The 144,179-nt window shown below is 37.3% G+C and overlaps 6 protein-coding genes and 2 long non-coding RNA genes across 13 annotated transcripts in view; 4 read left to right on the top strand and 4 right to left on the bottom strand.

Moving 5' to 3' along the window:
• Positions 1-8,933: 8,933 nt before the first annotated feature.
• Positions 8,934-10,022, bottom strand: LOC148878558 (uncharacterized). The gene is made up of 3 exons (XM_088956491.1): positions 9,831-10,022; positions 9,489-9,614; positions 8,934-9,333 (listed from the first exon to the last, which is right to left on the bottom strand). The coding sequence occupies exons 1-3, from the start codon at positions 9,939-9,941 to the stop codon at positions 9,118-9,120; spliced, it is 453 nt and encodes a 150-aa protein (XP_088812617.1). The 5' UTR covers positions 9,942-10,022; the 3' UTR covers positions 8,934-9,117.
• A 5,501-nt stretch (positions 10,023-15,523) lies between these two features.
• LOC148878559 (cytochrome P450 86A22-like) lies at positions 15,524-16,481 on the bottom strand. The gene is made up of 2 exons (XM_088972743.1): positions 15,766-16,481; positions 15,524-15,620 (listed from the first exon to the last, which is right to left on the bottom strand). Exons 1-2 carry the CDS (start codon positions 16,479-16,481, stop codon positions 15,524-15,526), a joined length of 813 nt encoding a protein of 270 aa, XP_088828869.1.
• A 5,090-nt stretch (positions 16,482-21,571) lies between these two features.
• Positions 21,572-23,978, top strand: LOC148878560 (uncharacterized). The gene is made up of 2 exons (XR_016105216.1): positions 21,572-21,789; positions 22,825-23,978. It is a non-coding gene; the product is annotated as an uncharacterized LOC148878560 (long non-coding RNA).
• Positions 23,979-36,109: 12,131 nt separating this feature from the next.
• Positions 36,110-36,949, bottom strand: LOC148878561 (uncharacterized). The gene has a single exon (XM_088972753.1). The coding sequence runs from the start codon at positions 36,947-36,949 to the stop codon at positions 36,110-36,112; it is 840 nt and encodes a 279-aa protein (XP_088828879.1).
• Positions 36,950-39,586: 2,637 nt separating this feature from the next.
• LOC148878562 (uncharacterized) lies at positions 39,587-40,615 on the top strand. Its single transcript, XM_088956558.1, has one exon. It carries the CDS (start codon positions 39,706-39,708, stop codon positions 40,336-40,338), a length of 633 nt encoding a protein of 210 aa, XP_088812684.1. The 5' UTR covers positions 39,587-39,705; the 3' UTR covers positions 40,339-40,615.
• A 17,418-nt stretch (positions 40,616-58,033) lies between these two features.
• LOC148878563 (holliday junction resolvase) lies at positions 58,034-103,442 on the top strand. 6 transcript variants are annotated; one of them, XM_088956598.1, is made up of 10 exons: positions 58,034-58,166; positions 59,221-59,313; positions 77,830-77,964; positions 78,061-78,150; positions 86,223-86,372; positions 89,254-90,869; positions 90,978-91,986; positions 92,063-92,163; positions 99,945-100,110; positions 103,171-103,442. In XM_088956598.1, the coding sequence occupies exons 1-7, from the start codon at positions 58,104-58,106 to the stop codon at positions 91,873-91,875; spliced, it is 3,045 nt and encodes a 1,014-aa protein (XP_088812724.1). In that variant the 5' UTR covers positions 58,034-58,103; the 3' UTR covers positions 91,876-91,986; positions 92,063-92,163; positions 99,945-100,110; positions 103,171-103,442. The 6 variants fall into 6 exon arrangements, with proteins under 6 accessions (XP_088812724.1, XP_088812717.1, XP_088812732.1 ...); XM_088956591.1 differs by lacking the exon at positions 103,171-103,442 and having other exon boundaries at positions 99,945-100,198; XM_088956606.1 differs by lacking the exons at positions 99,945-100,110; positions 103,171-103,442 and adding an exon at positions 99,588-99,938.
• A 31,669-nt stretch (positions 103,443-135,111) lies between these two features.
• On the bottom strand, positions 135,112-136,241 carry LOC148878564 (uncharacterized). Its single transcript, XR_016105217.1, has 3 exons — positions 135,911-136,241; positions 135,566-135,630; positions 135,112-135,386 (listed from the first exon to the last, which is right to left on the bottom strand). It is a non-coding gene; the product is annotated as an uncharacterized LOC148878564 (long non-coding RNA).
• Positions 136,242-140,279: 4,038 nt separating this feature from the next.
• LOC148878565 (26S proteasome regulatory subunit 4 homolog A) overlaps positions 140,280-144,179 on the top strand; it is a 5,986-nt gene continuing 2,086 nt past the window's right edge. Inside the window, exons 1-2 of the mRNA XM_088956624.1 lie at positions 140,280-140,846; positions 143,442-143,687. Coding sequence (XP_088812750.1) covers positions 140,367-140,846; positions 143,442-143,687 — 726 coding nt within the window. The 5' untranslated portion in view covers positions 140,280-140,366. The remainder of the gene's footprint in view (positions 140,847-143,441; positions 143,688-144,179) is intronic.

Genomic DNA, 144,179 nt, shown 5'->3' on the forward strand with positions numbered 1-144,179 from the left:
GGGAAAGGCATTTAGCCGTCTAGGTTATTTTAATTCAAAGAGAGGAAATATGAAAAGTTGTAGGACTGTCAGATTGCACGTGGATGTGCATCGCAAGTGGATACGTGTAGCTCTAGATTTGCAAGTTTGCAATAGGAAATCATGAAAAGCTGAGTCACCAAAAAGAGAAAATGACAGAAGAGTGTACTTCAAAGTTAAAAGAGAAAATATAATATATTATATATTATACGATAGAGGATTGTACTTATATATTAGAAATCTGGGAGAAGCCTATTCGATTTTAAAAAACATAGACTATTAGTATACAAATACCGGACAGTTCAATTAACTGCGGGTTTTCTTTAAAGATTAACCGAAACTGAACCGGAATTGTCGGATTTTTAAGAATATCAAACTGACCAATTCAGTTAACCAAGTTTTTGGTTCGGTTTTAGTCAGTTCAGTTTTTTGGTTTTTTTTCTCACCCCTAACAATAGGTTAGAGATCTCATAACTTTCGTACAGGTGCCCAGATCTACTAAGTATCTCTCACATCTACAAAGAACGCATTTGGTCCGTTGTTTTCCACCTTGATGTAGGAACTCACCATCATTGGTCAGAGCAAGGGTATGTAAACCCCAATAGAGATAAAGGGTTGGAGCAAGGGTGGGGGCACCAATTGGAGCAAGGGTCTGTAAAACCCTATAGACAAAAAGGATCGAAGGAAGGGTGGAGGCGCCGGTCAGAGCAAGGGTCTGTAAACCCTGAAGGGATGAGAGATCCATCCCATGGACGCCCAAAGATTGCGGAATAAGGGGCGAATTTCAAAAAATTTTCTCTCCCTTCAACTGGGAATCACATTCCCTATTTAGAAAATCATATTTTCAATGATCAATCTTGAACCTTAAACTGAACCAGATCTGAACCAAATGGAATAAAAGAGAATTATACCTGATACGGAGAAGTAATATCTCCCAACGAAGGTGTTCATGCCCAAGGAATGATCCAAAGACTGCTCCCACTGAAGATGGCGCAGTGCAGGATGGAGCAGAATCAGCAGTGTTCTTCCCCAAGAACTCTGTCCTTTGCAAGAATCAGTAGAATGATACGTGAGCACAGCTTCCTTCTCAATCCTTTCTCAAAAAATTGATGTCAAGATCCAATCTTGACTTCTCCCACAACTGGAGATCGAACTGGCAAATAGGGAGACAAGAACAGGGAGGCGGCAAGAGAGTATTCGCAGGGTGCAGAATTCTCTCTTCTTGATTTCAGCACTAAAGAGGATCTTATGTATCTCTTCTAAAGGCTGCCACCCCCTCCTTTTTGTTAACTTAAAAGATCAGCTCCTAATCCCATTAGGAGCTGCTTATCCAAATCATATTTGGATCAGCCTTCTCTTCTAGTGATAAGGATAAACCCTTATCTTATCTGCAGATTAGATTAGCTTTCTCCTAATCCCATTAGGAGGTTTCTAGATCTGAATCACATTCAGATCTAGACTCTCTGAGTGGATAGGATTAAGACCCTATCCTATCTGCTAATCCATCTCAGAATTTGCCCCTTTAATTAAGTAAATAAATAGCCCAGTTCAAAATGGGCTTTAGGCCCATTAAGCTTATGTGCTCACTTAACCTTCCTAACTGCTGCCCAATTGGGCTTCCTTGTTTGGCGTGGGACCCAAGCATTGATCTACACATCAGCCACATGGGTTCGGCCCAGCCTTTGTTACAAGGCCTGGTCGAATACACTGTTAAAAACAGTGCACCCCCTGAAACCCATTGAATGGGCTCTATGGGCCCAACACTTACCCTAAGTGGTCCCTGGGCCAAGCCACCTTGTAACTCCCAGGGACTGTGGGCAGATGCAAGATTAGCCCATCAAGTATTATCCTCAATGGTCTTACACTTAACATCTCAGCCCTTAATGATCATGCACTGCCCGACAAGAGAGGACCTCTCCCTCGGCTGCAAGGAACAGTGTTGCACTCTCCACTTATATGGATCCCGGGAATTAAAACCTTTTTGCTAACATTTTAGAAACCATAATGTATATACTTTTATATCTCATATAAAATATACTTTGCAAAACAAATCTCAACGGTTGAAATCGGTTGCCGGCAGTCTTGGTTTCCAACAGTGATAATGCATCCCCGATCATTACCTTTGTCCAACAAAGGGGTTGATCCTGTCACTATGATCACCCACTCAGATGAATTCTCGGATTGTCCCAACATACCCAGGTTTTGACCCCCGCTAAGGATCTCACTGATTGGTACATCAAAGACAGCCCAATCCGACACCTAGTGCAGTATCATAATCGAGTCTAGGGGTCGGGTGTAACTTTCCAGTTTTGTCCATCAATCTCCAAGGTCCAGGGCAATACTGGAAATCTGGTCCAGTTCAAAGATTCAATTAATCCCACACTGTATGTGCCTAAGGTCTCATCCCGGTAGCTGAGACAAGCCACCCCAACCGACTTGGTGGCACCACAGTGTAAGCCTTGTCAGGATAGGTCTCCCCAGACCGACTCATTGGCTGTGAACATTCTAAACTAACACAAGTCTCAATAAGTGTCCAGTTTAAGGGTATTACACAGAAACATACCAAGGGAACATGAATCAAATATGCACTTTTATTCATTTACAATAAACTCATAAAGTACATCAATTTTGATTGAAGCTAAGGGCATACAAAACTATCTAACAAACCCCTCCAAAGAGTTTTTTTATTAACAATAATAATCGTTGGGGTTGGGTTCAGCTCTGCCATCTCCTCAGTTGTTTCCTTTAGAAAGATAATCTCTGGCTAAACCTTGTCCTCCTTAGGCATCTTCCACTATCATTCCCCATTTTCTTGCCATTGAACACCTTGATTTCGAGCTCCTCCACTCCCATTATCTCTAGCGATATTCAACTTCCAGTCTCGGTTGGTCCTCGGGCGGAAATGGAGAAACCAACCAATGATGAGAAGCAGGAAATCAGCAGGAAGAGGCCAGTCTTGTGAGTTCCTGTGGTGATGGTTCCTAGGAGGAGTAACTCAGTAATGAATAGGAGGTGGCAACGAGAACACTTTCCATCAAGAGGGTGAGCCAAGGTAATGACGAGGAGTTGATTAGGGAAGTTTCGTTATATCGCCTTGAGAGGATGATGACAATGAGTCAGTTAGATTTCTTTTGGTTCTTCCAGTCTCTCTTTAGTGATGGCTTTGAAGTTTTTGAACAAGAAGGGATGACACACAGAGAGACTCTAGAACATAGAGAACATTTGGAAGGTGGAGCAAAAGCATAGAGTTGAGCAAAAGTTGGAAGAGCTCCACAAGAAGATCCGGAAGAGAGAGAGTGCTCTAAGTTTTGCCTCCTCCAACTGACTTGAGCGTCGGAGTACTTACCCGGGGGTAACTCCTTGGGCCTCTAATTTCTTCCTTGATCGCAAGTCTTGAAGCACAGCCTCGTCCTTGAAGCTCAACCCCACCTTGCCAGCAAGGACTATTTGGTTTCCCTCCTCAATTCATGCAACCTCGGATTGAGCAACCTCAGATTGGCGTCGTCTATGGGAACATACAAAAAGCTCTCCCAAAAAATTTCTCACTGCACAGTTTCAAAGCCATTTAAGATGCCTAAGAACTAGTCTGAATGATCAGGAGGTCATTCCCCATATCGGGAGAACCAACACCGCAACTCCTTGCACCAAAAAGCCACGCAACCTTCGGTCGTAGTAGATCCAGTGCAATTCCGAGCCATGCAAGAGAAGGTCAATAAGATTTTCGAGTTCATGCAGACATTGGGGTCTGCTGTGCCACCCAACCGGGCCATCCCCCTCATGTTCCGACACGCACGAAGGATGATCCTCGGACCGAGGACCCCAAAGCGCGTCGGTCAGACATAAGGGGAGAGAGGTCTGAGCCTACGAGGTAGGACACGACCCAAAGGCCCGCCTCTACTACCCTCTCCCGTAGATAGGACCACTATAGCCAAACATGCCAGTCAGTGTGCATCCCTGCCAAAGAAAGGCTCGGCAAAAGGATGCCACCCTTCATGGTCTCTTTTGCCAAGTCAAGTTGGGTCAAGGATCACCCCACACGAACCAAGAGAGAGGCCACACACACTGCAGCCCCGGACAACGGAGATGTCGAGATCAAAGAGCTTCAGCAACGTTTGGAAGAGTTAGAATGCACTTCAGCCCACAAGAGCATAACTCTTGCCGTAGACCAACCTATGCTGGCCATCGTGCATATCACCAAGGAGCCACCCTTCTTCTAGGACATCGTAGACGAGATACCCCCTACTGGATGGCGAGCCCCCCGATACAACAAGTATGACGGGAACTTCGATCCTTTCGACCATGTCGCAACACTCAAGGCCCAGATGATGCTATACGGCACGTCAGAGGGACTAATGTGCAAAGCCATTGTGACTACGCTGCAGGGCCCAGGCTTGGCGTGGTACTCCTCTCTGCCACCGAGGTCCATAACATCGTGGGCCCAGCTAGAGACCCTATTCCTGGCACAGTTCACTGCTAGTCAGAAGCGTTGGAAAACTTTGGCTAGCCTTATGCAAGTTCTATAAAAGAAGGAAGAGTCCCTTAGAGATTCCCTAGCGAGGTTCAACAAAGAAGCACTCCAAGTCAGGGACCTAAACCAATAAGTTGCGGTGACAGCCATACAACACAAACTCCGCCCTTCCCCATTGAACTTTTCCATCTCCAAAAATCATCCTCAGACGTTGGCCGAAGAGGCCCAAGTGCAAAAGCATATCAACACTGAAGAGGCCCAGGCGTAGCTTAGAGACGAGGATGAGAAGCCCAACAGAAAGAGGAGAGAGATCAACATGCGAAAGCCTGAGAGGTCGAACAAAGATCACAAGAGACAGGATCACCATACCGACCATAGACCTCGAGCCCCACCGCTGACATATCAGAATTTCACACCGCTTAATATTCTACGGTCTGAATTCTTGATGCAAATCCATGACCGCAACTACGCCAAGTGGCCCGAGAAGATGAAGACGCAAAGTAACAAGAGGAACCAAGACAAATATTGTGAGTTCCACAAGGACCATGGCCACGACACAGAGAACTGTTTCAACCTGTGCAACCATATTGAAAATCTGGTTAGGCACGATTATCCCAGCGGCTTCATAGACAGAAGGGAGAAGCCAACCCAAGAAGAACGAAGAGTGGATGAAGCTCGGAAACCACCGCCCTGAGGCCCCCAAGCCGGCGTCATCCACGTTATATCAGGAGGAGCCGCCGTTGGAGGGGAAAGCAGCTCAAGTCGAAAAAGATATGCTCGACGATAAGAGATTGACGACCGAGGTCATGGGAGGAGGTGCGGTACATCTATCACCTTCATGATGACGACCTCCGAGGGGTCCAGACACTGTACGATGATGCCTTGGTCATCATATCCGAAGTGGCCAACTTCGAGTTGCGGTGGATCCTAGACGACACAGGAAGCTCTGCCGACGTATTGTTTGAAGATGCATTCGAAAAGCTCGGCATTGACAGAGAACGACTCACTTCTTCCCCTTTTGTTGGAGATGGCGATGTCGCTACGACGGCCATGGTGGACTTCATCATGGTGCATTGCCCCTCCTCTTACAACGTGATCCCCAGCAGGCCAACCCTCAATGCCCTAGAGGTCGTAGTCTCAACATAACACCTTGCCATGAAATTTCCAACCAAGTATGGCATAGGGGTGGCACATGGAGACCAGAAGACAGTGTGGCATAGTTATTAACTATCCTGCCAAGGACCATGTCCAACGACTGAGGCGTTGATGGCAGAAGCATATGACCTGTGTGACAAGGTAATGGGGTAGTGCAACCAACCCGTTAAAGATCTCGTCCAGGTCCCCCTATTTGAAGATGATCCCGAAAAGGCGGTCCAAGTCAGCTCCTTGCTAGGAAACCACCTCCAAGTGAAACTTGTGCGACTATTGAGGAATAATGCCGACATATTTGCTTAGTCGGTAGAGGACAGACCTGGGGTCGACCCCAAAGTTATCACACATTGGTTGAATGTCGACCCCTGTAACTGACCTGTGAAACTTTGCCACAGAGCGGTGGAAAGTAATCGTTGATGAAGTGCAGAAGTTGCTCGACGCCAGCTTCATTCGGGAAGTCAAATACCCTGACTAGTTGGCCAACGTAGTGATGGTGAAGAAGGCCAACGGAAAGTGGAGAATCTGTATCGACTTCATTGACCTGAATAAGGCTTGTCCCAAAGACAGCTTCCCCTGCCAATGATCGCCCAGCTCGTCGACACAACAGCAAGACATGAGCTCCTAAGCTTCATGGACGCCTTCTCAGGCTACAACTAAATCCAGATGGACCCGGACAACCAAGAGCGAATGGCCTTTATCACTGAGTGCGGCCTGTACTGCTACAAGGTAATGCCCTTTGGCCATAAAAACATTGATGCCACTTATTAACAGCTGGTGAATGAGGTATTCAAAGAACAACTCGGTAGGAATGTGGAGGCATATGTCGATGACAAGCTCGTGAAGAGCAAAAAGGCTGAACATCACCTAGTTGACCTCCACAAACTATTCGACACACTAAAAAAGTACAAGATGAGGTTAAACGCAACCAAGTGTGCCTTCGAGATTGGCTCCAGCAAGTTTCTGGGGTTCATGGTAACACAGAGAGGAATCAAAGATAATCTGGAGAAGATAAAGGCCATCCTTGACATGCCATCCCCCCAGACCCATAAAGAGGTGCAACGGCTCACTAGGAGAATAGCCGCCCTTGGCAGGTTTATGTCAAAATCCGCAAACCGATGCCTCCCTTTTTTCAAACCCTGAAACTGCCAAAGGACTTCCACAAGACAGAAGAGTGTGAGCAGTCTTTCCATGAGTTGAATCAGTACTTGAGCTCGCCGCCCCTCCTGACTAAGTCGAGCCCAGGGGACGAGCTATTGCTCTATCTCTTGACCGGAGATGAGGTCGTCAGCTCAGGACTGGTCAAAGAAGAGGACCGAGTACAGAGGCCGATCTAATACACCAGTAAGGTCCTCAGCGGCGTAGAGGCCCGGTACTCCAATCTTGAAAAGTTGGCTCTGGCCCTCGTCACCATGGCCAAAAGACTCAAACCAACTTCCAGGCTCACAGCATTCGAGTACTCACCAACCAGCCCCATAAGCAGATGCTACAAAGATCGAAAGTGTCCGGCCGCCTAGTCAAGTGGAGTGTGGAGCAAAGCGAACTCGACATCGAGTACGCACCCCGACCGGTGATCAAAGCCCAGACCTTGGCAGATTTCATCGCAGAATAAACATTTACCGCCGAGGAGTCGGCCCCACTACCCCTAGTAGGGACGCTCCATGTGGATGGCTCGTCAAACCAATAGGGTAGCGGCGCCGGCCTTATCCTCCTCAACTCAAACAACATAGTGTTAGAACACACCCTCGGGTTTGAGTTCAAAGTATCCAACAATGAGGCAGAATATGAGGCCCTTATTGCTGGACTCCGCCTTGCTTTGGACCTCGAGGCCCGACGAATCGAGGCCTTCAGTGACTCATAGCTCGTGGTCAACCAAATCCATGGCCAATTTGAGGCTCGGACTCCCTCTATGGCAACCCTGCAGACTACCACCGGGGAGACCTCTTTCAGCCTGACCTACGGGGCCGAAGCCATGATCCCCGTGGAAATAGGTTCACCAACCCTTCGGACCGAATTATTCAACGAGGGGCAGAAAGACGAAGATCTACGTGCGGAGTTGGACCTAGTAGAAGAAGCTCGAGACCGAGCACATGTAAAGATGGTTACACAACAACAGAGGATGGCATGACATTACCATTCCAAGGTGAGAAGACACGTATTCATGATAGGCGGCTTCGTCCTACAGAGAGTCATAGTCCCCGAACTAGGAGAAGAAAAGCTCGGATTGAACTGCGGAGGGCCATACATAATCACCAAAGTCCTCGAACCAAGTACTTATAGACTTGAATACCTTGAAGGCAGGCCGAAACCGAGGAGTTGGAACTCGAGAAATCTCAAAATGTACTACTAGTAGACCTACAAGCAATAAAAGTTTCCTTTCTTTTAAGCTACATTTCCGACCCCGAGACACACGCATGCCCACTGCACACACCACACATGCACATGCTATTTCGCACTGCCAACCGAGTTGACTCCACCGATTCCCGAACGGCTGAGCCCATCACGCCCAGCTCGACAAGGTATCGCCGACCAAGCTACCCAACTCAGCTGACAACGGCTGAGCCTATACATGGAGGAAGAACATCACCGCCCACCAAGGCCTGAGGACGGTCAACACAAGAAATCCTTAGTGCTCTCACCAAAGCTCCACCATTTGGAAGTTGCAACGACCACTGTTTCTGCTTTCGAGTGTTCTATTCAGATGGGTGAACCTACACAATGCATAAAAACGAGGGACAAAAAGGTAAATTTAACTTTTGGTCATAAGTTTGAGTTAAAGGGTAAAATGGATATTTCTTCCATTCCATCCATGTTTAACGATACTACCTAATCAATTTTCAGGGTAGCATTAGACAATTTTCAAACAGTAAGGGTACACTTAGTCAATTTTATGGGTAGTTTAAGAAATTTATCTTATAATAAAATAGATAAAGTACTATATAATCAAATCGGATTATTTTCTCGGATCAAATCGAGGGTATATTCGAATTTAATTCTATAAGCAATTGGATCTAATTTACCGATCCGATTCAATAATCCGATTAAAAATATACGAATCAGACATAATCGGATCAAATTCGAATAAAATCAAAATCCGATCCATTTGCACCCCTCTCAGGCTTGACCATGGGTTGCTGCATGCCAGGGTCCCAGATTTGAGTTGTAGAGTTAGGATGGTTTGATCATCAATCTGATCCAACCCGCCCGAGTTGCACCCTAACTGTAAAGTGGTGCAAATATTTGTTTTGCGTAAATTTGAAAAGGATTTGTCACAAATCAGACATGGGCCGGTAGAATGTTTTCAAAACAAAATTGAAGAAAATTTCGTCTGAAAAGAAATTGGTAGACAGACATGCCTTATTGCCACAACAAACAATCAAGAATTCACCCGTTTACAAATAAATCCAGAGAAGAGTAAGAAAACTACTCTCTCTTCCGATCAACCAAACAATCGAGAAAGACAGACGAGAAAGAAGAACAGATTAATCCCTTTTGTTCATGCAACGTTTGACGTTCTGGGCATTTCCTTTGATGGATTCCTTTGCTTCCTCGCTCTTGCCGATCACTGTGTCCTTGATCTTCTGGGAGGTCTCCTTGGCCGTTTCCCAGGCCTCTTGGGCTGTCTGTTTCGCTTTCTCTGTAAGGTCTTGTGCTGTTTCTGATACCTTGCCCGCGACCTCTTTGGCCTTCTGGGTCATCTACACATCCAACCAAAAACAAAAAATTTCAGTAATCAGTCGAATATATTCTTTCAATTATCTGCAACCTTTTTGGCTTTCTGGGTCGTCTTGACATCCAACCAAGGCCGAAAGTTTTCAGTAAACAATCGAAAATATTCTCTCAATTTTCTTACCTGTTCCGTTGTAGAGCAGGTCTTATCTTTCATTTCTTCGCCAGTCCTCTTCATATCTCTCCCCACTTGCTTCGCTGCATTGCTGGCCTTGTCGCCAGCATTGGAAGCCTCTTGTTTGGCGCTTGCCTGTGATAGAAATTCAAACTTTGTCAACTGGGTTTACTGAAAATCACCATTGCCAGTATGATGAAAACCCGATTCAATTAAACTGTAATTCTCATACTGCAAACTACAAATACCCAATTCATCAAAGTTGCTCAGATGTGATTGTCGTCGGATTCCGGTCGATACAGCCGCCGAGAATCTGACGCACACTACATCAAACTAGGAAATCGAACTTACTTGCAGAGGTCTTGGGGCAGCGGTGACAAAACTTCTGCGACTTCTTCTCGTTACCGAGGATCCAACCTGACGGAATTTGGCAACTGAGGTTGTTAGGGTCATGCTCGCCATCTTTTGCTGTTCGTGGTGTCTTTTTTTCTTTTTCCTTTGTGAGGAGAAGTGCAGAAAACAAGAATATGATTATGAAAACTCTCGGTTCCTCCTTGGTGTATATAGAAATGCAGAGGATGGTTGAGGGTGCCTACGTTTTGCCACGTGGAAAACTGTTTGACGTGCGTTGGACGTGGCATATATTGCTCCTTTCTGTGGTTAGATAACTGTCTGAAGTCTTAACGTTTGGTACGACCCGGTCTGTTCTCCTTTCTTGCCAGAAATCCGGTTTACCTTAAAACTATTAATTTATCGGTTTCGGTGGGTACCCCGTGCCCGATCGAGAAACTGTCGCATACTTGTCAAGCGTAGGACTAGCATTGCCAACTGAGCCTCAGAGCCTGCGACTTTGAGGCTAAGATGTTAACGAGTCGGGCCTAATTATACCAAACCGGATACCATTAGACATAGGATCTGGATCTGAGTCATCACATAGCAAGGCTGGGTATATGACATAAATGTATACAGTACCCTTCATCTTCCTTAGATATATGGCTGTTAAGCTTCAACTTAACCCAATATGATGGGCCAACGTAGGGGATACTCAGTGGGCTTATTCGGATTGGACTAAAAACCTAACCCAACTTAATAAATGGGTATTGGAATCAATATGATCCAGTCTGATAAGAAAACATTTTTATATGGTGGAAGCTCAACTGACCGATGCATATTCTGATTAACAACAATGGTATCTGCATAATTCGGCTGTCGAATTCGATTGGATTTGAATTTTTTCATTATCGGATTCGGGTTTGGATTTGGATTGTATCGGTGTAATTCCCCTCTAAGCCACAGAACCAAAAGAGCTAGTGTCAACCTAGCACCAAATCCTAAACCCGTCCAGATTTCACGGTTCTCCTTAATGCTGTGTTTGTTTTTGTTCAACCTAAAAACAAAATGAAAAAAAAAAAAAAAAAACATAAAAAATTAGATAACGCATTATGTACATCAAATTATACATTAAAATAATTTAAAAACTATATATATTTCTCTCCCTCCAAATACCCAAACAAACATCAAATGCAATTATATTCCATAAATCCTTGTGGTTACCATAACCCATAATACATCTAAGCGTTATTTCAATTCACTTTTGACATTGGAATCCAAAGCCTTATGATGGGAATTATAAGGTCTATAATCCAAGATCGTATAATACCACTCTGCAAAAAATACAACCTACAAAGAACATATGATGAGATGAAATATGCCCCACTTGAGAGATATCCATATGCCAAGAATAGCTTAACTTAATAATCCCCGTCTAACTATCACATTTAATCAGGATTGACTATTAAATCTCTTTTCCCTTTCAAACAATGCAAGATGAGAGAGATCAGAGAGCTAAACAAGCCTTCTAGGTAAGACCAATTAAATGATAGTTGCAATCCCACTATGTACTCTACTATTATGGTTAATTGGTTGTATTAAACAAGGCTTTCGAACCGTCGTTGAATCAAACGGTTGGACCGTTTAGCCTAGAAACTGTTTAAACAATCAGTTCCATTTTATCTAAAAGCCGATTTTTTATCAAAACCCGTTGAAAAAGTCAATAATCCATTGATTTGAATCGTTGATTCGTTCAATGATTTTTTATTATTATTTTTTTTTTAATTTTATTGTCAGAATGGATTGTCCGTTCGAACTAGACGATCGGACTGTCGACCCCAAAACTGGTGGAACGTTGGTATTAAATGAAACCTTCACTTTTCATTCTAATCTGCTTTCTCATTATGTTGGAAATGGGGAAGAGTAGTGCGTTAAGCCAATACTTCAAAGAACAAAATCAAATGTAAATCTCTATTAAATGATCAGTCACATAACACCATCATTAATATCAACTGAACGCCCATTTGAGCCTACTCTGCAAATCTGCCTATTGTCAATTCCTTCTTATGGTCTAGAGTAGGGGTGGCAATTTTTCACCCAACCTACTGAACCCACCCAACCCACTCAGTATCTAACCCGCCCATTTACTTGACAGGTTGTGTGATCAACCCATCACCCAATCCACCCATTTAAATAGACTGGGTTGTGGATAACCATTGGGTTAACCATTATAAACATAAGTATTAATTCTTTAATTTTTTTTTTAATTTTCTTCATTTGAATTAAATAATTTATAATTAATGCATTAATTTTCTATTAATTATAAGACTAAATTTTGTTTTGTTTTGAATCAATACGCTTCACCCAATATAAATCCAAATCAATTTGACCCGAGTTCGGACCAATTCAACGCGGTCTGACCCGACCCAACATATACGGATCCAAGTCAACCCGAATCCGAAATAGTCCGACGGGCGAGATGGTTCGGTACCACTTACTCTACCCGGTTTGGGTCGTCCGGTCCAACCATAATTCATATAGCCCGACCCGGCCTGGTACAAGTTGATCTGGGTCGACCCAAATCCGAAACGGTTTTCGAGCAGGATGGTTTAATGTCTATGTGCTTTGCCTAATCTGGACTATTTGGCCGACCAATAGCCACACAACCCAACCCGAATCCGGACTGACCCAATTTACTTACGTTGACCCGCTTCGGGTCAATCAGTTTAGTCCCAAACCCGTGCACAAACTTGATATGGTCTAGTCCAAGTCAATCCACCATTGATTGAACCGGTTCAGTCCAGTCTGATAGGACTTATCAAGATCTAAACGGTTCAACCACCCTTGATGTGATTAGCTCGAAGATAATCTAATTAGATAGTTCAAGTTGGTCTGACCAGTTTGAAGCTAAGTGGTTCGATCAAACCCGAAATCCGAACATAGTCAAATGGCTTCGCCGTTTGTGTAAAAATAGCATGCATGTAATGTGTTTGAGGTTAGGTTTATTTCTAACATCTAAAAAGAGAAAATACATTTGGAATGGTAATACTTGATCTCATGTCTTATTAGAATCAGATGCATTTCAAACGTGATGAAATGACATTAATACCCTCATTACTATCATTTATTTAATATTAATAAATAATAATATTATTTCATAATATTTAAACGTTTAAACAATGTTATTTAATAATAATAATAACAATAATAATAAATATCATTAATTAAATAATAAAAAAATATTTATTTTAACAAATCATAATATTTATTTATTAATATAATATTTTTTCTTAAAATTCTTTGTAGTTTTATTTTTATGATTTATAATATTACCAAACAATTTATTTGTAAAGGCAATAGTAAATTTCACAATTTCAAATATTGAAGAATTGTTTAAAATCAAACAATCTTATCTTTTTAGAGCCTCTAAAAAGCAAAAAATCATTTCTACTTCTTTTTAGATTTCAGACCCGTATTTGATTTTTCAAACATCGGACTTCATATTTATAAAATGGAGAAGTATAGACAGACCCAATGCAGATTTCTGATTTCCACTGTTGAGCTATAAACATTCAAAATGTCCAAAACTCACACTCTATGCACTCGTACCCGCCCGTGAATTGACAGGAATTCCGAGCTAGCACCTACCACAAATGTACTTTGAGCCTACAAATTCTGACCCTGGACTGAACCACCATTCTCCCTTTATAAAATATCACCTAAGAGTAAGAAGAAAAAAATGTTCCCTTGATACCCTTGCTCTAATGAAACAAAGACAAACAGGAAATGGAAATAATGAAACAGTTCATATGAATGTGTTCAATTTATTTCCATTATCATCTCATTCGTGTCTCAAAGTCAATAGGAATAGCTTTGACCATGGTTGAAACGAGTTTGGCTCCACTTGCAACCTTGCATTGGGAATATCTCTCATGAAATAAATCACATAAGTACCGAGATATTTCCAATGCAAGGTTGTAAAGGCTGTTGGAATGGGCTTTGCCCTGACCGAAGCCGGACTCCGTTGAAAGAAAGTTGAACTTGAAGAGAGAGAGAGAGAGCGAGAGAGCGAGAGAGAGAGAGAGAGAGAGAATTAGCTAGAGAAAAGGAAAGGAATTCTTGAGATGTGAAATAAATGTACTTTAATACCCCTATCTATAGGTTAAATAAAAATCCCCTATAGAAACAACATACCCATCCTTCTTTTAAACATTGCAATATTTGATAGGGATTCTCTCGATATTTTAAAAAGTCATGGTGAATTTAGGACAAATCCCAATAAATAAAAGTTGGTTTGCACTTTATTAGTGTTTTAGTTAGATTAAAAGATTATCTAGTTTGACTAATCTTAGTTGGATGGAATTAGGAAAGCTCTTATTTCTCACTCTTTATTAGTTTATTTAATTAAGAATCTTTTAGAGTTTGTTTGGGACTCAAAGTTTTGATCAAAATAGAAGAAAAAAATAAGTCTAGGTCGTGACTCTTTTTAGAAACATCTCAAGGTTTTTAAAACTGAACCGGTCAGGGTCCAATTCCCGGGTCGAACGGTTTGACCATTCCAACTGAATGGACAGGCCATTTTGACAAAAATACAAAAAACAGCCAAACCGTTGGATGGTTCAAACTGTTTGACTGCCGAAGTCAGCGGTTTGTTGACCAAATCAACGGTTTTTGGCAAAATAATGGCTCTGGGGTAAAATAGAACTGGTCACCTGACCGGTTCCCGATTTCTCCGATCTACTCGTCCGGTCCGGTCCGATTTTGAAAACCATGAAAAATCTAATTCATCTCACAAAGAATCCTAAAACTATGACATCATGGATTCACCTGAAATAATGAATTGCTTAATCGCCACTTGAATAGAATAGTTTCATGTTTAAGTCAATTTTAAAAAACGTTGGTTTTATATTGTCAAAAATCTTAGACATAAATCTAATTAATAGAATATATCAATAAGGGAAATACCTTAAATATAGGATTTAATGCAAAAAAAATGAATTAATTTCTTAAATATAAGTCTTAAAGAGAGGAGTTTAAGGAGGGGCATGGACTACCCCTGTTGTGTTGTATAGCCCCATGAATCAAACAAATATATTTTTTTAGCCCTCAAAATTCAAAAATGGGTACTTTAATTAAAAAAAAAATCCACACCCACATTCATACTTTTAATATAGAAATAGATTTAACCTTACTTAAAAATATGACAAAAAATACAAAAGGAAGCATCATATCTTTATATATTATTAATTTGGGTGTGAATCGGGAACAACAAGCAAGAACCAGTCCTGACCCAATTATTTTTTGGGACAAATCCATAGAATTTAACCATATCCGTTCTGGTTCTGTCAGTTAGCTAGGCTAGCTCCAGCCATTGACAGCTTCATTACCAGCCCTTAACATTTGCAATCCCAACTAATTAAATGAGGGTTTATTTAGAGAATGCATTTCATGAAAAGATTAAACTCAGATTTCTCAGCACCAACGTAATGAACCTTTCTTTTATATTAACCATTAATCCGTTCTTCATCCCAAGATTTATGGTTGTTCTGATGGAAACGGATTGGCCCTCAACCACCTGAATATGGAAGTTGAAGAGGAGAGTGGAAACAACCAACTTCATTTGTGAGATAGATATGTCCTTACCCAAGCAAGCTCTTGGCCCAATGCTAAAAGTGGGCAATTTGGACAGCTTTTCTTGATCTAGAGCCCCATCCTCACGGATCCACCTCTCTGGCTTGAATTCCAGGCAATCCTCTCCCTACATCCATGGCATCCTCCCCAGAGCACAGTTTGAGACCAGGATCTGCATCCCTGGTCTCACACAGTTACCATCTGGAAGGACATCATTCTTTATAACAACTTTTCTATTCATAGGAAGTGGAGCATACAACCTTAGTGGTTCACAACATGCTGCATGCAAATACACGAGCCCTCTTAAATCATTTGGATCGAATACCCATATTTCTTTTCATCATCAACACTACCCTCTCTTTCTGCAAAAACTAACTTCTTCTCAGAGACTACGAGCCTCAATTTTTCTAAGATCTTCGCTTCCACACGAGGGGTTCTTGAAGTCAACCAGATGAACCAGGATAGGGCTGAAGCTGTTGTATCTCGTCCAGCAACCAAAAAGTTCAAGGTTGTATCTCTGAGAAACTCGTCATCAGTTTTGGATAATCTGATGTAGCTAGATAACAGACCATGTGTTTCTACTCCTCTAAGCAACTCTTGTCTCACAACTGAAATGCAGTTTGCAATGTTGAGATCTGCAGTCTCCCTTGCTTTGGCTAGCTTCTTTTCTCTCCCGACGTTCAACCATCGTAGCAGCTTCCAAATCAACGTGGGCATCCCAAGTCTGTATAGTAGAGCCTCCTGTGCATCGTCAAATGCTTGGGCAACTGTGTTAGCTGAAAGCTCAGAACAGAGATACTTCAGATCTCTTCCAAACACTAAACTCGTTATACTGTCCAAGGCAAACTTGAAAAACACATCTTGCAAATCTACGGTGGATCCCTGCCTGGCCACATGCGTCAACAGAGGAAGAAGCTGGCCCTCGACTCTCTTGTTGCTTGTTTCATTGACCCAGTTGCGGAAATCCCTTGATTTTAAACATAGTAGTGCAGTCTTCCTCCTGTTCAAGCCATGAATCAGAATCTGCGCTGAAAATGCCATCACCTAGGATGTCGAATATCTCCCTGAAATTGTCGCCTTTGGGATAGTTGGAAGCATTTGTTTTTAGAACATGCTCCATGTTTAGGGGATGCCAAGTTACCAGATAGTCAAGCTTCGAGAAGAAGGGGCCCTTGAGCAAGAAGGATCCACTCTCTTGGGAGATAAAAACATCGGTTAACCAGTAATGTAGCCTGTGGATGTTTCCTGTGAGGATAGGAAAGGAACCCAAGAGTGGCAAGTTCAATATGACACGGTTTTTGTGTTTCAAGTACCATGTCAAGAAGAAGAGAGAGAAAGGCTAAAAACATCTAAGGCGGCGGTCCTTAGGGACCGCCGGATTTGATAGGGAACAGAGAAATAATAATAAAACCTGGAATGCTAATCCAGAATCATGCTAAGGGTTGAACACAACCGCCATGACTCCAATGGAAATGGGACCACTAATACCTGTTTCAATTCCTTGCTTGAGTTCAACCAATTTTACAACTATATATATAAGTAATTTCATTCAGCTTTGAGAAGTACTTAAGTGAAATAATTTAATAGCTCAACTGTAATTCAGCAGCCAGACAACTACGTTAAAGCAGATGTTTATTTTGGTAAAAAAAAAAAAAAAAAAAAAAATCTTCTTCAAAATCAAGAGGTATGACCCTGATAAACTCCAATGTTGATTTTAATAAAATTCAAGGTGCCCCCCTCCACCTCGAGTAAAGTTTAGGGTAAAAAATGTTTCTTGCCCTATCTATTTTTGTAAGCTAGGCTGGCTATGTCTTCCCCTGTACATCTCTTTATCTTTATCCTATTGGCTTTAATAAAAATCAAGGTGCCCCCCTCCACCTCGTATAAAACTTTAGGTCTTGCCCTATCTATTTTTGTCACTTGAAAGCTTTCACCCATATGAATCTCAAAACGAAATTTTAGTAAATTAACCTTTTTCATCAATATGGTTAACAAAAAGGACCAAAGTGTTTGAATCTGAAAGTTTAGGGGTCTTTGTTGTGAATGAAAGTTCGGGTGCTAATTGCCCTACCCAGGGATGCTCACAGTTCGGTTAATCGAACTGTGGGCCTTTTTTGTAACCAAATTGTTACTATGGGTTTTTAGAAAATCGGTAACTAAAAATAAGCTGAAGCCAATCAGTTAACCGGTTGACCAATTCGATTAATCGTCGGTTCGGTTCATCAGTTTTTTGGTTTTTAAATTTTTATATTATAGATTATAAATATATATATAATAAAAACTATAAATATATATAATACTATATTTTAAATAATGATCGGTTCGGTTAACCATCGGTTCTATTCATCAACTTTTTTATTTTTAAATTTTTATAATATAGGTTATAAAAATATATAAATATATATATATAATGCATATTTATTAGTTTATAACATATAAAAAATATATATAATATATAATATACATAAATATATACAAAATATATAGAAATATACATATATTAGTTAGTTCGATTAACCGTCAGTTTTTTATATTAATTAACTGAAACTGAACCAGTATCATCGATTTTTTAAAAACACTAAACTGATTAATTCGATTAACCGATTTTTCGATTCAATTTCAGTCAATTTTTTTGGTCGATTCCATTTTTCAGTTTTTTCCCTCACCCTAGCACTACCCCCAAAGTACAATGTGCTAATATGTAATTTATCCTTATTTGTTTAACTTATGTCTGATCAATATTAATTCCTCCACATATCCACGGACACTCTAATGTCTGCACTTTATTGAACACCGACATATCCACTTAAAACAAGCATTTAAGGCTGTATTTGGTGTGATTTAGTACGCGCTTCAACGTTGAACAAGATTAACCAAGTATGATGGTTGGTGAGCAATAATACTTCTTCAATCACCTACCACGATGTGGAGCCTCCACTGTGTGGATCTGTAGAGTCTGTGATCAACAAATTTAACTTTTGCAAGAGCATCACCTTCAATATTGACATGACAGAACGTATATTTGCCTCACAAAGGAAAGGCCTTCTAAGAAAGCTTTAGCTTTTCTCCTAACTCCAGTTCACAATGTGGGATCTTATTAAGGACTCGTGCAAACAAGAAAGCGCTGGTATAATCCCCCACAAGACTCGAGATCTCCTGCCTATAAAAACTCTGCTTATGTCTACCCACAACACACTACCTCTGTACATTGAGAATATTTCCAGTTTACAATGAGATGTTTTCCATGTGTGGCTGTAATAATATGTGGGTAGATATGGGCAGAATTATTGTGGGCAGGAGATCTGGACTCTCCCGACAATTAACCCGTCTGAGGCAGCATTCTCCCACTGCAGTATTCATGTTAATTTTGATTACACCCATCATTGATTTTTGTCAGTGTAGTGTCATTGCAGTTCAGATCTGGTAGGCACAACATTGTAACCAGATTCAATAAGCACTTTAAAATTTTTTTGACACATATCCCTTAAAATATCCTCACTCCACCCTTGAAAAAGATTAAAACCCACTTTTGAGAGTTGTCAAAATGCTTATAAAATGCTCATTTAACGTAGTTACTATATTATAACAACTAGATCCAGTCCCGGCGATCAGAGGTGAGATTAACACCAATAATATACGAACAAGCAGCACTGCTCAATATTTGATCAATTTGGGTCTGGACCTGGGCCTGGGCCTAGGCCTTCTAGGACTTTTTCTTAAGGCTCCATAAGTTTGTTGGAAAATTACCCGGGTAAATACAGTTACCTAGGTAAGTGTGTTTTTTGGGAAATACTTATCCAGGTAAATACATTAACCCATGTTCTTTCACTTCCCAGGTAAATAAGATAATAGCTTTTGTTCATAAAAAACCATGATTAAAAGGGATAATCTTGTCTCATCCAAATGTTGACAACTTTCTCCCCAAGTGAGAAAGTTACTTTTCCACCTGAGAGATGAGACACCAGGACAATATACTTTCCATAAACCCCACATAAATCTAATAAAAGAATATGAATATCTTGACCAATGAAAACCAAAATCTCATTGACAAAATGAAAAAACGGAACAGGCAGTAAAAGAAAAATTAACAAGCATGAATAAAGAGACAACAATATAGGTGAGACCTAAATGGATATTGTGCGGATTTTCAAGGCATGGGGCATGGCTCGGCCCCTAGGGCCAGCCATATCTGCCTCATTATAACACCCCTGAGCTGAGCTACATACAAGATCCAAACCAGATCGGTAATACTCCTGGGCAGAGGAAAAGAATATGAAGTATAGTTTCATCAGCTGTGCTACACAATGTACGCATTGCCTATGCAGTCTCTCATTTGTAGGTAAGATGTTGAAAACACACTTCCAAATAAACAATTTGATTGAAAGAGGGATGAGTTTCATCCACCATGAAAAAAAAAAAAGGGAAGGACATAATCCTAGGTAGGGATTTCAATTGGACCATTTGTGAGCATTTGTTTGACATGTAAAAATGAGACCGGATCCGCTCCTCACATGTGCATCACTCGCACATCCTACTATGCATTGGGAACATTTCCTGTACTTGTAAATTATTTTTCAGGGGAGATATTCCTAATGCACGGTGAATGTCCATGTGAAGAGCAGATCCCATTCCTGTAAAAATGTAATGATTAAGAGATTAAAAATGTATTTTATGATACTTTTGAACTATGAGGAGAGAGCACTAGTGTACCTATTTTTTAAATACAATTTTCTATTCTTCTGATAATTTTGCTTTTTCACCAAGTCATTGGAGCATAAGATAGTTAGAGCATTTTAATGATCAGACTCACGCTTTGTACCGATTTCAAACAAACAAGATGAGTACAAAAATGGTTTAAAAATATGACCCGTGTTTGCATTAATGAAGCAAAAAGAGGGTAATTATGCAAAGTACATATTTACATTTGCATCGCAACCAAATACAGCCTTACAGATGGACAAGGTTCAATCTAACCCGATGAACATTTTGGACCATTTTGGACCAGTCTAATTCAATGTCTAGACCGTTTAATCTATTCAAATTAGTTTTAATTTAGGTTGGTTCAAACTCAAACCTCGTCCATTGATACCTATATTCTTACCTTTCATCGGTGGACTATATGTTGATTCAATCCGGCCCAATAAAATATAAATCCATTATAGATGAACCAGGTCAAATCCAATTTCATAAATATTTTGAACAAATAATTCTGGACTGGTCAAATTCAATCTCTTAGGTTATGTTTGGTTTGAAGGAAAATGCATGGAAAAGAAGGTAAAGGTAGGGAAACTTTTACAAACCATGTGTGGGTTTTCATGTCTTTCGCTTCCTTTCCATACCTTTTCCTTCAAATCAAACATAACCTTATTGGTCTGTCCAATCCATTTAAATTGGTTTTGATTTGGATGGATCCAATCCGAATTCAGTCCATAAACACCCTTACTTCTGGGCCGGATGGAGCTATATAAAGCTTTGAAGAGTTTCCTCCCCGAAGATGTGATGAACCTCTCGTAAGGGTTCTAAGCCCAAACAATATGCAATTTTCCTATTAGCTAGTCCAATCAGAAGCTAAATCAAGTATCAGACTTACAAACTCAGTTGACAACCCTAACCCTATAAATTGGAATATAAGATTCCTGGTCATGACATATCCGAGCTCATCTTATGTTGGTAGAGTGGCCATAGGCCCTCGTTTAATCCTCAACATGTTGGAATATCCAATGGCCATGTGACAAGCCACATGTTGAATGAAGATGATTATTTTATGGTTATCTCCATGCAACACTCTCACACACAATCATTCATTTTATATTTATTTATTTTCTATAAAAATAAATTTATTTGATTGTTTATTTGAAAATATTTTTATGCATGGAGATACCAATATTGTTGGATTATTCTGGATCCAAATTCTACTTCTTATTGGGTCAATGGATATCCATTTGACCCAGTCTAGGCTGGACGACCATGGGGCTAGATCCTTGGTCAGTATGAACATTTGTCTCAATCTAGAGAGGCCTTAACTTGGTCTTCCCTCCAAATGTTCAAGTTGGTTAAGTTCCCTCCTCAAAACAAGGAAGGGAACGTTGGGGGAAAGACCTATATATATGGCTATCACAAAATAGCAAAAAGTGTGCAAATCAAGAACTTGGAAGGTCAAGCAACCTTCAAATTTCAGCCCCATCCAGATTCGATATCTCTCTTGCATTTTGTTTGTGAGATAGGTGTCTCGGATTATATATTGTGCGGCTACTCTTTCTCTCCTTGTATGCAGGTTTGGTATGCCAAGATCTCAGCCATCCACCTCTGCATCTACTCGACCCTTCAATCTTAAAGGTTATCATCTTTGGTAAGGTTATAGTATTAATATACATTCCTTTAGCGTCTGTTTATCGTCATTGTCATTGCTCCAGAAAATATTGACACATCAGCGCCATGTCAGAAAAAATGGTGCTCCAAAAAACACCTGTTTGTTTGGAACCGTTTTTCCATAAAAATGGTGCTCTAAGCCATGCCCTGAAAATCGAGAAGGCATGGTTTGGAGTAACGCTGAATTTGACGTTTCCCGGAGCTGCAACTTGTAGATGCCAAGAGGGACATGAGGTGGCAGTGATAGGGACATGACGTGGCATTGGATAAGAGGTACCAGTGCTGAAAATATTTTCTGGAGCTGCAGATTGTAGATGCCAAGAGGGACATGATGTGGCACTGGATAATAGGTACCAGTGCAGAAAACATTTCCTGGAGCATTGGTACCAAACAGAATACATAGCTGTTGCTTCATGAAACGTCGTACCTAACAACAACATTTCTAAACAAAAAATATATATATATATATATTATTTTCTCAGAAAACGATGATTCCAATCCACACATCAGCAACAGAAAATGGTGCTGTATCTACAGCATCCAGGCCAAACATATAATTAATCCTTGCGTTTGAATCCTTGTGGATGACGAAGATGGAATAGGTGCTATTTTTTAAAATTTTCAGTTTCAGCCATCTGGGTCCACCTCCATTCAGTGGAACAACGCAAATTAGTGGACCTTAAGCCAGTTCAGTCCCGAACTTTGTAGAATTAGAAAATACGTACTTTGGATGAGATTAGTAGTGCATTAATTAATCATTTTTTTTTTTTTTTCTTAGCCAATTACATTAAAACAAATTAGAAAAAGTGCAGAAACAAAGTTTCATTTCTTTTTTTCTGGAAAAGGGCAGAAATTGATAATAGCTAAGAAAAATGTTTTCAGGTTGTGTTTGTTTCTCCTTAAACATTTTAATTCCCTCTGTGTTTAATTTCATGTAAATGAAAAGGAAAGCAAAGTGATCAGAAGCACAATATATAAAATTAACCATCTTCTTATTTATTTTATTCATTTGCAGGAGCACGAAACCATGTTCATCAAGTCGGTAATAAGATATATAAGAGTTGATGATCACAAAGCATGGTGTCTTATGAAGCTAATTACACATTTCGACAGCAACAATACTGATAAAGAGGTGGCACGCATTGCCCTCCGCTATAACCACTTCTAGCACAGAAGCTGTTGCAATCAGGAATGTCTTCACATTTTCCCTGGCAAACGAACCCATTTTGTCCTACACCATGAATCAATAATTCCTCCATTAGCAAATCCCTACGACAAAAATAGTACTGCCACAAATAGGATAACAATATAGTACTCGCTTATATAAACTAAGCAACTATGTTTGAGACACTCATAGAGATGGATATGGTGCAACCGTGCAATGGCTAAACCCACTTTGACCCTTCCTTGTCACAGTTTTAAGTAACTATAGGAGACCAGAATTAATTTTCTAATTAAATACAAGTGGGACCATTATGACCTAGTTGATCAGTGAGTAGTAATAACAGGAAGCAAACTAATTAAAAGAATATTTTTTTTCTCTGTAAACCATGAAAGTACAATAGATAAGGTGAAATAGAGAAACAAGATTAGAGCGAAGAGGCAAACTTCCTTCTACCATGAGCTGTCAGAAACAATAAGAACATTGTGACAGTAATCGCCAGTATTACTTTCTTGGCACAAGTAAGATAGCCAGCTCCAGTAGTCATCTTGTAGACTTGTACATACCTTTTCAATCTCTTGCAATGGTTTATGGCTCAAGGACGGTGGTATTTATAGAACTCAAAGGGCCATTTCTGGAATTTGCCCCCTTAAATAGAATTCCAAACACCCACTAAACAATCAGTAACGGATTTTCATACAGCCAAGAATTATGTCTCAAGCACTAGGAAAAGTTGATTTCTCAGTTCAATATTAATGCAAGTGTTTTTAAACTTTCTTGAGTGTGGGGCCTACCTTATAACACCGAAAGCCTTTGATTATTCATATTCAAGGGAGGAAAGTAGACAAGAGTACACAACCATATTTAAAACACATTTATGGGTTTTTAATAGTCATTTTCTTAGTAGGTTTTCAACAATAATGTTTGATTAAATGTTTTCCCCTCTCTCTCTAATAGTCAATTTTTGTAATATCTTCTTTATCCAATTTAAATCCCTCATTTTCTCATCTTAATTCAACCTCTTTAATAAAGCAGTTGGGGCTAGGGGATCGAATCATAGGCATATTTTGCAAACCGAACCAGTACAACCGGTTAACTGATCCACCGGTTTCAGTTTTTGATTAATTCGGTTCTTCGGCTTTTCAATTTTCTATATTTATAATATATATTATATTATATTATAAATAATAAATGATATATAATATATTATAAATATTATAAAAATATATAATATATTTATAAATAGATTATTATAAATATAATATAAGTACGTATTTATATATAATGAATACATATATATATATACCGATCGGTTTGATTAACCGCTGGTTTTTTTGTAGTTTAACCAAAAAACGAACTGATCCTTCGATTTTTCCAAAGCTCCAAATCGAAACCGGACCGATCGGTTTGGTTAACCATATTTTGCAGTTTGGTTTTTCAGTTTTTCATGAACACCCCTAGTTGGGCTATAAATTAAAAGGACCACTCCAAGACCATCCCGGCCCGGACCCAAAATGATGTTAAAATCCAAATCCGACCAAATTTCCATTCTAACACATGCAATACATAGATTTACTTGCTAGTTTATATTTATAAAAAAACCAATTACGAATGAGAAGCATCCAAATTTGCTCTCTCTTTTGTATGTTAGGCTGCATTTGGTTGTAATGCAATATTATTTGTACTAGCACAAATGCATAGGAGTGCAAATGAAAAAAATATATATAAACTCTGGTTTAATTTTGTTTTAGGTTTTACTTCATACTATTTCAGGAATTATTTTACTTTATTTATATTGCAATCAAATAAAATAAGGTAAAAATTGAAACAGAAATAAATCAGATTTTGCACATAATCATTTGCATTGCTATAATTTTGCACCAATGCAAATTCATTTGTATTACAACCAACCGCAGCCTTAAGCTCAGTTTGGAAGGAGTACAAATACAAATATTTACAATACATGTAAATACAGGTTTAACAATATAAAATACAAGGCTTTGTACTATACACACTCTTTCCAAACTAAACCTTAAGAAATCTAACTATTTTATTAAATTTCATTAAATTCAAGTATTTAAAAATTTATTTATTTTAGTATTTTCTTTGTTTATATTTTTTTTTTTGCAATTAATTTGTAAACATGAAAAACATTCCTTTCTTTTTTTTCTGTGATTGTCATTAGGAAAGCTTCCTTATGTATTTACTTCTTCGCCCCTGCTTAATAAGCTTTAGATCCCACACTGGTTAGGAAGCTCACACTCTTAGAGCCAATATACCAAGATATGGAGATGGTATTCAATTTGGTTTGTGGTGAGAGGCTGCCGTGCTGCTACTACGCATGCAGAAGGCTCTTCCCCCCAAGCTATCTTTATTATCTTTTTGCCTTTGTCATGCATGCAAATAATGTGTAACGGATGATTTGTTTGGCAGTTACAAGTTATATATATATATATGTAACGGATAGGGGTGTATTCGAGGCGAGACGTTCAGTATATTTGCCTATTCAAGTGCGGTTGGTTGAAACTGTTAGGTTTGAGTTTGATTCGATTTAGAGATTTGAGTTTGAATTTGGCTCGGTTCAAAGCTCGCAGGTTTGATCTTAGTTTGGTTCGAGTTCGACTGCATGTTAAGTTTTTTTCTAAAAAATAAAAATTATTTATATATATTTATATTTATTTATTTTTATACATATAAAAAATAAAAAATATACAAATAAAAAATATTTTTATTTTACATACAAAAAAAATAACAGTTATAAAAATTACTTACTATTATACATAAAAAATAAAAATATTATATATATTTTTTTTATATATTTATATGTATATGTACAAGTATGTATGTATATAATAAAAAATTATTTATTTATTATACTAGGTTCACGAACCTCACGAGCCGAGCTTCACTAGGCTCAAGCTCAGCTTGATTAGCAAATAAGTCTATATATCAAGCTCGAATTCGGCTCAAAGCTCGGTTTAAACCAAGGCGAACCGAACTTTTAACGAGCCGAACTCAAATATCTCGTGAAGCTCGGCTTGTTGCCACCCCTTATAACGGATTATCCATTTTACTATCTTCTTTTATTAAAATAGATTCATATGAAAAATTTTATATGGTCAAATTATCTAAAAATGGATTTATACACCTATACTGTTTATAAAATCCTTTAAAAGTATTCCTAATTTTTTTTTATAATTGACCAACTACATTCCGTCAACATGTGATTGCATGTGACTGTTATAACTTCTCTTTAAAATTCAATTCTGCCCGTTATCTATCAACCGAAACAAAAGTCCTTCAACCAACCATATTTATTAAACATATTTGTTTAATAAATTTCATTAATTTCAAATATTTATTAAACATATTTGTTTTGCCGTTTTAGTACTTAGCATAAGGTAACATTCTTTTGTTAATAATCTATTAGTTTTTTTCTTGGGTCATCTACTAGAACATCCCTACAGTTTTAATGAATTTATTTAAACCTACTATATAGCTTTCATTTTACTAAAACACCCCCTATAATTTACAACCTATTTACTTAATCGACCTTTCACTAAGAAGTATTTGCTTTGCCATTTGAAAATAGTAACATGGTCACATAAACTGAGTGAAAAATGTTCAAGGGTATATGAGCCCGTGTTTATTCAAAAAACTACCACTAATACTTCATGTAAAAAACAAAATTGATCAAATAGAGCCAAATAGAATAGTTGCCCGTATTTTATTAAGGGCAAAATTGGTATTTTCATCTTTATTTCTTTGATGAAATATATCCAAATAGACATTCATTTTTCATCATCATCTAATGAAAAGTCAATTAAGTAAATAGATTGCAAAATATAAAAGGTTAAATTAGTTGTAATTTAAAGGATGCTTTATTAAATGACCTTTCCTTCTTTGTTTGTAACTATTTTTGGAATCTGTACACATGATAATCATTCCATTCTTTTCTTTGATTTGTCATTTTTAGATGTGATAATATTTCCGGAGGTTAAATTAGTTGTGAGAGGCTGGAAGGAAGCCTAAGTATGCTGCGTTTTGTTCACAAGTGTCTTCACATATCTTTTTGCCTTTTTCATGCCCAATTATGTAACGGATGGATTTTTTTGCCGTTACAAGTTAATGACAGTGTTGTCTTTAGTGTGTCATCTTGGCCTCTAGCTTGTCCACCGGCAGTACTCACACGTTATATATGTAACGCATAATCTATTTTTATTAAATTGGAATGGATTTAGATAAGACCATGATCTATTTGAATCTATGTTTCAAATTATCAAGTAGACAAGACCATATTTAAAACTCTTGTTTTTTTCTCATACAAAAACAGATTCGAATGAGAGGTGGCCTTTCTCTTGTATTTTTTGGGTCATTTATTAGAGCATTCATATAATTTTTTGCATTTATTTAAACCTACCTTATAATTTTTATTTTATTAAAACACCCCAATAATTTGTAACCTATTTAATTAATCGACCTTTTACTAAAAAGTATTTGTTTTGCCATCTTAAAATAGTAACATGATCACCTAAAATGAGTGAAAAGTGTTCAAGGGCATTGGCCCATGATTGTTTATTCCAAAAGTATCCCTAACACTTCTTTGTATTAAAAAAAATGAACAAATAGAATGAAATAGAGTGGTTGTCTATGTCTTACTACGGACAAAAATGATATTCTCATTTTTATTTTCTTTTAATTAAATTTATTCAAATGGGCATAAGGGTCAAAATTGTCAATTTCCACTGTTATCCATTGCACATTATGGAATGTTTTAGTAAAGCACAAACTATAGGGTAGGATTTAGTAAATCCATAAAATGAAACACTAGGGGTGTTTTAGTAAATTGGCCAGGGTATTTTTTCTTTATTTGGTATAAAGTAACACTCTTTTATTAGTTGCCTTTTGATATTTTTGGAATTTTCCCACATGGGAAACGTTCCTCCCCTGCTGTACGTGCTTTGTCTTTTTGTGGATTATGAAATTACACCTTTGCCCTCACTTTTGTGTCTCTTGTCTATGTAAAAGAGCGAACGATTAAAAAAGCGATACGATAAGTCCGATAGAAGATACGTTACGATTGTATCGTACCAGTCGTGCATACCGGTTCAATACACATTGTATCGGTGCATATCGCAACGTATCGGTGGATACGTACCGATACAGAGGCAAATCGAACACACGCATCACATAGAAACTTCATAGCTTTCGCTAGAAAAATGGTCTTAACATGATTCAATCCCTCATACCTAAGTCACGAAACATCCAAGAGCGCAACGATATTACCCATCGAACCAACTTCCATTTCATGATAATAAGTGAAATAAATTATGTTTTATTATAATTAATATATTACATTTAATCTACACACTATTCAATAACTCATTTACCAAAAAAAAATGTTCAATAACTCCAAGTCCAATTAACAAAAATAATATTCAAAATTATTATTTTATAAATCAATAAAATAAACAGTTTATCAAACCCACATATATATAAATGATTTTTAATTTCAAATATATTTACAAAAATAAAAATATTATTAATAGAATAATTATTTTATAAATTATTAATTAATATTTCAATTTGCATTAAATAAAAATGTATTTATTATTACAAAGATAAAATATTGTTTACAAAATATTTGAGAATATAATATAAATTGAATATACCAAATCCACTAAAATATATTTAAATAAAAATTAATTTTTTATTTTAAAAAATTCATAAAAATAAAAATATTAATAATAAATAATTATTTTTGTAATTAAAATTTATGAATTTTCATATGATATGAATCTTCAAATTTTCATTTACATTTTATATAAACAACTATTGTTAACAAAAGTGAAAATATTATTTACTGAACATTTGCAAATTTATTTTTGGTTGCTTTTTTTGTTAATGTTAAATTTTGAAATAGTAAAATAAATAATTGATATAATAATCCAAATATAATGTTTGCATAATTTTTTCACCTTGGATTTTAATAAAAATAAAAATTAATGCATTATCAATAAATTTATATAATATCTATGCTTCTCGTTATATCAATAATAATATATTTCTTCAAATATACCATTAAAATATACAATTCCTATGTATTTATACATTATTTGTAGTTATTTGACACTAAACTTGAAGTTATTAATATTTCCTTAGCGTATCCAAACATTTTTCATATTTTTCGTTCGTATCCAAGCGTATTCATATCCGTATCCATATCCAAATTGTTTGATACGATATCCGATATCAATACTTTAATCCTTGAAAAGAGCAACCTTGTATACATCGTCCCACATTTCTTTTTGGCTTAGGCTGCGCTTGGAAACGATACAAATAAGTGTGAATGCAAATATGTAGAGTGTGAAATTGTTCATATGAATTGCAAAGTTGGGTTAGTTTTCCACTAACAAATTTACCTTCTTGCCAAACAGACTTTTATTTATAATGGATGTAAACATGAATTTCAATAAAGCATATGCATTTTCTTTTTTATCAAAAGCCCACTTGAATGCAAATTTACTTCTTTTTTATTTATGTGCCTTTACATCTTATTATCAATGTAAATATGCATTGGTCTGTCATTCTGCAATGTATAAATTTAATGTTGTCAAACACAAGCAAAAATGAACCTAAATACAAATTTATCCTGAACCAGGATTCACACTCCATTTGCATCGTTTCCAAATGCAACCTTAGGAGAAAACTTACATTAATTCCTAAACCCAATATGTCAAGATAGGAGATAATATTTGTCTTGTATTAGTGGTGAGACCGTGAGATGCAACATGGCTATCACACAAATAAAGCCCAGTCCGGATCAGGTAAGCATAGCATATTAGTATTGTAAGCAGATACAATGATTACTTAGAAATTTTTTTTGACACTTGTTTCTTAAAATATCTCTTAGCTTAAGATCAAAAACAACTTTTAACAGTTGTGCCTATTAGACCTAGACTCGAGCTATAAAGTCAGCTGAGTCAGGAATCAGGATTGGCTATAATGTGCTCACCTATGGCACCATACAATGCTGCCTTTGTGTGCACATGTTCATGAGCCGGCCTCAGACTAACTTTTTTGCCAAAATTTTAATGGGCCTGGCCCGAAATCCAAACCCATTAAATTTGATCAAATGCAGATATCAAAATCTATAAATGGGTCAAAGAAGAATCTATGTTCCATATATATATCAAATAGATAGGACCATATTTAAAACACATAAAAATGAGTTTTTAATAGCCATTTTGTTAGTCGGTTTTTTCCAACAGAGTTTTGGCTTAAATACTTGAAAATCTACATTTTTTATGCAAAACAAATTTCAAATGAGAGACATCCTTCTCTCTCTCTCTGTCTCTCTATCAACTTTTTTGTTAAATTATTTCATATATTTATTAATCTTTTTTTTTCAAATTTATCCACATGAGAGAGATTCCTCTCTTTTTTTCTCTGTCTTTTGTAAAAGCTTTCTGATGTATGGGATGGAATTCGAATTAGAGGTGGATTTTATGGGTGAAACTCGGGTTGACCGGAGTTAGTATTTTACACAGCTTCAGGCCCGGACCTTTGGGCCGGGACAATTCAAATTTTGGTAAGAGCCCACCCAAGCAAATTGAATGTAGCTCAACCATTGTTGGGTCTAAATTTTAATATTATCTCTAGGGGTTGGTACATATAATTCTTAGTTGTGTAGAAGTGTGGATATTGAACTGATCAATTCAGACTTTTTTCTCCTTTATTTTTATTTAATTGAACTTTTTCCTACTACCGGGTCTTTCTGCTTGGTTTTGGTTTAGGACACAATTTATATAACAAACACAGTTGGGCTTTGGAACAAAACAACTGTGGCCAAAATGTCTTAAAGAGGAACTGTTAGGCTGTAAAGTGGGTTCTGCGAGGCTTGGGTTTTGAGGCCCATAAGCCAGTATGGTATGGCATGATGAAATGGGCTGCTGGTACGACCTACAGCCTATACACACGTACATACATAATTGATGGGGTGGAAGTATGCTCTAGTAAAATTTAGACACACAGCAATTCTAAGGACGTCCACGCCTTCACCTCGGACCAATAGAACTTACCTTGGATGCCCAAGGTCCATCTCGCTGAGCTGGCCTTATCTCGAGTGACCTGGTTATTATCCTTATTGAACTGCTGAGCTGTCAAGTGGTAACTTGACCCGAGCAGGACGCATAAGAAGCACACTTCACCAAGGCAAGCTGCACCAGAAGAAGCACATCCGACTTCCACCACATGTATATGGAATGACCACTTGGCAGCCCCGCCTAACAACATCACCATTATGCATAGACGTCCCATCAATTAGTGGAGCCCAAGCTTCCTCCAAGCATCAATAACATGGCGTGTGAGTCACCGGTATGTGTCCCACTTCATCTCCAGGTGTTCTACTCGAGCTCCAAGTGTCCTAACTGATTTTTAGGTGTCTTGCTTAGCATCCAAGTGTCCTAACTGATTTTTAGGTGTCTTGCTTAGCATCCAAGTGTCCAACACCTCTTCGACGCATATCCTTTTGGTGCAAGCGGCCTATTTAAAGGTTAGTTCTGCATTCATAATACACTTTTTAGCCTCATTAATTACTGGCTTTAACAGCTCGGCCCATACTAAATTGTTCATCAGAGTTCTGAGCTTGAGGTATCACTCCGGGTAAGAATAGCAACGGGGCGGGGCCGCGGGGCATCCCCTCCCCATCCTCGTCCCGTAGTCAAGAGATTTTGCCCCATGCCCACTCCATTCCCGGTGGTAAGGTGGGGCATCCGTTCCTTATCGAGGATGGGGAATTTCCGAATTTTTCTGGTTCCAAGAAAACTACTTAAAAATTATCTATTTTATGGACAATTTACACAATAGGATATAAAAATTTAGGATTATTTTAGAAATTTAATTATAATAATTTAAGGGTAATTCAAAAATAAAATTATGGGATTTTAGGATTTTAAGAAAAGATAATCCCATCATTCCCACAGCATGTCTCCCATCATTCCCACAGGGAGAACTCCTCTAAGAGATATTCCCAGCACTCATCGGCTTCTCCGGACAAGCTACGCGGGGTGTCTCAAGAAGATTTCAATGATTTGGGGCAATTAGTAAAAGACATGAAGGTGAGAATTCATGCACACGACGAACAGGTTCACATGGTGAGAGAAGCGGCTCAGGACGCTGCACTTGAGGTCGTGGTCCAGTAGCTTGTCCAAAAGATCCAGCAACTAGTTCAGAAATAAAACCTACAACCCATCCAGTAGAAGCAACAACCTGCCGAGTAGGTGGTGTAGCATCAACTTGTTTAGCAGAACCAGTAGTTCGCCCCACAAGCACATGGGACCCAACCAATCCTCCCAGAATATCGAATCCCATTACAGCCCATTAGGCAGTAGACTGAACAACATGGACGTCGATCCAGAGACAGGAGGAGTTGACATGACGAAAGGAAAGGGAGTACGTACATCCCAGAGGAAGTGAGCAAAACTAACTCATCCCCTAGGATAGATCACTCCTGAGCGGTAGTCGTTTCAGCCAAAGAGCAAAGGATGTGATCTTGGTACGTGCCAATGGAGAGACAAACCGACCACCAAAATTTCCACCACGACTAGCTGAACACTACAGCCTGTGATGGTGCAGTAAATAAGTGCACCTTGGGTGCGCCTAACATAACTAATGCATCACCTCTTTCTAGTTAACATGTGTTTAGCATTCCCCACTACTTTGAGGAAAGCAACAAGATTAAGGTTCTCCTTAGAAAAGAAGTCCCTGCAAAGCATGAAAGAGCTCCTCTTCCAAGTAGAAAAGTATCTGCGAATGAAGGACCACAACAATCAAAAGAAGAGGATGCGAGATAGAGGTGAAGAGCGGGTAGGTATACTCCCTTAAATCTCGGGCCCCACCTTGGAAATTTGAATTGTATACTCCATTAAATTCCACCCAACCAAAAACCAAAACCAAGTAGCCACCTCACCTGAAAAGAAACCCAATGAAAAGGAACCACGAGCGATATTATAAGTTCCACAATGCAATCGGGCATGATATAGAGCATTGTTGAGACTTGAAGAATGAGATAGAGGATTGTCCTATATCAACCAACAAAAGGATGACGACCTGAATGAAGTGTCAGAAGGAGCAGGTAGAATCATCAATATTGTTGCAGATGGCTTAGTGATCACAATATGCAGCCACACAGCTGGAAGGGTCTTGGTCAATGAGTCGTAGACCGACCCTATAAGCTAGCATGCAAGATAAACAAAATCCGAAGAGCCCATTAGTTTCACGAATGATGACTTGAAAGATGTCACATTGTCACACAACGATGTATTGGTCATCCATACAATGATAGCCAACTATGTGGTAAAATGTATCCTTATTGATTCATATCCATACAATGATAGCCAACGTACCACTTGTCGAGTTCTTCACAGACATTTGAGACCTTTGGGTAAGATAAGCTTAATGATAAGAACGAGGACCTTGCCAAGACAAGCCAAAATTACGACACAATTTTTTGTTGTATAGTCACAATCTCCCAATAATATGATTTTGGGAAGACCACTATTGCATGCCCTCTGAGTTATGGCCTTTATGTACTACTTGGCCATAAAGTTCCCTACAAATCATGGCATGGAGACAATTCTAAGGGATTAGCTCGAATTTCACAGGTGCTATGTTGTTGCATTAAAGGAAAAACAACCTGTAAAAGAGAAGACTCACTCGGGATGAGAAGAAAAGGAAGATCAACCTACGACTTGGAAAGCCACTAAGAATCGAGCTCTCCGATGTCAAAAGTAGGACCCTTTCAAGTGATTGGAATGTGTGAAGTGAACCCCCGCCTCCCTTATTTATAGGCGAAGATGGCGGGCCTCCAAAGGTTACGATTACCTACATCCAATGGCTCAAGTTTGCGATGATTGGGCTTCTCAAGAACCAAAATCGATTTAGGGTGTTTTTTAAGTTTACTTGGGATTAATAAATAATGTAAAGTCCATAAGTACAAGCAATGTAACTTTTGGATGGATCGATAAGTTTCAGAGAACCTCTTGACGGAGTATCTAACAAGAACCACCTTTGTCAGAAGCTTCCCTCACCCGAGTATAATTATCTCAGCCTTAAAAACAAGGGGCACGTGATAGGGTTCGAAGTAACCTCCAATAGAATTTAGACACATGGCAACTCCAAAGACATCCACGCTCCACCTACGAGCTCCCACCCCAGTCAACTGACATCGCCGCGGACCAACAAAACTAACCTCGGACACCCGGACTCCACCTCGCTCTAATGTTGCTCGCTTCTGGAAAGCTGGGCTCATCTTGGGTGACCTTATTCCTACCCCGATTGAACTGTTGAGCCACCAAGTGGTAGCTCCATATACAACCCAAGTTAGATGCATAACAAAGCACACTTAACCAACGCGACTTGCACCAACAGAAGCACACCCGAGATCAACCATGTGTACACAAAGTGACCACCTGACAACATCATCATTATGCATGGTCGACCAGTAAATCAGTGCTTCCTCCACACATCAACAATGTGGTACGTGAGTCACCTATACATGTCCCACTTTAGCTCCAGGTTTCTTACCCCGACCTTCAGGTGTCTTGACTGATTTCTATGTGTCTTTCCCTGCCTCTAGGGGTCCAACACCTCTTCGACACGTATTCTTTTGGCATGAATGCTCTGACCCTATGTAAAGGTTACTTCTGCATTCATTATACACTTTTTAGCCTCATATAGAAGTGTAAATAGGGTCGTGCCTTCTGCAGCCTACAATGGCACGCAGTATGTGCCAGGTTTGGGGCGTGCTAAGTCTGGGTTTTAGGTCCATGGGTTTGCACGGCACAACATGACTATGCATGCCACCCGTGGCCCACATGCCGACATGGCCCAGCCGTAGCATGGCCCGCAGGCCTGTAGCAGGCCGCACTTGGCCCACCCAAATAACTAACCAATGGGGACCCCCCCCCAACGGCTAGCTCCAATTTTTGGGGGGGTTTACAAAAATACCCCCTCAATAGCTATAAATAGTTATATAGGGGTATTAATGTATTATGGTTTTGGGGGAGAAAGAATGACACAAATGCCCCCAACAACTATATAATAGCTAGTTTATGGGACATTTTGGCTAAAGTGATAAATAACTTTATAATGACCAAAATACCCCTTCCAACAACTAAAAATAGCTAATTTTTAGGGTATTTTAGGCAATTGAATTATTTTCAATTCCTATAAATAGCCCTATCCTCCACCATTTTCATCACACCAATTCAACAATTTTCTGAATCTCTTCTCTAGTTCTCATTCTCATCACACCAATTCAACATTCTTTGGTTCTCCAATACTCAACTTTATCGAAGTTTCAACAAGAAAAGGCTTGCTCAACAGCTATGTATCTCAAGTTAGCAATTTAGAAGGCTTGGACTCTTGCAGTTGAAAGGCTTTAACCATTGAAATCAAGTTGGGATTTTGAACCAGCAACCCAGGTAAGTACAATTAAATTAATTTTTACTTTTTAGAATTTAAAATAAATGGTCGACTCCTCCTGAAACCAATTCCCTAACATACCTATTGTAAGACGACTAACTGACATCAAATCAACTTGGAAAGTAGGCACACATAATACATCATGTAGAGAATAAACAGAATTCAGAGGCAATGATTCTTTGGCAACAATATTAGCCTTTTGTCCGCTAGGCAGTAATACAGGAGGCAATGAGCAAGCTTTATTTTTGTGTGATAACAATTTAGATGATGAAGATATGTGGTCCATCGCACCGCTATCAATGATCCAATTACGGGAAATGATCTTAGAAAAACCTGGTTTGGTTACAGCATTAGCTTGAGGACTAGACCCCTCATTTTTTATGCTAAGAAGCGATAAGAGCTGCTGCAATTGAGCCTCTGATATCCCAACAATTGGTTTTCCTTCCTCTTTAGAATAGCCTTCTGAAACATGATTAGCCGTTGGTTTGCCAAACTGATTTGAGCCTGAAGTACTCTTTGCCTTTGGATGGCCTAGTGGATACCCATGTAGCTGATAATACTTCTGGACCCAATGGCCCTTATCACCACAATACGTGCATTGAGCCATGCCTCTGCCAGAACCTGAGCGTCGTCTATCAGTATTAGAACGACGCTAGCCATACTCCTGTGACCGCTGGAAATCGACTAACCGGGTTTGGGAACCATAAGGCCGATTAGTCTTCTCTGTTTCTATCGAATTACGCATAGCCATAGCAGCACTGGATTTTGCGTCGGAATGGGTTGAACTCAGGTGTCGCTGCTTCTCCACTTGACTGACTAAAAAGGAGGCTTGACGAACAGAAGGAAGCGGATTCATCAAGAGAATCTGTACGCGAATAGCATTATAAGATTCATTCAAACCCATTAAAAATTGTATTAATTTTTGTTGATCAGCTTGTGCCTCATATGCTGTATCTGAATATGTTGTCAATTCGTTCCACAGGCTCTTCAATTTTGTATAATAAGCAGAGACAGAGAGTTGTTCTTGTCGAAGGCAAGCAATATCTCGCTGAATCTCAAAGATACAAGGTGCATTATTTTGAGAAAAACGTTCACGGAGATCTTCCCAAACTTCATGAGCAGAAGAATAATAGATCACAATGTCTGAGATTTCTGGGCTGAGAGTGTTAATAATCCAGGAATGGATCATATCATTGCATCGCGACCAAGTCGCATAACCTTCAGGATCGACTTCTTCTGAAGGAGCCTTGATTGAGCCATTGACAAAACATAGCTTGTTCTTGGAATTCCAGGCCAGTGTCATAGCCCTCTTCCAAGTAGAATAATTGTCTCCATTCAAAGGTTTGGAAACCAAGACCAAACCCGGATGATCTGAATGGTGAAGGAAATAAGGATTGGAGATATCTGTGGGGGTAATAATAATTCCTGGTTTGGATATACCAGAATCGGCATTGATCTTGCCGAGAGTAGGAGTCATATTATCATTGGCCATGAAGACGGAAAAGATGAAGAGATGCTACACGAAGGAATAGAGTGCAGCGATGATTGAGTTAGGATCTTAGTCCTGCTCTGATACCATGAAAAACAGAAGGATAGCAGAAGGCTGAAAAGCAGAAGGGTCGACAGAACAGAGAGCCGAACAAGCCTTTTTCCTTGTATTGATATTATACGGTTATATATACACAGTTATACAAGAATCAAGGGATATGACTAGCTATAATTCTGGAATATAAAAAGAAGATATATACAAGATATTGACCAGGCTTAATATAGAAAATATGCAAAATCTTCCCTTTTAACACTTTTCACAAGTTGAACTCGAATAACTCGTGAAAAACTCAATTTGTATCCACCCCAATCATGACAACTTGCACTACCTCTAATGCTAGGTTTCAAAACATTCTTAACAAAAGCTTTAAAATTATCTATGCTTATTTGTATGTGAGAAAAAGATGCAGCTCATAAAGTTTGATCAAATACTTTTAGTCTTTAGCCACTAACTTAAGCGAGACTTCAAAATGGGAACCCACAATCGTCGTGTGTTGTGCTATTTCTTTGCTTCTCCATTATTATTTTCTTCAGTTGAAAGAACATTAACTTCTACAACTATATTCTTATCATTAGGGATGCAAATGGATCAAATTTGAACTAAATCAGGCAATATCCAAATTTGAATCTGATTAAAAAATTCGAAACCCGAATTGAATTTAAGATTTGAGAGATATTAAAAATCAATGTTCAAATTTGAGTATGATTAAATATTCAAATATTCGATTTAATTTAAACTCGCCCAATTAATTATTTTGGGTAATTAATAAATATTTTATTTATAAAGTATATAAATTATATGAAATATTTAAATATTTTATTTATTATATATAAGAATTAAATAACCAATCAAATTCAGATATTTATCAAATCTAATCGGATCATATCAAAATTAATTCGATTATGTGACCAATGCCCCTTAGCAGCAATAGAGCTCAAAAATAAGCAGTTGAGTTTAACTGTTATGTTTCTACTTACCTCCAAAATGGGAGGCATACATTGAGGATTATGATTTATGAAGACGTTTCACTCTCTTCTTGAGACTCACCTTCACGTTGCTCCTGATTCGTTAGTTCTAAAATGATGTACAAACCCTGTTTTGTCTTGGTATATGTGCATGTGTTTTGTGTTAATGAGTGAATGGACATTAGTTTCACTTTGAATAAATGATGTCCATCTCTTAAGTGGATAAATAACTTTCTCACCTAAGAGTAAACTTGCCAATACTTGAATGGGACAAAAATACATTTTTTTAATAATGGATTTCTATGACTAAAATGGTCATTACTTTATTTATATAAGAAATAGAAGAACATGGGTAATTGCATTTACCTGGGTAAGTAACTTACCGATCATATTGGAAGGGCGTTAGAATGTATTATGTTGGCAGGAAATCTTTTTTGGGCAAACAAGATGTTGGGATACTCATTAGAGTTAAGTGAAAGAGTCCCATATTCGAAAAGCACAATAAGTATAAGGGTCTTAAATACAAAAGTGGCCCATAACCATGTTTTCATACCACCATTGATCCGGATGGTCGGACCATTTTGGCCTGGAAACCGTCCTGGAAACCGGTTTCATTTTCTCTCAAACCCGGTCCTTGGCCAAAATTGCTATTACGTCTTTCTGCTTTAGGACACAAATTATATATACTAAACGCAGATGAGATTTCGAACAGAATAGCTGTGGCCAAACTTGTACTAAATTAATTGTCTGAGAACTGAAATCACAAGGAAAAACTAAAAACTATTTCAAAATTGGATGTTTTATGTACGTTGGCCAGTTTTATGTGTCACAAGGTGTGTGATAGAGCTTTCGGCCTTTCGGTACTCTTTCACGGCCAGGTATGAATGCATTAGCTGTAAGTTTGTTAGCAACTAAATATAATAACTGTCACCAAACCGACTGCCATGTATTTACCCTCTCTCTCTCTCTCTCTCTCTCTCACACACACATCATTCCATCAATTTTTAGTACCCTCCAACAAAGGAAGAAGAAATCCAGCAACCCTGGTCGTCGTCAGAAACCTCTGCTTCTCTTCACTTATATGCGCAAGTTAGCATGAAGTAGAAACACGCATGCTTGTCGCCTGCATGAGAATGACAGCTGCCAGATGATCCTCGCCGGCCCGACCCCTGTCAAATGCCAGATAGAATTGGCGCATCTTAGCAAATTGCTACAGCCAATTTTAGCCTCGAAGGTCTGATTGGACTTGGGTCGAGGACATTTTGGCTCTCTAACCAAGCCAACGAGTTCAACCATCCCGGTCCGACCATATATCATTTTGTGTAATTTAAGAAGAGTCATCACATTCCACTGAACCACATCTTCTGTTACAGTACTTGCTGGTTTATCTACTATCAGCTACTGCCCTACTATCCCCAAGTTGCATTCATGATTCATTTCACATTTTCAGCACGGTTTCCTCTCTCTCTCTCTCTCTCTCTCTCTCTCTCTCTCTCTCTCTCTACTGTACCCAATGTTCTCATGTCGGAGGAAGATGAAAGAAATTCACGATCTCGAGAGTGCGATAAGAGAGTGGCATTTAACGTCCTTTAAATGCCCCTACCTGCCACCCACCGCTTAGTCAGTCACCCTTCCTTCTATAAAGGAGATCAAACACCAGCTGATCAACTCAGGTGCTCAAGTAGTGAATCGTTCACTCTGAGTCTGATAGAGAGAGAGAGAGAGAGAGAAGAGATGGAGAGGTGGTGTATCATGTTAGTGCTCGCTCTAACAGTTATCAACACGAGTGCTAGAAATGTACCTAAGGACGCTGCCCTCAAAACCACTGCCAAAAACGTACCCAAGGACGCTGGCCTCAGCGACCAGAAGAACTTCATCACGTATGGTGGCGTTGGCGGCTTTGTCGGGGTTGCTGGAGGAGCTGGCGGCGGAGCTGGTGCAGGTGGTGGCCTCGGCGGAGCTGGTGCAGGCGGTGGGTTCGGTGGAGCTGGCGGAGTTGGTGGCCTCGGTGGAGCTGGCGGACTTGGTGGGCTCGGTGGAGCTGGCGGACTTGGTGGGCTCGGTGGAGCTGGCGGAGTCGGTGGCCTCGGTGGAGCTGGCGGAGTTGGTGGCCTCGGTGGAGCTGGCGGACTCGGTGGGCTCGGTGGAGCTGGTGGACTTGGTGGGTTCGGTGGAGCTGGCGGACTTGGAGGAGTCGGGGGCCTCGGTGGAGTTGGTGGAGTCGGGGGTCTAGGCGGAGCCGGCGGATTTGGTGGGCTCGGAGGTGCAGGTGGTGTTGGTGGGGTAGCCGGTGGTTTGGGTGGCGCTGGAGGAGGTGCTGGTGGTGGTTTTGGTGGAGGCGCTGGTGGTGGTCTTCTTCATCCCTGATTGGTTGCCACAATCTTACATGTCTAAGTTTCCCACTACAGTTGGCTTGCCTTTCGGGCTTAGAGTTGCTTTGGTTTCCACTTTCCACGGTTAAGTAAGTTGGTTAGGTGTAAGAGAGTACAAGGGTGTTTTCCTCTACTTAACTACTTTGACTACTATAATTTTGCTTCTACTTTTCCCCTTTTTGAGTTGTTATATGGTCTCTTTCTCATGTGATGTGATTTTCTGATGTTTTCTTCTTCGAAAACTATCATAATGGAAATGCTCTTGATTTTCATTTTAGCTGATCACAAAGGGAAAGACATTTTTTTTTTGGAAGGTAAATAAACTATCTATTTGAACAAAAGATTACCCTTCCACTTCCATCCAACTGGTGAGCTTGTTTGTTGGAACTACTGAGTCAGCCAATGGGTATCTCAATCTCAACCCCCAATCCCCATACATCTACATATATTTTGTATGATTTTTCCTGCGACTTCTTCACCTATGACATTACATTAATTCGACTCCAGCAACAACAACAACAGAAGGATCATAATGATAACGATGGATGGTCATGGTCATGGCTCAATATTCTATGCTACCTACCTTCTGCTCCTCTTAATTTGTTGGTAGGAGGAGGATGAGTAGAACACAAGAACACAGAATTAATAATAGATATCATCAACACCCATTTTACAAATTAATAGGCCTAAATATAAGCTTAACTTACCAAACCCATGGTGCCTGAAATAATGGTAGGATCCATCTAAAGGATGCCATAAAGGTTGCGGAATGGGTGGGCGAATTTCAAAAATTTCCTACATTCTCCCAACTGGGAATCACATTCCCTAAGTTTAGAATACAATATTCAAGGATCCTACTTGAACCATAATCAAACCAGATCTGTACCAAAAAAAAATTAAATGGGAGGAATATACCTGATTCGGAGAAGCAGTATCTCCCAAATTTGGTGTTCACGCCCAAAGAATGCTCCAAGATCCGTTCCTGCTGAAGATGACACAGCTGTGGATGGAACAGAACCAGTAGGGTGCGTCCTACACACTGGATCCTTCACAAGAATCCTCTGGAAACACTAAACACTGAATCCTTTTAGTCTTTGTTGCAAAACTAATGTCAAGAACAGATTTCTTGTCTTTCCTTTTTCTGCGAAGATCTAATCTTGCAAAAAAAATGGCGGCGGCAGGAGGAGAACTCTTAAGGCGAAAAGGTTGAACTGCCTTTTTCTTTTTCTGGAGTATGAATGAGATCATATCTCAATTCGCAGGAGATATCCTATATCTCTTCAAGGTGGTTTGAAATCTGATATTTCTCTCTCTTGGTAGGGTTTCTCCTCCTTTCTTCTTGATTAAGAATCCTGCTAATTAGGAGTTATCCCAATCCAAATCAGTATTTGGATAGGAGATAATCTTAATCCTATCTGCAGATAAAGTTAGCTTACTCCTAATCTTATCAGGAGGTTACCATATTCAAATCTAATTTCAATTTGGTCTCCAAGAATGGATAAGGCTAAAAGCCCAATCCTTTTACTAACATTAATCTCAGATTCGCCCCAAGGATGGGTGATCATATCAGCCCACCTCGAAATGGGCTTCTGTCCCATTAAGTGTTCAATGTCTAATTACTTTCCAATCTGCTGCCCAGTTGGGCTTCTTTGTATGGCGTGAGACCCAAGCATTGATCTATACACCAGCCACATGGGTTCGGCCCAGACTTTAAAACAAGGCCCAGCCGAATTTACTGAAAAATTCAATGAACACCTTGAGTCCATCATATGGACCCTATGGGCCCAACACTTACATTAAGTGGTCCCTGGGCCAAGCCATCTTATAAAAACCCAGGGACTGTGGGCAGGTGCAAGATTAGCCCATCAGGTATTATCCTCAATGGTCTTACACTTAACCTCTCAGCCCTTAATGATCAAGCACTGCCCGACAAGAGATGACCTCTCCCTCGGCTGCAAGGAACAGTGCCGCACTCTCCTCTCACATGGATCCTGGGAATTAAAACCATTTGCAAACAATTCGAAACAGTACATATATATATAAATATATTAATTTTGCAAAACAAAATTCCAACGATTGAAATCAACTGTCGGCAGTTTGGTTTCCATCAGAGAGAGTGCATTCCCGATCATTACCCTTTGTCCGACAAAGTGGCTGATTCTGTCACTATGATCACCCACTCAGATGAATTCTAAAACTGCCCCAACATACCCAGGTTTTGATCCCCGCTAAGGATCTCACTGAATGGCATATCAAAGGCAACCTGATCCAACACCTAATGAAGTGTCATAATCGAGTCTAGGGGTCAGGTGTAACTTTCCAGTTTTGCCCATCTATCTCCAAGGTCCAGGGCAATACTGGAAATCTGGTCCGATTCAAGGATTCAAGTAATCCCATACTGCATGTGCCTCGGGTCTTACCCTAGTGGCTGAGACAGGCCATCCCAACACTTGGTGGCACACCAGTATCAGCCTTGGCAGGATAAATCTCCCCAGACTTATCCAACGGCTGTGAACATTTAAAACTAACACGAGTCTCTATAAATGTCCAGTTTTAGGGTTTTACACAGAATTAAACCAAACAACATGAATAAAACATGCATTTTATTTATTTCCACTAAATAACAAAAGTACATCAAATCAGATTGAAGCTAAGGGCATACAAAAATTGTCTAACAGCTCCCACTTGCACTTAGGTCCAATCTGGTACAAGCCGGAATCCCATACTTTCCACGTGTTTCTCAAACACCTTCTGTGTCAGTGGCTTAGTCAATGGGTCTGCCACATTATCCGCTGACGCTACCTTCTGAATCAGGACGTCCCCTCTACCAACGATCTCCCGCAGTACATGGTACTTTCTCTCGATGTGCTTCGACTTCGAGTGAGCCCGAGGCTCTTTAGCCTGGGCGATCGCTCCATTGTTGTCACACAATAACGGGATGGGAGATGTGCTGGATGGAATCACTCACAATTCGTGTATGAACTTCTTCATCCACACGGCTTCCTTGGCAGCTTCACTTGCGGCAATGTACTCGGCCTCGGTTGTGGAGTCTGCAGTGGACCTCTGTTTGCTGCTTTTCCAGCAAACAGCACACGATCCTATCGTGAAAACATACCCATATATAAACTTTCTATCATCTGGATCCGACTGGAAATCGGCATCGGTATACCCTAGAACTTGTAGTGAACTACCATCGAATACCAGACAAAACTCTTTTGTCCTTCGAAGGTATTTGAGTATGTTCTTCACAGCAGTCCAATGCTCCTGCCCTGGGTTTGCCTGGAATCTGCTTACTACACTCACCGCCTGAGCAATGTCAGGGCGAGTGCACAGCATGGCATACATGATGCTCCCTACGGCTGAGGCATAGGGAACGTCTCTCATGCTCTCAATCTCCTCAGAAGTCTTGGGAGACATCTTCTTGGAGAGAGTGACTCCGTGCCTGAAAGGAACGTTTCCTTTCTTGGAGTTCTCCATGCTGTACCTCTTGACAATTTTGTCAATATAAGCAGTCTGGGATAATCCAATTATCCGCTTCGATCTATCTCTATAGAGTCGAAGACCCAGTATGTATGAAGCTTCTCCAAGATCTTTCATGGAGAACTGTTGTGATAGCCATACCTTGACCGAAGTCAACATTCCTACATCATTCCTAATGAGTAGGATATCGTCCACGTACAACACCAAAACGGTGATCTTATCCCCACTAGATTTCCTGTAAACACAGGACTCATCCGGATTCTACTCAAAGTCAAACGTTTTGACTGCAGAATCAAAACGGATGTTCCAACTCCTAGAAGCCTGCTTAAGTCCATAAATGGATCTATTAAGTTTACATACCATGTGTTCCTGACCAGCAGCAATGAAGCCTTGCGGCTACTGCATGTAGATATCTTCACTAAGATCTCCATTCAGGAACGCGGTTTTGACATCCATTTGCCAAATCTCGTAGTCATGGTACGCTGCTACAACTAGCAGGATTCTAATGGATTTAAGCATGGCCACGGGCGAAAAGGTTTCCTCATAGTCGATGACTTCTTTTTGAGTATACTCTTTCGCCACCAAGCGAGCTTTAAAGGTCTCAATCCTGCCATCGGGGCCCTTCTTCCTCTTGTAGATCCATTTGCAACCAATTGCTTTTACCCCGGGGGGCGGATCCATTAGAGTCCAGACTCCATTGGTCTTCATTGAGTCCATTTCAGCTCTCATGGCCTCCACCCACTTCTGGGAGTCTATGTCTAACATAGCTTCCGCGTAAGTCACGGGATCCTCTTCACTAGTCAAGGTTTCCACCAGGTAACTATCCTGGTCATAATATCGGACTGGTGGTCTGGATACCCAGGTGGTTCTTCTAGGTTGGTCATTACCTAGAATTTGTGGGACATCTCCCACTGCTCCTGAGCTCTCCTCATCAAGAACTATTTCCTGACGATGGGTGTCCAGGATGTAATCGGATTCTAAGAATTGGGCGTTTCGACTGCAGAACACTTTCTGCTCTCCTATAAACAGGCAACGACTGGTTTTAGATTCCAACTTGTCCGCACTTGTTCTTTTAACGTGTGCAGGACAACCCCAAATCTTCAAGTGTCTTACACTTGGCTTCCTTCCGGTCCAAAGTTCATATGGAGTTTTCGGAACTGATTTGGTTGGAACCCGATTCAGCACGTAGATAGCAGTCTCTAATGCGTATCCCCAAAAGGATGTGGGTAATTGTGAGCGTACGAGAAGTGACCGGACCATGTCTAACAAGGTCCTATTCCTCCTCTCTAAAACACCGTTGAGTTGAGGTGTAGCAGGAGGAGCTAATTGTGACACTATCCCATTGGCCTTTAAGTAGTCCCTGAATTCGTCAGAGAGATACTCGCCACCTCGATCTGATCGAAGGGTCTTAATTTCTCTCCCTAACTGTTTCTCGACTTCCTGTCTGAATGAAATATCAAAATTTATATAAGAAAACTATAACATATAAAAAATTATAAAAATATATTAAAATGAAAATATCTGAAAATTACAAAAAAAATATCCTTTTGGCATTGAAAAAGTCATAAAAGTACTTTCATAAAAGTATTTTGATAAAATTACTTTCATAAAAGTGTTTTTATAAAAACACTTTGATAAAAATACTTTCATAAAAGTGCTTTTATAAAAGCACTTTAATGAAAGTACTCTCATAAAAGGTACTTTTATAAAGTACTTCCATAGAAGTGCTTTTATAAAATTACTTTCATATAAATATTTTTATAAAAGTACTTTCATAGAAGTCCTTTTAAAGTACATTCATAGAAGTGCTTTTATAAAAGTGCTTTCGTGTAAAAGTACTTTATAAAAGTGATTTCGTAAAAGTACTTTTATTAAAGTGCTTTCGTAGAAGTGCTTTCATAAAAGCACTTTTGTGAAAGTGCTTTCGTAAAAGTATTTTTGTAAAAGTGCTTTCGTAAAAGTATTTTTCATAAAATTACTTTTATAAAAGTGGTTTTGTAAAAGTGATATATCCCGGCTTCAATTCTGATCAGTTTCAAATTGGATAAGGATTTGGCCTCATAATCGGATTATTAGAAATTTGGTTTAGGTCCAATTCAGACCAATAAAATATAGACCAATTTATTTTGGATTAGCCTAATTCAATAATTATAACAAACCATCCAAATCCAATTTAATAAGACTTAGATCGGATTGAAAATAATCCAAAACCGATCAATTAACACCCTTAATCCGAATTATCATTTGTGCGTACCTTTTCTGTCATAGGAGCTTTGGAAGCCCCAATCAAATAAAACAAACCAGGACTAGACCAATCAAAGCTAAACCGAACATATCACAAGGTGAGCAGCTGGAAAAGACCCTTGTTAGTTGTATATACATATGCATTGCAGAAAATACAAAGACTCAGATTGGATTGGGTAGGGTTCAATTGGGCCCATCCAACTTGTAGTCTTAGCAATTTTTGATAATTGGTGGGGTGAGTTGAGTTCTATTAAGTTTGATTAGAGTTAAAGCTGGACAATGCATGATTCAATGTTAATTGATGATGTATTGGGCTAAGTGCAATATTTGAGTAAAACCTAGGCTCTATTTGGGAAGAGTGCAAATACAAATCCCTCATATATGTTCAGTGCAAATACAAATACAAATATCCATGGTTATGAAAGTGACAGCATTTATATGTACTTGTACTTTTTTCAAACGAAGTCTTAGGTAGGGGTGTTCACGATTCGGTCTTTTTTAATCGAACTGGTATTATCAATTTTTAGAAAACTAGTAACCGAAATTAAATTGAAGCCAGTTGGTTAACTGGTTGATCGATCCTATTTGTCTGTTTTTCAGTTTTTTATTTTTACAATATATATTATAAAAATATATAATATAAATATAAATATATATAATATTATATTTAAAATAATAAATAATATATCATATATTATAAATATATTTATATATATAATATACATAAATATATAGAAAATATATAAAAATATATGTATATCGGTCGGTTCGGTTAATCGCCGGTTTTCTATATTGGTTAACCGAAACCGAATTAGTACCTTTGGTTTTTTAAAACATCGAACCAACTGGTTCGATTTCAGTTGGTTTGGTTTTTTTTTTTTTTTTTTTTTTTGCTCACCCCTAGTCTTAGGGTCTGTTTGATTTACAATCGGAATCGGAGTCGGAATTGGAATGGTCTATTCTCATAGTCTATTTGGTTCAAACAATGGGAATAAAAATTGAAATCAACAAGAATGGGATTTTGTTCCCAAGGGAGGTAAAGGGAATGGCCATTCCCTCAAGTGGGGGAGTGGCCATTCCCTCAAATGGGGGAATGTCATTCCACCAAGAATGGGAATAGGAATGGGATTCTGATTCTGCCCAACCAAACAGTTGGGATCGAAATAGCTCATTTCAATTATGATTCCAAACCCACCCCGATATGCGCAAACCAAATGAGGCCTTATTTTATTTTTTTTCTTCTATTTTGGGTGGGAGGAGGGTTTGATAAGAAATTGAACATGAGAATATATAAGATTTGATGTGCAGAAAAGAACATTATAGCTCCTGTAAGAAGAGAGGTGATCTACTACTAGCGGGGACCTATGCAATGCACAGGATTTGTTAAGCGAAAGCTAAACAATAGAAACACATAAGAGTATATAATTGTTTTATATTTTTTTAATTTTTAAATAATTAATAATTATTTATATTTTATATACTACTTTTAATAATTTTTTTTACAATACAAAAACAACAATAATTAATTTTAGTTAGGGTTGTTTATCAAATTGATGAAACCGACCAACCCTATTTCTAGTATTTCCAACAACTTTGGTTCAACTATTTCCCAACCCAACAAGGTTGGATAAGTTTCGTTTTGGTCATTTGTAAACCAACCAAAATTGAACAAATATAATTTTTAATTATGAAAAAGTAGGAAAGTTCCAATATTTCTTAGTTTAAAATATTTTATATTATAAATTTATTTTTTAATAACATCACTGTAATTTTTAAATTTAATTTTTGAAGCTTAAATCTTTTGGACCAACTAACCAAACCAAAAATCAACCCGAACTGATACAACCCAAGTTGGCTGGTTTTCACTAATGGACAATCGCTTTCCGTTGACCAACTCCCCAACCTTACTAGGTCGATTTGGTTGGCCAAATAACCTACAACCAAACTGAACCAACCTGTGAACACTCCTAATTTCATCTAAATTAATAGTCTAATGTCTAATAAATAACAATAGTCTAATCTCCAATAATTATTGAAAATGTATAGAAAAAATACATGATTATTGAAAATATATTGATAATGAAAATGCAATAAATAACTAATAAAAAATGATAATTACAAAAAATACAATAAAACACTAAAAAATATATTAAATTACTCAATAGATAATGCAATATCAAATAATAGTTTAATCTCTAACAAATATTAACCAATAAATTATAACAAAAATACAATAAATTAAATTTAAAAAGCTAAATAATAGTAGTTTAATCTCCAATAATTATTAAAAATTTTATATTAAATAACAAAACAAAAGTAGATTTGTACATAATTATTGAAAATATATTTATCACAAAAAACAATAAATAATTACTAAAATACAAAAAATATCGATTTTAGTATATATAAATATATGATATATATAGATTAAGATTTTAAAATTATTATTAATAAATATGAATTTTTTGAAAGTTATTTTCTAGAATTATTAATTAATATAAGTAAAATTATTTATTTACAATATTATTTAGTTATTTAAGTAATATCATTATTTAAATTTTGTGAAATATTAAATTATTATTAATTTGAGTTTTACGATATAATTATTTTTTTTCTATTTGGGCGGGGGTAGGTTTGATAAAAATGGAAATAAGAATATATAAGATTTAATGTGAAGAAAAGAACATCATAGCACTTGTAAGAAGAGAGGTGATTTGCTACAAGTTGCAGGGTCCAAACAAAATTGATTAAACACTCACAATTTTACAATGTATATGGTAGGGGTGGCAATTGGGCGGGTTGGGTTGCGTTCATCTTCAACCCAACCCATCTAATCCGCCAACCCATTAATGACCCAATTATATAAAATTAAATGGGTTGGGTTCAACCTAAACCCACTTCAACCCAATCCAACTTGCCCAAACCCATTAATATTATATTTTTGGACTTAAAAAATGAACTAACTCTCTCTTAACAAACAAGTTGAACGTAGCTTGGTGGTAATTGTAGTTATTATTTACACAAGTGGTGAAGGTTCCAATCACATTATACATATGAAATTTTTACACAAGCGGCAAAGCCATTTGACTATGTTTGGGTTTCGGGTTTGACCGAACCACTTAGGTTCAAACCGGTCAGACCAACTTAAACCATTTAGGTTCAAAGGTGGTTGAACCGTTTAGATCTAGATCAGTTCAGTTAGACTGGATCGAATCGGTCTAGTCAATGGTGGATTGACTTGAACTGGATCATATCAGGTTTGTGCACGGGTTTGGGACCCGAACCGGGTTGAAGTAAGTAAATCATGTCGGTTCAGATTTGGGGCGGTTGTGTGGATATTGGTTGGACGAACGATCCAAGTCGTGCAAATCATGCGGAGGCTGAATCATCTTGCCCGAAAATTACCAAATTTGGATCGACCCAAAACAACTTTTACCGGGTTGGGTCAGATTGTGTGAGTATTGGCTGGACCGAACGACCCAAGTCGGATAGAGTAAGTGGCACCAAATCATCCCGTACAGGGTCTATGTCGGATTCGGGTTGACCTGGATCAGTATATGCTGGATTGGGTCATACCGCATTAAACGGGTCCAGACTTGAGTCAAATTGATTTGGATTTATGTTGGGTGAAATGTATTGATTCAAGACAAAACTAAATTTAGTCAATAATTAATAAAAAATAATGCATTAATTATAAATTATTTAATTCAAATGAAGAAAATTAAAAAAAATGCTAAATAATTAATACTTATGTCTATAATGGTTAATCCAATGGTTATCCATAACCTAATCTATGTAAATGAGCGAATTGGGTGATGAATTGATCACACAACCCGCCAAGTAAATGGGCGGGTTGGGTGGGCTAGATACTGAGTGGGTTAAAAATTGTCACCCCTAATATATGGCAATAATCAAAGTGAAATGGTAAAATAGATTTCATGTTGAAAATTCCATATAGTTGGTACAAGGTTTAAATGATGAAAATGGTCTATAGGTGAAGCCCTGTAAAGTTTTACCTTAATCAATTCAATAATTATAACTCAAGCACACAAGCTAGTTTTTTTTTTTTTCCTTTTTTTGCATAGACATTCAATATTACTTCTAGATTGTCGAAAAAATATATATAACGAGCCCTCCGGCCAGTCAAGAGGATTAGTAAACACATTTGAAAACTTTAGTTATTATAAATCATCTGAAACACGTTTGAAAACTTTCCCTCCTCTTATCAAATCAAATTTACACATTTTTTAGAGTTTGAGATATTAATGCAGATGAGCTCCAATCTTTGAAAAGTTAAGGAGTCGTTTGGCAAGTCTTTTTTAGAAAATCTTCTAGTAGACTTGATAGTCAAAAGACGATGTGAGTTTTTACATTATAATCTTAGCAGCTTAAAGACCGTTTGATTAAGGTGCATCTTTCCCCACAAATACGAGTTGGTAAAAAAAAGCGAAAAGCTTCATTTGAAGCTTTTTGAAAATAGTCTGAAATGGGCCTCCCACATTTTTTGGGGGCTATGGCTTTTGGCGAATAGATCTTTTCCCAACCAAACGGGAAAAGACAAAAACATTGGCTGCTAGACTTCTAAAAAGTTGACAGCCCATGCAAAAAGACATGCTAAACGAGGCCCAAGCCTTTTGGTACCAAACGGTTCAAATCCTACTTCAATCTTATCGAAAACCGCCTTTGTAATTCACAAGCCTAGCAGCCCTAGCTATTCTCTAACATATATAATCTCTTATTTCTCATTTGGAATTAAGACTTAGGCCCCGTTTGGTTCGCAAGAATGGGGGTCTGGAATTGGAATTGGAATGGGCTATTCTGATTCCAAACATTTGGTTGGACGGAATCGGAATCCCATTCCCATTCCTATTGGAATGGCCATTCCATGCCCCTCCCTTGGAAATGAAATCTCATTCCTATTGATTCCAACTCCCATTCCTATTCCCTTTATGAACCAAACAATGGGAATGGACCATTCCGATTCCAATTCTTATTGCAAACCATACAGACCCTCATTTTTTAAGGAGTAGAAATACAAAAATATAAAATGCAAAGCCTTGTATTATTTTGTATGCATTTGTATTATACATATTTGTATTTATACTATTGTCAAACCGAGCCTAAAAAGTAAGGGTCTGTATGTTACTATTGGAATCGGAATCGAAATTGGAATGATCTATTCTCATAATCAGTTTGGTTCAGATATGAATGAGACCGAGAATTGGAATAAGCAAGAATGAGATTTCATTCCCAAGGGAGAGACAGAGAATGGCCATTCCCTCAAACGGGAGAATGCCACTCTCTCATGGGAAAGGCCATTCCAATAAGATTGGGAATGAGATTTTGATTCCACCCAACCAAACAGTTGGAATTGGAATAATCCATTCCGATTCTGATTCCGGACCCCTATTCCTATGAACCAAACGGGGCCTAAGTTTTAATGAATAAGAAATAGCCTTAAGGCTTAAAAAAAATGAATGTATCTATACATGATAAGGTCAGAGCCCTAGGTGATTTTGGATCCAGTTCTTTCAACTGCCATTCCTTGGATATTGCTAAGCAGCTCAACTTAAGCTTGAGACCTCCCAAATGGACCCCACAAAAGTTCCGCCTCCAAAAGTTTTTCTAATGGTTTATTAGTCCATAATTTGAAACAGAATATTGAGATTTGTGGATCAAGAATCGTAAATTTCTATCATTACAAAAGCCAGCTCATTCGTTGTATATGGGTCTCCTGATGTTTGGGAGGGGGGGTAAATATGAGCCCATAATCATTGCCAATATTTACTTGTGGACCATTATATTAGAAGATTGCACAGGTGGCCAATCCAGAGGGTTTCCTACTTGGTAGATAGCTTGCTTCATTTGCCACATCAGCCCTCCACATGTTAAAAATCTGGCAGGTAGTGTAGGGAAGCTCCCTGCTTATATAACCCCCATTAGGGGATGGGAGCCTTAATTTAGCCTTTACATGTACCTAATTGTGAACGACAGCCATAGAAGAATGTATCACATGGGTCACGGACTCACGGAGTCAAGCATCCGATTAATAATGCAGAGTTTATTTTGATTGGTTTAATTAAAGCATCAAAACAAATATCAAATGCATAAACAGCTGGCTACTTCTTGTCATATGTGAATCATCAGATATATTCACTGTGAAATAAATCTATAGAATCATTTGAAAACAAGGCTAATCAGGACAAACAGATACCCCTTCTTGTGGTGGGCAATGGATAGAAGAAAAAGGCTCATGGAGGGATATGCACCCCACAGAGAATCGGCCAAAGTTACAACTCATGAAAGAGACAATGGGCACTAGGAAGGCATCCCTCTACAGGGACACAGCGACCCCTTTATGGGTGTATAAATAAACCAGATTCGCATCATTCAGTAGGGACTGGGGTGCCTCAAATTAGTAAGTACTTTTGGGCATGGCTCGTTTGGTCTTGGGTTGTGTTGCTTTCCTGCTTTTGACTAGCTTAGCTCACTCTGCCCGGTTTCTGAGCTTTCTGCCTTCGTATCAGCCGGGACTCATACCACCATGGCCTCCATTCAACGGTAGTGGAGGTGGCGGTGGAGGTGGTGGCGGTGGTGGTAGTGGGTCGGTCCCTGGTGGGTCATTTCCAGGTGGAAAGAGCTTTGGGTTCGGGAGTCCTGGTAAAGGCAAATTTGGGTTTGGGTTTGGGTTTGGGTTTGGTTATGGTTACAATGGGGGGAGTGGATTCGGTAGTGGATCAGGTCGTAGTGGGAAAAATGGTGGTGGAGGTGGCGGAGGTAGCAAGCCTGGTGGCGGTGGCTCTGGCTTTGGAGGTGGCAATGGCCATGGTCGTTGATCTGGTGGAGAAAATAGTCTGTAATCTCTCTTTGCAGTATATGAATTATGTGATATTCTCGCTGTGTGTGTGTGTGTCTAATGGAGCATTTGCTTCCTTTGTAATGTGAAATCTGTAACAAGGAATATAATTCATGTTGTGAGTAAGTTCTTGCTACGTAACTTCATTGCAATTATTTCTTCTCTCTTTTGAGTTTCTAATGGCTTCATGGTTTGAATATTTCTTCTTTTTTCTTCTTTAATTTCACCTGCAGAAAGCGAATTGAGTAAGAAATTCAATTGAAACGATCAAGAATAAGAATCCAAATCCATCCATGTTTCATGGGCTTGAGTTTCGGTTTCTTTTCATTTTTTGCAACAGAATTGCAACGCTGGGTTGGTTGCCACTCGCAACAGTCCACAATGCAACCCATTTTCTGCACAGGGTGCAATATTCGATATACACTCGCAGAACAAGGTGAAACTTACAACGAACATTATGCAAATTGAATGCAAATCAGGGTCCATTTGTTTCAGAGGGGGAATAGGGGTTCAACCATTGAGTGGAATCTAAATCCAATTCCCATTCCTGGTGGAATGCCATTCTTCAAGAATCGCCATTCCCTTCCACTCCCTTGGGAATGATAATCTTAATTCCATCTTATTCTAATTTTGATTTTGATTCTGTATGATCTAAACATGGTCATTCCAATTTCAATTTCAAGCGATTTTGATTCCGGATCGACCACAAATCAAATAAATCTCAAAATCCCGATTCAAATACAAACCAAATAAAACTTAGAACCATATTTTGTGCAACTTGTAAATGGCATAAAGTACAACAAAGAAAATGTTCAAATCAAGAAGATAAAACTTAAAAGGGAAGTTAAGTACAAATAATTCAAGTGTTTGTGGGACCTGCAAGGAAAAAAAGAAAAGCTTTGTGAGATTTGTATTGATTAATCGACTGGTTTGCTCTACAAGGTGGTTGGTAATAACTTTTGCTAATTGTAATAGAGACTTGGAATCGAATCCTGTTTGCACCTGGGTTTGAGGATGGGTTATCCCGTTGTTTAGCCCTTTAAAAGAAATTAAAAAAATAAATAAATACTGATTTTCTCGGTGTTTGTTTGGGAGAATTAATTTAACAAAATTATTTCCTCGAGTATCAGTGATTTTGAGGGTTTGGGAATCACCTATTTTTCCATGAAAACATGATTTGGTAGAAATAATGAATAATGCTGACGATATAATTTCTCAGGAAAAAAAAATGAAACCAGTACTGGCCGATTCCTCTATCAATTTTTGAGGAATTTATCTTATCAAATGGGATTTTTCACATAATTCAAGAAAATAACTGATGTAACAAATTTACAAGTTGGAATCAGCAAATTGAGCAAATTGAGTCCTCCAACCAAACATCCCTAATCCCTGAATCACCCAGAAAATTCACTGAATCAACCCAGAAAATTCACTGAATCACCAATTCAACCATCCTATCTACAACACTGTTGTGTTACAGGACACTCAATGGTATTTGTCCCATTATATAACAGAGGATGTAACCCCACCATCCAATAGGTCCCACCATGTAGACTTTATGGAGTAAAATACCGATTTGAAAGTTGATTGCAACAATAATAATTTGCTGAATAAATTTTCAAGCTGGAGATTGCCTGGATTAGATGGTTAAAAACTTAAAATTCATAGGATCTTGCTGTTCTTTCCATAAAACCAAGGCAAGGCCCTCACAATCCTTTGAATGTACTGTAGAGCTAGGTAGGTAGAACCTTAACTTTGATGGGTTACGACAATACTTTGATCTCGTAGCTAGCAAAACGGTCTAGGGTGGACCCCAGCTAAAGAAAGGTCAGATTAATCAAACCAATTATATAGAGTCTATGTCTGTATTACGTGTTTTAGGTTTTGATATTATGTCATAAATATAATTGAATCAGGATTGGTTTTGGGTGTTGATCAAGATCCAATTCGACTATACATTAATCTAATCATGCTCATATATATGTTTATTAGTGTATTACAAATATACCCCCGGTTTATATTGCTTAGACCAGCCAGGGACCTTAGCAAACTACCATGCATCTTCATGATATTCTTGTGATATTATTATATTGCCATGTCCTTATATGTCAATTTACAAAAATGGATAATTTCCAATTATTCAGTTAAAAGTTTAAAACTAAAAATTATTTCTGTCTTGTCAGGTCAGTCCCATGTGGTCAAAATTTATAATTATTTCTGTCTTGTCAGGTCTGTCTTGGGCAGCAATATTTTTTATCTACAAAATTGGGGTTCTATATGAGTAATAAAAAATATGGAATATGGAGATAAAAGTAAGATATTGCAAAGCATATACCGGATTTCAGACTTAATAAGGCCAGACTCATGCTCTTACTACTTGATAGTTGAGGCAAGGGGTGGCCACGAGTCGAGTCTTTCATCAATTATTTTCATGAAAAGCTTAGTTTAAATCGAGCTTTTAGTTAAATTGAAGTCTGATATATAGGTTTATTTGCTAATTGAGTTGAGTTCGATTCCAGTGAAATTCAGTTTGTGAGGCTCACGGGCTTAGTATTAAATAAATAAGTTTTATTATATATTATAATATTTTTTTAGTATGATATTTTTATTTTAATGTACAATAGTAAATAACTTTTATAATTCTTAATTTTGTCTAAAAAATTTTAAAAAAAATTATGCATATAAGTTTTATTTTAAAAAATTGACTTATAGTCAAGCTCGAGTCAAGCCGAGCTGAGCTAGAACTTGCGAGCTATGAACCGAGCCGAGCTTGAGCTCGAATAGCTAAGTATTCTCCTCGGCTCAAGCTTGGGCATGGACATTTTCTATTAATAAGTCATAAAGCCCAATACAAATTCAATGTGTGAATAGGTATAGTTTTGTGCATGGATTTGGATCATTTGGTTTTATAGACTCATTGGTTCATGGTCCGTCTATTTGACCTAGATCAAACCCAACCCATTGACCACACTAACAATAAACCAAAACATGCTTCATAATGTCTCTAACGGGTGGAATAGATAAATGATGATTTTTGGCCCAAAAACTATCCAAGCAACCAGTTCCATTTCATCTTTGACTTGGTCTTTTTGCTAAAAATGGTTGATTTAGTCATTGACCCATTGACTTGGATAGACAAATTGTCAATCCATTTGACTTGGACAACGATTTTTGCCCGTTTCTTTATTTTAATTACTTTAAAAAAATGAAATATGTTGTCCATTCAAACTAGATGGTCAAATAGTTGACTCAGAAACTAATGGCTAAAGTAGTTATAGTTCCATGTCAGTTTTTAAACCATTGGCTAAAATTGCTGATTATTTGGAGATAACATCAACACCCCATAGGAGACCAAATCTGCTCCTCACACAAGGCACCTCACACCAATCTCACATACACTTCCTACCGTGCATTGGGAACATCTCCCGTACTTATAAGTTATTATTCACGGGAGATGTTCCCAATGCATGGTGGATGTGCCTATGAGGCGCCCAAGTGTGAGGAGGAGATCCCATTCCACCCCATAGGCGCCTCACATGCCAATTCACATATGCCTCCTACAAGTGCCCTACCATCCCAACTAGGTACTGGGAGCATCTCCCAATGGCAAGTCCAGGAGATGATCCCAATACATGGTTGGGATGTGCTCTGGGGCGCCCTTCGTGGGGTGCAGATGTGAAATCCTCACATGCACATCTCAGTGTGCACTAGGAATATCTCCCATGATAGTCATTGGGAGATATTCCCAATGGCCAATCGGGATGTGCTGTGGGCATTGTGGAGCATGCACCTTGTGGGGTGCCGTGTGAACTCGATTTATTTTATGAAAAAAGGGAGAATGACCAATAAGCCCAGATCAGAATTTTATAGTCCCATAGTACATGCATCTTGATCGTGAATGGATGCCAAATTCACGGGCAAGATGTGGCTTATGGGGAGAGAGGGCTAATAGTAGGGGGGGTTGGAATTCAGAATTCTGCATCGGGTGTATTCGTACTTCATAAAAAAATACAGAAATTGTTTGGTCCATCCCATTTTGAAAATCAGACCGGGTGTGTAAGGCCATGTAGATCATCATCGGGTTTGGATATGGAGCAAATTAAGCCATGTCTAGATCATCGGGATGGATCGAATGTTTCCGACGATGATGGGTCCTCCTTTGGCTTGGAGCTCCTATGGAGTTACATGCCCGATCCGTATATGGCCAAAACAGTCTACATATGCATTTGGGATGCGTCATGCGTGTTCCAAACCCGACCCAAATTTTGTTTGGATCATTATTGTTATATTAGGATTGGACTTATTTTTGAATGCGAATCTTTACGGATACAAGCTCAATAAATACGGGGACAGAAATGGGGTCTAAGATGAGGTTGAACCACTCCATTCCATGACTTGGGTTGGGTTGGAAATTCTTTATATTTTCAATGGGCCTGATCCCTAACCCAAGCCCCTGTAGTGGAACTCCTTTAAATCGGGCCTGGTCCATTGAAAATGTGAATTTTTGGGTCATTTCGATTATTCAATACATGTAATGGCTTCAACCAGTATCCGATTGTTCAAATTCGAACTTGACTCGACTATAATCGGACTCCACACCGATAAAAGCACTCATTTGTGCTTGGGAAATAAGTCTAAAAATAAGTATTTTTCAAAAATTGAACTTATTTTTAAGTATTTATTCGATTAGTGTTTATTTTCTTTTTATCCCATAACGTCGTTTTGAAAATACCTATACTACCTCTATTTTAAATAAGTCAAATTTCACCAAACACACTCATGAATGCTATCAAATAAGTACTCCCACTAGGTGTTTAAAATTTACATTGTACGTGTATTAGTAAAATTGGTTTAAATGTTACATTTTGGTTAAATTATCTTAAAATTAAATTCCATATAAATTATTTTCCTTCATTTTGTTTAAAAAATACGATATTAAAGTCAAATTTAGTTATTTTTATTAATAATATATAATAATTTAATCATTTTTAGTTTAATTTATTAATACTCTACGGACTCTAATGTCCGGTTGCAATCCTAGATCCGATTCAAATTCGACTATAAATGGATCAAATGTGGAAATGCCTACGTCCGATTCGATCCGGTCCGTTTGCAGCCCTACTCCCATATTTGTAAAGGCGGGAAACCGAGAGCGAGGAGTGAGCGAACGAGAGCGAGAAATGGAGGGAGAAAGAGCAACAGGTGATTTGCAGAGCTTACTGCAGGCCATCAGAGCTTCAGAGGTTGGGTCATTTTAACCTGGATCGTTTTTTTTGCAGTGCAAATTTATGGAATTTCTCTTTTGTTTAATTTTTGTTTATACTTGTTTCTTGCTGGTATGCCTTCAGATTTCAAGTAAAAACCAATTTTTATTCTTCCTTGGGTCATTAACGTTATCTAATCGTAGATAAGAGTGGCAGAAATACATGCATTTGCAGTTTCCGAGAATCCTCCAAACAATTCAGTTGAACATGTATGCGAGGGTCCTGTGGGTTATTTTGTGACCGATTTGCTTGGCTCTTTGTTTCTGGGGAAACTTTAAAATGGTAAAACTGGATGAAAAGTATGAGAAAATTCATGTCTGAGGATGTTTTCCTTTACAATTCATTGCACAATGGTTTGGTTTATTGCATTAGAAGCAGATTCCTGAGTGTTGAATATTCTAGACATGATATACTTTAGTATAAGAACCTGGAGAACGTGAGAAATCAGTCATCTGAACCTGTTTGGAGATAGGTTATAGACTAGAGCTATGACTATTTGGAAAATTATGCAGATGATTTTTTTTTTGTCTGGTTATATGTTAGTGCAGTTGCATTCCTTTTTAGTGGTTACCTTTTGGGATTTAGGTTGTGTTTGGTGCCATTGCTGTTTCCACCTGAAACGTTTTGGGTTTACCAATAAAATTAGCATACAACTGTTATTGGAGGCTGTTTACAGTTTTAAAAGGCATACCTTAAAAATGCACGTGTACAAGGCTGTTTTGTAGAAATGTCAAATTGACGTTCCTTGCTTTGGGGGGGTGAAGTCTAATCGTTCTAGCTGAAGTAACTCTTGTATGCGATGTGAGAAGACATACTTTTCACCAATTTTTATTGAAGAACCGAAAAATTTTCACGTAGAAACAGCAATGGTACCAAATATAACCTAATAAATTAAAGGCTTGAATAATTGCTAGCCACAAAATATTATCTTTCTCTAGTTCTAAATTCTTATGAGTTGTAATGAGGTTTATGTTTCAAACTTGTGGTTCTTGTACAGCTGGTTGTTAACGATTTGAACTCTTTTGTCCTGCAGGTTGTTGAAAATCGCATCAAACTTATCAATCAACTTGCGCATGTGGACCTTCAAGAGAAGTCTGACCTAGCTTCTCTTGTTGAATGCCTATCAGTATCCATTCTATTCTGCAATTTCATGTTGTTTTCCATGTCATTTGTTTTTCTTTTTCATCTCTCTCTCTCTCTCTTATATATATATATATATTTATATAGTTGACATATTTATTTATCCTACAAACATTTTTACATATATTTATGTGGTATAGGTCTTGTTCAATTTGAAAATATTTAGATAAATGCACGGTTCTGTACTTTCTTGATATGAGAAAGAAAGTAAAGACTATAGACAAATGTTTATATAATGTAAACATATCCTATATGATTACTGTCTTTGAACTATATTTTCGGTCTAGTATGATGTTTTAAAACATGGAGGTGTGAGACAAAGTGCTGGGAACTTCTGATGCATGAGCCATATGCTTTGAGGGTGATGCCTTAAGCCTCAAGAGATCTCAATATTTTAAGAAGAATTAAGCATGCATTAAAATGACTAGATTTTATATAAAATGAAGGCATACATGAATTATTCACGATGCAAACAAGGATTACAAGGTGGTGAGAGCTCTTTTGGGATCCTTCTAGACTATTGGAGAGTTTCTTAATGTAAACCAAAATCTCAAAAGGTTGTTGAAAACCAGATAGTTGAGTGAGTTGTAATGAATAGGAGTATTATAATCCTTTTGACTGTTTCTTTTAAGTTAATAAAACATGGGAATTTAACGTATGATTTGGTAATTCTGTTCTTTTTTCGGAAGATATTTGGGTGGGCTCTCAACCTCTAAAAAATTGTTTCCCCTCCCTGTACTCTATCTTCCTCTTCAAAAGGGAGTCAATTTCAAGATTTCTTTCTCTCCTAGTTCTCCCCTTGTCTTTGAATTGGATCTTTGGGTTTCATAGAGGTTTAAGGGATGATGAATCTGCTTGTGTATCTAAGCTCTTGCTTCTTTTGGACTCTGTTTGTTTGGAACTCTCTAAACCCGATAGAAGAATTTGGACCCTAACTCCTAATGGTTCCTTTACTTGTGCTTCTTATCTCAAGTCCCTCTATTTTGCCCCTCTCTCTTTGGAGTTCCCTGTCAAAGAAATCTGTTCAAAGCCCATTCCCCCTAAAGCAACTATTTTCTGTTGGGAAGCTTTTTGTGGTAAGATCAATACTATGGAGAACTTGCAAAAGAAGAGACCTTTTCTTTGTATATCCCCAAACTAGTGTATTTTGTATAAAGGGCATAATGAGGATCACCATCACTTGCTGTTGTCTTGTGCTTTTTCTACTAATATTTGGAATTGGGTCTTTATGTTGTTTGGATGCTCCAAGAAAAAGAAAGAAATGAAGTAAAGAAGTGCATTTTGACAAGAACAATTCATTGAATAAAAACTTTAGATCTGTTCAGAGGCTATTCTTTTGATGATCTCTGGAAAAGTTGGGCAGAGGTGGCATCCACAACCCCCCAAAAGAATAGACTACGGATAGAGTGGAAACCTCCTATAGAGGGTGTGGTAAAGCTGAACCTTGATGGCAGCAGCCTGGGCAATCCAGGGCCTTCGGGTTCGGGTATAGGAGGGATCTTAAGAGATAAGGATAGAAACATCCCATCCCTATTCTCAGGATCGGTGGGAGTTGGAGATTCAACAAGGGCTGAGATACTGGCTGTGGTGCAAGGAATACAGGTTGCAAACCAACTAGGAGTAGAAAATCTGATAGTTGAAGGAAATTCTAAGGTGGTAGTGGGTTGGTTGTTGAGTCCAGAAACAGTTCTGTGGGGTTACATGGATCTTCTTAAGAAAGTTAATCGGCTCACAAGGAATATGTTAGGCAAACCAACTAGGAGTGGAAAATCTGATAGTTGAGGGAGATTCTAAGGTGGTAGTGGGTTGGTTGTCAAGTCCAGAAACAATTCTATGGGGCTACATGGATCTTCTTAAGAAAGTTAATTGGTTCACAAGGAATATGTCAGTCACCTATCAGTGGGTCAGCAAATCAGCAAATGCCATGGCAGATTCTTTAGCAAAACAAGGGGTCTCAAGGGTTGAGTTATTTTCTGCCACTCTATGATTGTATTCTGTTAAGAGTTTGTTTATGCTTTCACTTCCAAGGGGAGGTAACATCTCGTGCTTCTTCTTAGGGTGAATGTACACTTCCTTTCCTTTTATTTTTTTTGATAAATGTACACTTCCTTTCTTATTAATAAAATCATTATTCATTTATTCATGTTAGAGTTGGTCGAGTAAGGGTAGCTTAGTCTTTTTATTACATTTTAAGTTATGTGATGAGGTGGCAATTTTGTTTTGCCTTTTTTTAATTCACTTGTCCCATACTTAAGTAGGGGTATATTTGACATTGTACCCTAATTCTAATATAATAAAGATTATGGTTGACTAGGAGGGTTAATTCTCTCTATTTCGACAACTTCTTCTCCTTCTTCTTTCTCTCTGAACATGACTTATCTGAACCATTGAAACAAGGTATTAGAGCACTAAATCTAGGAGAAGGCGGCTGCTGTTTCAAGTACCTGGACCTGTGATCTCTCCTCTTTTTTTTTTTTTTTTTTTTCTGGACTGTGATCTGAGGTGCACAGGTAGAGGGCTGCAGGCAAATCTTTTTTTCTGGTAATCCAAGACTGTCACAATCTTCATTACAGGTGTTAGAAAGGTGCGACAACCCTAGGTTAGTAGTTCTAATATTGCTGTCACCACGAGTGATAGCCCTAGTGGTCGTGTGGTGTTCTAGACCCTCTACTAAGCAGTTTCAAGAGGGTTCTTGGTGGTTGTTGAGTAACAATTATGGTGGTTGGTTATCAGTAGTGGTGTGAATATTTTTATTTATTTATTTATTTTTTTGCTGAAAGAGATGGCCGGCCGGATATGTTTGAATGGTGGTTTACATCAAGTTTTTTATTTTCTTTCATTGTGGCTGGTTGAGAGATTGCTGAAGGTGATGTGGAGACTGTTGTAGTGTTGACTTAACAACAGTATTTTTTTTTGGTGGTTGATAATTCAGAATTAGAAATTGTATTGGGGAAAATAATGGCAGCAGCTGGAGATGGTGGTGATCAGAAATCTAGTGTGATGATTCCCTCAGACTATCTAGGTGTGCAGATGATATCAATTAAACTTAGTGGTGAAAATTATGTGCCATGGGCCAAGTCAGTGGAGGTTTTTCTCAAGGCCAAGAGGAAGGTGAAACATGTGAAGGAGGATAAACCATCAGTTGAATCTCTAGGGTTTGATGATTGGGAAAAGAATATGCCCAAATCATGACATGGTTGTGGAACAGTATGGAACCCAAGATAAGTGTCAACTTTATGTTCTTAGATGCAACCAAGGAAATATGGAAACATGCGAAGAAACTTTATTTTGGATAGGACAATACTACGAGAGTATATCAGCTTTATTAGGAGTTTTTTAATTTGTAGCAAGGAAATCAAGCCCTAAAAGAGTATTATGCTAGTATGAGGAACCTCAGAAATGAACTCAACGTCTATAATCCCCTAACTCCAGATGCTAAAATTCAGCAACAACAAAGGGAGCAACTAGATGTAACTAGGTTCTTAGTGGGGCTAAAATTAGGATATGAACCAGTTAGAGCGAGATGTTGGGAGGTTCTGCTCTTCCTACACTCGATGAGGTATTTGCTCGGCTTCGTAGGATTTCATTGGGACCTACAGAGAATACCATAGTGTCTGACAGATTGGTGTTTGTTGTAGCGAGAGGAGGTGGACGTGGTAATAGAGAGGGAGGACATGCATTTTGAGGAGGCCGTGGTAGTCCCATGTTTGGTCGTGGTGGTGGAAGTGGTGGAGGTCGTGACTTAGGGGGAGGTCGTGGTAGAGGAAGAGGGAACACTACTAGAAAGTGTACACATTGTGGTAAAGACGGACATACAATTAATTTCAATTATGATCTACATGGTCCACCATCTACATGGGTTAATCATGTGGTTGCTGGTGGTGGTGATGTGAGTAATAACCAACAGACAGATCAAACACATTCCACATCTACATCTGCTTCCGGGAAGGAGATGATGAGTGTACCACGAGATGAGTATGAGAGGTTCCTTTAGGCCACTTCACAACATAACACTGCTATTCTTGCACACTTAGGTATGGCCTGTCTGGCATCCAAACCTTCTCATTGGATTATTGATTCTGGAGCCTTTGACATTAAGAATGCCTTCTTCCATGGTGACCTTGTGGTGGAGGTTTATATGGAGCAACCACTAGGGTTTGTTGCTCTGGGGGAGGATGGTAAGGTGTGTAGACTGAAAAAGGTGATTTATGGGCTAAAACAATCTCCTCGTTCTTGGTTTGGGAAGTTTAGTGAAATGGTGAAAAATTTTAGAATGAAACAATGTCAGGTCGACCATTTAGTGTTCAACTATGATTCTGAAGCTAGAAAGAGTTTATTAGTGGTTTATGTGGATGATATAGTCATAAATGGTAGTGACAAATTAAGGATTGACAAACTAAAGGCCTTTCTTCAAGACCATTTCCAAACAAAATATTATGATTCGGCTTGCCCTTGAGTTCTGTTAGTCTGATAACAACCAAGAAGAGAGAAGAAGAAAGAAGAAAGAGAGAAAAGAGGAGAAAAGGAGAGAAGAAAAGTTTGGTTTGAATGAGATAAAAAATTACCTCTCCCATTTGGCCAGACATGTTTTATATTACTAACATAATGGAAAAGACACATGTGCCCTTACTTAAGTAAGGGACACTAGTTCTAATATAATATTACAGATCAACAACCTCAACATAAGTATAAAGACAGAAACACCCCTACATACTCAACACTAACACTCCCCCCTCAAGCTGGTGAGTATATATCATATAATCCTAGCTTGTTACATATGTAGTCCACTCTTACCCGACTCAACCCTTTAGTAAATAAGTCTGCCCACTGGTTCCCTGTGTTAACATATGCAGTGTCTATCACTCCATTCAACACCTTCTCTCTCTCACAAAGTGACAGTCAACCTCTATGTGCTTGGTTCTTTCATAAAACACCAGATTAGAAGAAATATGAACTGTAGCCTGATTGTCACAGTAGAGCTTCATTGGAGTGTTAACATTGTATCCTATCTCTTGTAGAATGTTCCTTAGCTACACTAATTCACAAGTAGTATGTGCCATAGCTCTATATTCTGCCTCTGCACTGTTTCTCGCCATGACTGTCTGCTTCTTACTTTTCCATGTCACCAGATTACCCCCAAGAAAAGTGCAATAGCCTGTGGTAGACCTCTTATCATACATAGAGCCAGCCAAATCAACATCAGTATATCCTTCTATTTCAAGTTTTCACCACTTTTGTATATCAAACCATGACCAGGAGCCCCTTTTAAATACCTCACAATTCTTAGAACCGCATCCCAATGAGGGACCCAAGGTTTTTGCATGAACTGACTTACCACACTAACCGCAAATGAAATATCTGGCCGAGTTAGTTCAGTTTACCTACAAGTCACTGGTATCTGCCAGGGTCTTCAAACACTTCACCCATATCACTGCTCAACTTAGTATTTGTTTCCATAGGTGTTTCAGCTGGTTTAGCACCTAACAAACTTGTTTCCTCCAGCAAATCAAGCACATATTTCCTCTTACACAAATTAATACCATGCTTAGACCTTGCTACTTCTATCCCCAAGAAATATTTCAATTTACCAAGGTCCTTTGTTTGAAAATGTTCCTGTAGAAAAGTCTTCAACCTATCAATGCCCATTTTATCATTCCCGGTAATAACAATATTATCTACATACATCACCAATAGGATTTTTCCTGCTTGAGAGTCATGACTGAAGATTGAATGATCAACTTGGCACTATTTCATACCAAACTTCTTTACCACCTCACTGAACCTACCAAACCATGCTCGAGGAGATTGTTTAAGCCCATAAATAGCTTTCTTTAGTCAGCATACCTTACCATCCTCCCCCTGAGCAACAAACCCCGATGGTTGTTCCATATAGACCTCCTCGAGCAAATCACCATGCAAGAAAGCATTCTTGATATCAAGTTGATAGAGGGGCCAATCATACATAGCAACAAGAGAGATCACAACACGAACTGAACCTATCTTAGCAACTAGGGAGAAGGTCTCTGTGTAGTCAATACCATAGGTTTGGGAGTATCGTTTTGCAACCAATCTAGCTTTTAGGCGCTCTACATTACCATCAGGTAAATACTTAACAGTATAAACCCACTTACAACCAACAACTTGCTTCCCAGGAGGAAGAGTGGTGAGGTCCCAAGTATGATTATGAGTTAGAGTTGAGAGTTCTTATTTCATTGCATGGCACCACCCTGGAGAGGCAAGGGCTTCTTGGACATCCTTAGGGACAGCAACTGAGGATAACAAAGAGATAAATTGGCGATGGGAAGCGGAAAGGTGAGTGAGTGAAACATAATTAGAAATAGGATGAAGGGTACAAGTGCGTTTACCTTTCCACAAGGCAATGGGAAGATCAAGATCAGATACTGGGTTTGGGGCTGGTGTGGAGACAACAGCCGGATCTGTCGATGTTGATGGAGTTGGAGTAGCAGCTGGTACATGTGGGCGATGCGTATACACTTGACGAATAGGTGGCCGTTCAACAATTGTTGGCACTGGAGGCAAGGACTTCGTCACAGCTGGAACAAGGGGAACAAAATCCGCAACTAGAAGTGGAAGAGGAGGTGATGAGGAGGAAGAAGCATCATCGGACCCCAAGAAAAACGGAGTAGACTCAAAGAAGTTAACATCAGCACATACAAAGGAACGTCGAGAACTAGGATGATAACACATACCCTTTTTGGGTCCGGGAATAGCCAAGGAAGATGCACTTAATGGATCGTGCATCTAACTTGTCCTTTTTGGGCCCAGATTATGGACGAAGTAGACACACCAAAAAACCCGAGGAGAAAGAGGAAACAGAGACAAGGTGGGAAACAAGGTAGTGAATGGGGAATGACCATCAAGGATAGACGTGGGCATCCAATTAATCAAGAAGCAAGAAGTAAGCACCGCATCACTCTAAAAGGGTTTGGGAACATTCATGAGGGATCGAGCTGTTTCCAAAAGATGATTATTCTTTCTCTCAGCCACCCCATTTTGTTGTGGGGTGTAGGTACATGAGGTCTGATGTATAATGCCATGTTGGTCCAAGTATTCTTGAAATGATGAAGAGAAATATTCACGGCCATTATCGGAACGAAAAATTTTAATGTGAACACCAAATTGGTTGCGAATCTTAGCATAAAATTAATGGAAGATGGTAAACAATTCATTCATTTTTTTCATTAAATAGAGCCACGTCATCCTTGAATAATCATAAACAAAAATGACAAAATATCTATATCCATTGTATGACATCACTTTATAAGGATCCCAAACATCTGAATGAACCAAATAAAAAGGACTCGACACACGGTTATCAATCCTAGGACTAAAGGGAACACGGTGATGTTTCCCCAACTGACACGACTCACAATCTAAAACAGAAAGTTGACTCAACGAAGGAACCAAAGACTTCAAAACTTTCAGCGAAGGATGACCAAATCGATAGTGCCACTGGAGAGGAGAGAGAGATGATTGGAGAGCTGTTGATGTTCTTCCACCATCGTCAAGATAATACAATCCTCTAGTTTCATGCCCTCCACCAATCTTCATCCCTGTCTTGAGATCCTGAAAAACACACAAAGAAGGGTAAAAAATGATAGAGCAATTGAGTGACTTGGTCAACATACTAACAGACATAAGGTTAAACGGAAATTTAGGGGCATACAAAACTAAGGATAAAGATAAGGGCGTCATGTTAACATTGCCAACACCACAAATGGAGGATGTGGAACCATTAGCAAGGGTAACGGATTGTGATGTTGAGCAATGAGAGAGGGAAGAAAACACACCTGGAGTTCCAATCATGTGATCGGAGGCTCCAGAGTCGGTAATCCAGGGATTGGGTGTGGATGCCAAACAAGTCATACCTGAGTGTGCGAAAGTAGCCGTGTTCTGCTGAGATGTGGATTGGACAAACCTCTCATACTCATCATGGGAAACACTCACCATCTCCTTCTCGGGAACATCTGTGGATATAGGAGGCATCTGATCAGCTGAACGGCTCTCCTATCTAAAACTGGTGTCACTAGTCATGGCATGATTGGCCCAAGTTGAGGGTAGACCATGCAAGTCATAGCAATAATTAATGTTATGTTCATCCATACCACAATGAGTACATCTCCTTGGACCCGAGCCACGTCTTCTGCCACAGGCTCCCCCTGAATCTCTACCTCCAATACGACCACCACCACGGTTATATGTAGGTCCACCACCACCACTCTGGCCATATACCGGACCACTGCTACCACTACGACCAGACTGAGCTCCTCGAGCTCCACCTCTAACACCACGACCCCTTGATACTGCAAAGGCTGATCTATCAGAAACATTATAGTTCTCAGCACATCCAATGGAAGTCCTCCGAAGTCTAGCAAACACCTCTTCTAAGGAAGGGAGATCTGACCCTCCTAGTATCTGAGCCCGCACTGGTTCATACTCAGATTTCAGCCCCACCAAAAATCGAGTCACATCAAGCTGTTCTCTCTGTTGTTGCTGAATTTTGACATCAAAAGTGAGGGGGTGATAAACATTCAACTCATTACGAATGTTTCTCATACTAGCATAGTACTCCTCAAGACTTTGATTGCCTTGTTGCAGATTAAAGTATTCCCGATACAGCTGATATGCTCTGGTTGTATTGTCTTGACCAGAATACAACTTCTTAGCATGGTCCCACACATCTTTGGTAGTGTCAAGAAACATGAAATTTACACTAATCTTGGGTTCCATATTGTTCTATAACCACGTGATAATCTGTGCATTCTCTTTTTCCCAGTCATCATACTCATGAGAATCAGTGGAGGGTTTCTCCTCCCTTTTGTGTTTCACCTTCTTCTTTGCCTTTAGAAAAACTTTTACAGATTTAGCCCAATGTACATAATTCTCTCCATTCAGTTTAATGGAGGTCATTTGAACATTCAGGTAGTCAGTATGTATCATCACATTAGATTTGCTATCACTGTTATCTCCCATTGTTGAATTCTGTTATTACTGAATTCGGCACACTGCACACTACTTGATCACACTGGTTTCAACACTTGTTATTGCTGAAGATTGCACTCTTTACACCACAAACTTTACCCCACGACTAGCTGAAATCTCACCACACTATATGAGGACCACCCCCCCTTCCAATCACACTAAAAAACAGCATCAACCCTAGCATACTACAGTCTGAAATCCCACCATACGATCTGAAACATACTTCCTATTTGATTCATAACAAAAATATGCATAAAAAAAACAGCATCACCCGAAAAACAAACCACTCAAAAAGAAATCAGACCACACTAGACACCCACTGCACCACACGAATCAGCCCTCTTCTCTTCATCGATTAGGGAACCACAACAACCGACCATGAGCAGCACAACTGGAGGCATAGAGACCTCCAAGGGAAGAGGGCGACCACTCCTTTTCAGCCCTTTTCCTTATCTCCAATCGATGGCAGAGAAATCAAGAGAAAACCCTAGACTGAGTGCGCAGAAAATAGAAATCTGGGCAGATCCGAGTTGCTTAGTTGTGCTCTGATACCATATTATGATTCGGCCTGCCCTTGAGTTCTGTTAGTCTAATAACAGCCAAGAAGAGAGAAGAAGAAAGAAGAAAAAAAAACTTACCTCTTCCATTCGGCCAGACATGTTTTGTATTACTAACATAATGGAAAAGACACATGTGCCCTTACTTAAGTAAGGGACACTAGTTCTAACATAATATTACAGATCAACAACCTCGACATAAGTATAAAGATAGAAATACCCCTACATACTCATCACTAACACAAAAGATCATGGGAATTTGAAGTATTTTTGGGTATAGAAGTTGCCAGGTTGAAACAAGGTATAAATTAGTGCCAAAGAAAATATGTTTTTTATCTATTGGAAGAAACGAGATTGTTAGGTGTGAAACTAGCTGAAACAACCATGGAACCAAATGCTAAGTTGAGTAGTGATACAGGTGAAATGTTTGATGATCGTGGAACGGTTAGTGGGGAAGTTGAACTACCTAAACCATTACCAGACCAGACACCTCCTTTGTTGTTAGTGTGGTGAGCCAATTTATGCAAAATCCCCGAGTACCTCATTGGGATGCAGTTCTTAGAATTGTACGTTACTTGAAGGGAGCTCCAAGTCACGGGTTATTGTACAAACCAGGGGGAGACTTGAAATAGTTGGGTATATAGATGTAAATTGGGCAGACTCGGTGTCTGACTGGAGATCCACTACAGGTTATAACACGTTTCTTGGAGGAAATCTGGTGACGTGGAAGAGTAAGAAGTAGATTGTTGTGGCAAGCAGTAGTGCTGAAGCTGAATATAGGGCCATGGCATACACCACATGTGAATTAGTATGGCTGAAAAATCTTCTGCAAGAGGTTGGATTCTCAATGAACAAGCCAATGAGATTGTATTGTGACAACTAAGCTACAATACACGTCTCATCTAATCCGGTTTTCCATGATAGAACAAAACACATAGAAGTTGATTGCCATTTTGTGAGGGAGAAAGTCCTTATTGGAGAGATAAGTATAAAACATGTGAGTTTAGGTGATCAATGGGCAGACTTGTTTACAAAAGGTTTGAGTTCAGGGAGAGTGAACCATATATGTAACAAGCTGAGATTATATGGCATATATTCTCCAGCTTGAGGGGGAGTGTTAGAGTTGGTCGAGTAAGGGTAGCTTAGCCTTTTCATTATATTTTATGTGATGAGGTGGCAATTCTGTTTTGTCTTTTTTAATTCACTTGGAGGGTTAATTCTCTCTAGTTTGACAACTTCTTCTCCTTCTCTCTCTCTCTGAACAGGACTTATCTGAACCATTGGAACAATTCAAAAAAAGAAAAAAACATGGGAATGTGGTATGAATTGGCCTATTCTCATCTCTGTGATATCTTCTCTTCTATCTCTTTTTCCTTCCTCTCATTGCATTTCTTTCTCTCTTTCTCGACCTGGATTGGTAATTTTACCTTTGGTTTACTACTTGATATCAGAGCCAGGAACAATCTTCACTCTTTCTCTACTTTGAGGATATCAGGGACTGGTGTTATCATGGAGCTCAGATGATATCTGACCTGTATGGCTGACCAGCATAGAAAGGAAAGAGGCTTCTACAGTTTGATACAAGACTATTTATTGGATTTAAACACATTTACCATGATTTTCTGAGAACTATAAGCATTTTTTTTTTTCATTTCGCATCCCAATTTCAAGAAGATACTTTATTATTTTGCACATGTCTAGTTTTGGCTTTATACCAGTCGAGGCAGTTGGATTCTATTCTGAAATATAATGTTTGAATTCTAGGAAATGGTATCACAGTGATTGTGAAGGTTTATGCAGTTGCTGGTCATTTTTCTATCCCATATTTGAAACTACTCTCTCTTTCTCTCTCTTAAATGCACTTCTTTTGGTATGGCACTGAGTGTAGCAGCTAACTGGAAATATTACCTTGAGTTATGATCTGTTTGATTCTTGTTGGATACTTGGAGGCGTTCCTGCAACTGTGTTGTTATGTTGATAGGCTGGTAACATCCCTGTGGTACGTCATGAGCATTGTAAAATAGTTCGCTAGTTTTCTGACAGTGGGTTTAGTTATACAATGTTTGCTAATTGTGGAGTTACATATATTAATGAGTGAACAAGTAGTTTTCCTTTAGGCTGTGCTTGGTTTGAAGAAAAAGGTGAGGAAAGGAAGGGAAAGGTAGGGAAACCTTTACAAACCTTGTATAGGTTTCCCTACCTTTCCCTACAATTTCAAACCAAACATAGCCTTGGTAGTAGGCACAAATGGTGAACCTAGGTTATAAATCCCAACTGTGAAACTCACAAAAAATAGCTATCTAGAGAGGTCCCAGTTTGCTTAGATGTATAATACTAGTGGATGTGGAAAAAGGGGTATATCAATGGGAAAATGGACTCTTAAGGACGGCGATCCTAAATATGAAAAGTGGGAGTTTGAAAATCTAATGGTCATGTCATGACTTCTAAATTTCATGCTGCTGTGTATCAGTAGAGTTTTTTTCCTTGTTCTTAAGGACTGCTAAGGAAATTTGAGTCGTAATTGCATAAACATATTTACAGAAGAAGAGTATTGTTTGCATCTATCAATTATGTCAAGAATTACCTCATCTTTGAGTGTACCACAAATGGTAACAAGTACAAGAAACAAGTAGAGTGAGGTTGTACTTTTGAATTCTTTGCATATGTGAACATGGGGTTTGAACTTGCATGTGTTTAAGCAGGGAAGCAGTTCCTAGCTTAATCCAGGTCCTATGTTACTTAGAGTCTTAGATACAGATGTCTATGTTATCAGATACAAAATTTACTGTTCTAATTGAAGTGTCCAACATGATACGTCACCTTTGTATCATAGGCCAGGTCTATGCAAGAAAACCTTGTTTCTTTTTGCTATTTTGGGTAATTTTAATATTATATTAAGAGTCTCCCCTATTAAAGAGACAAGTTTAGCATGTCTTATTGTTAGACCCAATACCTCTCCTATCCTTGTTGTATCCTATTCTCTTCTATCTTCTATTATTCCTTTTCCAATTCATTTTATTTATGACAAGAGTTATCCTTATGCATTATCTTCATTATTGGGATGCCATCTTGTGTTCCTAATTTCAAAATCTCCTTCTAAGTATTGTAGCCTGATTATGTCTTTAATTTTCACCTAATGGTATGTTAAAAGATTGTCTTAAGTTCACCTTTAGTGCTGTAGGGGCAATGTTGTATTTGTATTTTATTTTTGATCACTCTAATATAAATATCAAAGCTGGTGCCACCAGCACAACTTTTTGGTTCTCGATCTTCTTCTCCTCTCTTCTTCTCTTCTCTCCTCTCCTCTCTTACAGCTTTCCACTTATTGTTTTTTTGTTTAATATGGTATCAAAGCAGGTCTATTAGGCCTGAAAGCAAGATCAATCAAGTTTCTTATTCTTTTAGCTGGGTTCCTTTTTTTTGGAGAAGTCAAAGAAAACCATCGGATTGATTAGAGAGGTGTTTTTCAGATTTTTTGTCTTTCTCTTGATTGTGTACCAAGAAAAAAAAACCTGTAATAGGTTCGTGTGATTGATGTGAGGTGATTAGAACCTGTTTCAGCCTATGTGCCTAGAGCGGTGCACCCTTGTTTTTTGTGGTTGATTAAGTGTGACCTGAAGCAGTTACCATGATTTCTAATGACTGCTACCTCCGGTATCTCCTCAATGCAAAATGAGATGAGTGGGGGGATAGATTTGACCTTCCCTATGGCTGTCATTCCACTAGATGGTCTCAATTACTTAAGTGGTTAAAGGGGATCAGACTGTACATTACTGCAAGGGGGAAGATAGGGTATATCAGTGAAAAAATCAAGGAATCTAAGTCTGGGAGTGCAGAGTATGATAGGTGGAACCAGGAAAACAACATGGTTATGTCATGGATTCTTGTACCTATGCAGCCTCAAGTGAGAAGAAACCTTATTTAGGCTGAAACAGCTTATGAAATCTGGGAGACTGGGAACAAGCTAAGTCTACTTATTTTGAATAGTGGCATTATGCAAAGATTTATCAGTTATAGGAAGAGTTGTCTAATTGTAAATAGGGGAGAGAAGTCTTTCTATGTATTACTCAGACCTGACCTCCATCTGGAAGGAGTTGGATCATAATAGCGTGAGCTGGAAGTGTGATGAAGATGCTAAGGGTTACAAGTCTCTCATTTCACAACAATAGGTGTTTGCCTTTCTTTTAGGTCTGAACCCTATGTATGGGTCTATTAGGGTGCAGATCCTAGGAAGCAAGGACCTCCTATCTGTCCAAGTAGTGTATGCCCTAGTACATTCAGAGGAGAGTAGAAGGAATTTGATGAACAGTTCTGAGGGAGAATCAATTGCTTTGACAGTTAAAGGGGGTGTAGTTGTAGGTGGTGGGAATTCCTTTTAAGAAGGGGGACTTCTAGAAGAAAGTAGATGACAAGGACAAATTATGGTGCACTCATTGCTAGAGATCTCAACACACCCATGATACTTATTGGGAATTCGTTAGGAGACTTAGCCCTCTGCTACTACTGTGACTTAGGAACACTCTTTTGGAGTTGTATGGTAGGGCAATTCGTTAGACGGATTCTGCTCCTCCTCCCTCAACTTCCTTTGCGTCTACATCAAGTAACTCTGCCACAACTTTCCATGTGTCTTCTCATTCTTCTGACTCTCCTTGGTCAATTGACTTTGGAGCCTCAAACCATATCTGGTAAGTCATTGTTTTTAGTCCTATATTTTCTCTAATAGGGACAAGGTGGGACTAGATGATGACTTGTTCTCCACCACTACTGGTCAATGAACCATCTCTCTTCCTTTTGGTCTTACTCTTTCTAATGTTTTGCATGTTCCAGTATTGCCTATTAACTTGTTTTTTATTAGTAGTATCACTAATTTGTTAAATTGTTTGTTGACCTTCTTCCCTTCTTGTGTAATGCAAGATTTGGCCTTGGGGAAGATGATTAGTAGAGGAAGTACGGTGGACGGGCTCTACATGCTGGAGAATAAGGCTAGTCTTGCAACCATAGATTCTAAATTCAATCTAATAGGAGCTAGGTCTATTTGTGGCACAATCGTCTTGGTCATTTATCTTTTGAGTCATTGAAAATTTTGTTTCCAAAGTTGTTTAAGCCAGCTTCTATTAGAATTTACATGTCAAACCTGTCAATTCAATAGGCACTGGAAAGAAGGAATTCAAAAGCTAAAGGAGTTCCTTGCCACTCAATTGAGGTGAAAGATATAGGTCCATTAAGGTATTTTCTTGGAATTGAAGTTGCTTGCTCACAAAAGAGGATCTTCATTTTTCAGGGGAAATACATCCTAGATTTGTTACAAGATTCAAGAAAGCTTGGGTTGAAGCCATAGTTGTCAAGGCAACGCCTAGGCAACAGGACGCCCTTGGAGGCTTGCCTCGCCTAATCGCCAAGCAGTTTTCTATAGTGTGTTAGACAAAACTTTTATATTCTTAATTTTTTGAGGTTGTAATTTTAAAATAGACATTTTTAAACTAAAATATTCATTTTGTGTGTTTATATACTAATTTATTTTTATTATTTTCTTATTTGTTAGGGTTTAATCAACACAAACATCGCTAAATGCTGTGTTGAACCCTGAAAGACTTTAAAACCTGAACCAATAAGTAAAGAACTTAAAATGTTGTCTAACCAACACGTTTACTTCTTTTTCTTTACTAATTTCGTGTGTATGTACTATATACCAATTTTCTTCTTCCACCTTTTCTTTTCTTCTTTTCCTATAAAGAAATAGGGGTTCAGCCCTTATATTTTTTGAAATTTCTTTTTTTTTTTTTTTTTTCTTCTTGTGAATATGTTGATTTTCTATACTTTAACATGAAGTTTATACTTTTCTCATGAAAATTATGGATAATTATTAAGGAAATATGATTATGGAACCTAGGGAACTACCCTAGGATACATATTTTTACTTGAAAAAATCTATTGCTTAGGCGATGCACCGACGCCTAGGCGACAAGGCACCCCCCTTGTTGCCTAGCCTTGCCCTGACGCCTTGAAAACTATGGTTGAAGCCAACTAATTCCTCCATTGATCCAAATCACAAATTAGGTGACTTTCATGGTTAGTTTGTCAATAATGTAAAGCAATTTTAGAGATTTGTGGGAAGGCTCTTATGTCGTGAGTGTTCTTAGTTAGTTCATGCATGCCCCTAAGACCACCCACCTAGAAATAGCTGAGAGAATCCTCGGATATCTTAAGAAATTCCCAAGTGCTGGTTTGTTGTTCTAGAAGCATGGGCATTTGAAAGTTGAGGTGTATACAAATGTAGATTGGGCAGGATAATTTTTTTTTTGAAGGATAAAAAGAAATTTCATTAAGCTGAAGAAAGCGGTACATCTCAAAATGCTTGTTGTCTAGTTGACAAACCAAGAACATAACAGAATTACACTGTAAAAGAGTCAAAATTACAAGGATTCAGTTCCAAAGTGCTTCAAATACCTCTGAAAACCATAAAATTTACAGCTCCCCCTGACACCCTTGAAGCTTTAAGCTCCACCCAATCTCCTCCCTCTTCACCCTATACTTTGAAGCATGATCCTCTCTATCTCCCTCTTCCACCCCTCATATCCCTAACATTCCAACTGAGAATCCTCAATTTCCTCCCCTTCTCCCTGTCTTCCCCCTCCCCCCAATTCACTCAATCTCATCCAACCCCTCCTCTTCTCCTCCTTCCTCGTCCCACCCCTTGTGATGTACCTTTGTGGGAGGGAACCTAGTCACATGGAGAAGCAAAAAGCAAAATGTAGTGGCTAGGCTAGTGCTGAAGCTGAATATAGAGCAATGTCTCATGGAGTGGTTGAGATTATGTGGATAAAAAAATTTGTTGGGTGAGCTGGGATTTACAATTGATAGTCCCATGACTTTATATTGTGATAACAAGGCTGCCATCAACATTGCAGCCAGCCTAGTTCTCCATGATAGAACCAAGTATATTGAGGTGGACAAACACTTTATCAGGGAAAATCTTGTCAACGGGGAAATGTGTAGACCCTATGTCAGTTCTGAAGAGCAACTTGAGGACATTTTCCCAAAGGGCCTACATCACTTGCGGCATAATAATTTATGTTGCAAGTTGGGCATGATTGACATCTATGTCCCAACTTGAGGGGGAGCGTTAAAAGGCTGTGTTCACCTTTAGTGCTGCAGGGGCAATATTATATTTTTACTTTATTTTTGATCGCTCTAATATAAATACCAAAGCTAGTGCCATCATTACAACTCTTTGGTTCTTAATCTTCTTATCCTTTCTTACAGCTTTCTACTTATCGCTTTTTGTTTAATGAGTTCTTTAGATATTTATGGCTTTATGCTTTGCTCATGTTTTTGTTCCATCTCATGCTAAACTTAATCTTATTTGTTATGTTTGCCCTAAAACCTGCTTAACCTGCCCAAGTTGCAAATCCAATGGTGAGAGCTATTATCACTTGCAAATCTCTTGTTCTTTTACTGCAAATATTCGGGAATGGTTGTTTTCTTTATTTGGGTGCAGATGGCACTTGTCAATGAAAGGTAAATGGTCTCTTTGATCCAAGAACTCTTGCATTGCTGAAGAAAGGGGGAGGATTATATGGAGATGCTTATATCAGCTTTGATTGGATCATCTAGGAAGAGAGGAATGCAAGAATCTTTCAAACATAGGAAAGAAGCAAGGAAGTAGTGAAAGAATGTGGATTGGCTAGGGCCATTCACTGGTTGAAAGCCATGGGTATCTTCTCACTTTTCTCCTTTGATGGCCTTTGGAGGAATTGGTATGCAATTGCAAGGAGTTCTTCAAGAAGGAAAAAATAACATTAGTGTGGAAGCCCCCTCTAGAAGCATTTGTAACCGAATTTTGATGGGAGCAACCAATGTAATTTATCCCCATCTGGAGTTGTGGGGGTTTTTGAGAGATATGGAAGGAAATGTCATTGCCCTCTTCTTGGGACCAGTGGGAGTGGGGGATTCTACTAGAGCTGAATTGTTTGCAGTGTTGTAGGGTGTTCAAATTGCATATGAGATGAACTTGGAAAATTTGTTAATTGAAAGTGACTCTAATGTGGTGGTGCAGTGGTTAAAGGAGCTAGAGTTGGTAACTGGGGTTATAGAAATGAAATGAAGAAATTTAAATGGCTAACAAGAAACGTGACTTTGAGAATACAAAGGGTGAAGACTGCCAAATGCCAATGCCTTTGTTAATGTAATTGTTTTGGGCGTGGTTGTAATTGTTTTTTTTTCTCATTATGATGGGAGAGGTCGCATTTTGTGCCTCTCCGAGGGATGCTTGTACTGGTATCTGCTCGTAATGCTGTCATTCTCTAATTAAAAAAAAATTCTCATTTACATATAAAAAAAGAACATCCAAGGAAAAAAATAAATCACCTTATTACCTTGGTGTCATCTTGACGGTGATGATTTCTTCCCTATTGATATTCCTTTTGAGAACCTACAAAACATGGAGTAGCATATGGGTGCTTCAGTTTGAAAATGTCCAATTCCAGTCTTCTGGAAACTTTAACTACTTCAAAGAAAGTTCAGCATATAAATTTCTGCTTGAGTTTGGTTCGATTCACAATAATTTCTTGTCCAATGTTTATTAACTGTCTCTTGTGGTAACCAATAGATTTAGAGGGACAATAGGGACAATTTACACCTTTTGTAGTTTTAATCCATTCTTGCTAGAATTGATGCAAGTTTTTAACTGGTTTACAAATTAAAACAACCCATATGGCTCGCCATTTGTGCTTTTAGTATGAAAGATACTTCTCTCAAATCTCAAGATCAAATTATTATCTCAAAACATTGTGATCCATGGGAAGAATGTTGTCATTTGTTCTTTCCTTTTCCATTTGCTACCATTTTCTGTTAAGATGTTTTATTTTGGGGGGTTTTAGAGTGAAAATGTTGCGGTTCTGCTACTTACCATTGTCATGCATTTTACCTTAACGACAACCTGGACACTATGGGAGGAGTTTACTTGCTTGGATGCATCACAGTGCATGTTAAACAAAACTATTTTGAATGTAGCAGTAAAATACTTAGAATTGGACATTTCTGGTTGCCTAGGACAAATTCTTGCTCTTGGAACTAAGGTATCTTGTTTCCACATCCCTGACTATTTTGTTTATTTTATTAACCAGTATCTATATAAAACAGATTATATAATGCTTTTGAGTATCATTTATTAGGCAAGCATATGGTGTGGAAAACATATCAAGATGGCACTTATATCATCTGAGGATTCTCAAGATGAAGAACATGACAACGTCTTTTTTCAGGTAAATGATTTTCTACATAAATCTGTGGTTCCAATTTCAGTAGTTTACTTGCTATTATAGCTTTTTTCTGTGGTGCCTCTGTTGGATACCTTGGTGGCATGTTTCTATAAGAACGTTAGAAGGGGTTTCCTTGAAAATAACCTTCTCGTCTTTGTTGATGTAAACAACATTACTTTTTTTTTTTATATTGGATACGTCTTCCAAGGGGTCTTTCTGTGTTTCTTTTTTTTTTTTTTAATTTTTTTTATGAGAAACAGTAACTTTCATTACTAAAATAGTTACAGGTTACAACTGTCACCATCGAAAGGCCAGATGGACAGCCCTTTGATAAAATCAGACTTACAAACAAGCCCAAAACAATTCCTGCCTATTAACTCCTTGCTTAGCTAAAGCATCAGCCATTCCATTTGTTGATCTTCTTGCCCATTTAAATTGCACCCCAATCTCTCTTGCTATGCTCAAGATTTCTCTAAGCTGTTGGTGTTTCATTTTTAATCAATAACAGTTAAAGCAGATTATGTTGCAAAAGGATAGTTTGAGACTTGCTTAACTATAGTCAGCAAAAAAAGCCGCAGAAAATGCATTATCAGCATTTGATTATCTGAAAATTGCATATACACCTGTTTACTCCCCTGGGGTCCTGTTTGCTTCCTCCCTCTAAGAGATGTTCAATCTGTTGAATGAAATGTTCAATCCGGATTCCGAGGAATTTGCTTCCATTATACTGTATGCTACATGGATACTGGTCTAAGTGTCAAAATCTGACATGGATACAAGGTGCAGGATTTGCCAAGCCTGAAAAGTAGGATACAATATACTTGACTACTTTAGTTTTTAGTCATGTTTTTAAATATATATTATGCTATATAAATAATGGGATAATTATTGAAAAAGAAAAAGTTTTAACGTAGATGCATAAATTAGTACAAACAACACTAAACAATGATTGGTTATATATTATCAAATTTCAACATTCATGTTTAAATTTTAACTTAATATTTTGAGGCTTTGTATCATGTATTACAAATGTGACAAAGAGAGGAATCCCCAAAAGTGTTGTGTATTGGTATCCACATATGTTCAACATGGGTATGATGCCCGTTGTAAGGTTTCATATAACATAGGGGCCATTGTTTGGTGAGATAATTAAATCTTGGGCTGACAAGCATGAAAGTGCATTTTTGAGTTGCAGAGCATTGACTTTTCTGCTAAAAATTCTGGAGGCTAGTTTCTATCCACCGCCCTAGACCTTGGAAAGTTGAGATCAATAGTGGGTAATGGAAGCATCTTCCTAGAAAGTAGTTTAGAGTTTGGAATAACATATCTAACCTCTGAATAATCATTAAATTTTAAGAGTTTCCATTTGAAGTCTCTCCTACTTGTGGACATTGAGTAATTTTCTATATACATTTTTTGTGGGAAAATTCCACTTTAGTACCCTGAACTTTGGGGGTAGTGTCAAGTTAGTACCCAAACTTTCAAAAAGTGTCAAGTTGGTCCAAAACCGTTAACGGACGTTAAGTATCATGTAAAAGGACAAAAATGTGCTTAACCTATCATTTAATTTTCTTATGATTGGTATCTGATCTCTAACCAGTAACCACCTCCGAAATCGATTCTTGATTCATCTCACCATGTGGGTCCTCCAGTTTCCTGGCAATAATCTCCGATCACATGGAAGAAGGCACAACTAGTAGTTATGAGGCACTCTCCTGAAACTGGTTCTGATCACATGAAAAAATGATGGATTCTGATTTACTGAAAGTGAAAGAACAAGACACAACTAGTAGTTATGAGGCCCTCTCCCGAAACCACAACTGAGGAATTGGGGAGAGAGTTGTGCGACCAAACTTCACCAAGCATAACCACTTGTTGAATAAGAGATACCTGTAAACAAGTGAAAGGCATCCCGCGCTACATCATATTGCACGTTGTCGGTGCTCTTTGCAACGACGATTGAACATCGGGGAAAGAGGAAAAGAATAGAAATCTATTTTCCTTCATTGCTATGGAAACCCTAGGGTCTTCTGTGACGATCATGTCTTCATCTTTGACTCTGTTGATTTTCTCTCCAGAAAAGAAATTCTTAACCAAACCTCTTTAGTTCCCCATCACCTCCAAAAGTACGATCTTTTCCTTTTCCCCTTTTGCATCATTTTCTCAAATTTTCAATTTTTTTGACAGTCTTAGATAAGGACGGCGGTGCTGAACAATCGAGTTCAAATGAAATGTACATCGTTCCCCTCTTGAACAATTGCATACCCCTTTCCCCCCTTTCCAAGGTACTCCTTGTGTTTCCTTTTCTTTTACTTGGTTTTGTTCCATTAGTTTTCTTTTTTTACTCTTGTTTTTGAATTTATGTATTTTTTGTGTTATTTAATTGGACTTCTTTGATATATTAGGATGCTGTGATGGTTTTGGTTTTGAGTGCGGCAACGGGTCGAGGATGGACTACGGGTTCTGAGATGGAAGGTCCCTCCGTTCTTGCTGGCATAGAATCTGAGTCCAGCACTGAGAAAATCTCGCCCTTCCCATGGTCTCTTTTCACTAAATTGCCTCACCGGAGAATGTGCGTGGCCTTCACTTGTAATGTTTGTGGCCAACGAACTACTTGTGCCATATATCCTCACACCTACACCGACGGTACCCTCTTCGTGCAGATAAATTATTCGATTTTCTGAGAGTGAGCCAATGAGGTACTTCATATTTCCTTGGGGTGCCGCTGTTTCCCCCTCCCTTCTTCCCGTTCTGGTTAGAGGTGGGCCTACCATCTAAAGGTAGAAGACAATGAACGGTGTCTTCATTAGTCCAAGATCTCAAACACCTCAACCGGTTCAGTTCTAAGGTAGAAGACAATGAACAGTGTCTTCTTTTGAAGGGTAGTTTTGACATTTTCAAAAATTTTAAGTTACACATGTCATCACGTGATAAGATAACTGGCAGTAGGTTAACGGCATGAACCAACTTGACACTTTGAAAGTTCGGGTACTAACTTGACACTACCCCCAAAATTCAGGGTACTAAAGTGGAATTTTCTCTTGTTTTTTTAAGAAAGATAAAGTATTGTATTCATTTACTAAGAGAGCTCTACCCAAAAAAAAAATTACAAGGCAAAGACACCTATACACTACCCCTAAAGAAATTTCACTTGTTTTTTGAGGAAAGATAAAGTATTGTATTCATTTACTAAGAGAGCTCTACCCAAAAAATAATTTACAAGGCAAAGACACCTATTACAGTGAGTGGAAATGCTAGATGACCTTTACAAAAAAATCAACTAACAGTCATCTACATGATAGTCATTAACCAAATCAAAAGGGGGAGTTGGTCTATGTCCACTTAAAGCCATGAAAACTGCCCTATTGGGCAAGTGGATTTGGCAGTTTAGTATTGAAAGAGAAGCCTTGTGGAGGAGTTTAATTCAAAGTAATTATGAGGTGGGAGATTTGGACTGGATCACTGATCCTGTTTTGTAATCTTACAGCTTGGGTTGTTTGAAGGTTATATGAAGCAATTGGTTCTTTTTTTTTTTCTTGAGGAAAATTTAACCATATTTCATTGGAAAAAGAAAAAGTAGATGAGAGGATGTACAAAACAGGGGTAGAGCCCCAAAACCTTACAAAGGAGGAAGCCTATCACTATACAGGTATTCCAATAACACACCACATTTGGCTAATCCATTTGCTATGTAATTTAGTTCCCTAGGAATCCAAGTTAGTTATGCATTTAAACAGTCCAGGGAGTCCCTACCCTCTGTCAAGTAATGGCTCAATCTCCAACTCCAAGGTCCCCCCTCCTTGTCCCTTAACCATTTTATGGTATTTGCTGAGTCACCTGCAATAATTATGTTCTGAATTCCCAGGTTATTCACCATTCTGATTCCTGTGAGAGCAGCCATCACTTCAGCCTTTTTAGAGTCAGCCAATCCGATTGGACCACTGAAAGTCCAGCAGAAGCAATTGGGTTCTTCACAGTGGATTTCTTTCAAAGTGGGAAATGGTGAAAAAATCAAGAGACAAAGAAGCCTTGGTGCAGAGCTGTTATTAAATTATGGAGACCAAGTGGCATGGACTCTGTAGAGAAGATGGGCCGAATGGCCCATAGGCTGTTTATCTTTTTTTATCTTTTATGTTCTTTGCTGTAATGGGCCTTAATCTGGGCTCTTATTCTTTCTTATGTTATGCTTTTAATTTTCTGCCCAACCAGGGGCGCCTCTGTAAATTATTAAAGTTTAACTTAATGAAATGGGATTAGGGGTGTAAGAGGAGATTATGTTCAAAAATCTCTCTCTGAACCCTAGTTGCCGCCACCTTCTTCTTCCTCTTCTCTCTTCTTGAAACCTGATTTCTGCTACTTTCTATTTGATTCTCTACAACTTTTTAAACAGTCCTTTCATTTCAAAAGGCTGTTTTTCTTCTGGCTCCTTGCTTGAGGTGAAATATTCAGGATTGGGAGGTGGAGTAACTGAGCTCTTTGTTGGCAAGAATCTGTCTCATTTTCTCCAGCCTTGGTGATCCTGATTGTAGAGTTTGGAGAGGGAGTAAAGATGGGACTTTCTTGGTAAAATCCTATTCCTTCTTGTTGGCATGTCTAGATTCAGATGATGTACCATGGAAGTTGATTTGGAAGCTAAGGATCTCGTCTGAAGTTGTGTCCTTTTCTTGGGCTGCAATCCTAAACAAGACCCAAACTGTAGATAACCTTGTGACTAAAGGCATTGCATATTGGGAATATGATTTCCATGTGCTCATTTAAAGCCATTTTATATCTTTGAACTCTTTCTTTATTTAATAAAAGTGAGACTTTTGGTTTAGGCATTCTTTTATTCCTTGTATCTGTTTATAATTGTTAGTCCAGAAGATACATTGTATGGCATTTAGGTAATGAGTGAGACCCATCATGGGAGATCTAGATGACCCAGTTCCTTGTGAACCTTGAATACCCAACTATGGGTGGACTTGGACAGTTCACTTTAAGGTTGGCATGTGGACACAAACAGTTACCATTATAGTGATATCTTAACTATTGGGACAAGATTTCGGACTGCCATGTGGTGGGTGTGTATTAGATACACATTGATAATGATCCAACTAGGTTTGGTCCATCACAGGATTTATCTGTCACTTTCAGTGATTTGGATCACTCGTGTAAAGACTTTTCTGCCCTTGGACCTAAGGGATTCTCAAGATTGTGGTTTCATGATCAATCACTTTGATATGCTATGGGTGACGTTACTATAGGATTGTAACTGACATACTCTGTATGTTGGGAAGCTGAAATAATAGAATGAGAAGTTAGTTTTTAAATAGAATCATTGTAGTTGAAATTTGAGAGTGAATTAATAGAATGAGAAGTTTCTTTTTTTAATGTACCATGGGTGAGGTTACTATAGGATTGTAACTGACATACACTGTATGTTGGGAAGCTGAATTAATAGAATGAAAAGTTTAGTCTATAAATAGAACCATTGTAATTGAAATATGAGAGTAAACTAATAGAATGAGAAGTTTCTTTTTTTAAGTTACCTACAGCTAATGGTGTTATCTCTCTATTTTCCTCCTAAAGCTGCAATCTTTCTTCTCTTTCTTTTCTATTTTAGATATGAATAGCTCTCTCCTTAATTCTCCTTTCCACCATGTTCATCCTATTCGGACTTTCTCTTTTCTGTCCTACATCAGGGGGGCCTTAATAAATAATAGTGCATCTAATATGTGCAAATCCTTGCTGATAAAAAATATATATGTGCAAATCCTAGGATGCTTTGATGTAGTTCTTTCCATCCACTCAGATGTACTTAATTTGATACAGATTAGGAACTGGTGGAAACAATTGTGAAGCCTTGAAGAACACCCTTCATGTCCACTTTAATGTAATCTTGGAGGACTATTCAGCTGTAGAACTACAAAGATATAAATAAATACTTGTAGATTTGATTCACATTAGAGATTCTTATCTGTTTTCCCAATATATCCCTTTACTAATTCCTGTTTCACTATTCCTAAGGTCAATTTATTTTCCTTTGTGGTTTCATGGGATCAGATTTTGAATATCTAAACTTTGAAGAGAATAGAAGGCAAATGCTTCTTCTTTCAATATGAATGGTTTATGGTACTGCAGAAATCATCATTACATTGAGAGTAGGTCTTAAGTGTTTGACAAGAAGAAATGGAACACTACTGGTATCCTCACAGAAAGAAAAGACAAGAAATGGGGGCAATAAGATACTTGCAATGTATGGCTTGAGAAGGTCTAGTTTAATATTATTGAGGAGATGGCCAGCTACATGAGCCCATCAAGTTTAACTTGGAAAACTAATGAGTTGATGTCAAAGCATTTTGAAATTAAGATTATATATCTCATTGTCGTAGTTGTATTTAGGCTGTCTATATGTTGCATTGGTTGATTCATTGGTAAGATAATTGAAGATACAACCAATGAGTAAATTTCTCAATGTTCAGAGAACTAGATCAGGCATAGAATTGGAAAAAGGAGAGGTTCATGAGTCAGAGGTTCAACCATGATCAAACTGGGGGTTGAATCGTGATGACATAACATATATACTGTGGTCACATAAATACTTTATAATATATTTAACATACATTATTACACTTGAATGTGGTGGATAGATGGCTAGTTCCAGTGTTTTAAAAGTGCAAGGGGCATTTTGCGCCTAAGGTGCGAGGCACACGCCTTTTCGAAGCAAGGCACAAAAAATGCTACAAAATAAAAAAATGCTAAAATATCAAAAAAATCCAAAAAAAAAAAATTTCTAGTGTTTTAAAAGTGCAAGGGGCATTTTGTACCTAAGGTGTGAGGTGCACGCCTTTTCGAAGCAAGGCAAAAAAATGCAAAAAATGCTAAAAAATAAAAAAATCCAAAATATCAAAAAAATCCAAAAATAAAAAAAATGCAAAAAAATAAAAATGTTAAGCATAATATTAATTAAAAATATAAACTTAAATTTTAAATAGATGTTTCAAAAAAGTATTATCTCAAATTAAAATGCATAAATATAACATGTAAAACATAGTTAAAATGAAAATTTAAAAATAAAATCAATCATAACATATAAAACATGTTCAAGCATGTAAAACTCTCAATTCTTTATTTTTTCCCTAATTGCATTACTTCAAATAGCTAATGTGGTGTTAAACATTATGCATTCCTGATTCTATGAGCTGCCTTTGTACAAAGCCCCTTGAGGCAAGGCCAAACAAGTCCATATCAAAGTCTTAAATTCTTAATCCCTATAAAAAAATATTTTATAATTTTGATTGTATTTTAAAAACATATTTTATTAGGATGAATGAATGAGTAGCATTAGCAAATAGGGGGTTTTTGGCACTTCAGTGAGCGAGTGAAACCACTTGACATAAAAAAACAGAAAACATGTGCAAATTTTCAAAAGGTGTGCACCTGAGCTGAAGCACATGACCTACCAGGCACACCTTTTGAAAGTGCTAAAATGTGCCTCGCCTGTGCGCCTATGCATGCCTTTTAAATCGTTGGCTAGTTCCATAGCTTTTAAAACAAATGACCAGGGTTCAAGCCTCTCAACTCACATTTGATAAGCGCTTGATTCCAGAGAAAGTTGAAAAGGAGAGGTGTGCACTCCATATGTGAATACAGAAGAGCAACTTGCATATGTCTTTACAAAAGGGCTAAATGCTTTGCACTCTACAGCACAATGAGTTATGTAACAAGTTGGGTATGGTTGACATCTTCAGCCCAACTTGAGGGGGAGTGTTGTAATATGTAGTTACTTAGCCATAGGGATAGAGTTATCCTTTTATCTTTTATTATATTTTTAATGATGCCACCCTAATATTAATAACAGTAAGGACGCCGCTAGCCCATCTTTTTGACCTCCAATCATTTTGTTCTGTCTGTTCTTGCTCTTTTTCTTTTCTTCTCTTCTTCTCTCTTTTTCTTTATATTTTATCACTGGATTAATTTCTTGTTGTCTGATTTCTGCAAAATTATCCAGAGATGTAACTAACTGAGTTTCTCTTCACTTTGTAATCTATATGTCTCAAAATGTTATTTTGTATGATCTTTGCTTTCTTTTGCAGTTGGTTGTGGATTTATTGAGCTTCTCTACTTCTAGCTTTTCAGCATTGACAAAATTACCTGTTCCTCGGGAGAAGGTGATAATACTTATGGTTGAGAAATTTGTTTCAGAACAATTAAGCCTGATGAAGGCTTCAATTTCAGAATTCAAGGTATTCAGGAGTTCTTGAGCTCTATCTTTTCCTTTATCATTGGGTACTAATTTACTTTTAGGTAAAGTTCTGTATTGTTCCATGATTCTATCTACAAAGTTAGGCTTTTGGTCAAATTATTCCTTATGCAACAAGTTGTAGGTGATGCTACTATGACTCCTCCCTTCATATTTGACTCAATTAACTGACTAAAAGTTATTGAAGGGGAGTGGAAATAGCAGAAAAAAGAGTAACATTAGGCCCATATTTTATTTAAACTTACTGTCTCAGTATGGAGATTGATCAAGTTTCACCAAGAACTTTTGTAATTCAAACACGGATTTTAAAATCATGTTATTGTCCAGAAAATCAGATGCATTTCTTGTCAGTGATTGGGTTGGGATCACATGCAAGATCCAGAACTATTGACAACCGTAGAATTTAAAATTTGTTGGAGACTTTCTGATCAGGTACTATCATGTCAAAAAGCATTTCATAAGTTGTTACTTTCATTTATTGTTTTGGTGGTGGAAACTTGGCAAGGGACCAAAGCACCTCATCTCTGTTGCTCATCCACCTACCTAATAATGATGGTACAACCTGATAATTGTCCTTTATCTCCATATGGGGATGCACAAATTAGAACCTGAAAAGGAAACTTTGAGTTGTTAAACTAGTGTTGTAAATCTAGGCTTATATGAGAAAGAAAGAAGGGAAGAGAGAAGGAGAAGAAGGTGTCAAGTGGTGTGTTTCTGTTACTGTTCACACCCTCAAAAGGCACTTTATATTTTGAAAACAAGAAATTACAAGGAGGCCCCTACTTGGGTGCCCAAATACAAAGAAAGTACAAAGAGAAGAGGAAAAGACTAAAAACACCCTTGCCTAAACATTCTCAACAGATGAAAAGCTAGTCCTAGATTGATCAAGCCATCTTTCTTCACCAATGGGGCCTGAGAACAAGATGATCTCTGAAAGCACTTCCTACCCCAAATGATCTAGGATTTCTGGTGGATCAGAAATCCACCAGAAATGGGGACTATGGATCGGGGATCCCTCTGTTGGATTCCCCTTTCACTTTCAAATAGACCTTTGGGGCTGCCATTAACAATGATAGAAAAAGATGCAGAGGTCAAGTAGCTCCTTATCCAGCCCCTCCACTTCAATCTAAAAGCCCATTTTCTTCAAGTGATAGTCCACAAACTCCCAATGGACATGGTTGTAAGTTTTTTTCCATGTCCAACTTACAAATGACACCTGGCACACCTTGCTTCAATCTGGAGTCAATGCACTCATTTTCCACTAGAGAGCCATTCAGAATCTATCTTCCATCCACAAAAGCCCCCTGAGAAAGGCAAATTATATGACCCAGAACTTTCCTCAATCTGTTAGCCAGCACCTTTGAAATGACATTGTAAATATTTCCAATCAGGCTAATTGGCCTGAAGTCCCTGATGTCCACAGCTCCTTGAGACTTGGGGATAAGAGAAATGAAAGTAGAGTTCAATGTACCAGGCATAATAGAGTTATCATGGAAATCCCTGAAAACATTCAGCAAAGTCTTGCTTAAAAAAAGTCAGTATTTCTTGTATGAAGTCTGGCAAGCTGCGAAAAACATGTATAAAAAGTAGGGTCATTTACTAAACCATCCCTTGTAGTTTCACGAATTTACTATAACCTACCCTATAGTTTACCTTTTACTTGAACACCCCTATAGTTTGCAATCAATTTACTTAATTGTCCTTCTGTTAAGAATCCTTTGTATTTCTGTCTAATAATGGTAATGTGACCATATAAACAGAGTGGAAAATGTTTAAAGGCATGAGCCCATGCTTTTTTATTCCCAAAGGACTCCTAAAACTTCATATCAAGCTTCTAGAAAGAAATTAGGTTTGATTTTCAGATCTATCAAAAAATGTTTGGCTGAAGAGAGAACAATGGCATCCAGGGTTCTTCGTCATCTATGGTTTGTCTTCCTTCTTCAATCAGACAACAAATTTTACAGATAGAGTTGTTTCCTGTGTTTTACTAGAGGCAAGAATGCGATTTCCATTTTTATAGATTAAATTTGTTTGAAGGGATGTTAAGGTCAAAACTGTCATTTTCCACCTCCATCTAATGGGAGGTTGATTAAGTAAATTGGTTACAAACTATATGGGTGTTTTAGTAAAATGCAAACTATAGGATAGATTTTAGTAAATCCATGAAACTCCAAAAGGGTGTTTTAGTAAATGACCCTAAAAAGTAATAATTAGTATTATATATTCAAACTATAAATAGATATTTTTTGGAGACTCCAGCATTCAGAATCCGAAACAACCTCACTATATTCGGAACTCAAAAGATGCAGAAAAGTTGTTTTTGATAGTTCAGACTTTAAAGCTGTTTTCAAACCCTTTTTGCTTTTTGGAGATCAGAATTCAAATTTACCTTACACCAACTGAAGCCCTTCTTAATTGGCAAGAGGTCATGGGACGGGGGTAACCTTTGACAAGAATTGACAGGTGAGCAGTGATCTGGAGAGATGTCCTTTAATACATATAGTATTGCCTTCCTTAATTCCAGCTTACAAATGGACTCAACCCCCCTCCCCCCAATGTGCACATGTGATCTTCATGCTATTCGTATACTCATTGGCAATAAGACTTTGACCCAGTTATTAGGGTCTACAAAATTAAAATACGGATGGGTATTGGGCACCTCATTTGCGTGAGCTGGCATGGATTTTTCTCAGTCTTCATGTAAAAGACTTTTTCTTTTGAAATATTTGTGAAGATTCATGGACGGAAAGTTAGATCTAGCTGTGAAAAATGTCATACTTTCATAAATAGTCACTATTAACCTGAACAAAATGCTAGCATTCTCTGGTCAAGATTTACCTTTTTCTTTTAATTTATTTGAGCAGAGAATTCCTTCAATTGCTTCAGAAGTACTGAAGGTGACACAGGTTGTCATTGATGCTGTGGTAAGACTATGCAGAGCATATTCTGAAGTCCTAAATTGGGACTCTTGCAATGTAAGAATGGAGCAAGACAATGGTTCTACTGATAGGGAAAACAATGATACTGTGAATCATGTTATTAACATAATAGGACTTACGATAGAAAGTTTGTATAAATTGGGTATCCTTGCTGCCAATGGTGGTGGGAGTATGGTGACAATTCTTAATGTGTCATGGAAAGGTGTGGTCACTTTATTACAGCTTGGTAAGGGAGTTTTAGCTTCAAAGGTAAATGTAGCAGATGTGATGTTATCCTTGATTTCACTAGCTACTGAATCTCTGAGGTGTGCAGCTGAGGCATGGTTTGCAACTCTTGATGAAACCATTGCTATAACCGAAGCTAGGAGGACATTTCTTCCAGTGAAATTTTACCTCATAAATGCTGTTCGTATTTCCTCTCAATATCCATTCCAAGCATTAAATGTATACAGGGAGATAAGTCGATGCATCTTGATTATCACATCCTTTGGTATTTCACTTAGCAGAGAAAATCATCTGAAAGCTGCAAGCAAAGCTTTAGGAGAACTTTTGGAACCGACTTCCTCTCTTCTACTTCACACCTTGCTATGTTCAGCTGAAGTGGAACCAGAGTCTAAGTTCAAAATTCTGGACTGGTTATTTATGGGTGAAAGTGATTCAAGTAACATGGTCTCTGAGGAGACTATTACTAACACAAGAACTTCAATGGTTGAAATGTTAAGCATGGACATTGAAGATATTCCAAAAGCAAGAAACTTGATGCTTGTCCGGGTGGCTTTGTTTCTTAATCTTCTCAAAAGTTCTGTAGATTTTGAAGAAGATCTAAAACTTCTTATGTCAAGAAAGCTGGATTGGCTATTAGGATCTTTAATGGAAGAAAATGTCTATTCCTCTGTTCTTGTTTTACATATTCCTATGGTATATGGTTCTGAATCAATGGTGGAGTTATCTTGGATGCCTATGTTATCTTCCATATTGCATGCACTGAAAACATTCATGATAGTGACTTCTTCAGGTCCAGCTTGGGGGGTTGTGGAGACTTTCCTTCTTGAGAACTTACTCCATTCTCACTTTCTTTGCTGGGAGATCATCATGGAACTTTGGTGCTTTGTTGTCCGTCACGCTGAGATAGATATGGTGAATGACATCTTTAATAAACTTTATTTGTTATTTAAGCTTGTAGCTTCTTCAGAACCATCACTTATGCCTAATAGTGCTCTGAGGAAGATGGCAAGATCTATCTGCATGCTTGTCAGTTATGCAACCAAATTTATGATAGATAAGATTTACAATTCCTTTGCAAGGGAGGATGGATCTCAGTTGTCATCTATCATGTGCATAGCTTTGCTCATGGAAGGATTCCCACTAGATTTCTTGTCAGAGAACCTGAAAAAGATTGCAATAAAAAGAATAACTAATGCATATGTTGATTTCATCGAAAGGAACATTGAAAATATTCAGTTCGATAGTTTGTCAAGATCGTGCATTTCCAATGTCTTAGGGGCACCAATCTATGCATTGTCTTCTGCTTCACATTGTTTGTAAGTAGTTGGTTGCCTTCAGACTTAAATGCTAATTAGTCTATTTCAGTTAGAGGTTTCAGAATCTTTAGGTGCAAAAAGTTTGAAATAAAAAATTTTGTCTTGTAGGCAGATCAATAGTTCTGATATTGACTTCAAGACACTGAAGTTTACAGTTGCTCTTGTTCGGGGTTACGCAAATGCTACAAACAATTTCATGAAGGACTGTTGTTGTAAGCTTCTGAGCCAGATGTTAAGGGTTATCTCACAGATGAAGCATCTATACTCATCAGATGGGATGGAAGAAGTCGTCTTGGAGCTTAAAAACTTGTTTGTCTCTGAAATTACAGCCTTAGATACCAGGTTGTATCAATGCAAACCAGAGCTGGCTTCTTTCATGGCAAGCATGGGTCATATGGAACTAGCAGAAGATGAGGGAAGTGCAAAGTGCTCTGATGTATGGGAATTGTATCACCTGTTGTTGAGAGAACAACATTGGGCATTGGTTCATTTGACAATCACGGCATTTGGATATTTTGCAGCACGTACTTCTTGTAACCAACTATGGAGATTTGTACCCCAAGATGCAGCTCTTTCATTCAATATAGAGACAGGAAGTGAGGCAAATGAGGAGACATTTATGTCTGAGTTGAAGGCTTTCCTTGAAAAAGAAGTGGCTCTGCTTGTGGCTACACCATCCATAGAGCAACTTGGGCTACTTGCAAAGGAAGGTCTGATGCTGAAGGAAACTGTTAACAAGATCTCAAGTGTCAATTCATTGGATTTGGGATCTGAAATAATGAAGGTTGATGAGGAAATTCAAGCAACGAAGAAAAGAAAAATTCCTGATAGAATCAGTGAAGGAATGACATTGCTCCAGAATGGTTTGAAGGTTATGGGAGATGGTCTTGCTTTGTGGGGGAAACAGCACTCTGACTCCAGAGAATTGCAGGACAAATTCTCAACTCACCTTTCTTGCCTCAAAGATGCTCTTGCTCAATTAGCGGATCTAGCAGATACTGAGTAATAAGCAGTTTTTGGCCCTCTACTGGAGGTTGTTTGTCTGTTTGACAATCAGAAAGTTGGATTTATTTGTGACTACCAGCCAAACTTGAAACTGTATCTTAGTATTAAACAGGTACAATTATTCCCTTTATTTTTCCTTACTTTATTACCTGATACAATTTATTTAAAAGCTAGCCAATTATTTGTAGGTCCAGATTGTCTTTGGGAGCATGAAGGGCCAAGATGCCAAGAAGAATCATGCCATGGTTGTCCAAATTGCAGCTTTCTTGTGTCAGATTATAATTGCAACGTGAGCTTGGTACATTTGTATGAAATATGCATCTAGACATGACTAATCAGTAAAAGATGGATAATGATTTCATGGTTATTACATTTTTCCAATCCCCCTGTTTTACCAGTGCCCTGTAAAGTATTACATTAAAGAACTGAGAATAATAGAGACATTTCAGAATCAAATAGGCTAGGGCTTTATGCAATAAAAACTAGAATACATGGAACTGTTATGGGGATAGGATAACTGTATAAGGGTGTTAAACTGTTAATGAAAATAAAGATGGTGTTAAATTAAGTTTAGAAGGGTTTAGGCTTAATGGACAAAAATGGAATTTCATGGGTGTTAGCATACATACTTGTGATTGAAAAATAGGGTTTGCCTAATGGTATTTCACAACACCATGCCTTAATTGTTAATTTCCACCCACTGTTTTAGGCTGCAAAATCTTTGCATTTTTGCTAAGGTGCATTTGGGGGAGGGGGGGGGTTATGGGAGTTCGCATTTGAGAATCGAAAAGTGGATTGCAGACCAATTGGTAATAAACTACTGAACATGGTTTTAAAGCAGCAGACCTGCGTTTAGGAGAAGTAAAAAGAGGGCTTTTGCTTCTGTATTTACAAGAAGTTTTAATTTTTTATATTTATTTTGTTTGGGGACAAGCATTCTGACATGAAAATTTCAAAACAACCGATGCTTTGTACATATTCAATCCCCTTCTCTTTCATATCTTTGTTTGCCAGTTTGCCTTAAGCATATCACTTTCTCCAATCATCATTAGTAAGCTCAGTGTGAAAATTGTCATAACCCTTGGGCGGATGAGGCGAACCAAGGTGAGTTATGGAGTTTTGTTTTGTTTTTTTTTTTTTTTTTTTTCTTGTAAATTCAAAAGATCTAATAATGTAAGTTTCATCTATGTTTTCTAGAAGAGTTTCTGATCATCAAAACTGGTAAGTGCAGCCTAAAATCAATTGGATGGACGAGGATTCGGACAATTGGCAAAGTGTGACTTTCATCTGTATTTGCTGTCATTTTAGTATTATATCATAGAATCCCATCTTGTGCATTCACTGCTTGATGATTGATGAAATGAAATGATCCTTAAGTTTCTATCTACTCCCTATGGAGCTCATTGTAATCATAAAAAAGAAGTAACTGATGATAGGCCTTTGAGGAGTGCCTCTGCCACTGTTGTCAAACTTGGACCGGACAGAACCATTTTGGTCACTAGGTCATGGGTTGAATGGTCTGACCATCCATCAACCATTTGACTCAAATAAGAAAATGGAAAAATTAAAAGAAAACTAGTAAATTAGATTATCTAAAGTTACTTTGCATTAAAAATCTTAAAATAATTAGTATCATAGGTTATAACATGTATTAATACAGGTATTTGAGGTAGATTTAGTCAAGTCAACATTTCTAATACTCAGGCAGGCAGCCTGAAAACCGTTTTGGCTGATGGTTCCCAGTTCTGATGGTCTGACCTTCAGTCTGATCCAATTTTTGACAGACACTGGTCTCTGCTGAAGTTAACATGATTTTGTTTCCTTGATTTCTTTGATAAGGGCACCTTAAAGCCAAAATTTATTTTCATGTAGGGTTCTCAGAAATTGTATGGTAGAATCCTTCGATTTAAATGCTTTTATCCTTTGAATGCATAATTCCAGGATCCTACTAGTCATAGAAAGAGTCACTCCAGGATTTGTAGAAACGAATTTGTTTCTAATGTAAACATTCTCATAATGAATTTAGAGCAGTGTCCCTTATTTGAGAGTTGCCCCTTGTTAGAGCTAGCCGAATAAGGGTAGATTTATCATTTTATTTCTGCTAAGTTATGTGCTTATGTGGCAGTTTTAATAGAGACTTCCTGTCCCATACTTAAGTGGGGGGCAGTTTAGTCTTTGTACAACTAATTAGAGGCTAATTCATATTAGGGTCGACTGATAGGGTTTATGCTATCAGATTCGACTGTTCCTTTTCTTCTTCTTCTTCTTCTTCTTCCTCCTTTGGTTCGAACTGCTGAAGCCACTGAGATAACATGGTATCAGAGCAGGACGTTGCTCTTTAAATCTCTGCTCGTGACTGCTGCTCCTTTCTGTTCGTGACTTCTTTTTCTTCTCTCTGGACTGCAAATGGACAACACAGACTCGACCTAGGTCTGAGAACACTTTGGGTTCTCTCTCTCTGCTCAGAACTTGATTGCCTTTCAAGAGAATAACTCCAGAAATAAGTGGATGGTCGACTGAAGCTCTCCATCAAGGTTGGTTATCCTTTTTTTTTTGTGTTGTTGGTGTTTCTAGGTTGGAAAACCCTCAAAAGTCTGCTCGGACTGATCAGAACTTAAAGAACTAGGTTATTTGTAGCTTTGGTTCTTGGCAAAAGGCCCAAGAACAAGCTGTGTTTACAGTGACCGAATGGTGTAAGGGTTACTGTAGTGGTTGTAGTTGATGTCTTTGGACTGGTAGTGACCTTTAAAAAAAGAAAAAGGGTCAGACAGACCTGTACCATGTGGGACAGAGATAGTTGTGTGATGATGCTTTTGATGCTCACCCTTTATTGAGCAGCCTCAAGAGGGCTTGTATGTGGTTAGTAAATTGCTGAATTACTGTAGTGGTGATTTATGGCTTTGTGTAATCAGTAGTGGTGTGAGCAAGAACAAAAGTTGTTTTTTTTGGGCTGGAAGGAATAGTCGAATTGCCTACATCAATTTTCTGCCTTGATGGTGTTGTCTAAATGTTGGTTTACCTTTTGTTCTTAATTTGGATGGTAGTTTGTGCACAGTGGTGGCTGATTGTGACTTGTCAACCTATCACCTGAGTTTAGAGGCTGCTGTAGTGTTGCCTTGGCTGCTATAGTATTTGGTTGGTGACTGAGAGTTCAGCATTAGAGATAGCTGTGGGGGAGACATAATGGCAGCAACCGGAGATGGTTCTAGTGATAAAAAACCGAGTGTGATTATCCCCTCCAATTATTTGGGTGTGCAGATGTTAAGGTTCAGCAACAACAAAGGGAAAAACTAGATGTCACTAGGTTCTTAGTGGGGTTGAAATCAGAATATGAACCAATTAGGGCCCAAATATTGGATGGCTCTACTCTTCCTACACTTGAGGAAGTTTTCGCACATCTTCGTAGGATTTCTTTGGGATCTACAGAGAACCCCGCACAGTCTGACAGATCAGCATTTGTGATAGCCAGAGGAGGTGGACGTGGTACTAGAGGGGGAGGACATGTCTCCCGAGGAGGTTGTGGTGGTTCCGTATTTGGCCATGGTGGTGGTTGTGACTCAGGGGGAGGTTGTGGTAAAGGAAAAAAGTAACTCTACAAGGAAGTGTACCCATTGTGGCAGGGACGGACATTTGGTGAATTTCTGTTATGATCTCCATGGCCCTCCTACATGGGCTAATCATGCAGTAGCTGGTGGGGTTGATGTCAGTGATAACCAACAGGTAGATTTAACACTTTCTACATCTACATCTGTTTCTGGGAAGGAGATGGTGAGTGTACCGCGTGATAGTATGTGAGGTTCCTCTAGGATACTTCACAGCATACTATAGCCACCCTTGCCCACTCAGGTATAGCTTGTCTAGCATCCAAACCCTCTCCCTGGATTATTGACTCTGGAGCCTTTGATCACATGACCGGGACTCCATCTGTGGTGTTGGTAATGTTGACACGACTTCTCTTTCTTTATCATCTATTCTATATGTCCCTAAGTTTTCATTCAATCTTATGTTTGTTAGTAAATTAGCCAAGACTCTTAATTGCTCTAATACATTTTTCTCTTCTTTTTGTGTTTTTCAGGATCTCAAGACGGGGAAAAAGATTGGTGGGGGGCATGAGGTTGGTGGATTGTATTACCTTGACGGTGGTGGATCGTCAGTTGCACTTCAAACTTCACTCACTCCTCTACAGTGGCATTGTCGACTGGGACATCCATCTCTCAAGGCACTCAAGATACTGGTTCCGTCTTTGAGTCATTTGTTGTCTTTACAGTGTGAGTCGTGTCAGTATGGGAAACATCGTTGGGTTCCCTTCAGTCCTAGAGTTGATAGTCGTATGTTGAGTCCTTTTGCTTTGGTTCATTTAGATGTTTGGGGCCCGATTAAAATAGAGTCTTATAATGGTTACGAGTATTTTGTTACTTTTATTGATGATTGTTCAAGGATGACATGGATTTATTTAATGAAAGAAAGGAGTGAATTATTTTCCATTTTTCAAAAATTCCATGCTGAAATACGTACACAATTTGGTGTTCCAATCAAAGTTCTTCGTTCAGATAACGATCGTGAATACTTTCTTACTTCCTTTCAATAGTATTTAGATCAGCATGGCATCATTCATCAAATTTCATGTGCATCCACTCCTCAACAAAATAGGGTGGCTGAACGGAAGAACCGTCATCTCCTTGAAACAATTTGGTCTATTCTTCATCATATGAGTGTTCCTAAACGATTTTGGAGTGATGTTGTACTTACTGCGTGTTTCCTCATTAATCGGGTGCCCTCCTTCATTATTCATGGTCGGTCTCCCTTTTCTATTTTGCTCCCCACCTTGTCTCCCTTTCCATTAACACCCCGCATCTTTGGCTGTGTGTGCTTTGTTCACAATCTGAGTCCTGGGATAGACAAGCTGGATGCACGCTCTATTAAGTGTGTATTTCTTGGCTACTCTCGGACTCAAAAAGGGTATAAGTGTTACAATCCCATTACTCGGAAGTGTTATGTTTGTCCTAGTGTCACCTTTTTTGAGTCTATCCCCTTCTTCTCGGGACCTGAAGTATCGGTGTCTCCACCTTTGCTTTCTCTTCCAGTCCGTGATCCCATTCTGGTTGTTCCAGTTGGGGTTGACCCTTCACCTCCTCCAGTGCAGATCCCAACTGAACGACCATCGATCCGGCACGTGTATACTCATCGACAGACACCGACTCCTCCTCCAGCTTCTACCTTGTCTATGAATCCTGTTGTTTCTCCTGTCCCAGAACCTTTAGGACTTGATCTTCCCATTGCTTTACGGAAAGGTAAACGTAGTTGTACCCTCCATCCCATTTCCAATTTTGTTTCAGTGTCTCGCCTTTCCGCTTCACATCGCCAGTTTATTTCACTGTTGTCATCTATTTCTATACCTAAGAATGTCCAAGAGGCTCTTAGCTCGCTTGGGTGGCGGTAGGCAATGGAGGAGGAACTCTCTGCCCTTCAGCATACTCAAACGTGGGAGCTCACTACTCTTCCTCCCGGTAAGCATGTTGTGGGTTGTAAATGGGTGTATACTGTTAAATACTTGTCGGATGGTAGTGTGGAGCGTCTGAAGGCCAGACTTGTTGCTAAAGGTTATTCACAGTTCTATGGGGTGGAGTATATGGAGACCTCTAGTGGCTAAGATTGGCTCTGTCTGTGTCTTAATTTCCCTGGTAGTTATGTATGATTGGCCCTTGTTTCAACTTGACATTAAAAATGCCTTCCTTCATGGTGACTTTATGGAGGAGGTATATATGGAGCAACAACCTGGGTTTGTTGCTCAGGGGGAGGATGGTAAGGTGTGTAGATTGAAAAATGCAATTTATGGGTTGAAACAATTGCCTCGTACTTGGTTTGGGAAGTTTAGTAAAGTGGTGAAGAATTTTGGAATGAAACAATGCCAGGTTGACCACTCGGTGTTCAGCTATGATTTAGAAGCCAGAAAGATTTTATTAGTAGTCTATGTGGATGATATTGTCATAACTGTTAGTGACAAATTGGGGATTGATAAACTAAAGGTCTTTCTGCAAAACCATTTTCAAACAAAAGACCTTGGGACATTGAAGTATTTTTTGGGTATAGAAGTTGCTAGATCAAAACAAGGTGTAAACCTGTGCCAAAGAAAATATGTTCTTGATCTGTTGGATGAAACAGGACTGTTAGGTGCAAAACCGGCTGAAACTCCCATGGAGCCAAATGCTAAGTTGAGCAGTGATACAAGGGAAATATTTGATCATTCTGGAAGGTATAGACGGTTAGTGGGGAAGCTGAACTATTTGACTATCACGAGACCAGACATCTCCTTTGCAGTCAGTGTGGTGAGCCAATTTATGCAAAATCCTCGGATACCTCACTGGGATGCAGTTCTTAGAATTGTAAGGTACCTTAAGGGAGCTCCAGGTCGTGGGTTATTCTACAAGCCAGGAGGAAGACTTGAGGTAATTGGGTATACAGATGCAAATTGGGCAGTTTCTGTGTTTGATAGAAGATCTATTACAAGTCATTGCACATTTCTTGGAGGAAATCTTGTGACATGGAAGAGTAAGAAACAGACGGTTGTGGCAAGGAGCAGTGCTAAAGCTGAATACAGAGCCATGACACACACTACATCTGAATTACTATGGCTGAGGAATCTCCTACAAGAAATCGGGTTCTCCATGGATAGACCTATGAAATTGTACTATGACAATCAAGTTGCACTCCACATCTCATCTAACCCTGTTTTTCATGAGAGAACAACGCACATAGAGATTAATTGCCACTTTGTGAGGGAGAAGGTCCTTACTGGAGAGATAAGCACAGAACATGTGGGCTCAGGTGATCAATGGGCAGATTTGTTTACAAAAGGCTTAAGCTCAGGGAGAGTGAACTATATATGTAACAAGCTGGGATTATATGACATATATTCTCCAGCTTGAGGGGGAGTGTTAGAGCTAGCCGAATAAGGGTAGATTAGTCATTTTATTTCTGTTAAGTTATGTGCTTATGTGACAGTTTTAATAGAGACTTCCTGTCCCATACTTAAGTGGGGGGCAGTTTAGTCGTTGTACAACTAATTAGAGGCTAATTCACATTAGGGTTGACTGATAGGGTTTATGCTATCAGATTCGACTGTTCCTTTTCTTCTTCTTCTTCTTCCTCTGGTTTGAACTGCTGAAGCCAATGAGATAACACCCCTCATAGATATGTAAATGTTCCTTAGGTTCCACTTGTTTGCAATGCAATTTCGTTTGTACTGGTACAAATGCATAGGAGTACAAATCAAGTTGGTCACTAGATGAAGGTTTTTATTATACCAATGAAATTGCATTGCAAAAGGGAGAATTCTCTAAATTCTGTAGATTTGTTTCTTAATCTTCTCAAAAGTTCTGTAGACTTTCCATGAACACCTTAATGATTCTAGTGCAATGCTACATGGTTATGTAGAGGGGATTCCTGTAAGTGCTAGTTTTGGAAATCCTTGTAGTGGTTCCACTACTAGCATGAGTTGGGACTAGAAAATTTCTGACGAGTAAAATGTGTTTTATGGATTTATATGTACTTATAACAATGCTTTTTGAAATAAATGCTGAACATCCTCTAGCTCGTATGTAAATCATGTCTAATAAACTTCATTGGATATTGTGTTTTGTGCATTGAACTACTTGATGAGATTGAAAAATTGATTAAGGGAAGTCACCTCATCTGTATGTTTATTTTTTGCAGTAATTTAATTTCTGAAGAAGGAACACGGTAACTAATTTATTGCTTCAGGAAATACTCAATCTTCATTAGGCTATAGCTAGCTCTAAGCGTAAGTTGATGTTAATCTTTCATATTGACAGTTGGGAAATGTAGGCGCGGACCATTATTTTGTTATAATGACATTGCTAGTAGAATTTATTCGATATAAAAATAGAACCTTATATATTATTTATATATTATATGTTTTATGAAAATATTAACGTAATGAGTATTGGGTAAGCTTTCATATCGTTGCAAAATTATATTTGCTTCTCTTGCTTATAATGAATGTCTCAATTTGGCTTTTTTTTTTTCGGTTTTATATATTACATATTACAGTCTACAGGGGAACAGGGGCTAGGGGATAGAGCAAGGTGCAGGAAGGTCCACTGACCAAGGAGAACCTGCAGTTACGCAGGATTGATCCCATGCGCCCATATTCGGAGGGCGCTAAAATGACGATCTCAGTTATCGGCGATGTGGGGAAATATTTAGTTGTGCCATGGTAATGATGTTTGGCTTGCATTTTAGCTACTTACATTTATTGTTACTACTTACCAGTAAATGTTCACATGCATTGCAATTTAAACAACAACAACAATAATAATAATAATAATAATAATAATAATAATAATAATAATAATAATTTCAATTTAAACCCAACAAAACAACAATAATAATAATAATAATAATAATAATAATAATAATAATAATAATAATTTCATTATACTTATTAGAACCCATGTAACAAATACAAATAATTGAAACATGGTGTAGTTGTGGATTTGTTGTCTTTCAACCTATAGACCCATTTTTTGAATCTTTTTTGTTTTTTGCTTTTTTTTTTGTAGGCATCGTACACTTGGGCTGCTTTTTGTTTTCTATTTTTATTTTATTTTCATTGTTAATAAAAATAATTTTTATTTATCATACTTATTTTTTTGTTCAATATGATATATATGTTATTGATGTGTCCAATTTTTTTTTGTATTTTATTTATTTTATTATTTAATTTTGACATCATAGGTTTCATTTTGGTTATACCATTAAACATTATAGCGTGTAGGGTTAATTAGGCCCCGTTTGGCATTGTTCCTGCCTGTTCCTGTTCTTGGAGAAATTCCTGTTCCAGAACAGGAATGAAATTTCTGGTTCCCTGGAATAACACACTAGTGTTTAGCAATTTGTTCCTTAAGAGCAAATTTCTATTCTAAAAGAAACAGAAACAACGTTTGGATATGCTGTTAATTTTAAGATTAGTTTTTCAAATCCATACTTGAATAGAGGAAGTTCAAATCTAATACATTTTTACAATAAGAAAGCAAATTGCATGTCAAACAGAGATAATGAACATAAAAAATAAGCAAGGGTTAAAAAGTCGAGAAATGAACTAAGCAAGGAGTGAAGGCCCTTATACGTGCGGCGGAAAGGTGAAGATTGATTGCAAGAAAACCGGCTGAGAAACGCAGCCGATCGAATGATTGCAGCCTGGTCTAAGCTCTGCAAAGGCTTAAGAGTGCGTCGGCGATAGGAAGGAGAATACGACTAAGCTTGACTAGGGCTTTCTTATGGCCAAAAGGTTGTGAACCGGCAGAAATGCAGAATGATGCCAAACGGAGCCTTAGTGGAATATAATGGAGAGAAATAAAAAGTCCCTATATATGAGTTTACGTTAAAGAATAGGATGATCATTAAGTAGCAGTCCGAGTGATATTTTGTTGCCAAATTCACAAATTGGGAAAATTCAGTCATGGAAAAGTGCTAGAACACCCAATGTGTATTTCACTTTTTATATTAGAATGGATGTGGATACTGCACATGTGGCAGCCTCAACAAATGTTTAATGCTATAAAATGTATGGGTTCAACTATGATATGGAAAAGATATGATATCCAAAAAGCAACTGATCAATAAATTGGAATCATAAATGTAGTAGTGAATCAGGTGTTATTTATCAAAATTTATGGGTGGGTTTTGATTGGTCAAAACTCTTTCCATATCATATCTTTTTGGCATCATAGATTTTCCCATGTTAAAGCAAAGTGATCATTATATTGACCACATAAGCTTGGCATGCATAAGTTTTTGTTAGATTGGCATGATGACCTGTTGTCAATTACTATTAGAGTTAACTGGTCAACTGTATCAGTCATGGTTTTTAAAACCAAACCGGACCCCCCGGTTACCGAGTCAAATGGTTCGACCATTCAACCCGAACGGTCGGCCCGTTCTAACAAAAATAAAAAATGAAAACTGGTAAAAACTTTTGAACGGTTTGAATGGTTAACTGCCCAGATCAGTGGTTTACTAACCAAAATCAATGGTTTTTATGGAAAATCCGGTTTTGGGGAAAACCAGAACTGGTCGTCTGACTGATTCCTGGTTTTTTTTGTCCAATCTGGTTTTGAAAATCATGGTATCTGTCTTATCTTAGAATGTGAAAAAAATAGTGAGAAAATTTCTTCATTTCAATCTAACATGAGCAATGAATGAAGATTTGAAAAGTAATTTTGTAAATCATTTGAGAGAGACATCTAATATTGGAACGATATAGAGAAGATTAACATGGCCCCATGCACAAATTGAAAAATGGTTTTGCCACACTTGAACGGGATGAGACAGCCTATTTAATTGAGAACAACAACCAAAACAGTCGTTGGATTGCCTGATTCTTACAAATGTTGATTTAGTCTAACTTATCCCAAGTATTTACAAGTGTTTTAATCTCTAATATTTATTGTTCCAAGCTTAAGCTTATTCTGATGTAAAATAGATTTAAAATGATGTAGAATCATAATCTTTTTTGTTTTTGAGTTTTTTTGAGTGAATTCAATGGTTGAACCTGATGGTTGAATCATTCAACTCATGACCCAGCTACCAAAACGGGTTTATATTTAGCTTGAGTCTTACTCTCACGACACTGCCCGAAATCTCCACTATATGTGAGTGGAGATGCGATTAGCAAGTTCACAACTACTTTGGGGTGGCCTTCAGACTTGAGAGACAAAACAAGCACAATAGGGCAAGTTATTATTGTTCATACAATACATATGAAAAGCATTATACTTTTGCAACTGGGGACGAAATAGGGGATAATATTCTTCACCCAACAACCAACGAGCATTAAGAAAAAGCTCAAAAGCCCCTCACGTACCAAATCTATTCTTGCACAAGCAATATTTTCCTCTTAATAAGATCTTTACAACCAAGATGGTAGAGTGTAGCAGACAATCATTTTCTATGTAGAATGGATGGTTTAAGAGTATACGATTTAGGAAGTTGGGTTTGGTGTTTAGTTATAACATGTTGGTTAGTGGCTGTTTTGAATCAATAATATGTGAACCATATTTGAAATCATAAGCTCACTTCCTTTCTTTTTAAAGTTTAAAATCTTGTCTATCCTTTGACCCTCTTCATTCTATAAGGAAATTCAAAATAAACTTCAATCACAAGCAGAGTTACATTGTTACCATCTTCAATTGCTGCATTAGTTTGAAAGAATGAGGGCTTTTCAGGATCTATCCGTCCATCTTGATCTTGACATTGGCCTTTTCAAAGTGTGCAGCCTTCTATATTGTCAAAGAAATGGGAGAAAATGAGATTCTAAAGCTTCACTGTGCATCCAAAGACAACAATTTGGGGACCTGCCTCATCCCCTATGGCTCAAATTTTAACTGGAATTTTCACACCAACTTCTGTGCATCAACTCTTTTCTGGTGCAACATGTTGTGCTTGTGCTTTGAAGTCTTTGTGGCAACCCGTTTCATGAATCTGTTCCGAATTAATTTGAGAAAAACACAAAGGCAAAAGGCACATCTCCCATGGTGGTATGGACCTAATCTATATTCATCTTATAAGTCCAAACTGAATATAAAGAGTTATGTATTTCAAGGGTTTTCTCTCTTGTACACAGTCTTAATCTTGTGAGAGACAAGTGAGACATTGGGTGTATTTGGTACACAACTCTGTATTTCTTCTCCATTGCCAATTTTATAGTGGATTTATGTTCCTCCTACGCCCATGAATGCAAGCTATAAGCTGAATTACGTAAATCTATGTATTTTCTGTACTTGTTTCTCTTTAACTTTACTTTTACTTTTAGTTTAGGTGCTATTCGAATATATTTTCTTAGGTTTTTCCGCAACACAACATGCGATAGAAGTCCTTGCATATTGACTATATTGTGTTCAAGGCCCTCACAAATATAGCTGCCTGCAAGCATGAACGATGTTACTGGCAAGTAAAGCAAGATGGACTGTATTTCAACAATGGTTCCAGTGATGTTTATGATTTCATGTATCCATGGGAAATGGATGAAGGGCTGCCACATTAGTCAATCAATGAACCATATTATTTTGAATGTTGTCTAACTTATCTAATATTCTCTAAAGTAGTCCTTTTATTAGGTGCCATTTAATAAGAACAGAATTAATGACTTAATTGAATGCCTTTCTTTTAGTGAATAAGTTGTCAAGGAGTGATGCTTAGGCTCCTTAATTGCTGAAATTGAATTTGGATTGATTATAAAGCAGAACCAAGCACTTGACACTCTTGAATTAATAAGAATTAGTAGCAAACAACGAGTTTATTTTCTTTGGCCGGTAGAAAACGAGTTCCCTATTGGTTCTTTCTAGTTAAGATGGAACACATCTCCGGGTTGTAAGATGGAGTCTGGATCTCCTGCCCACGAGAACCCTGCCCACATTTATCGCAATTATACATGGAGAACATCTCATCCTCTGCATAGTATTATGCAGAGGGAGATGTTCCCAATTCACGGGGATAGTATGGTGGGGGTAGACGTGGGCAAGAGATCCAGACTCAGTAAGATGTTATCAATGCATGGCTGCAAGTGTTGTAAAGAGGATTAGTTTAGGGTTGGGATTGGACCCAACTGCCAAAAAAAAAAAAAAAAAGCCTAAAGTCTTGGGCTTGAGACCAGCCCGAAGATTGAAAATCCAAATCCAACATGTGTAACTTTCAGACTAGATCAGTCTATCTAATCTATATTAAAACCACTCTAGTCTGTTCTAGTTTTTATACTAAAATGATTTTATCTGTTATGAGTATTTTTAAGACCATAATTTTCTTATTTAATTTGCTATTAGATTGTGATGTAGGCGCACATGGCAGGGCCAATGACATAGGCGTGCATAGCAGGCCCATGATGGCGACACGTGTCACAGGTTGGATCACATTCTGGTTGTCTGCTCATAGAAAACTCTAGGCAGGTTCAAGCATGCTTTTTAAAACTGACCCAAAGACCAAACCGGTCAGGGATCCGATTACTGGGTTGAACGGTCCGATCATTCGAACCAAACAGTCGGCCCGTTCTAACAAAAATAAAAATAAAAAATAGTCAACTGTTCAAACAATTAACTGCTCGGTTCAGTGGTTTGTTGACCAAAATCAATGGGTTTTAAAAAAAATCCAGTTTTGGGGAAAACCGAAGTCGATCACCTGATCGGTTCCTGGTTTTTCTGGTCCAACCATCTAGTCCGGTCCAGTTTTGAAAACAATGGGTTCAAGTATAAATAAATAGTGTCACTCCCTAAGTAAGCTATCTTGGCTTCTACTGCTCTAAGCTTTCCAGCTCTCTGGTGACCACGTCTGAGCTATCTCTACTCAGACCTCGTCCGATCTCTCGTTACGCCCTTGCTAACCCATTAGAGTGCCTTTTGACGTCTTTCTTTGCTCACAGGTCGAACCTTAAAGCCCTCGGACTCAATCAGCCCTCATCTACAGTGAAATTATATTATTTCCCTAAGCCCATCCTTGATAGCAACAGATTGTCTTCAAACCAGACCGGACTGGACACACTCCTATTCATAACCTCCACTAAAATTAATGCAAAACGTCTTTCAGTTCAGGTTAAATGACTTTAGATCTGTTTAGGCTGTGCGTCTGTTTTGGGTTGAATTGGGGGCTCGCGCCTGTTTTACAGTGGTTCCTTCTCATTTTCTTACTCTCTCCAAACTTAATCATTTTATTTTTTACTTGCAAAAAGCCCTACTAAAAAACAAATTAATAAAAGTAAAACCCCAAAAGAAATCTCAATAACTCATAACTTAGCTTCACGATCATAAGTAAGCTTCACGAATGAAGAGAATTTTTGTTCTTCACGAAAAATTGGAAATTTGATAGACCAGATAATGTCATCCTTAATTAAAAAAAAAGATTATTTCATGACTTCATCCTTTTTTTTTCATTTTTAGAATTCAGTCCCCCTCAGATTTGTTTTATTGATTTCCCAAATGTATTCCCCCCGGAAGTGGGACCCTTCTTTTTATTTTTTAAATCTAACTAGGTAATTTTGATGATTTCTTCACTCCGATCCATTGAAATCTATCCTCCAAAACAAATTCCTCTAAAAAATTGAGCTTGTGGGTTTTAGAAAGAAATAATTTAAGTGACTTTTTATTTTGGTCAACATGGAGGATTTCTCTAAGGGGGTGTTCTTTTTTTGGATTTTGAGAGGGGAGAAAGTTGGTCAATGGGATTTTGATTCCTATTGACCAAGAATCCCATGTTCATTTTTCAGATTAATGTGGGGACCAAGGAAAGTTTATTTTTTTTGGTAGGTAAGTGATACTCATCTCCTAAGTGGGTAAATAACTTTCCCACCTAGGAGGAAAGTTGCTAACACTTGAATAGGACAAAAATACTCCTTTTAATAATAGGTTTTTATGACTACAATGATCATTATCTTATTTATATGAGAAATAAAAGAACATGGATAAATGCACTTGCCCGGGTAAGTGTTTCCCAGGAAAACTTACCCAGGTGAATAACTTATCGAAAAGTGAACAGGGTCTAAGTTTTTTTGGGAAGTGTGTAAATAAAAACATGTACAATAAAAATACAGGGTTTAGAAATATCATTTGCAATTTTGCACTCTTTCCAAACTAAGCTTGCTCCATTTGGAAAGAATGCAAATACAAATGTGCAAGGTTCATGAAAATGATTACACTGAATATATTTGTATTTGTATTCTTAGACTCTGTTTGAAAAGAGTGCAAATACAAATATGTAAGGCTCAGTTTGGAAGGAATACAAGTACAAAAATGTACAATACAAATATATAGAAAATAATATGAAATACAAGATTTTGCACTCTACATATTTGTATTTGTATTTCTTCCAAACTGAACCAAACTACAAATACATACAAAACAATACAAAATACAAATATGCACAATGCAAATACATACACACAAGGTTTTGCACTCTATATATTTATATTTTGTAATCTTTTCAAAGTGAGCCCTAATTTACTATTTTATTTCTTATTTACATCGCTTTTACTCTTATTCTCAGCGAAAAAGCCTTTACTGTGCTTTTTTAATCCATATTTGACGAAAGGAAACAAAAACAATGATGGAGAGTGGTTGGTTTGGGCGTTGCAACAAAAGTGATTTATTGCAACCTGCAAATGAGAGAGAGATGCAAAGTGATTGCGGTTTGGGCGTTGTAACAAGAGACAAACCCGAAAACGATTTATAACTGCAAAACTCCCCATAGTGTTGCAGAAGTAAGAGAAAGGGAAAGAATGAGTTTGTTACAAAAGTAGCGTCAGAGAGGAAGAAAGCAAGTGTGAGGACGAATAGGAATGGTCTTGGGGCGATTCAGTCCTAAAAAAATGTCAAAATTTTATTATGCACACTATATATTTTCTCATGGATGCATATCTTGTGAAAAATGATAATCATATTGCAGAACCCAACACAGACACTATCTTGAAGGTATATATGAAGTAGCAGAGACTCTTGGGTCAAATCCTGCAGCCAGAAAAAAACTCATTCTTCATATATAAGTGGTTTAGTTTAGTGGAATACTAAATAAGAACCCTAATTAATGTTATTACCATCTGAAACTACCACAAACCAATAAATTCAATGGATGCATAGGCACATGCGTTAACGTAAAGGTTTTAAGAATCATTCCACTTTTCCATTAAGGGAAGCTTAGCTTTCAATCAGAAATAATAACGCATTATTGATCACTTGTTTTCATTGCTCTATAAATCAAAGGAAGATGAAGCACCAATCCACCACCACCGTGCATGATCAGATCACATATTGCACATTAATTTCACAATATTGATCGGTCGATCGATCATGGGTTCTTCCAAAAGTAGTAACTTTCTCATCGTCATTTCCTTGTTCTTGGCACTGTCAATGATGACGACTGGTGTTAGAGGTATGTATCATGTTTACGTTTACAATATGTTGGGAGAAAACGAAAATCTCTGGGTTCATTGTTCATCCAAAGATGATGATCTGGGGATTTATTTGGTGCCCTATCAAGGCGACTTCCATTGGAAGTTCAATATTAACATCTTCAGGACTACGCTTTTCTCCTGCGACTTAGCAAAGAAGACGGTCAGTGGCCATTTCGTGATTTTTGATGCCAAGAGAGATGGTGGCCATAAGTGCAAGGATCACCAGTGCATCTGGCACGTTAAGAAGGATGGTATATATTTCTACAATGGCTATACTATGGCGGATGAGTTGATGTTTCGCTGGCCATGACTACTCGTAAGTTGCAGAATTTAATTACCAATATAATACACCAAATTAAATAAGAATTTAATTACTACTTCTGGTTATTCAACTAAATAATGTTGTTTTGTTGTGATAATTATATTGTTCATGGTGAGAAGCTGGATATGTAATTGTTTCATCTGTTGAATGAAATTAAATTTGCCTGAACACTACTTTTAATATATAAATTGCTAAGTGTTCTTGTTGTGTTTAATTCCTATATATTGTTTTAATAAATCCATCCTCTCCCATGATCAGACATGGAGGGTTGTTTTTTTTTATCATCTTTGGGGGTTCTTCTATACCCTTTTTTTTTCTAGTGCAACATGCAACATTTGAAGTCCATACATACACTTGAATCAGTTTTCCAGTAAATATGAGTTCAGCAATGGATGGGAGCAATGATTGTGAGCAAAGAAAATGTAATCGGAAATAGTAAAAGTGGATTTTGGTTTTCGTGCATGCTTATTATTTGGGGAGAAATTATTTTTTAAAGTTTCTACAAATTAGGAGTTTTTTCACTATTATGCTGATGTAAAACCTAGTGATGCCTATTTGTCATAAATGTAAAGGGAACTAAATACATACTTAATTACCATGATTTTACTGGTAATTTTTGCGATTTATGGGGCATTTTGGTAAAACTAATTCCAATGTCCCAGAAAGAAAAAAAAGATCTTAAAGTGTGGTTCTAAACCTTGAATAGCCAAAATTTGCTTCTTTGCTTTTTCTGTTATCTAAATGCAGTTTTTAACTGTTTCGTCAATACTTGAATGTAATAAAATGGTTTCTTTTTTTTTTTTTTTTCTTTTGATAGATAAAAAATGGGTTTGGATAGATGATTGCATAAAATAACTTTTTTTAACCCCGTCTGGTGCTATCCAAGAGCAGCATATGAATAAACTAATGAGTTGGATGAGCTGTAGTCAAAGGTCCCAAGGTGGATCATTGAGAAGGATTACTCTGATGTTAAAGTGGTGTTTGGCATCCATGTCGTTGCTTTTGAGCCATTGTCTGAGAAGATGGTTCTGTATCAATGAGAGTTTGTTGTATATGACTCCCTTTTTTTGTTTGACACCGATGTTGCCATATAGAATATTTTATGAGCAAACAACACTCATTTTGTTTGGTACCGGTGCTGTATAATCGTTCTCAGCTTTGGTCTACATTATCCAACGCTTTAGATGATGCCACATCATTGTAACGTTGGCAGCAATGGTTCCAAAAATGAGAAAATATTAAATTTGATGTTGTCTTAAATCACACCTTCCTAATTTTCAAGGTGTGGTATAAGGCAACGTTTTTTTCTAAAAAAGTGGAATCAAACATCTTGCCATGACACCGATGTGACACCATTTTCTGGGTCAATGGCATCAATGCCAAACACAGCATTTTGTACAAACTGAAGAACCAAGAGAGCAAGTGAGCTAGAGTGCCTAGTGAGTTGAGGTAGCAAGAGTGCAAAGAAGATCTCACCTTGGGTGCGAAGAACGGGTCAACCTTGGGGGTCCAACCATTGATCCATTCGACCCAGTCACTAGATTGCGGGTTGCATACTTAATGCATGTGCAAACTTTCGAGGCCATAACTTTGCACTCCAATGTTCAATTCATGAGGTGATCTTTTTTTTTTTTTGGGGTTCATCACTTATCTTTTTATTTTCTGAATCTAACTTGGTAATTTTAATGATTTCTTCACTATGATCCATTATAATCTATCCTTCAAAACAAACTCCTCTAAAAAATTGAGCTTGTAGTTTTTAGATAGAAAATAGTGGAGGTGCCTTTCTTTGCAAGGGTTGGAATGGAACCGTCAACCCGTTGACCCGGTCCCTAGCTAAAAACTGTTGAATCGGTCAATGACCCATTGATCCGAGCTATCAAACCATCAATCTGTTGACCCATTCAATGGTTTTTGTCCATTTTTTAATTGAGAATCATCTAGGCAATTGGTTTCGTTTTATCCTAATCTCGATCCTAGCAAAAATTGGTTAAATTGGTCAATGACCTATTGACCTAGGTGGTTGAACCGTTGACCCATTCAATGGTTTTTGGTTGTTTCTTTTTTAAATTTTGTTGTCAGAATAGGCCATCTGTTTGAACCAAACAGTCAAACCGTCAACTTGAAAACTGATGGCCAGAACGATTCCGTTTTCAAGTCATATGAGTCACACGCTCAAATGACATAACATGTATGATACTGCTTAATGGACCTCACGCACTCAATTTTTTGCCTATAATTTTTGTTGTCAGAACGGGTCATCCATTTTTTTTTAATTAGGAACTGTCTAGGCAACTAGTTCCGTTTTACCCCAATACCGGTCCCTGGCAAAAAAACGTTGAATCGGTCAACAACCCATTGACCCAAGTGGTTGAACCATCAACTCATTGACCTGTTCAATAGTTTTAGTTATTTTTTATTATTTTTAATTTTTGTTGTCAGAACGGGCCTTCTGTTTGAATCAGATGGTCAAACCATTGACCCAAAAATCAGTGGCCAGAATGGTTCCATTTTCAGGTCGTATGAGTTACACGCTTGAATGGCATAACATGTATGATACTACTCAATGGACCTTACACACTCAATTTTTTGCTTGTAATTTTTGTTGTTAGAATGGGTCGTCTGTTCGAACTAGACGATTGAACCCTTGACCTAAAAACTGGTGGCCAAAATGATTTCGTAATTTTTTGTTGTTAGAATGGGTCATCTGTTCAAACCGAACAGTTGAACCATCAACCCAAAAAATGGTGGCCAGAAAGGTTCCATTTCTGCGTCGTATGAGTCACACACTCGAATGACATAACACGTATGATACTACTTAATGGACCTCACAAACTCAATTTTTTACTTATAATTTTTGTTGTCAGAATGGACTATCTGTTCAAGACGGATGATCGAACCATCGACCTGAAAACCGGTGGTTAGAACGGTTTCGTAATTTTTTGCTTGTAACTTTTGTTGTCAAAACAAGCCATCTGTTCGAACCAGACAGTCAAACTATCGGTTGTCAAAACGTTATTAACAACATTTATTAATAATAGTAAGTAATTATATAATCATTGATGATAGTTTTAATAATATTATTTAGTTATTTTATTATAACAATAATTATTAAATTTATGAATAGGATTTTTTAACAATATTCATTAAATTAATAATTACCAAAATTAATTTAAATTAACAGTATATATTAGTAATAGTCAATAATTATAATATTTTATTAAATAATCAACCAGATGATCGAACCGTTGATCCGAAAGCTGGTGGTTAGAACAGTTTTGTAATTTTTTGCTTAATTTTTGTTGTCAAAACGGGTCGTCTGTTCAAATTGGGCGGTCGAACCATCAGTTGTCAGAACGTTATTAACAACATTTATCAATAATAGTAAGTAATTATACTGTTTACATATAAAATCATTAATGATAGTTTTAATAATATTATTTAGTTATTTTTAATATAATAGTAATTATTAAATTTATGAATAGGATTTATTAACAATATTCATTAAATTAATAATTACAAAAATTAAATTAAATTATCAGTATTTATCAGTAATATTTAGTAATTATTAAATTAAATACTCAATAGTAAATATCTAGTTATTAACAATATTTATAATAACAATAATTATTAATTATAATCATTAATTATATATTTTTAAATTAATGTAATAATCAGTAATTATTAAATTATTAAAATAATGTAATAATTACTCTCACGTGGCATCTACTCAAATGAGTAGATTCCATTTCTTGGTTGAAGAGAGCATCCATTTCGTATTAATATATATATATATATATATATATAAAAGATGACTTAAGTGCATGATTACTTTGATCAAGGTGGTGAAGTTCTTTAAGTCTCTTTGGAAATGTGTAAATACAAATATGTAGATTACAAATACAAGGTTTAGAAATATCAATATGTAGAAGACACGTCCCCAGCATGTCTTCCACGAAGCCAGTCAAATTGCTGCTAATTGGTTAATTCATGCAACTAGTCAAGGTTCAATGTCCATTGCCAGTGGTCTCCCAAAGTCTCTTCCTTATATTTTGATGATGGGCATTTTGGTCACCCCGCTCAACTTATGGCACATGGACTCTGTTGTTAGCACAGCGTTCAAGTCAGTAGGATAGCTCAACAAGTCAACATGTGACACCCAACATCAGGTGGGCAGCCGAGCTGGGTGCGTACTAGGGCCATTGCCAACACGAGCTCACCTAAACTGCTCTGCGTGAACACCCCCACAAGCACCATTACCGCAATCATAAGAACAACTCACCAAACTATGTGCCACAAGACCCATGGGCGACTTGTAATCGCCGCGTGAATCTAGCAACTGACACACCAGCATGCCTTAAACTACGAAAACAGCTCCGCCAGAGACTTAGGGGCGTTGCCTAATGGCACTTGAACCTCAGATAAACTATAAAAGGACCCCAAATCTACCAAAAAGAGTATGCACACTGAAGCACTCAAGCTCTCTCACACATTCTCACGAAATTCCCTTTCCAACTTAAGCATCGGAGTGTTCTCCTAGGTAAAAGCTACCTAGACACTCTTATCCTTCTTTCTTTACAACTCTTTCCAGCTTGGATGTACAGACACCAACTTTTGGGCGTTGTAACAATAGACAAACGCGAAAACAATTTAAAACTGCAAAACTCACCATAGTGATTTCTTCCAACTTTGCAAATATGAGAGAGAGTGAAATTGTTGAAAGGATCAAAACAGATGCCAAGTAGAGAGAATGGGTTTGTTACAAAAGTAGCGTAAGAGAGGAAGAAAGCAAGTGTGAGGAATAGGAATGGTTTTAGGGCGGTTCAGTCAAAATTTTATTATGTTCTCACTGTTTTTCAACTCAAAAAAAAAAAACTCACTGTTTTAACAGATACTCACGGATGCATATCTTGAAGGTATATATATATATATATATATATAGATATCAAGTAGCAGAGTCTCGGGATCAAAAATTAAAATTATATATGTAAGAATTAGTAGTAATTATAACAATGAGTTATATGCAACTTCTTGTTTCGTTCTCCCTATATTCAATTGAGTTCCTCATTTCTACCTTTAGTAATTAAACTGATCGTTTGAGTTTGAAAAGCTTACAATTCTAAAACGTCTCTCCCCATCTAACTTTGAATTTACTTGTTTGTTTATTTCATCAATCAAAATTATCATCTCCAAACAACAAGCTGGTGGTTGTTTAATTTGTATATGTCTAGCTAGTTTAATTATACCTTGATTCAAATTTGATTCATTATTATTTGGATAATCAAATTTTGATTGAATTTGGATTCAAATCCATCAGATTTGAATTGAATTTGGATTGCAATATAAAATATTGAACAACATTTTAATAACTTAAACTAAAAGAATGGCCAAAATAATATTATTTATAAAATGAATTAGAAATGACTTTTATACTGCATATATGTATATCATCAATAAAATGAATTGAAAATTACTTTTAAACATATACATCATCTGAAACTGTTTAATTTCCAGCCAGGAAAAGTATAAGAGAATCCCAAAAATAAAAATAAAAGGAAAGTTAAGTGGATTAGGGAAAATCCAAATAAGAACCCTTATTAATGGTATTACCATCTAAAACTACCACAAGCCAACAACAGCATGCATTTACCAGTAAAGGTTTGAAGAATCATTCCACTTTTCCAGTAAGGGAAGCTTATCTTTCAATCAGAATATAATCAATATCCCATTGTTGATCACTTCTTTTCACTGCTATAAATCGAAGGAAGATGAAGCGCACCAACTTCACCACCGTGATCATTGCACATTAATTTCACAATATTGATCGATCATCAATCATGGGTTCTTCCAAAATTACTTACTTGCTCATCGTCTTTTCCTTGTTCTTGGCCCTGTCAATGATGACGACTGGTGTTAGAGATATATACCATGTTTACATTTACAATATGTTGGGAGAAAACGAAAATCTCTGGGTTCATTGTTCATCCAAAGATGATGATATGGGGATTCATTTGGTACCCTATCAAGGCGACTTCCATTGGAAGTTCAATGTTAGCATCTTATGGAAAACGCTTTTCGCCTGGCTATACTATGGGGGATGAGTTGATGTTTCGCTGGCCATGAGTACTCATCAGTGACTCATAAGTTGCAGAATTTACCAATATAATACAGCAAAATAAATAAGAATTTACTAGTTCATGTTAAGCAATAAGCACCACAGATCAATTTAGTAGTTCTGTTGTATTCAACTAATTAATGTCGTCTTAATTGCTGTGATAATATTGTTGATGCATGGTAAGAAGTTGGATATGTAATTGTTTCATCTGTTGAGTGAAATTAAATTTGACTGAAGACTACTTTTAATAAATTGTTGTTCTTGTTGTGTTTAATTCCTATATATTATTTTAATTTAAACTATTGCTTGATAATTAAATTAATGAATTCATCCTCTCCCATGATCAGAATTCAGACATGGAGGGTTGTTTTCTTTATGATCTTTTGGGGTTATTCTACCCTTTTCCTAATGCAACATGCAACATTGGAAGTCCATACACTTGAACCACACTTACCGGGCGTTTGGTAAAACTATTGCTTGATAATTAAATAAGCAAACTAGACTCTTTATAGCCAAAGTTTGCTTATTTGCTTTTCTGTTTTTAAAATTTAAATTTGAACTGTTGCAATACATGAATGGTTTCTTTTTCTTTTGATAGCCAAAGTTTGCTTAAACGGTTGCAAACTTATTTTAATCCCAAGTGGTACTGTTCGAGTTGAGGTGGACGAGCAATAGACGAGTACATTAGTAATTATTAAGTTGGATTTGACCACTTAAATACAAATCGTCAAAGCGCCAAAGTGGACCGGATCCCTGGGAGGAGCACTTTGATGCTGAAGTCAGTAACAAGAATGGGGAGGTCAACTAGACTAAGCTGCACTGAATGAGAAGAGCTAACTGTATGAGCTAAAGGGCTAAGAGTACAAGTGAACTAGAGTGCACTTGATGAGTTGAGGTACCAATCTCACTTTGGGCAGTATGCCCTTATATAGGCGCCCAAAAGAGGAGTTCAAATCAGCCCCGCACAAGATTGCCCCCCACAACGTCCCACAGCACATTCCCACCATGTATTGGGAATATCTCCCGATGATGACATCATCATTTCTGGTATTACCATTGGGAGATGTTCCCAATACACGGCAGGGATGTGCTATGGGACGTTGTGGGGGGCAATCTTGTGGGGAGCTGATTTGATCTCCCAAAAGAGTAGTGCTCCTCGCTCATAGGTTGCACGCTAGCTTGTTGGTGAATTCGACTTCCGTCAGGCCTTACATTGGGAATATCTCCCTTTATTTCATAGGGAGATATTTCCGATACAAAGTTGCAAAAGACTATTGGGACAGTGTGAGCACGGGCTTGCCTTGACCGGAGCCGATCTCATTGTTGGCAGAATGAGGAGGTCGAAAACTGTTGTGCTGACCTTTTGACGATTGGATGAGGCTGAGTCAGCATTCGCCACATGTCCTACCTTGTCCAAGAAGTGCAATGTTCCTCCACATTAGCTTGTTGCCAAGTTGGCTTAGCCTTTGGCATCAAAGGATGCCACATCACTACTTGGTTCACCCAGGTTCTCATCTTGACCATGCGGCATTCCTCAACTCGTTGACTTGTTAGATTTTGATTGATTCTCATGGCAGTCTAACCAAGACTTGATTTATGACCACATCACCAAGCATGCCCAATAGAGGGGTTGCCACCATTAAATTTTATTAATAATTTTATAAAAATGCATAAGAGGAAAAACATAAAAGCCTTACCCCTCTAAAAAGCTATATGGAAAGATTTCCTGCTCACAATTAAATCGTAATAAATACAAAGACGACCAGATCATAACTAAAGAATTTGTTACATCTTGAAAAGGGAAGACCAACCGTACATAGCCTGCCATGAGAATGAGCTTAATAATGATCGATAAATCCAATGTTTTAAAAAACAATCTGGAATCAGAATCATTCTGACCATTGGTTTTTGGGTTGATAATTTGATCGTCTGGTTCGAACGGACAGTTCATTTCTATAAAAAATTTAAAACAATAATTAAAATAAAAAATGGCCAAAAAATATTGAATGGATCAAATGGGTCAATCACCTAGACCAACAGGTTGTTGACCAATTTAATGATTTTTGGCCAAGTGAAACCGATTGCCTAGACGGTTGGTAGGTTGAACAATCCGACCGTCTGAACCAACGACGATTCAAAAGCCATGGATAAATCAGCACTTCAGCAGTTTCTTCACTCTGACTAGAATTGCACGCCATATTTTTCAATTGCCAATACATCTGCCACACTGAGTTAGCTTCCCCAATTCATCATCAAACAAGAGTCAAAAGTCAGCACATATAAATAGAAATACTGTAAACCAAATACAACATAATTGACAAAAAGAAACCAAATCCGTTTCTCTTTTTTTTTTTTTAATTATTACAAAGCATAGCTTTCCCTGACAAGCATAATAATGAGTGCAAATGATGAGCTTTCAAGTTTCATTGCAAAGGATGTAAGCTTAACAACTTGAATATAATTGTTCCTAAGCTGCCCTCAGTCTTTTATGAGAAGTGGGGTGGGTTTTGTTAGCAGATGACTTCAACTTTGCTTTTGATCATGAGAACAATCGGCATCAAGCCTGCCTCTTGCATGTTCAAAGTTTGAGTCCACGTTGGCATCAAGGCAGTAGTAATTCATCAACGCCAAGCCTGTAATCAAGTTCTTCGGCCTTAAGACTGTATTCATCTCTCTCGGTTTTAAGCTTGCTTTTTCTATATCAGGGTTAGTTCTCATCCCACCTTCATCCTGTAATCAATACTTTTATTTATCTTCAAATCCTGCTATCATAGAAAGGAGGCATAGAAAACTAGGGAATCTGGTGGCATCTATTCACGTTCAACAATCTTTTTTAGAGGGAATCCTTGATGGAAGGCATCATAGGCTTCGGGTTTTTAGGCAACAGGTAGAAGTGAGTCAATTAGGCCAATAACTCGAAAGATGAACGGTATCCCATCTCATTTCCTATAATTCTCCACGTCTCCAACCTGCAACATTCTCTCATAACAGGTGGTGATCACAGCTCCATCACAACACGTGGCAAATACACATGCTTCCACCTATAAAATACTAGCCCATGGTTTTCTTGAACCGATAGCATTGGCTTTCTTAATTACTGACAGGCCATACATTTCTTAATACAAGTGGCAGCTATTTAACTTGGGCACTCAAATAATCATTCTCTCCATAAAATATACATATGTATGGTTTGCACTTATATTTCTATATCCATCGTCTTGGAGATACTACCAATATGAAAATACTTTCATGGAATGCAAGAGGTTTAAACAACACTCAAATGCAGAGACATTTAAAATTCCTCTATCACAGACATAAACAGAATTCATGTTTATATTTGAAACTCGGATGTAAGAGGAAAATGCATTGAAATTCTATAAGTTCGCTCTTATGAATCATTGTTTGGTAAAGATTGTCGGCAATTCAGGTGGTCTTCTCTACTTTTGGGATCAAAATATCACTCTCTCGATACTCTTCCAAAACTCCCATATTATGAAATTAAGAGTTGAGGATCTACTTCTAGTGTCATCTTGGTTTCTTGCTTTTTTTCTATGGTCATCCACAACGTGAACATAGAAGACAAATATGGGAAACCCTTCTTCAGTACGCTAGGCTTGAGAACAACCCTTGGATTTTAATTGGTGATATAAATGTTATATGTGTTCAAACAGACTATCACTCAAGAAGGAATTCTACTCCTCAATTATTGTCAATAATGCAAGAGGTTCTAGACAGATTTGCTCTTCAAGATCTGGGATTCATTGGACCCCCATATACATGGACCAATGGCCAAATGGGGCAAGATAAAGTTTTCGAAAGATTAGACAAGGCACTAGCAAGTGATCCTTGGCTATCGTTATTTCCCAACTCCAAGATATTGCACCTCTCAATGATCCACTCTGATCACAACCTAGTTTTACTCGATACATCCATGAAAGTAGATCGTGGTAAGTCCCAATTCCAATTTTTATCCATATGGGCAAATCATGATGATTGCAAGGGAATTATCCAATTAATATGGAAATAGACCTTAACAGGACCAATTGCATATAGAATAGTCCAAAAGCTTAAACTTTGCAGATCAAGTTTGAAGGAATGGAATATGAAGGTCTTTGAAAGAATTGAAGTTCAACTTCATTCAATCCAAAATGTTATTCGAGCTTTACAACAATTCTTAAAGTCTCCTGGAGAAAAGAAGGAATTGCTATATTTTCAATCACAATATGATGGCTGGCTTAAGAAAGAAAAACAATTTTGGAGACTTAAATTCAGGGAACTATGGCTCAAAGATGGTGATTGTAATATGGAATTTTTTCATCAAATGGTGAAACACAAGATAAGACATCAAGAGATAATGTGCCTTGGAGGAACAAACAACTCTTGGTTAACTAAAAGCCAGGATATCATGGAGACTTTTGAAAGGGAAGCTCAAAAAGTGGGTGATGTAATTGAGTTATTTACCAAGGAAGGGTTGAATAGCATCTCACTCCCAACTTTGACAGATGCTCAAATTCTCTCTCATGAGGCCTCCTACATGTGATGAAGTCAAAGAAGCATTATTTCAAATGAACCCACATAAGGCTCTGAGGCCTAATGGATATTCTGCTTTTTTCTATCAAAAGTTTTGGTCTTTCCTTGAACATGAGATTTACCAAATGGTTCTAGATTTCTACAACAATGAACATATACTAAAAGAAATAAACAATACCAATCTAGTCTTCATACCAAAAGTCAAATTTCCTGGGAAGCCAATGCAGTTCCATCCAATTAGTCTCTGCAATGTGTTATGCAAAATTGTCACAAAGTAGATGGTTAACAGGATAAAACCACTTCTCCAAAACATCATTGCTCCGAACCAAGCTGGTTTTCTAAAAGAAAGATAGATTTCAGATAACATCCTACTTGCCAAGGAGATCATATACTCAATGAGAAATCAACGCAAAGGTAAGCGTTGGATTGCTTTACAAATAGATATGTCAAAGGCTTTTGATAGGATGGAGCGGTCTTTCATTATAAAGACGCTCAGTGCTATGAAGTTTCCATTCAAATGGTGTAATCTTGTTGAACAATGTATTTCAACACCTTCATATGTTGTCAAATTAAGAGGTTCAATAGGAAACTACTTCAAATTAAAAAGAGGCATTAGGCAAGTGGACCCAATATCCCTCTACCTCTTTATCATAGGCATGCAGGTGCTCACTTCACTACTGCAGGATGTATAAGCTTCAGGTCTTATCTCTGGTTATAAACTAAGGTGCTCAAATGTTTGCATTAGTCATTTGCTCTTCGTAGATGATTGTTTACTGTTTTGTGAAGCCACTCCTCAGTAGCTCTGAAATCTTAAGACCATACTAAATAGATTTGAAAAATTATCAGGCCAACAAATCAATCTCTCTAAATCAGGTATACTTTTTAGTAACAATATACATATAAGGCATAGAAGAATCTTATCTTCAATCATAGGTATTACAAATGTCAAGACCTACATGAAATACCTTGGCATCAAGATGGGGGGAAATAAGGTAGAAAAGGAGCAACAACAAGACTTGCTTCATAAGTTGAAACTTCGATTAGAGTCTTGGCAAGCAAAACTTCTCTCATAAGCAGGAAGGAGTATCTTAATACAATCAGTAGCTCAAGATGTTCCTATTTACACTATGAGCACAACTATTTTTCCAAAGTTCTTTTCACACTATGATAAATTGCACAGGAATAATTGGTGGACGGGCTCTCAAGATGGCTATAATTTTTATTCAATTTCATAGGCTAAGACAAAAATTGTTAATGGGCTAACATGGGCCAAATAAAAAATGGACTAAAATAGGGCCAGTAATAGCCTCAATGGGTCAATTGAAAATGCCTCTATGGGCTGGCTTCTTGAGCCAATATGAGAATGGGATAACAATGGTCAATAAGATTTGCAATGGGTCAACAAAGAGCCTGAATGGGAAAGACCAAAGAAGGGTCACTATGGGCCAAAACAAACATATGCCTCAATGGGCCCTTTTTTTTTTTAATTTTAAATAGGCCTTCATAGGCCAAAAGAATGTCTTAATAGGCCTTTAGTGGCATTTGATTACACTTTTCAAACGTCTGAATCTGAAAATATTGCTTTTTAGACACCACCTTTGTTTGGTGTTGCATCTGAAATAGGGTTTGAAAACTTTTTTCAGATATAAAATTTTTAGAATGAGGCTAGTCACTTAACACGTTCAGACGCATTTCAAACATGGCCAAGAGTCAAAACTACTCCTCCCCATTCGACCTCTCTTTCTCATCTTCATACATCTCTCTCTCTCTCTCTCTCTCTCTCTCTGTCTTCCCACCACCGCCGCTGCAAGTTGTAGCGATGACTCTCTCTCCCCTATCTTCCCGGTTCTCTCTCTCTCTCTCTACCCCTATCTTCCCACCACTGCCACCGCCGCTGCAACATGCAGCAACAGTGATTCAGTGAGTAATAATAATATTTTTATTAATTATTAATTATAAATTATAATTTTTTTATTAATTATTAATTATTTTAATATTTTTTATTAAACATTAATTATTTTTATTAAATTTACTTTATAAATTATTAATTATTTTTATTATATGGTAATTTTTAATTATTTCATTAAATTTTAAAAATTATTTTAATTTTTATTTGTGTAACTTATTAATTATTTTAATATTTTTATACTCATTAATTATTTTTTTTAATTTTAATCATTTCATTTATTAATTAGTAATTATTAATATTTTATTTTTTATTTGTATTGTTTCAATATTACTTTGAGATTGAAAATTATTTTTTATGAGATAATGCAAATTGAACTCAACATTTCCAAATAGTATGTTGTAGGGGTAAAATAGTAAAATGAGTAAATTTTAGATGATAAAGGGTTGATCCAACACAAACAAACTTATGGATTCAGATCCTCTAAAATGTAGAAAAGCATCTATGCCTCTTTTCAGATATCAGACACTTAATATATTTTTAACTTTTCAGATCTGAATTTCAAATTTATCAAACGCCACCTCAATGGGTTGAAAATGTAATGAGATGGCCGGATTCAGTCAGTGCAAGGATCGTTCGAACAGCCTTTATAGCCATGCATGGGAATATCTCCCCATGAAATAAAGCACATAAGTACGAAGATATTCGATCCTAATGTAAGGTTGTTAAGGCTGTTCGAATGGGTCTTACACTGACTGAAGCTGATTTTGAGCAACAATGGGCTGAATGGAAATAGAGCAGAATGTTTATTATGCAAAATAGCCAGAGCCGAGCGGTTTGAACTGGTTCGATGAATTGAACCACTGTCTCCAAGAAGGAGCTTGGTCATTGTAGAGGGGGCTGGAGTGCTGAAAGCCTTAAAACTTGGGATAGCTGATCGTCTCCATCGTCAACAAGCTTTCGGCTTTCCACCTTTAGTGCAAATGGTTTGCTGTCCAATCTATGAATATGAGAGTTTAATTCTATCACTTGGTTCTACTGGAACAAATGGGAAGAGAAATCTTTGTTTCTATAATGACGAAGACAATGTTGAATCTTCCAGACTTGAATAATTCACCAATTGAGCGATTGTCATTTGCAGAAATTGAGCAGCACACCGGCCCATTCAATTCACCAACATAGTGTTTTCCTTGTTTAGTGAATCCACCCAATAAATTCAAATTAATTTGAAATTTCATTATTAAGTTAAACCAATCATGCTTGCCATTTATTTTGATAATTCGGTGATCAATTTATTAATCTCCAACATGCCTTATTAAAGTAAGTGGGTTTGACTAAAATCCCAATACTTGGGATCAAGTGCCATTTGGCAAAGGGGTTGGGCCCACATATCATTTAGTCCATTAACTAGCCATTATTTCCTTCTATATTGGATCAATTAAGCCCATATCAAATTCTTGTTGCCTTTAAAATGGAATCTATCAAATCATAATTAAAATCTTGTCAATCTGTCATCCAGTGACAATTTTCAATTTGTGATTTTCTTTCCAAGTTGATCAGTGCACTTGGTAATCAAGTGATTAAATCACTTCCTTTAATTAGCCTTTCTATTAGACCTTGCTAGTATCTCCTTGGGCTAATGGGCCAATACACTGGGTCCCACATAAAAAATCTCTCCTCTTAGTGGGCCCAACAACCCCTTTGGATTTTATTTCATATTGGGCCCTAGTTAACAGTGATATAGACATTATCAAATGAAGAGATATAGAATATAAATAAAATTCAAAACCTAAAGTTATGTTTGGTTTGAAGGAAAATGCAGGGAAAGGAAGAGAAAGATAGGGAAATCTTTGCAAACTTTGTATAGATTTTCCTGTCTTTCCTTTCCTTTCCCTACCTTTTTCTTCAAACCAAACATAACCTAGGTAGGGAAAGGAAGGAAAACATGTACAAACCTTATATAGTATTCCTGCATTTCCCTACCTTTATCTTCAAACCAAACACAGCCTAAGGGAATAAGAAATTCAACAAAAAAGAATTATATGAAGCAAAAAAATCTGAAAAATAAATTGTGATAGTACACCCAGCGGGTGGCTAAAATGCCAACCACCCGCCGGAAATATGGGTATAAATTGAATGGACGGCCTCTAGGTTGTGATTTTTGGTTCTGATAACATGTGAAATCTCAGAAGACTATAAAAACTGCATTGATCAACTATCAAAATTACATGATATAGAATAAGAATCCTAATTCAATTGAAACTTATATACTCTCCACTCTCTTTCTCTCTCTTACAAGAACACAGATATATATCCTCCATGAATCAACTTTGCCATACGTCCTTTCTCTCATATGTATCTTGAGAAGCATCATAGAAATACAACCCATCCTGCTGCACCCTCCAGTAGCAACGTTGTTGAGCATCGCAGATGGAACGATCTCTTTTGGCCTCAAATACATCGTAATGCATACGGAAGGACTTCCAGTTCATGTCACACCAGAAAAGCGTAGTCTCGCAGAAGTTGATATTGAAACTCCAGTTAAAATTTGAGCCAAAAGTGATCAAATGGGTTCCTAAATCATTGTTTTTCGACGCACAATGAAGGTTCAGAGTCTCATTTTCGCCCAAGTCATTGATAACAAAAACATGGTATTTTCCTGCAACCATGAGAGGCTGCTTGGACAGGGCTAGGGCTAAGATGGCCATGAGCAAACAACCCCTGAAACTCCTCATAATGCTTTGCTTTCTCCGATCCCTAGCTAACAATGCAAATGTTGATGATGGTGAGAATGCTTTGCAGTTCCTTTTATAGTCCAAGTGGAGTCTTCAGTATTAAATGAAGAGGGATTTACGTTGTAAATTTTCTTTAAAGAAGACTAGCTGGAAGAGTAATGTGTTTTAATGGTGTTGAACAGAATTACTTATTGCTTTGTGTTCCAATGGAAACTAATAAGGCTCAGTTTGGAAGGATTATAAATACAAATATGTTTTCTATAAAAATTATTATTCCTTCTGATACTTTTTAATATTAATGTTAATATGACCAATCAATATAAGATGCAATAAAAGAATGGGTTAATATCATAAATATACGACTTAAAGGGAATTGAATAAGGAGAAATGTAGTAATTTAAATTACATTTTGTGCCCCCACAGTTAGAGAGGGACCAATACAAAAATGAAAGTACTCTAATCAAGAATAGGAATCCATGATTGTTAATGGGAGTTAATACCTTAAATATAAGATTTAAAGGAAAATGATTTGAATGAGGAGTAAATGGTTGTTGAAATTATATTTCTATCCTCACAATGAGAGAGGGACCAATGTTAGTCAAACAAAAGATTCACACCTTAATTCACACTTTTAATAGTAGTAAAGATATAGATATAGATTTGTATTTGTTTTCCCAATCATTTCCCATTAGGTTTAAGTTGTATACTTCATGCCCATCATTAATAAAATTGTCTATTTTATCATACTTATGTTTTTAATATGACAAATATATAATAATAGAAACATGTCCAAATTTTTCAAAATTTCTTTATTTTCTTTATTTTTTATATTTTCATATTTCTAAATTTGTATTATTCTAAGACTAGTTATAGTTGCGACTTGAGATCAAGTATTGTTGTCCCTAGGTTTGGGGGATAGGCTACCCCTCTTGTCACTACAAGAAAATTAGTCTAAGCCGGAGGCTTAGGCCTTAAGACCACCGGCTTTGATCTAAGGCGGCGGTCTTCAGTTCGCCCCCTAAACCTCTGCCGACTTAGGTCAAGACCACTAGCTTAGATGCAAAAGACTGCTGCCTTAGGTGGTCGATTCAAATTGCTCTGAAGCGGCGGTCACATCGAGCCATCGGCTTAGCATTAATCAGGCGGTGGTTTAGACCGTCAACTTAGATACCAAAAGACCGCCGCCTTAGATTTCTCTCAAACTCCCTTATGTTCTTAGGTGGCGATCCGAATCGCCGGCTTATATGCTAAATGACAATCACCTTATGTGTTGTTTGTGGCTAAACTGACGATTTCATGACCACTGGCTTAGATCTTTTTTTTTTCATTTTTTATTTATACTATGTTAATTCTAACATTTTTTGGTCATGTTGATAGCTAAGCCTACAGACATGACCGCCGGCATACACCTTTTTTTTTTTTCAAAAGAAAATGCATATATCTGCTTAATTGTAGTTTTTTTGTGCTACCTGGATTTTTTTATTGATTTAGCATTTTCATACCTATTTAATACAGCAAAACCATTTGATAAAAATCATTTAAAATGAAATCTATTAATTCAAATATTATATATTAAAATATCCAAAAGACATTATTCAAATACAATATCCAGTTGACATATAAATAGTACAAGAACTTAAAAAAAATTAATCAAATTCTCTAATAATGCAGCACATCTTCCAATGCAAATCCACTTAACATATTGGTTGAGCTTGCAAATCAAAACATATAAATATTAGAATTATATTCAAGTATTTTAACTATAAAGATAGGAATAGTAACTAAAATCTACATGGGCTAAATTCTAAGCAATTAATTGGAATATCAATAGTAGTTCAAAATATTCTATAGCATACTAGCATTGCATAACTTATAATTGGAATTCGAGTAGGAATCGTAAAACATGGTTTTAAATTTGAGTAGTTCAAAACATGATTTGGTATAGGAATTGTAAAAGATTTTTCCAAAGAAAAAGAAAAGGACACAAAATTCTAGTAAAACAACATGAAAAGGTTATGATTATTTTCGATCTATTTTTGATATGCACACTTCTAAAACCCTTGAAGCTAATAAAAACATTAAATCATTCAATTGAATAGAACCCAATAAATTAAATTGAAGGGCCTTCTTACAAAGCAACCTTGTTTACTTCATTTTACATTCACCCAACAATGATAAAAGCATTCAAAGACAAGTTAATATTGTTTCATGGTTTAAGTGAGGGCCTTTTTTGAGTCGCACCTAAACCGGCTCTCTTACATATGCTTTGCAGAGCCTCTATTACTAAATTGCCATCATACATATTTCAATTAATGGTGTTCAAGGAACTATTTTCAAATTCTGACTTGAACACCCCATGCACCCAAGCAACCCTTTGCTTACCTTAGAAAACATGTCAATTAATTAAATCTTATTTTAGTTTTCAAACTTAATATAGTTTTGCCAGGTCTCCTCCCAAAGAACTTAATATACCTTAGAAAACTTAATATAGTTTTCAAACATGCCTCAAACTCAATAGGTCGAGTCCGGATCTCCTCCCGAAGAAGTCCGTATCCACACATCTCATGCATGGAGGATATCCTAATTGGTTAAGTCTAATCTAATTCTGGGTAGATCTGAACCTCACTGATAGGTAAATGTGCAGAATCAGTTATGAACCAGACCCAATAGATTGGGTCTGTAATTAGGACTCTCGGGTCTGACCCAGATATAATTGACAATCATACTTTTTAACCACCTGTAATTTGACAATAAACCCACTTATTTGTTAAATTAACATTTTGGAGATCATAGTATGGCAATATTACAAATATATCAAGAAAAAAAAATAGGTATTAGACAAGACCCTATATCCACTTATATGAGTATAGTGCATGAAAAGAAATCCATGTGGCAATACAAAACAAGTCCTTGTGCTTTCTGGGTAAAAGCCTAGCTCAAGGAATTAGTCCTCATCATTCTTTTACAACACATGTAATAATGATGTAAAATTTGTTCATCATCATCAGTGCCTTATCCCAATTATATAGGGTCAGTTATATGAATCCTACTTTGCCAATTTCTTCTATTAAAAAAACCATATCCACTGTAAATGTATTATTAGTGCTTAAACCATTTGAGATCAAAATAAGTTATATCATCATACTTTGAAGATCCTAAACGACTTTCAATATAGGGAGCATCTTTATTTATGGGGGAGATCCCAAGATCTTAAAAGGAAGGAGATAAAGGTGCTCGTCTCTTATTAGGAAAAGGGATATAGTGCTTGTCGTCAATCATTAAGTGCACTACTGGGGTTTTGCCACGTGTCTCATGGGGATCTTTTTAAGGATCAGCTTTCATTTCACTCAGGAGCCCTCATTACTCACGTGTACTACCACCTCTTGCGTGCCTTACTTAATTGACATAGCGCTAGTGATGTTACTGTCTGGCGGACGACGTCTTGTTATCCTTACGTGGTGCCTCGCTATGTTTGTCCCTTTGACTTTCCACGCACAGGTGGCGTATGGACACGGTTCTTTAACGGGCTATGGCATCGTGGCAATTGAGGGTTTATCGCAGGTCTGAGCGTGTGCGGATCTCATCGCGGGCTCAGCCCAAGTTTGCCTTGGCTCGGGCTATGAGTGGGTTCATCGAGAGCGTGTGATGAACCACAGGTTTATCGCAGTTCTGTGATGTGCGTTGTGGGTTCATTGTAGAAGGAAAGTTAACTGTAAGTTGATCGCACGCATCCATGTGGTATCAATACAGTGTTTAATGTTCTCTAAGGGACTGAATGAGCACTATATACATACACACAATGTTGGTCCTAGCCATCTAGGATCCTCAAAGGGGTGGACTGAACATGGTCCGCACCAAACTTCAACTCGAGAGAGAAAAAAAGAAAAAAAAAAGATATTCTCATTTTCATTTCCTGGCAAAGAGAGAAAAAAAAGTACAAAGGAAAGTGACCAGAAGTCATTTGACAGAGAAAAGTAAAACAAACTTTAACTCCCATACAGGATCTCCACACCAAAGACTTACCCCAACAAAATAATATCCACAGAAAACAAAAAAAAAAGAAAGATATTCCCATTTCCTGCATCTACTTTTATATCAATATCCGTATCCAGGTATCATAGTTTAATGATGGAGTCACAAGTATAGACCAAGTGGAGCAAACACAATCCTGATAGAGCACAACCAGAGAGTCATTCCCCAATACTGGTCCCAGTTGGTGCCAGTTGGAGGATGTGGATCACATACAAACCTTACCTTTGGCATTCTTTTTTTCACAAATTGGCTACTCTAAGATATAAACCCACATTCTCAAACTTGTCAGCCCAAGATTTATTCTTTTAAACCAAACTAGAGCCCTCTACTAACAAATTAGGAACCACATGAAAAGGCTATAAAAGTCTCCACAACATGCAATCAGTGGATGATTCTAACACAGGCTAACTCTAGTACCTCTTTTGAGGGCTGATCATATTAAGGTAGTTTTAGTCATTTCTTTTCACACAAATCCATAGATAATTTCAACTAATATGCATCTAAGCATAGTCTTGCTACAAATCCTTAAGTATTCATTCAAGAATTTTTGTTACATCTTACAAACCTCACCTAAAACATAGGTTCCAAGAAATACTAAACTCATCCAGAGTCAGAAAGGAGGAAATAGTCCATCAGTGAAGGCAAGAAATGGATTCATTATATAAAGCTTTTTAGTAACATTTAATTCTATAGATATGCCACTCTCTCATGCACTCCTACCTATTAACCACTATTTCAATCTTTCTGCTAGTAAGTCATATTTTCAATTTCCAAATTCCAACATTCAAATCATTGTTCTACACTTCAACTATTTATCTTGTTTTGAATTTGTCCTATGTAACCTTTTCTCACATATTGACTTGTTCTCTTCTAATTGTCAATATTTGTTTTTTAACCTATATCAGTAGATTATGGAAAATACATTTCAGGTGACCATCTTCCATATCGGGGTGGCCATCTTCTGCTTTTGAACTACTTTTCAATAATCATGTCATTTTTACCCCTGTACAATTGTGCAATTCCTATGCCAAACAACCAGTGTAGTTCCGGCATTATTCCATTATATTCTAGGAGCTATTAAGCTCGGCATGCAAGCCAACAAGTACCATATCAAAAAGAAATCCAGCCTGCAACTATACAATCTTCCCAAGCAAAGTGTTTCCCATTTTCCAACATAATTTACCCAGATAATAATAAAAGTGAAATTGCAGAAGGTAGATCATAAATTCATAATTAATAGTTAACTAAGTATTATTATGGTCGGAAAGGGATTCCTAGCCAATCGGATAGCCTTGGAACAGATAAAACACCAAAGTCAAGGTAGTAGAACTACACTAACTTGAAAATCCGCCAAACAAACACATCAAATACCTCTACAGCAATGGCACACAAATACTTGGCACGATAAGCCCTAGGAGCCGATGCCCAATATTTCCCTCCATTCCTAGAGAGGGCCCTCCGAGCAGCATAACTGCCAACTCTACATCTTCGGCAGTTGCCGCAAGTATATCCCCTAAAACATGTCGCAAGCTCCACAAAATCAGATGAGTGATAAACCAACCTTCTAGTGGGGTTTGTCATGTTTCAGGTATATCCCCTGAAACACGAAGTGTGTTGATGGAGAAGGTTTCTTCTATTAGAAACTCCACTGGAACAAATTTATGGCAACAGAGCAGAAGCATAGGGTTTGTTGAGCTGAATAGGTGCACACATTAAGAGAAGGAGGGCATAGGTTAAGGCAAAACTATCCTCACCGGGGTTTGCTGTGGCCGCAAACAGATATTGATCGAAGAGAAAAAGACGGGAAGAATGATGCTTTGGGCTCCGAAGGGTTTTTCATTAGGCTACTAATGAAGAAGACCGATTCATTGTAGATTATACCAGTCCAAATCTGGTTTATTTTGAAAATCGTCGTGTCTATTCTCTTAGACCGCCGCACTAGTTCTCAAATTCAATAGTATAGCCATCTTTGACTAGTTTCTTGTAGTGTGTGTAGCCTTATAAAGCCAAAAAACGTGCTTAGGATGTGATAAAAACCCAATTAAAAAAAATAATTCCAAAATTGAAATGAAGAAAACAACCAAAACAATTCATGAAACAAATCTACATTAAATCTATCTATATATCCATCTATCTATCTATATAATAAAAAGACAAAAACCCGATAACCCATGGAAAGGAGCAATAACTTTTTTAGACTTTTATACAATGATAATATTGGTTCACCCCATGGACGTGTGTTGCACATTGAAATTTTAAATTACAATGACAATTATTATTATTATTATTATTATTATTATTATTATTATTATTACTATTACTATTATTATTATTATTATTATTATTATTATTATTATTATATTATTATTATTATTATTATTATTATTATTATTATTATTATTATTACTATTACTACTACTATTACTATTATTACTACTACTACTACTATTACTATTACTACTACCTATTACTATTACTATTACTATTACTATTACTATTATTATTATTATTATTATTATTATTATTATTATTATTATTATTATTATTATTATTTAATTTTATATTCTATTTCCATTATAAATAAAAACCATTTTTATTTTAACACTTTTTTATTTAATATGATGAATATATAACATTAGAATTGTTCCCAAATGTTTTCGACAAAATTGTATACTTTTCATTTTTTGTGTTCTATCTTTTTAAATATTTATTATTCAATTGTGCTATTACAATGAGTTTATTTGAAAAGTTTGATCATTAACCCACCATCTAGCTAGGAAAAGAGCATTGCTTTCAGATCAATTTTAAATTATATATTTCATCTACATTATATAAATAATGTTTGTTTATCATACTTAATTTTTATTTTATATAATTAATATATAATATTAGATATGTGTCCAATTCTTTTATAATTTTTATATTTTTGATTCCTTATGTCTTTTAATTTTTTTAAAAATGTATTATTATACTATAACATCATTGGTTAATCCATTTAACCCAAACCATTTATTATTGCATTTCCGTCATCGATAAAATTATGTATAATACTTATTTGTGTTCAATATAATGAATGTATGATATTATAGATGGATCTAATAATTTATTTTTTATAAATATATAACATCAAACATGTGTCCAAATTGTTTTTCTTTATTTTTGTGATTTTTTTCGTATTTTTATTTTCAAAATTTTATTATTTGACTATAACTTCATTTAATTTAATTTCAATGTTTATTTTAGATTTGTAATTCCATTTTATTATTTGACTATGACATCATTTAATTTTATTTTTTATTATTTAATTATGGCATTATTGGTTAACCCATTTGACCCAAATGGTTAAATTGCTTACCCACCACTAGGAGGGAAGAAAATGGTTTTATTTTCAAATTATTTTTCAAAATATTTATTTTTATACTTTTTAAAAGTAATGTTGTGGATTTAATTAATATAATTTAATGACGAGAAAAATATATCTCAAATATAGGATTTAATGAGAGAATGTACCTTAGATTTGAGACATCATGAGAGAGAATAAGAAAATAATTTTATTTCCAATTGATTTTAAATTTTGTATTCAATTTCCATCATTAATAAATGCATTTCTTATTTATCATACTTATTCTTGTCTAATATGATGAATATATGATATTAAAGATGTTTCCAATTTTTTCTTTAATTTCCATATTTTTTGCATTTTATCAAGTTTTAATTTTATATTATTCAATTGTGGCAACAATGCAACATGGGTTGGCTTATTTGACCCAAAATTGTTTAATTTTATGTTATTAGAGTTATTTATGTATGGATTTAATTAGTGGAATTTAGTAATTAAAAGAAACAATAATGCCTTAAGTGTATGGTTAAATGAGGGTGAATGAGAATTAATACCTTAAATGGAATTTAATGAGAGGGAATTGAATGCAATGAATAATAGTTTTCAAATTACATTTTCTGCCCTCATAATAGATAAGGACCCTATTTCAAAAAATGGATATTTTGGTCTAAAAAAATTCCAGAAATCTTAGACCCTACTCGTATTTTTTATAGTTGTGTGTGTGTATCTGTGTCTATATATGCATTTTCATGCCATTCACTTTCCTCTTTTATGACCATGTATAAGGGTGTTAGTGAGTTGAACTTCAGCTTAACTTTGGAGATTGGAGTTAATCCTTGTTATTCATGCTATAACCTATCACATTTGGTTAAATGAGTGCCTATGCATTTGGGTTGTTCGGTTCTACTTAGATTTTGGTCATTTTGGTATTGGACACTTTAGAACAGGTATTTTGGTCAAATACATGCTAATAATTTACATTTGGTGAAATTACAGAGACGTATTATAAGTAATACATATTTGTGTGTTGTTTGTGTTCATGTTTTATAGGATAGTTTACTTAAACCTCCCTTGATGTTTCTAGAAGAAAGGTGCCAACCAGTAAGTTGATAAGGTCTCCTGTTGGACGTAGCGGAGACTTGGGATTGAGTCCCCGCCTACACTTGGGTTTGGGGCAAGGGGGTTATGGATTGGGGGATGGGCTACCCCCGTTGTGTAGCACTTCAGAAAACTATACTTACTCATCCCTTCCATTAATGTAATTTAGGAACCTAACAAAAAATTGATGTTATGCTCTTAAAAGCTTTAAATTCCCCACATTTCCCATGGATGGTGTTGCATTAAAAAATATAGAAATGAAAATAGAACCGATAATGATAGAAAATTAAAAAATAAAAATAAAATAGAAATTAGTTGAAAATAACTGAAAATAAAGTCAAACAAAAAAGAAGAAAAAATTAATAACATTTAAAAAGAAAAATAGTACAAAATAATAGAAAATTGCAAGGACAAAAGGAAAATAATTATAAGGAAAAAATGTTCAATAAATTATACTAATAGCAATAACAAATAATAATGAGAAAAATAAAAAAAAATGAATAATTGAGAATGGATAGGAAAAATAGTGAGTATTTCTGCTTTTCCAACTTTAATGAACTATATATAACACGTTTATTTCCATCTGGTGAACAAACACACTTGGCAAAAATTGAAATTCAACACTGTCTAATTTCTAGAAAAGTATGAAACTGTTAGTCAGTTTTAAAATTTTGATTTCCATTTATTCTAATTATTATTTGTTCAATGTTATTAACACAATTTCTACAGCATTCTTTACTTATTATTATTTTCCTTTTGTCTTTGCAATTCTCTACTATTCTAGTAGTTGTTTTATAGTATTTTTCTTTTTATATTTATTAATTTATATTCAATTTTATTTTTATATCATTTTCTTCTATTTTTTATTACATTTTATTTTCAGTTATTTTCAATTATTTTTTAGTTTTCACATTATATGTTTTTTTTTACTTTTATATTTTTTTATAATGCAACATCAACCATGTGAAAATTTAGGGATGCAAACGGATTGGATCGGATTTGAATTAGGGTATATACGAATTTGATCTAACACTTTTAAGGATAGATCCGATTTGATCCAAAGATTTGATTGGATCTCATAAACATGGATTTGAATTTGAATTCTGATGAGACACAAAAAATACAATATTTTTTCAACTATTTTGATCATATATACATGTTTTTAATAAAATAAATAAATAATATAATAAATTTACAAAAATACAATATAAATAATATATAAATATATATCAGATCGGATCATCAATCCATTTGCACCCCTTAGCAAATTGGGGACTTTGGGTTCTTTAACATCACATTAATGAAAGGGTTCAGCATGTATTGTGTACCCCAAACGTCAAGGGGAGGCTTAAGATATGTATTTTTAGGGCAAATTTCTTAAGCTAATTAACCAACTATACCTTTACGATTTAATTATAGTCTTGCACCACTCCTACTATTTCTAAAGGTGTACATCGGGTAATGCTGCCCATGACACAGTAGGCACGATGACATACGGGCTGTGCTAGGCCCGGCACGATGGTCTAGGTCATATTGGGCCTAGGGTTTCAAGTCCACGGACCATGCTGCCTACAGACCACGTGTCGACATAGCACGACCCATAGGCCCGTAATGAGCAAATTTCTTAAAATACCCCTATGGCTTACCTAATTAACTAGCTATACCCTTACTGCTTAACCATTGTATTGCACCACCCCTATTGTTTCTAGAGTTATAAATGGATCGTACCACCCACCACACATCACGACCTAGCCCGACATGGCACGATGGTTCCAGGCCACAGGCCCATAGAGGGTGAGGGAGTTTACAGAAATACCCCCAACAGCCCACGCATTGGCATGGCACACCGTAAAATTCTTAGAGAAATGATGAAATGTCAGTTTTACCCTTTCATTAAATCTCGTCCATCTTTCCTCCAAACCCTCTTGTCTTCTGTCAAATCCAGTCTTTTTTCTCTAGAGCAAGGTCTTCCCTCAAGCAAGCCCTACCGGAATTTCTTCACCACCGCTACTATAGTTGTCCTAGTAACCTCCCTCCACCGGATCACTCCTTTCTCCCTCTCTGTTCTTCCCCTTCTTCTTTCTCTTCTTCTTTCCTTCTTCCTTGGTCTGCCTCTGCTCCACCCGCCGCTGCCCTCCTTTAACAAAATGTTAAACCCTTGTTTCAATTAAAGCCAATCGATCGGTACTCCACAGATATAGCCACAACGTGAGAAACATAGGATTTTCTCAATTGAGAGGGTGTCACATGGTCCTAAAAGTTGTACCTGAGAGGGTTGGATTTAATGATAAAATTCGTTTTACTTGAGAGGATTTTCTCTTTGATCTCTAGATGATTGAAGTTGAGTGGGTTAGATTGGATTAGGCGTCGATAGTGCTAATGAGTTGTGAGAAGTGAACTGCTCCAGCGGTTTCAAATCCATATCCACGTTAGTGGTGGCCGACGATCGAGTAGCATTCCTATCCTCGGATCTTCATCGAATGGCATTCAAGAAATTGCCAAAACCCGTCTCCAAACCTTTGCAATCTTCTTCATCTACTCATGTTATCTCTATAGAGAACCCTAATCTAGCCAGACTACCTAGAAATTCTTCACCTGTTCCTCTCCCTCACGTCTTAAGAACAGCTCCTATAATTCCTAAGAACCCATCTCAAACCCTCATTTACACCTCAAGATCTTCTCAACTTACTAAAGAAAAAGCTACATCATCACCCCAAATTTATGCAGTTCGGTATCCACATTAGAAAAGAGGCCATTAAGGAGAAATCTTACTTGGCTATTTTCGATTTCAGTGTAAGAAGATGAAGAATAAGACATGGGAATCAAATGGTGGAAAGTAGTGTTGTTGTTGCTAGTGTAGGGAAGCCATTAAATGACACCCATCTCCTCCAGTTGCTCTTGACAAAATCTGTATCGAGCACATGATACGCCATTGAGATGGCCCATAATATCAACTCTCGGATAAATGACCAAAGAGAGCAAGTGGCTTTAGCAGACTGTAGAGCTGATGGACTTGTCCATCGATCGTTTAACCGACTCTGTCCACGCTCTAGCTGAACAAACCACCCGATTTCAAGTAATTGCCAACTCCCTTTACATTCAAGAGAAGGTAGTACAAAAGAAAAATGTAGTTCGTAGACATTCAAGTGGAGAGAGAGGTTTTAGTCAATTATCATAAACAACTAGCAGAGGGGCCTGCAACTTGTGTAAAGGAAGAATAGGCAAGTAATATTAGGCACATGTAGTGTATAGACAATAACATATTAGAAGGCACAAGATAAAAACAAATGCAAATGTTGCTTAGCAGAAGGGAGTACGGAAGCAAAAGTACGAGGCTTAATCTATAGCAGAAAAGTTGCTATCAACACTCCGTTCAAATGCATCCATTAACCTTGATATTTGCTGCTTTAACTCCAAGTTTTGAGCTCTCAACCGCTGCAACTTCTCATCCCTCAAGTAATAGCAGAATAAAACACATAAGCCTATAGCCATTGAGCGAAAAAATAATAGTATTAAAACATGTGAGAAGAAAAAAATCAAACAGGCAACTGATATAAACAAAGAAGTTTTGTAAGGATTCATTTATCTAGTTAAAAGAAAAGGAAGGGAGGGCATTGAGAAGGTAGAGGGAAATTTGTAAAGATGTGGAGACAAACTATACCAGAGTGCGATGTTACTCATTAAAGACGATCGGTAGGGAGGTGCGCTGCACTTGCAGAGAGCGTACTATACCAATCGGGGCAAAGGTGGGGAATATAGCAGATCATGAGATAGAGAAACAAATGTAGGGGGTTAGGATCCTACCAAATCTGAAATTCAACAAAAAAAAAGCAGCATAGCCGGCACGAAGGGAAAAACAAAACTTAGAAAACAGAGTGAGATGAGAATAAAACGAACTGTAAAACAAATCGGGAAGGAAGTTGTCGAAGTGGCCTTCAACTCAATGGGTATCAACTCGCCAACGGGTGTATCTAGGAGGGCATTAACGTAGTCAGTAGCAGTTTACCAGTGGGCATTCGAGGCTGGAAGATGGGAGCAATCTTGTATGTATGTAGAACGGGGAGGCTCGCAGGCAGAACCGTGAGACCTGTTTGCGCAGTTGCCAACTTGCGAAAAACGGGCAACCAAACGTTGAGGCGTGCACAGATGATGACCAGGTCGGCGCCGAAGGCGGGGACCAAGCACACCCAACGACATTGAGAAGATCAATGCGGCAGAAGCCTGTGTGAGATGGCATTGAGACGGAGTGACAGAGAGAGTGAGGGAGAAAAGACAACACGATGGAAGTGCAAGTGCTTGAGAGAGAGTTGGGGAGATTGATGAGTATGAGAGAGGATAAGAAGGCTTGGAGGTGACCGTACCACACATAATAAGAAGACACTAGCGGGGACCCGTGCGTTGTACGGGAAAATATAAAAGAATTAATAATTTTTTATTATTAATTAATATTAAATTAATAATCAAAATTTGTTGCTAATTAACTAAAAGTATTCAAAGTTATTGTTAATATCTAAAATTTTAATAATTGTACTTTTTATTTAATGTTGATTTACATAAAATAATTTTTGTTAATTTAATATGAACAAATATTTTTTTAATAACTTTAGTTTTATCAATAATTTGTAGTATTTTTAATAATTGTTATTATTTTTATTATTTTTAAATAAACCTTTTATTAACTTTAAATAAAAATAAATACAAAAGCTAACATTTTTATTAGTTTCACTAATAATTAACAATTATATAGAAATGACAACAAGGTGGGTTCAGGGTAGGGCACCCCATCCCTGTCTCTACTCCATAGTCAAGACACTCTACCCCATCCCCACATCGTCCCCAGTGTCAGGCAAATTCAAGACAAGGTAACCACTCCTCAATGTCGAGTGAGTTCAGGGGCAAGGCACCTCACTCCTCATCAAGGATAGAGATTTCGCGAATTTCCTTGGCTTGTCCCCAGTATTGGGTGGGTTCAAGTAGAGGTGTAAATAAGGTCATGTTGGGCCGGCACGACACGACTTGCATGTGGCCCGCACTGTGTCGTACTGGCCCACTGGGCGTTTTGGGCCGTGCCTCCCTCCCCTGGGATTAATTTGGGGGGTCGGTTCGGCATGGCCCAAGGCTCAAGCTCGCACGGGCCCATGCCATGCCATGGGCCAAGCTAGTCCATGGGATTAGGCCAGATCAGGCCATGGATCAAGCCAAGCTATGAGAGGTCCATTTTTTAAAAAAGTTTAGAAAGATGTTTAAATTTTTGTTTCATATAATTTTTTATATATACAATTATTTATAAATACAATTAGACATATTCATGGGTTGGGTAGCCCAATTGCCTGACCCAATTTGACTCATTATTTTTCAAGCTTGGACAAAATTTCAAGCCCATGGGCTAGAGCTTGGGCTTTCTCAAATAAGCTCGACCTGATACTATTATATATATATAAGTACTTATGTTATATATAATAAATAATATATGTGCTTCTTAAATTATTAATTAAATTTACTATTAGAAAATATAAATTACTTTTTAATTTATTAAATTATTACTAAATTAATATAATATTAGTTCATAAAAGTATATTAAAAGTAAAACATTTTGTGTACAAATTGGGCTTTGGGCTTAGGCTCAAGCTTCGGGCTTTATATAAGGGTTGTGCTCAAGCTCAAGATCTAGGCTCAATGGTTAGGCTCGAGCTTGCACATTTTCTGTAGATAAAGAGGCTTGTGTTAATTGTAAAACTATGATTTTTTATAAATTAAAATTTTTATTTAATTATAATCCATTATAAAAATATATAACATTATATATATTAATATAAAATTTGTTATTTAAATATTATTATATTAATATAAAATTATAAACCATTATATAAAATATTTACCATATATGGATATAACTTCCAAGTTGAGCTTATTAAGGGTTGTTTAGCTTGGGTCCTATTTTCTAAAGTCATCATTGAACTCCAAAAGTTTGATACCCAATCAAACTTCGAATGTAACTATCATTAATAATGTGTGGGCATGGTGCATATCTCAGCTAGATCTAACTCAAAAGAAAGTAGTTGCTTGAGCCTACAAATTTATTGGTCTAATTGGGTTAGGTTAAGTTATAAACGATTTGTTACTGATTATTATTAATTATTAAATTATTGTATTTATCTTGAAATTATCATATTTTTATAAATATTGCTAATTTGTTGGCTAAAACTAATTAAATGATTTTTTTTGGTAATTAAATTTAGTTTTCTACTATTTATAGCTTAAGTTATAATTACTGTTAATTATAATTTAAAAATAATTATTTTTAATTATGTTTAGATCTAATTGGGTTAGGTTAAGTTATTTTTAGACGTAATTCAAATGAAAATAGTTGGTTGAGCCTGCAAATTTATAGATGTAACCGGGTTAGGTTAAGTTATAAACAATTTGATACTTTTTATTATTAATTATTAAAATATTGTTAGCTATTCAATTACTGTATTTATTTAAAAATAGTAATTTCTGGAAATTATCATATTTTCATAAATATTGCTAATTTCTTGGCTAAAACTAATTAAATGTAATTTTTTGGTAATTAAATATAACTTTTTAGTAATTAAATGTAGTTTTCTACTATTTATAGCTTAAATCAAAATTACTATTAACTATAGTTTAAAATAATTATTGTTAAATAAATTACTATTAATAATTAAAATACATTATTTTTTTTTCATTATTATTTAGTAATTTTTGCATATGAGTATTTTTCAATAATTTTCACTATTTTCATCATTGATTTTTGCATATTAGTCACTAAAAAATTAATTTTCATTTGCTTTCAATAAAAATAAATTAAATAACTAAATAAATACCATAGTTAATAAAAAAATACATCTAAGTTTTAATATTTTTCAATAATTTATGGCTTTGGTATTTTTTAATAATAAAGTAGTATGAAGTGTACTTTAATTATTTTCATTAAATACCCTTATTAATATAAAATATTCTTAATTTTCAATATTTTATAATTAATTTTAGTATTTTAATTATGTTTAGGTTTTTCAGATTTTTTTGGATTTTTAATTAATTGTTGGTATTTTTCATTATTATTCAGTAATTTATGCATATGAGCAATTTTTGCAATAAAATACTATTAATAAAGCATGTTCTTCATTTTAAAGTTTCATTAATTTTTATCATTTTTAATGAGTTGATTATGCACAATAATGGTCTCAACTCATTAAGTTATCTAATAATATAATTAAAACTATCAATTAATATTTGTATACTTAAATTTCTTATTTTTATTAGCATTTATTAAGTTTGATTTTTAAGTGGAATTGAAATACATTTTTAATATTTACTAAGTTATGTTATTTATTTTTAGTAATAGTTTAGTGGATTTTTAAATTAATAATTTTTTGATTATTTAACCCAAGGTTTTTAAAACCGATTGAACAATGAATTGGTCAGGGGTTCAGTTCCCGTGCATCGCATGGGTCTGACCATTCAAACCGAACAAACGGCCTGTTCTGACAAAAAAGAAAAAAACCGGCCAATCCGTTAAACTGTTCGATTGCCTGAGTCAACGGTTTGCTGATCAAATCAATGATTTCGGGGGAAAATGATGGTTATGGGGTAACACAAAACTGGTTCTTGGTTTTTTCGGTCTGACCGTTCGATTTTGAAAACCATAGTTTAACCTCAACCTATTAATATTATTATTAATCTCTCTCTCTCTTTTTTAAATGTAATAATAACATGCATTAAAATAAGAGGTCTTGGAGAATTTAACGGCCTATCTAATAATGTATAGTTTTATTAATCTAATCAAAATAGACAATGATTATTGTTTTATATTTTTTAAATAAAAGAAATTAAAAAAATATGAAAAATGAAAAAAAATAGATAAATTGATTCTTTCAAAAAAGAGACATGCTGATACGAACACTTGGACAAACCAATTTTAACTGAGCTAAAAAAGTGGGTAGGCCTTCTAATGTAAGAATCAAGAAAACACTTATGAAAGGAGATAGGGAGGGTAGAGAGAAGGGCCAAGCTACACTAAGATGCCATTTGCTGCCTTGTGTGGTTTAAGACAGTAGATTAGCTAAACATTAGATATGGTTTAAGAAATTTGTCCATTTTTTTATTTGCATTCTCATCTCGTGCATTTACATCGTACAGGTGCAGATGAAGTTGCACTGGAAGCAAACGGAGCCTTATCACCCTTATTCCTTGCAACCAGATTCCAATCCAACAGTCGAATTGTAATGTAAGAATTTCATCTCAACCTTTAATCACAGATTATGGGACCCACCTTTGCATCCGGAAATGTGCTTCCAATTCCAAAAGGCAAAAATCATATATAAATTCACCAAACCAGACGCTTCTTTCTTAGGCCGCTCTGTTTCCTTGTGCTCTTCTGAGTTCTTCCCCTGATTTTTAACTTTCTCGGTTTCTCTTTGCTTTTGTTCCAAGCAAGCATGGGCCAAGGAACTCCCGGCGGTCTGAACAAGGGAGGGCTCCCCGGCGACCGAAAGCACGACGGCGACAAGAAAGAGAAGAAGTTTGAGCCGGCGGCTCCGCCGGCTCGCGTCGGCCGCAAACAGCGCAAGCAGAAGGGTCCCGAAGCTGCAGCTCGGCTCCCTACCGTGACCCCTCTCACAAAATGCAAACTTCGGCTTCTAAAGCTAGAAAGGATCAAAGATTACCTCCTCATGGAGGAGGAGTTCGTCAGTAACCAGGAGAGGTTGAAACCCCAAGAGGATAAGAACGAAGAGGACCGATCGAAGGTCGATGACCTCCGGGGATCGCCGATGAGTGTTGGCAACCTCGAAGAGCTTATTGATGAGAATCATGCCATTGTTTCGTCTTCTGTAGGCCCGGAATACTATGTTGGAATACTGTCGTTTGTGGACAAGGACCAGCTTGAGCCCGGGTGTGCCATTCTTATGCACAACAAGGTTGGTTTTTGTTCCTGCAATTCTAATTTGCCGAAAATGTTGGAAATGGGGTTTTTTCTCTTGAAAAATTATTGAGTTTCAGTGGTCCTAGATTTGGGAAAGTTCTTGTAGGATGAGATAATTTTAGGGTTCCCATTCTAACGATTAAATTTTACTTTTCTGGATTAGGGCTTTTAGTTGTTTGCTTTTTTTTTTTTCCTATTTTCCCTTTGTTTTATTTGTGATGCTTCTCTTATTTTAAATCAAGATTTGATTCCTCGGTGTGATTTACAAACACAATTGGGTCATGACGAACTTGAATTTTTATTACAACTTATCAAAGGGAAAAAAAATACTCCATACCTGATAAATTTCACGGTTGACAGCTTTGTTATGCTGTCAACCGTAGAATGTGGTTTCAATTTTTATGAGTTCAGTCTACCTTAATTGCCTTTGTGGTACAAATGTCGGCAATGTGGTTTTGCTTAATAGATCGGTTCTATTAGTCCTTCTTTGGGTGATGCTGTCCTGGAAATGGAAAAGTTATGGGTTGATGCAGAGTTGACGCTTGTCTTAGTAGTACTATAGCATTCTACGTTAATGTTAATCTGCCTATTGCTTGACAGCTTTGTGATGGGGCATTAGGGCATATGGTAAGTTGTTAACACATCGTGTCTGTTGAATTTGTTTGCTCATTTATTGTTAATTTATATTTTCAATTCTGAATTAAGAAGCGATTGATTTGATTGTAGAACTTACAGCTGTACAAAATAGTTAACCGGGGGCCATTCTTTAGAGCGATGGTAATCTAGGGTTTTAATCTTCATCCTGCAAAGGGCATTAGGAGGATATGACATATTATAGGGTAGGCTTATGGCATCCTTTTTCTTTGTTTCCATTGCAACTTCTTGGTCCTTCCACAAGGCTAAGTGCCCTTTTTCTGGGTCCACTCCTCAATGGTGGAGTCAATGGCTGTCTGTCTATACATGACAAAGCCATCTCAGTCTACTTTGCCTATATTGCCACTAATCGGAGCTACTCTTAAGTCCTCTCTTATGCATTGATTTCTTATTCCATCTTTCCTTGTCTTGCCACTCATCCATTTCAACTTCATCTCAGCTCAGCAGATGAATCTAAGTGTACAATGAGTAGGGAGGGAGGCTAATGCATTGGCTGATTTATTAGCTAAGCAAGGGGTCATTAGGGATCAGTTGTATTTGGGCGCAATTGAAATTACTGTGCTAGCTCTGATTTAATAGTGAGGCTGCATCTTGTGCCTCCCTTTGTGTTGCTTGTAAGGGAGGGAGGCTAATGCATTGGCTGATTTATTAGCTAAGCAAGGGGTCATTAGGGATCAGTTGTATTTGGGCGCAATTGAAATTACTGTGCTAGCTCTGATTTAATAGTGAGACTGCATCTTGTGCCTCCCTTTGTGTTGCTTGTAACAGTGCCTATCATTATTGATTTCAATGAAATTTAATGATCTTTTACCAAACATAGATTATAGGCTGTACATGTGGGATTCATCTTGTAAGGCAAGAAGCTGCTGCATGAAAGCCCTACCAAACGGTCTGTCAAACCTAAACTTTTGTGGGGATTTGGCTGTAGACCCTATGTAGGTTAGTGCATCCAATTGGGTTAGTTACCATGGAGGTGAATCATCTTTGCAGGGTTGTCCTATACCGGAGGTTTCTTTATTGCAAAATCTTTTTAGTACATATTGATGCTTTTGCCTTCTTGAGTATATATATATATAATATATATATATATATATATATATATATATATATTCAGATGCTATAATTTTCAGAACTTTTGTAGTTTGTACAGATCCTCATCCTTTTTCTGTGAAGGAAATCCTCCCAAGAAAACTATGGAAGATTTGGAAATTGGGAATAAATAGTGCAGATTTTCTGTTGGATTCCCAGATCAGTCAATTCATTGGTTGATTCCCCATGCACAACTATGATGCCTGTACAAGGGTGCCATATTATGTTGGATACTTCAACTTTTGATGTAAATTCCATATCCAACTCCCTGTATGACCATCTCCTTGCTGTATTTGGGCAACATAGGGAATTACTATATTTAAGTCATGATTGATAAAAAACTATATTTTAGTCGTGTAACATTTTTTCTACAAATCAATATGACAGTATACGGCTAGTTAGCTAATATCTGTCAGGCGTTTGCATACACAGATGCCCATTTATGGTCCTGCATAGACTGGAAAGGTGGAACAGGATCCTTGGAGCTTGACCATAAATGGTTTAGTGATGATGCATCAACTTGCCTGTAGCCGTAAATACTCAATGGATCCAAACATAATGATGGGAATATTTCTATTATTCTGGGATATCATTTCCATGTCCAAATTTTTATCAATTGATTTTCCAGGGGTTTTATGGGTGTATCTTACTTGTTTCAACTTTTACTCATGGTTTCTAAATTTCCATATGTTGTCCAAGTGTTGTTCTACATTTCATATTGCAGTTGGATTTAAGTAACAATTCATAATACCATGCTATGAAAATAACAATATATAAGATGATACCATATGAAATTCCTGTTGGAAGATAAAACTGCAAATTCTTACTGTTTACATGCTCTATTCAGGTTCTTTCTGTTGTTGGGCTTCTTCAAGATGAAGTTGATCCAATGGTGTCTGTAATGAAGGTTGAGAAGGCCCCATTGGAATCATATGCTGATATAGGTGGATTGGATGCCCAGATACAAGAGATCAAAGAAGCAGTGGAGCTTCCTCTTACTCATCCTGAATTGTATGAAGACATTGGCATCAAGCCACCAAAAGGTGTTATACTTTATGGAGAACCTGGAACAGGAAAGACTTTACTCGCCAAGGTGCATATTTCTTTATCCATCTCTATGTTAGTGAGGGTCTAGTCTTCCTACATGTTGTTGTACTCGCCAAGGTGCATATTAAACATTTGACCTTAACACTTGGGGGTGAAATTACAAAAAAAAAAAAATTGTTAATCCATGGGGGGGGATATATTCAGATATTTCTTATTACTGCTCTTGGGGTTTATTTGTGTTATTTTCTGTTCCTTCCAAATACTGTTAAAAAGAAGTGTTTATACTTGTCATACTTCATTCCAAAGGGTTGAAGACGTTTGGGGTCACTCTATGCCTGTCTTTGTTAGTCCTCTTTCTCCCAGTGTTTACAAAAAAAAGGTTACAGTTCTGCACTATAGGAGCAGTAATTAAATTAGAAAAAAAGGCATTTTATAGTGGTTCGAGTATATGTTTTATATGCTCATCATTCTATGATCATGTTCATGGGAATTGGCATCGTGTTTTTGGGATGTTACGGATAGAGACAATTACTTCTCA

This window comes from Nelumbo lutea, chromosome 1, assembly GCF_056320005.1.
Source record: "Nelumbo lutea isolate HS-2025 chromosome 1, American lotus-T2T, whole genome shotgun sequence".
NCBI classification, from domain to species: Eukaryota; Viridiplantae; Streptophyta; class Magnoliopsida; order Proteales; family Nelumbonaceae; genus Nelumbo; species Nelumbo lutea.

Excerpts from the sequence above, each read along its gene's own strand:
- LOC148878558 (XM_088956491.1), bottom strand. The coding sequence starts at position 9,941 with ATGGCGAGCATGACCCTAACAACCTCAGTTGCCAAATTCCGTCAGGTT. Across the intron at positions 9,615-9,830 it reads CTGCCCCAAGACCTCTGCAA|GCAAGCGCCAAACAAGAGGC; the intron begins GTAAGTTCGATT and ends TTTCTATCACAG. Across the intron at positions 9,334-9,488 it reads CCTGCTCTACAACGGAACAG|ATGACCCAGAAGGCCAAAGA; the intron begins GTAAGAAAATTG and ends TTGGATGTGTAG.
- LOC148878559 (XM_088972743.1), bottom strand. The coding sequence starts at position 16,481 with ATGGCATTTTCAGCGCAGATTCTGATTCATGGCTTGAACAGGAGGAAG. Across the intron at positions 15,621-15,765 it reads GATGATGAAAAGAAATATGG|GGATGCAGATCCTGGTCTCA; the intron begins GTATTCGATCCA and ends GTGTGAGACCAG.
- LOC148878562 (XM_088956558.1), top strand. The coding sequence starts at position 39,706 with ATGGAGAGGTGGTGTATCATGTTAGTGCTCGCTCTAACAGTTATCAAC.
- LOC148878563 (XM_088956598.1), top strand. The coding sequence starts at position 58,104 with ATGGAGGGAGAAAGAGCAACAGGTGATTTGCAGAGCTTACTGCAGGCC. Across the intron at positions 59,314-77,829 it reads CTCTTGTTGAATGCCTATCA|ACACTATGGGAGGAGTTTAC; the intron begins GTATCCATTCTA and ends ACGACAACCTGG. Across the intron at positions 78,151-86,222 it reads ATGACAACGTCTTTTTTCAG|TTGGTTGTGGATTTATTGAG; the intron begins GTAAATGATTTT and ends TTTCTTTTGCAG.
- LOC148878561 (XM_088972753.1), bottom strand. The coding sequence starts at position 36,949 with ATGGCCAATGATAATATGACTCCTACTCTCGGCAAGATCAATGCCGAT.